Below are 144,179 nucleotides of genomic sequence, written 5' to 3' on the forward strand. Positions count from 1 at the left end.
TTCCCTTTCCCATTGGACCTGTGAGCTTGCCCTCCTCAGAACTGATAGTAATATCTCCTTCTTCAAGCCATCCTATGGTTTCAGAGCCCTTAGATCTGAGAACTTTGAGGGTGTCCTTATCAGATCCGAAGACAGGTGGTTCTTTGACTCCGGTCATGTACTTGAGTCAGCCGGCTCTGATGTTTTTGAAGTGTGAGTTCTTTTGGAGTTGAGACATTGGCACTGGCTGGGGGGTTGGAGTCGATGCTGAAGTTATTGGAGACACCCCTGCCCCTCGGTGCTTTGGTGCTACACGGCCTGAGTCCACCTTCCTACTTCTTCTTTCGGCTTTTTCCTGGTTAGGGGTCACCACAGCAGATCACATGTCCACTCATGATTGGCAGTGGAGTTTTACGGTGTCAAGTTGCCAGCCCAGCACCCAACCTTCCACAGAAGGCACACACACACACACACACTCACACATAGGGCCAATTTAGAGTGTCCAGTCCACCTACAGTATGTCTTTGAGATGTGGGAGGAAACCGGAGCACTCGGGAGGAAACCCACGCGACCACAGGGAGGACATGCAGACTCCGCACAGAAGGCACCCCAGTCGCGGATCAAACCAGAGAACCTCTTGCACAGATCTTCAGCTCCGGTGCTTCAGGCATCTGTTTCTCCTAGATCCTCTGCCTTTTAGGTAGTGGAGATGGCTTCTTCTCTGCCTAGACAAAGTACATCCTTGCCCCCCTTGGGTCCTGTTTCTCTTCCATTGTTGGGTTTGAGTTCTGAGCCTCTCACCTATATTCCACTGGGACAGCCTACCCAATCAAGCCTCCAGTCAGTCCCTAGGGACTCCTCTGCCACTTCCAATACCTCACCAGACCATCCCACTGATGAGGTGCCTAGGAAGAGGGCATATAAAAGAAGACATTTGGGGCTTCCCCTCAGAAATCTCTCACCAAAGACAATGATTTTGATGAGGTGAAAGGTCCCCCAGATCTCCTCCTGAGGATATTTCCTTTGACGAAATACTGGAAATGTTAAAGCAAAATGGTGGATGGTTTTCTGAATCCCCTTCCCAGGATTAGTCAGTGTTTCTGGAGGCCTTCAGGCCTGGCCCAGCTACATCTTGAGTGACCCCTCTGGCTGATGAGCTAACGATCTTGTCTCATGTTATGCATGGAAGGAAATGGCTACTGTGGAACCAATTCCCAACTGAACAGATACATTTTTATCCCCTCCCCAAAGGACAGAGCACATTGGGGTAAAGGGGTCCCAGTAGATGCTATGGTTGTAGCAGCAGCCACCATAAAAGAGCTTGCAGAGCACAGCACATCTGTCCACCCCCCTAACAGAGAGACTAGGGCCTTGGACAGATTTGGAAAGTGCGTCTGTGCCTTATTGACCTTTGCCCTGAAGTCAATTAATTATTTGGCACACTTTACCAGGTTACAAAGAGATTTGACAAAGGAGCTTTCCAAATCTCTTTCTGGGTCTATTTCTGTGGAGAACCAGAATAAGGTTTCTTCACAGTCCACCCTTCAGTCCATATCTGATATGTCCATGAGGTTGATTTCCCATGTTGCAGAGGGTATCTTAAGGGTGTAGCTATCATAAGACTTGCTTGGATGTGGTTGTGTGATTTTGAGGAGCTCTTCACGTCGTAGTTCATCAGTGCTCTGTTTGATGGATCTTCTCTGTTTTGCTCAAAAGTGAAGGAAATGCTCTCCAGAAATTAGCAGTAAGGAAAGACCTTGTCTGCCATTGGGATCTGTTTCTTTACCCTACATAGACATTTTTCACGAAATCAGTGAGGAGGTAGAAAAATGTGTTTTTTGTAAGTCCTAAGGTCCTTACAGTACTCACAAGGAGGTGTCCCACAGATAGATGGAGAACTCTAATGGAAGAAGCTGTCCTCACAGCAGAGGTGCCCTGAAAAAACAGGGTTTCAGGGATTCTTTCTCTGACAAACTCTATCAGCAGTCCTGAGAAGTTCCCCAGATGCTTTTCTCTGGAGGTAGCTGGAGGGCACTTGTCTCTGTACTTAGAAGGCTGGGCATCCATCTCAGCAGATTTCTGGGTCCAGAGAATCATATAAATAGGCTATTTCATACCATTTTCTCAAATTCCCTCTAAAAATGAGGAAGCTCCCTGATGTTTCAACCAGTCAGAGGGATGCTGCATCTCTGAAACTAAGAAAGCTGCTAGAAAAGAGAGTCATCAAAGAAGTGCCTGCAGACCAGATAGGATCTGGAATTTACTCAAGATTCTTTTTAGTGCCAGAAAACAGGGGACCTGAGGCCAATTATGGACCTCGGCAAATTAAATCAATTTGTAAGATATTCAAAGTTGCAGATGGTCATGGTTCAGTCCATTCTACGACTGTTGGGGAAAGATGATTGGATGTTCTTGATAGATTTTCAGGATGCATACTATCACATCAAAATGAACAGGTGCTCCAGACGATATTTGCAAATCTGGCTGGGAGACCATCCTTATGAGTTCAGGGCACTGCCCTTTGGTCTCACCACAGTCCCCAGGGTGTTTACCAAACACATAGCAGTGGTAGCAGTTCACCTAAGACTGCTAGGATTCCTGGTGTTTCTATATCTAGACAACTAGTTCTTGACTGCTCCAGCCAGGCATCTACTTCTCCAAGCAAGGGACTACTTCCTCCAGTTGTGTGACCATCTGAGCTTCACGGTCAGCTATAACAAATCGGATCTCATTCCTATACAGAACTGGGAGTTTATTTGCTCATCTAGACACAATCAATCAGATAGCATCTCTACCTGCAAAAAAGAGTGCAAACCCTCATATCCTAGGTAAAGGAAGTGATCTCACATTCTTCTCCTCCAGCATGAAAAGTTTTGCAAGCCTTAGGGTCCATGGCAGCAGTGATAGCACTAGTCACATTGGCCAGATATCATATGCAGAGTCTGCAGTGGACCCTTTCAGTTCAGTGGCCTATTCTTTAACAGCCCTTATGCACTCCAGTCAGTATTACACAAATTTGCAAGGAACACCTCCATTGATGGATCCATTAGAATGAAATTTCTCAGGGCCACCCTTTTGTTTCACCTCTCCCAATGGCCACAGTGACCACGGATGCCTCCCATCTGAGGTGGGGGGACATTTCTTGGGAAGGACAGTCCAAGGTACATGGTCCCTTCGAGAGACCAATTTGCATATCAATGTCCTAGAGATGAGTGCTGTCCTAGCATTGCAACATTTTCAAGATACACTTACCTCCATGACAATTGTGTTCCAGTCAGACTATATGTCTGTGGTCTGGTACATTAACAAATGGGGGGAACCAGGTCCTATCCTCTTTGTCGTGAGGCAGCGAGAAAGTAGCAATAGACTTTCTCTTCCGGCCACTCTCTCACTGCAACGCATACACTGGGAAAATCCATTGTGCTTGCAGACAACTTAAGCAGGTCCATTCTGATGCCTCACAAGTGGACTTTCAGTGTCAACGTGGCTGAAAGTTTTCTGTCAATGGGACCAGCCATGCAACAGTCTCTTTACTTCCCCTTCAACAAGTGCAACAAGTTCTTCTCCCTGATCTCCCCTCTGGGGTAGTCACCAAGAGATCGTCTAGTTCACAACTGGCCCTTCTTTCTCCTCTATGCTTATCCCCCATTGCTTCTGCTCCCCAAATTTCTGCAGAAAGCTAAAAGTTAAAGAGCTCAGTAATCCTCATTGCACCTTTTTGACTTTGTCATATCTGTTTTCCTTTTCTGTGGCCTCATCTTCTATATCTGCCCTTGAAACTGGACCCCAGTCTGGACCTCCTGTCTCATCTGACACAAGTAGCTGATTTGGACAAAACAGGCCTCAGGCTGACTGCATGTTTTCTCCAGTTCCATTGATGACTAGACAGCCCAGGCTTTCCTCCTCTGTCCGACATATCCTTTAGTTCTCTCAAAACGCTTCCAGTAGGATGTTTTACAGAAGTAAATGGAAAAGATTTTCTATTTTGGCCTTCCAGAGAGGGAGCTAGTTTCTGTACTATCAAAGTCCAACTGGCTGCTATTTCTGTTTTCATTCCAGCTAAAATCATGCTTATTTGGCTTTTTCTACATTGTGCAAGACTTTTGTGGAAGGCACCTTTTTATTTACGCCCAGAGTCAAGGAACCTACTCCTCCGTGTTACTTATCTGTCTTACTTCAAAGTTTGACTCAAAGTCCATTTGAACCAAAATCAGACCTAAAATTTTCATCCAGGAAGACCCTCTTCCTAGTTAACATTACATCATCTAGATGAGTATCTGAACTCCAGGTCCTTTTTTCATAAAGATAGGATGTCTTTATATACTAACCCATCCTTTTTACCTAAGTTTTTTTCAGGTCATTAACCTCTTGGTTTTCTTCCCAGAATTTTCCAATAAAGGTGAATATATGCTGCATCTTTTAGATGTATACAAGCAACTTTATTTTTATCCTCATTGAACCAAAAATTTCAGAAAATCTTACAAATTGTGTATTTTCTTTTCTTATAACAAAGTGGGTATGACGGTTTCGAAAGTGACTTTAGCCAAATGGTTGACTGATTGCATTATCTATAAAGAGAGAGGTTTGTCTTTACCTAAACCACCTAGAGCACATTCAGCAAGGTCTATGGCAACTTCTTCAGCTTTTTGGTCAACACTGTCTCTAGATGACATTTGTGCTGCTGCTACATGCCCCTTTATTGCTCATTACAAATTGGATTTGATTTCTAGGAACCAGACTATCTTTGGCTCTGCAGTACTTGAAAATATCCATCTATGAGGACACCCAAGGTTCATCTAGCTGGGGACTTCGTCCCATGAGTTGAGGAATGAATGAAAATGGCAACATCAGATACAAAAGTTATCTACTCAACATTACAGTGGATCAGTGTTGTTCACTTTCATTTTTCCACAACTTCCCACTGACCTAACCTCCTTACCTTTCATCTCGGAGGACAACTAATTAATTTTTCTTGGGAACCTGTCATTCTTTGAGCTCCAGTTTCATCTCTGCTGTTTCTTCTCAGCTGATCCTCTATAGAATAAACTATTGTTGTCTGGGGGCAATAAACTCAATCTGAGTACTTTAGGTTGGGGCGGTATTATGGGTAATGGGGGAGCTTGAGAGTTTGATCTGTGAAACCAGAAAAAGTGGCTAAGCTGGATCCCAGGTGAGATCTGAGACCCATCAGTTGAGGAAGAAAGAAAATGGACAACATAGATCCATCTTTATGGTGAGTGCATAACTTTTGTGTATTGCTGAAGAAAATTCTCACTGATATTTGTAGTGTAAGTTGCACATCTTGTGAGATATTCAATGTTATTTATATTGCTAACTATACAAGCGGATGTTTTTATATTTCTATAAAAAAAGTGTTCTAACAATATATGTCTAGGCTGTATAGTTTACAAGGTATGCCAATTTATTTATGAAGTTTAGCAAAAAAATATAACTCTGGGTTTGTGTGCATGATATTATATTATACTCTTTATGGAAAGGCTATGAATGTACTGACTATTACTGTAATTTACTGATAACATTACTGTTTGTATAGTTTTAATAGTTTTTAAGTTGATTTTTCAGAAAATGCTATGGAATGCAAGGATGTGTGTAGGCAGATAACCATTTGAAATGATGGGATTTGCTCTAGTGAGTCCTGAAATATGGAGACTGAATAGCTGAAAGAATGGATTTACATATACTAAGTCCAAGATGGCATTTCTCAGAATATTTCCTTTTCTCTAAGGTTGGTCTTCGAAACACCCTCTTCCGAGGAATTGGTTTTCCTCAAGGCTTTTGACTGTGGCCCATCTTCTTCTTCTTTGGTGGCACTCCCTGCAGATGAGGTGGTCAACTTTATTTCATCCTGGGTATGGAAGAAACCTGACATAGTTGAACCCATCCCTAAGAAGCCACTTAAATTTTTAATGGCTCCCAAAGAACACTCACACTTGAGCAAGGGTTCAGCAGTTGATTCCATGGTGGTGTGGCAGAGATGGAAACTCTAACAACAGATGTCACCCAAGAGGAAGAGGTGGTCCGCAGAATCAGGACTTCAGGATCCATTCTCCAAGAAGTCCTCTGGGAGGCAGTCAGGGGGGCATTTGCCTTTACATTCCATGACCTGAACAACCATCAGTCTAGACAAGCGAGTTCAGAGAATAATAACCACAGGCCATTTCATTCCCTTTCACTCTTCTGTCCCACCTCAAAAGAGAATTCTCACCATTCTGCCCTCACAAAGGGAATTTCTAATTTCAGAAATTGAGAAGCTTCTTCAAAATTGAGTCATCTAGGCGGTCCCATCAGACCTGAGATAATCCAGAATTTACTCAAGATTCTTCTTACTTTCAAAAAATGGGGGACCTTAGACCAATTTTGGATCAAAGTCAGTTAAACACTTTTGTTGTTTGAACCAAATTCCAAATGGTCACAGTTCATTCTGTTTTCCCATTGTTGAAGAGAAACAACTGGATGTAATCACTAGATGTTCAGGATGCGTACTGTCACATCAAAATGAACAGGCACTCCAGGAATTATCTGTGCTTCCAGCTAGGAGCCAGTCATTACCAATTCAGAACTCTGCCCTTTGAACTCACCACAGCCCTCCAAGTGTTTACCAAATGCATGGTAGTAGTGGCAGCTCATCTAAAACTGCATGGATTCTGGGTGTTTCCTTATCTGGACAACTAGCTCATAACCCCCCCCCCATCCAAGTATCTATTTTTCATTGCCAAGGACTCTCTGCTTCACTTGTGCGAACACTGAGAGATTACAAAAAACCTTCAGAAGTGTCATCTGTAGCCTGTTCAGTCTCTAGAGTTCACTGGGTCTCTGCTAGATATGGCAGCTCTCATTGCAGGACTCCCCAAGACATTAATATCATCCCTTCATTTCCATGCCCATCAGGTTATTTCACACTAGCAGGTTTTCTCACTCAAGAACCCACCAGCCAAATTGGTTCTCCAGCTAGTGGTTTCCATGGCTGCCTCAGTAACTTTGGTCCCACACACCAACTTTCACATGAGTGTTTCAGTGTACGTTAGTGCAGTAGTCGATTTGATGGCAACTAATGTCCTATCTGATCTTTCTTATGAGCATTTGCAAGGAGCACATTCACAGGCTGATAACTTACCCTCCCCTTTCATGGGGGCACCCCTTTGTTTTCTCACCTCAGTCCACATTGACCATGGATGCCTCCCTACTAGAGTGGGGGGGGGGCATTAATTGGGGAGGACAGTTCAAGGGACATGGTCTCAGCTAGACGCCAGTCTTCACATCAGTATCTTGGAGATGGAGCAGTTCTGCTAGTGTTGCAAGCCTTTCAAGACTCTCTTCCCTCAGATGTGATTTCAGTTCAAACAGGCAGCATGGCTGTGGTCTGATGCATCAACGAACAAGGGTTTGGTAATAGATGATATCCTGTCTCCACTTTTTAGTAGTAGTGCACATCCAGGGAAGTCGAACATTCTTGCAGACAGGTTGACAAGTCCATCCTGCAACCTCACTAGTGGTCCCTCAGCCCACTATGAGTGAGAGAACAACGGACCCAGGAAACTATCACCCTATAAGCCTGACTAGTCTGGTCTGCAAAGCTATGGAGCGTATCATCATGGAACTCATAAACAAGGACATTGGTACCCTCCAGACACTGGATCCCACCCAATTCGGCTTTGTTAAGGGCAAATCTTGCCTCTTGAACCTGGTTGACTTCTTTGAAACAGTTACCAAGGCCATAGATGAAGGGAAGGTAGTCCACACTGCCTACCTGGACCTTGCAAAAGCCTTTGACACAATACCTCACTCGGGCATCATAAATAAGCCCACCAGCTTAAATATCAACCCCTATGTCACAAGATGGGTTGCAAACTAGCTCAGGGATAGAACCCACATGGTAAGTATTGCAGGTGCCATGTCAGACTCCAAACCAGTTACAAGTGGCATCCCACAAGGCTCAGTCCTGGGACCTCTCTTGTTCGGTATATACTTCTCTGAGGTACAGGCTAATACGGGAGGACTATGGCTGACCAAGTTCGCAGATGACTGCAAGCTGGGTGCCATAATCGACTCTCCAGCTGACACAAGCATCCTCCAAAAGGGTCTCACAGAGACGGATAACTGGTGCCAGAGCCATGGCCTTGAGCTAAATGCCAAAAAGTGCATAGTCACCCCCTTCAGGAAAAACAAAGTGCCCACAAATTACCACATAGGTGGTAATCCATTAAGTACAGAAGGCATAATTAGGGATTTGGGGACCCAAGTAGATAGAAACCTCTCTTTTGACAATCACGTTGCCAGAGTGGTTAGAAAGACCTTCTATATAGCCCACCTTATCACGAAAGGGTTCACATCTAGAACAAGAGAGGTCATTGTGCCCCTCTACATCACTCATCAGGCCCATAATTGAATACAATGTCCCATTTGGGATGTACCTTACCCGACACCTGCAGCAACTGGAGAGGCCCCAAAAGTACCTCACCAAGAGGATCAAGGGACTCAAACAAATGCCCTATGCAGTTCGGCTAAAGAAACTCCAGCTCTACTCAGTTGCTTACCGCCTACTCAGAGGTGATCTATGCCTGACGTATAAAGCCATGTCCAACCCAGAATTAATGGACGTGCTCCACCTCAGGAAATCCAAATCCCTTAGAACTACACGCTCCAGGGACTTAAACCTCAGCACAGAAATAAATAGAACATGCTGGAGGGACAGATTCGTATCCCAGAGGCTGCCCTCACTCTGGAACAGAATCCCAGTCCATGTTAGGCAGAGCCCCTCACTGACCCTCTTCAAGAAAAATCTTGATGAGTGGATGGGAGATCGTAAGTTCACCCCTGGGATCTCTTCTGTGTCCCTGCTAGACAGGGGCACAGTAAACTAACCTTAAAAGGACTATCTTCTGTGACCTACTCTACAGAGGCACAGTAAACTGATCTAAAAGGGTGGCGAAAGCCAAACACACTCTGGCTAGGCTTGTAAATGCCCCAGGGCAGATAGCCTAGTATAAACCTATGAACCTATAAATTAGTTGCAGAGCAGATATTCAGCCTCTGGGGCTATACTTGTGATGTCTTAGCCTCACTCCTAAACACCAAATGCAACAGGTTCTTCACTCTGATCCCCCATGAAAGGAAGTCACCCAGGGAAGCTCTGACATATCCTTGGCCCCCAGGACTTCTTTATGGCTTTCTCCTATTCCCTTTGATTCTAAACTTCTCTTTTGCTTTGTCCCTTGTATTTGGCTAAATATCCATGTCTGAAATCTTTTCTTTATCAAATTCACATGCTCAGTCCTTTCCAGATATGTTTCCTCTAACATTGCTATTCGCAATCTACATTTCTTAATATAATTAAATATTTTTTCCTTTTTGTCAATATCTGCAAGACCATTCACATTCCAAGATAATATGGAAAATGTTCACATTATGGTAAGATGTCATTATTCCCACCTATTATATATTGCAACGTTTTTAAATGTCTGTTTCCATCTTTTGTGATGCATGCACCCACTAATGTTTGACAGGTTAAGTTTTTATACATTGGAACCTATGTCACATTTTATAAGACTTTTTGTTTTAATAAAAACCCTCAAAAAACATATCCCCAGAATACTTCAATAGCCTGTTAATTTAATTCAAACACACATAACTATGTACACCTTCAAATAATGACATTTAACCCTCCTAGCAGGAACATTTGTCCCAAATAGCTGCTAACACAGGCCTTAATTAAACTGAAATTGAGGTTACCCGTGCTAAGACACATGTTATTGCCTATGCTTGTATTTACACTGATAGGTACTAAGAAAAACAGCGGTGAGAGTACACCATGAAAGCACTTACTCTCTTTTGTGTGCATTAAAGTTTATTGTTTTACCTTCAGCTGTGTTAGCTTCGGTACTTTTTTGTTTTTCTTACTTGTTACTAGGTGTCTGTTTTTATTTAATCTTTATTCCTCTCCCAGATGAGAAAACAAGTTGCATGCTTTCCAAAAACATTAACGTTTAGCTGTCAAGAAACCCAAATTCTGGCTTTTGTTGCCCTATTGTCAGCTTGTCTCCATGTAAACATAAGAGAAAAAATGTAGACCTCTGCTGCTACCTGAAAGGCAAGCTGAAACATTTATTACTAAAGGAAAACTTTTCATTATATTCAGTGTTCTCATATTTACTTCTTTCCACTTAAAAATTGTTATTAGATTAAGCCAAGGGTCTTAATCCAGACATTCACATAGGAAAAGTAAGACAAAACATAACAGCTTTATGTACATTATGTTCTGTGTACTTTTGCAGCCTGCCCCCACTATAACAATCCAAGATTACAGTCTGTTAACTTAAACATGCTTTTGTCGATCTTTTTTCCCTTTTTGAACTGTAATGCATACATTTCTTAATACCAAAAAAGAAATGGAAGCTGAAGAAAAGGCATTTGGTTACTTTAGTAACTTTATCACATAATAGAACTAAAATACTTTACTATAAAATATGCAATTTATATTGTGAAGGGTTTGATAGAAATACTGTTAAGAACTGAAACTGTTTTACTTGGTTACCTTTTTCCTTCTTCTTCCCTTTCCCTCAGTGTCCTTCCAGACATTAATGACATGAAATGAGGCAAATACTTTTCAATTCCTTACCAGTTTAAGAAAATCAAGAAAAGTCCACTCTCTTCGCTTTTTCTTATACAGCCATATTTCACAGATTCAATTGATACCTTGCAGTCTCACTAACTTGCATGTTGCTGGTCTTCCAGTTTAATTCCCAGGTACTCCTGATTCTTTGGGTCAGTTCCTGTGCTTTTTGACTGTCTGTCAAGCATTTTCATTTGGAACAGTGGAAAAGGTTTCACTGGCAAAGCCTGTCCATGTGCTTTATTATCAGAAGAATGAGAAGTAAAGTCCCCTTCTGCTTTATCGTTCACTTTTTTTGGATACATGTTTGTATTTCCTCATTAGACTGTTCTGCATCAAAAAATGGCTTTGATCCTCTAGGGAAAAATATATAAAAGACAGCTGGATGTAGCAGCTTGAATCTCATGCCTGCCTCTCGACATTCCCTGATTTGTGGAATAAATTTGTTTTTCTTCTGCCTGGTGTACAGTGAATAGTTGTTTTCTGCAAAGAGTTTATTGTCTCCAACTTTTTATACTTTGTCCTTTTGCCTCTGGTTTGTCAGGATCATCTCATTCTGCTGGTAGGTTTGCATCTTTACTAATAAAGGTTTGGTAGCTTATTTGGAGGATGCACATGGTGTGCCAATTCAGTTAGCACAGCTCCTGCTGTGGAATACCAGTCCATTTGCTTATTTGTGCCTTCATAAAATTAATACAGTCTGCTCCTAGTTTCTCTGGTACAGCACAAAATCTCAGATTATCCCTACATGCTCTATCCTCTAATCCTGCTATTTTTGAAACATCTCTTCTTGAGCAGTCTCATACACAGACCTTTTCTTTATTCTTTATTTCATCCTCTGATTTTTGCAGTTTTATCAGCTCATCTTAATGTCTCTTTGAAGCTTCTTCCATTTTCCCCAGCTTTTTCTTGAGTTGATGTATTCCTTCAGTATTTTGTTGACTTATTTTTTTCCTCTAGACTATTGGAAGCCATGTCTGTCACCAAAGCTAGAGCTTCAACTGCTTTTTGCTGAAGAGCTGCAAGATTCTTCCCAGTCAGTGTTTTCTCTTCACCTTTTCTAGCTGATTTTCTTTTATGCTCTCCTAGTTTCTTCTTTGTTGGCATCCAGGCAGTTTACTTACTAGCCAGTAACTGAATTTTACTCAAGCTGCCAATATCACTGTCTGTTGAATTTCAGATGTAATGTGATCCTATCTCGCCTACATTCTCTACAGATGGGTTGAGCCGGCTCCCATACTATAGATCTCTTATTGGCTGAGTTACCTCATATCCCAGGATGCACCACCACTACCTCCCCAGATCTCGTTTGCCGCTTTCCAGCATAGACGTGGTCTCGGACTTGGCTGAGCTAAGTACCTCTAGTTTGAAATCTTTTCTGTCAGATTTTTTACCTTAGGCGTTTGAGTTAGAGCCTAGCTGTTTGTCAGTGTTTTTGTCTTGCTAGTCTGTATTGTTAATTGTCGAAACCATGGCTAAAGAACATAGACCCTCTGGTTTCAAAAAATGTGTCAAGTGTAGCTATAAGATGTCAATCACAGATGATCATTCCCTGTGTGTCTATTGTTTAGGCCCTAAACACCTACAGGAGTCTTGTAGCGTTTGTCACGCTTTTTCCTCGGTCCTCCAAGAGGAAAAACAAATTGATTTTAAAAGGGCTTATTGCCCTTCTCGCTTGAGGAAGCATTGTCCTCTTCTTCTTCCCCTCTGCAAAGAAGAAAATCGGCTCGACCAGTCCGCGGAACCGACAGCCAAAAGTCTAGGCAGGCTTCTCCGCGGCTCCACGGACTTCGGAACGGTCTGCCTCGAGCTCCCAGCCTCGACTCCCCTGACCTTGGAGTCGAGCTGACATCGAGAGGTGGGTCACCTTCATCGGCTCCACTGACCTCGAGCCGGCGAGGATTGCCCACTCAGACACTTCCTCTTCGAGAGGGAGATTGCATAGTGGGATCTCCGCCTGTATGGAGCGGTCCCTCGACCCGGGTCTCCTCCCGTTCTTCAAGGATGTCCGATTCGACGTAGACAGGGTGCTGCAGAAGCTCTTCCAGTCACCGTCTTTTGCTAATGATATCGACTCCTGCCCAGTTGGCTTTGCGCATCCCCTATCCTTCTTCCTCCGACAGCCTTGGCGCCTTGGAGTCGGTGTTGGTGGATCCGTTTATCGAGTCTCCGACTCTAACTTCAACTCCGTCCCTTGGGTCGGGTTTCGCACACGAACTTCCTCAGTCGGCCCCGGGAGGCTTCCTCTCTCTCTCGGGGCTCCTGTTGCTGTTGTGGCCTCGGGGTAGCACCTTCCCAGGATTCTGGGGTCCTGCCTCGATGCCATGAGAAGTGCCTTAGCCAAATCCTCTTTGGCCACTTCGACCTTTCCACCACCACCCCTTCCTGGATGTGGTGACTGGCGCTTGGAGTCCCCTGTCTCACGACAGGAGCCTGGGCCTGAGGTTACCCCATTGGTGGTTCCTTCTTCCTGAGGTTCCTCCGACTCTCCTTTGGAGGAACCACCCAGGAGGAAGCACGCTCCCCCTGACGAGTCCTCACTTCAGATCCTCACCGACCGACGGAGGGGTGGAGGTCCCGTGAGGGTCCCCAAAAGATGTCTCCTGCTGATCTTCATCTTACATTAAACAACCTTATTGGCAATCCAAACCCTTCCAAACCCCTTTTGGGTGGAGGAGTCGGTGTTCTCAAGGCCCCTCCGCTCCTCCTGGGTGTCTCGTCTTCAACGCGCTTCTGATTTTGATTTGATCTCTTGAGGGCGGGGACCCTGGATTCTGTGGAACCGTGCCCAGCCGTCCCAAACAAGTTTCTTTTCAGCCCCCGACAAGAGTTCTTTATCAAGGGTGTGGCTGTAGATGCTATGGTGGTGGCATCTGCCACCCAACAAGATGTGGCTGAGACGCCCATCCATCCATCCCCCTAATAAGGAGTCTAGGAGCATGGATCCGGCACCTTACTTCAGCGCCTTACGCTAAGGTCTCTGAATTACTTGGCACACTTTACCAGACTACAGAGGGATCTGATCAAGGAGCTGTCGGATGCCCTCTCGGTAACTTACCTGATCAATTAACTCAGACAGTTAATTCGTTCAGTTGGCTACCCTATCCTCTTTATCTAATTCCCATGAGGCTCATTTCCTATGCAACAGGTGTTGCTCTTCGGAGACAAGCCTGGTTACGCCTGTGTCATTTTGGCGGAGGCCTTTAAGTCTTCCTTTGCCGACCCCTTTGATGGGTCCTCTTTGTTTGGTCCCAAGGTAAAGGACACGTTGACCGCTGCAGCAGGAGGGTAAGACCTTGGCTGCCCGTGGGGCCCCTTTTTCCACTCCTGTCAGGCCTTATCCCAAGGCCAGGAGGGAGGGAAGAAGTCTCAGAAGCCTTGCAGAGCGATCCCCCTTCTAGAGGCAGAGGAGGGGAAATTTTTCAGGGAGGCCGTCCCCAGAGGCGCGGAGGCCCCCGCAACACTGGAGACCGAGTTTTCGTGGCTCCTCCTCCTTCCAGCATCCCTGAAGGAGTGCCCGACTGTGCAGCTCCGGAGCCAGTCGGGGGTCGAAGCACCTAAAGGCCTGGGAAAACATTACTCAGGACCAATGGGTGCTCAATCATTGCCGGAGGTTACCCCCCTTTCTTCAACCACCCCCATCAGTCCAAAGAATCCCGGACCCACCACCCAGTCAGCAGGATCATGCAGCCAAGAAGTTTCAAAGCTGCTTCAAAGGAGTCATCCAACCTGTCCCGAGACCAGGCCGGATCAGGGACTTACTCAAGATTCTTTTGGTGCCAAAAACCGGGGACTTGAGACCCATTTGGATCTCAGCAAACTCAACCGATTTGTAAAAGTCCAAATTCGGATGGTCACTTTACAATCCATTCTCCCACTGTTGGAGAAAGGAGTCTGGATGTGCTCCATAGACCTCAAAGACCTACTATCACATTCTGATGGATCAGGCGCCGAGGAGACACTTATGCTTCAGCCTGGGAGACAGTCATTTTCAATTCCAAGCGCTGCCGGTCTCACCACAGCCCCCAGGGTGTTTACCAATGTTTGGCAGTCGCGACTGCTCACTTGAGAAGTCTAGGATTCCAGGTGTTTCATACCTAGACGACTGGCTCCTAACTGCCGCCTCCAGGCATCTACTCTTGCAAAATTTGGCAGCCACGATAACACTGGGCAATTCCTTAGGAATCACCTTCAATTGGTCAAAATCTGTATTGCAACCATCTCAGATTCTGTTCATCGGTGCAGAAATAGACTCAAGGCAGATGCGAGTCTATCTTCCTGCAGAAAGGATCATAACGCTTCAGTCCCAAGTCCAAACTCTGCTCCTCAGGCGCCGAGCTCCAGCAAGAATGGTCCTGCAACTGTTGGGCTCCATGGCAGCCACCATTCTTCTGGTCCCTTGGCAAGGTTGCACATGAGGATACTTCAGTGGCTCCTCTCGTCCAGTGGTCTTATCAGGACCTTCCCTCAGTCACCACATTCTGATCACGGACACGTGCAAACAGGATCTCCGTTGGTGGCTTATAACCCCAACCTGAATCAAGGCGCCACTCCCCTCTGCCACGCTGACTACGGACGCCTCCCAGACAGGGTGGGGGGTCATTATCTGGACAGGTCGGTCCAAGGCACGTGGCACCCCGACGAGAGTCTTCTTCATATCAATATCCTGGAGATGAGGGCGGTGCTCTTAGCGTTGCAAGCACTGCACTATCACCTCCCCCAGGGTACAATTGCCATTCAATCCGACAGCATGTTGGTAGTCTGGTACCTAAACAAACAAGGAGGAACCAGGTCCTATCCCCTTTGCGGAGAGGCCATGAGAGTATGGGATTGGGCGATTGCTACCAAGCATTTTCTAATGGCAATGCACATTCCGGGGAAGTCCAACGTGTTAGCCGACAGACTGAGCAGAACCATTCTCTCCCTCACGAGTGGTCCTTGAACAACAGAGTGACAACACAGATTTTCACGAGATGGGAGTCCCCTGTTGCATCTCTTTGCAACCCCTCAATGCTAAGTGTCATCACTTCTTCACTCTAACCCCACTTTCGGGATTCCAGGACGCTTGTCCACGATTGGCCCTCCTTTACGCCTTTCCACCGTTCCCCTTCTCCCCAAGGTGATTCAGAAGGCGATTCGCTTGAAAAGCAAGATGATTTTAATCGCCCCATACTGGCCCCGACAAATCTGGTTCCCCTTCCTTCACAGATATGCATTGGAGGGTCCTTGGTTTCTGGACCAAGTTCCGGACCTGCTGACTCACCAGTCAGGACAACTCCATCAGTCCCTCCATTCGTTGAAGTTGACAGCCTGGCTACTCCTCTTCCAACCATAATTAGGACCCACTCTCTAGCTCCTGAAGTCATACACATTTTGTCTTCAGCCCACAAGACTTCTACGAAGAAAATATATAGCAGTAAATGGAAGAGATTTGCTATTTGGGCCCAGCCCGAGGATTAGACCCAATGACAGCCTCGTATCTGAAGTACTCAAATTTTAGCCTCCCTGTTCCAGCAAGGCTGCTCAGTATCTACCATCAAGGTACAATTGGCGGCTATTTCTAATTTTCATGAAAATGTGCAACCTCCCTTAATGAGCGACAAGCTTTGTAAAGCCTTTATTAAAGGAGCTTGGCATTTACGACCCCATTTCCCAACCTGCACCTCCGTGATCTGAACGTGGTATTAGGTGCCTTAACCTCGCCACCCTTTGAGCCAGCAGCTACCTGCGACCTCAAATTCCTTTCTTGGAAAACTGCACTTCTAGTTAGGCTCTATGTGTTAAACCACCTTACCTAGTGTTCCACAAGGATAGAGTATCTCTTAGGACAAACCCATCCTTTATACCCAAGGTTTGTTCTAGTTTCTGTCTACAGCAATCAATGGAGCTGCCGGTCTTCTTTCCCAAATATTCCAACAGAGCTGAATACACTTTTCACTGCTTAGATGTGCACAGGCAATAGCTCGAAAATCAGATCAACTGTTTGTGTCCTTTTCAGATAACAGATTAGGCAAAGCCATCACTAAAGGCACTATTGCCAAGTGGATCAGGGACTGCATCACTCACGTTTATCTCATCTCAAACAAGCAGCTCATAGCTCCCGTAAAAGCTCATTCCACTAGAGCTATGGCCACTTCGGCAGCCTTTCATTCCAAGCTCTCTATTAGCGATATTTGCGGCTGCCACGTGGACATCTTCACACACCTTTGTTTCTCACTACAAATTAGATGTGGCATCCAGGGTCGAGCTTCCTTCGGTTCCACAGTACTCAGGTGTTTTCCAATGAGCCACCCGAATTAGGTGCTAGGGACGCTGTCCCATCTGTAGAGAATGTAGGCGAGATAGGATCACATTACATCTTTTAGTTATGTACTTACCATAACTTTAGATGTATGGGAACCATCTCGCCTACATTCCTAATAACCCACCCTCCTTCCCCTGCCTTGTAGACCAGGAGAGACCGGACGGTCCTAATCTGTTTTCTTTCCTCTCTTGAAAGACCTGAGTATGTTATGACAATAGTATGTCTCTGTGGATATGAGTGCGAACAAACGAGATCTGGGGAGGTAGTGGTGGTGCATCCTGGGATATGAGGTAACTCAGCCAATAAGAGACTGCGTTCTATAGTATCGCGTCGGAGCCGAGGATCGGCTCCGAACCCATCTGTAGAGAATGTAGGCGAGATGGATCCCATACATCTAAAGTTATGGTAAGTACATAACTAAAAGTTTTTGTTTTCACACTAGCACCCGAGAGATGAAGTTAAGCTGTTGATCAGTGTGCAGCCATCTTGGAGTCATGAGATAAAAATAGTACAATTCCTAAAATACCATTATGTAAATGTTTAATTAATGAGCAACTTTTCACCACATTAGTTTATAATCTAATGAACTTTTATTGACTTGAGCAAACAGAAACAGAGTTATACAGCAGATGTAAAAACAGCTGTTATTTTTTTTATAGTATCCGCAAGATAAGAGCAATGACAGTAAGATTCCTGCCCAGCTCAGAGTATGTATTTGGCTTAGTCTGGCATCAGATATAGGGGAATTTCACAAATTTTCAGAAGGAAAACTACTGATATATGCTGAAATGGTAAGAAAATATATCTACTACTTTTTTTTCCATTTCCACCATCTACGTCATTAAGAATTCCAATTCTCAGGTGTTCATAACTTCAACTTCTCCTTTATAATCACCCCTTGAGTTGTTAAATAACTACACACATGTTGTCTTTGGGCAGGTGTGAAAGTAGCTACATAACTGTCACGCCAACCATCCCATCCCATTCCATTCTGTCTGAGAACCATTGCCATTCTACAGTTATGTCCACCAGGAGCTGCAGTTCTTCCTGTCCAAATTCTGGTCTTCCTAAGGCTGATATCCCACACCTTTCCTCGTCTATCATGGTTTGCTGTCATATTTCCTGTTTTCCAAGGCTCACACTGCATTCCATTTCCATTACAGGGATATAGGCTTATTCTTATACCCAACACTGTCACCATCCTACCCCTTTCCTATCTAACAAAGGCTTATACACCACCCTTCTCCTTAACTGTTCAAGCCTGTTTTTATATTTTTTTTCAGAAAAAAATGTGTTCAGCATATGTCATTTTGTTTTTTGCATATTTAATGTATTATTTCTCTCTCTCTCTCTAATCAGTATGAAAACCAGATAAAACTGGCACAGAAGTGGGGAACCAAGGGACTCTTTCAAAAGCCGCACTTTTCAGATGTAACAGGGAGAGTTTGCATTTCCAGAGATAAGTTTGTGCTCCCACGTGGCTGGAAATGGGCTACTGACTGGACCATAAACCCAGAGAAAAGGTAAATGTGAAAGTTTTCATCCATTTCTACATGCATAGGAATCCTGAAGCTGAATTTGTACAGTATTGTGATGGTACAAATTCATTAAGGAATAAATACTTAGCCATGCCGCAAGCTATGTGACAATGAAAAACAAAATGCAGCAGTAAAATGCAGCAATTGTAATGTTGTTTTAACTGACCAACAAAGCAGTTTTGACAAAACATTGCATAACCTTCTGAATTAGGGTGTATAATATAAAGCTGATAGCAAAAATGCTAAAATTCCAAATCAGTAATCTCTGAAATGGACATCAAGCTGACGATTGAAATACCAAAAGAAATCCATACACCAACCTATATTGCAAAGAATTAGGTCCTAAAATGAGCTGTTCTCATTGATTAAGCTTACATTCAAAGTGTTATTATAAATCAGTGTTTCTTTGACAGCTCCTGGCATAGAGGAATAAAGCCTTAAAGATGACTCCATATGACTGTGGTTCACTTAGCAGCCTAGGCACTGGAAGATTTGATGACAGAGGAAAATGGAGTTTCAAGGCTCTGCCTACTCACCTCATTTAGGGGAAGGGTGAAGGGATATGCTAGGAGTGTGCCATAGTCATTTACTTTGGTTGTGAAGTCAAAGCTGTAACACATGGCCATTGCTTTTGCAGATGTGTTGGTATTGTGGGGCATGTTTGTATCCAAGTGTTGAGTGGCGCACTCATGGCACAGTTGTATGCCTGCCAAAGACTGCAACACACCACATAATGGTTTGAGCATGAAGTACAGCTAAAAGCTCTAAAGTCAACAGCATATGTGACACTGTAGATTGCTATGTTCTTCTCCTGCTCCCACAGCTGGATATCAAATTCTCCCTTTTCTCCTCACCTCCCCATACCATTGGATGGTCTGTTATCCCTAACCCAAAGAGTTAACTGGACTTGGAGGTTTGGTGATGTGGTAGGAGCCATCTAACAGTAGCTGCTATTTTAATAGATACCCATAAAAGGATATCAAGACCTCCTGCATCCTCCATTTTGGGACTGTGTCAGCATTGCCTCACTACTTAAATTGTATTTACTTAGTTATTATTTGATTAATTGGTTTATCTTTATTTTAAAAAAATGTAACTCGAGAGTTTGCATAACCATAGGGTAAAGGAAGTGATTTATTTGTTGGAAAACTGAGCAATTTTTTGAATAGTCTTGGAGATAGAATATTTAAACATCTGATGAGTATGGCATACAGAGGGATTGCTGCTATGTAAAAATTATTTTTTTGCTAGTTGTGTCGTTTTGGCAATAGAATGTTTATAGTACCAATTTAAGTATTTGGTTTCTTAATTTACATTCACAGCATATTGTCTTTGTCATTTTGAAAATGCACCATATAAAGACAAAATTGTTTTTAATCCAGACTGTATAAATACAGTTTTATATACATATACACACACACACACATATATATATATATATATATATATATATATATATATATAGTAAAATATGCAGTTATATTCTTAAATTTTCAGTGAAAGAAGCTTTCCTATGTATTACATGTTGGTCTTATAAGAACTTGCATCATATCCATCAAATGTATGAAAATGTAAGTCAACTACATAGAACTGAATATGAAAATTCACTTCACCTAATGAACGAATAAACCCAATATGAAAGTCACACAGATAATACTAAACAAACTCATTTTTATCATTGATGCTTTGGCAGTTTTGTAGTTTAACATTTTAATTCAAGAATTTGTTTTCTGATAACTGCTTTATTCTTTTCAGGATCTCAATCAGTGTGAGTGTAAAGAAGGTAACCATTTCTGGATTGAATACCTTCCATTGCAGGATGCACACACACACACACACACACACACACACACACACACACACACACACACACACAAAATTGTGGACAGTTTAGAGACTTACCAATTTACCTCTGATCATGTGGGAAACTGAGGAGCCCAATGAAAACTCACATGGAGATAATGTGAAAATGCAGACAGTGCATAAAATGCACCCCCAAGGGAAATTGAACTATAGAACCAAGTGCTGTGAGACGACAATACTTATTAATGCACTGCTGCACTTTTGCATGGCCTGAGATTTTAATTAAAGCCTTTTAATGTTAAATCTTCCTGCATCAGTTTTTTAAAGGTGTTTCTTTGAGGTGCTACTTCACTGGATTGAACATCAAATTATCAGTACCTAAAAGACAAGACTGACTATCTCAAGATCATATATAGCAACAGAAATCTGCAACAGCAATAGCGTGCATAGAGTGATTCCAGAACAATAAAATATAAGTACTGAGGGCTGCCATTTGTTGTGTAGTAATTATAGGAATACTATTTAGCTAATCCCAATTCTTCAAAAGCACAATTTCCAATATGTTTTCCTATATATTGGCTGTGTTGTGCTGTGAGATTGCAGGTGTGCTTGACATTTTTTCACCCTTTCTTGGTATTTTGTCTTTTGACAAATTCAAAACAAAAGGCCAGCACACAAATTCTGCTCTCCAAATCCACTTTATTAGTTCTTCCGCATACCAGTTTCAGTATTTATGCCTTCATCAGTGCTATGAACACAAACACCCATTCTTTATCTTAAATACACAGCCCTTCACTCTAATTGGCTACTATATGATTATTAAAGCCAGGAGCGAACAAACTACCTAGTCTAATGATCCACATCTTCTCTTTTTTTATTTAATATAGCATGCCACCCAATTTTATTATTTCTATTTAAAGCAGTTTTATCAATAATAATAAAAGAAAATGTAGCAGAAGTGTGTTTAATGGTGTGTTTAAACAAAGCATTAGAGGTTCGGGCATACCTAATATCACTCAAATGCTCCGAAATTCCCATTTTGAAAGGACAGGAGGTTTGTCCCACATAAAATGCGGAACATGTACATGTTGCCAAGTATATTATCCAATCAGTATTACAGTTTCCATAGATTTTAATATCAAAAACCTGTGATGTATGTTTATATGTAAATGATTTCCCTTTCTAAACATATTTACAAAAACTACAATGATGTTTATACCACCTTTCATAAAACCTATGACTAAGGTCTTGTTCATACTCATACAGTTCCCGATCAGATGAATATATCCTATGTAGTCTAAGAAACTTCGATTTAGGAATGTTGTTAATATGTCGTGGGTGGCAACTAGAAGCGAACAGTAATATGTTGAACTGTGGATGTTTCCTGAAAACTGTACTCTGCAAAATACCATCTTCCTGTACAGATACTTGTACATCTAAAAAAGGTAATATTCATTCCAGTTCCAAATCCAGCCAGACAATTATTTTATTTGTTGCCTAAAATTCATAAAAATCTTCAGCAACTCCCATGTAGACCTATAGTTTCGGGTAGAGGATCATTAACAGAACCTTTGTCGGCTTATTTGACCTGCTATCTTAAACCTTTATTAAAATTTTTACAGTCTCATGTTCAGCATACAACAGAATTTATTACCATCCTACAAGATATGCAGCTTGAGAAAAGTTGGCTTTTATGTACCCTTGATGTTTCTGCCCTTTATACCAATATTCCTCATTGGGCAGGGCTTTCAGCCCTGGAATTTTGGTTAAACCAGGAATTTTCTTGCTCTGTCTCACAGAGCATGTGTTAATTAAAATATGTTTTGTTTTGGTGATCAGCGTTATTTACAGCCAAAGGGCATGGCTGTGGGGGTATCTTTTGCCCTTGTATATGCTGATTTATTTATGGGTTACACTGAGGAGCAGATTATTTATGTTAACACTTACAATATTTACTTGGAATCCATGGATACTTGGCGGAGGTATCTTGATGATTGCTGGCTGGTGTGGAGGCCAGTTTCCGTATACTTACAGGAATTTGTGGATTATTTGAATGAAAATAAGTGGGGTATTCACTTCACAGTTAACTTTCATTCCACGTGTTCAACACATTACTGCATGCTTCTAGTTGCCACCCATGAGATATAATTAATAACATTCCTAAATCACAGTTTCTTAGACTCCATAGGATATGTTCATTGGATCAGGAACTGTATGAGTAAGAAGACCTTATTCATAGGTTTTGTCAAAGGGGGTATAAATATCAAAAATTAATTAATGTTTTAACCTCTGTTGGGAATGTTGGTAGACCACAATTATTACAATATAGGGCTAAGAACATTAGGACGCAATCACTTAGATTGGTAACAAATTTTGGAAGCAACACACAATTTTTCACCAATTTAGTACAAAGACACTAGGACATTTTATTAATAGATGATAGATTATGATATTTGATACCTTCTAAATGCCTTTTTCATACATAAAAGGGAAAACTATGGGGAGCTGGTTTAATCACTATAAGAAGTCTACTTATAAGGAAACATCTGTCAGTCAAACTACTGTAGATGGCTAATCTGTGTTGGAATGTTATCCTTGTGGACATTGTAGTTGTAAATATGTTTATAAAGGGAAAACAATTTACATAAAAAATGCATCACAGGTTTTTTTATTTTAAACTCTATGGAAACTGTAATACTGATTGGATAATATACTTGGCAACATGCACATGTTTCACATTTTATGTAGGACAAACCTCTCAACCTTTCAAAATGAGAATTTCAGAACATTTGAGGGATATTAGGTGTGCTCAAACATTTAATGCTTTGTTTAAACACCATTAAACACACTTCTGGTAGATTTTCTTTTATTATTATTGATAAAATTGCTTTAAATAGAATTAATAAAATTGTGTAGCATGCTATAGTAAATAAAAAAGAAACGATGTGGATCATTAGACTAGGTAGTTTGTTCACTCCTGGACTTACTGATCATTTATAGTAACCAATTAGAGTGAGGGGCAGTATATTTAAGATGAAGAATGGATGTTTGTGTTCATAGCCCTGATGAAGGCATAAATGCTGAAACAGGTGTTCTGAAGAACTAATAAAGTGGATTTGGAGAGCTGACTTTGTATACTGGCTTTTTGTTTTGAATTTGTCCTTAGAGTTTTGGCCTTGCACCACACCATACTTGCATGGAATTGTTTGTTTTATCTGATCGTTTGTCTTTTGCCCTTAGTTGTGTTACCATAACTTTAGTATATGTAAATAGTGGGGTGCGTAGAGAGGTTACCCCCTCCCACACACACATATTGAGGGCTGCAAGAGGGCTAACTCCCTCTGCAAAAAAATCCTTTCATTCAGGTGTTACCTGCAGTTTTAGTAGGAGGTGTTTCAACAAGTTTGACCCATCTAGTATTTTTTTTTTACCCAGGAAGTTATTGTTTAACTTCTCGTAGTTAATCCTGTAATTTTTTTTTCTTTTGGCAAAGGACAGTCTACCCCTTGCATCTCCAAGCCCCCTACTGATATTCGGAATCCATTATCAGTCATCTACAGAGAAAAGGAACTAAATTTGTGGATTTTAGACATAAAACAGTTATTGCACTCATCTCCAAGTTTGTGTGACTTAAGAATGAAAATAAGCTAGTGTTATGTGAAAGTACAAAATCCCACAGTGGGAGTACATGAGGGCTTGCCAGCACAAAATATTCATAATCTTCAGCTTTGTGTTACATTATTTAAATTCAGCATGCTTACCATGTTCTTCATTCATTGCACTTATCTGCAGCATTTTTAACAATTCAAGTTATAGAGTGCTGTGGTTTGGAAGTGTACCATATATATTTCAAATTTCTGTACACATTAAACAATTGCTTAGGACTAAATAGTGCTTCTCAGTGTTAAGCTTAAGTATTCTCTTCAAACATAGCTTGGCCAAATATTGCTATAGAGTGTTAATTCAGGAATGTTAACTCACTTTTGTATTTCTGCTGATTGGTGATCTTGCACGTCCATGTTAGTTTTCTGTGGAGATTTCTTCAGTTGGCTTCATTTGTAGTTCACCCTGCAGTTTAGATTAGCAATAGCTGTACTCAGGATGCAGACATGTAAAACAAAGTTCTTCAGCATTTTATATTTTTGTTTATTTCACTTGTGGAATTTTTGTGTTTGGGTAATAGGATTTGTGTTTTTCTTTATCATTTTTTTTGGCTAAAGAAGAAACATAACTAAAAACTTAGACTACAGCTAGTCATAAGGCTTTAAACCCTGTGCATTCAACCCATGGAACATTAGTCATTTATTCATTTTTCATTTATTGATTTATTTTTGCTTGTCTACTTCTAATAAGACACCTATGGAGTTAAGACGAAGTCTGCATTACTTAAAGTTGTTCTTCATATTAATCACTGCTGCAGTAGCTTAAACTGTATAGGTTATATCCTGCATTAGATATAACAGCTGGCCAGCTTCCAAAGCTTCAGGGCACCTTCCACTCCCCCAAACCTTTAGTTAGCTTGAGCTGAGCTGACAAAGACATGTTTGGATGCCAAAACCTTTAGAGCTGTCTTGCCTGTGAGAATTGCACTGATCTGCTGGCTTTGGAGAAATGGCAGTGGGATAATTCTTTACTTTTGCTGAGCAGACAAGTTCCCTTTGGGGGAAGTACCTTCTACATTACTTTTACACTTATTTAAAGTTACTTAATATGAAAAACAAGTAATTTTAAGCTACGGAAAAGCATTTTTTTTTATTGTCTTGTGACTTTTTTGTATTTTTTTTTCTTGAACTCCTGGCTAAAACTCACCACCTCGCTCCCCCCTACTGGGCTGCCTACGCGGTAGTGCTGCTACTTCACTCACCCCTTGTACTCCACTCCTGAAGGTCCCGCTCTACCTCCTGAACTTACGGACTACCTCTTGCAAAAGCTCAGTCGGCTTACCTGGACTTCTGTACACACTAGTCTGAGCTCACCTGAAAGAGAACCTCAGCGTGGAATCCCTAAAACTTTTTTTCAGTAAATTACTCCACTCTTGAAGGTCCCGCTCTACCTCCTGAACTTACGGACTACCTCCTGCAAAAGCTCAGTCGGCTTACCTGGACTTCTGTACACACTAGTCTGGACTCACCTGAAACAGAACCTCAGCATGGAATCCCTAAAACTTTTTTCAGTAAATGTATGTAGCTTTATACCTAATCTCAAATAGCTAAACTTCCATATTTGTTAACCAGTCCCTCAGTGTGTGTGACTCAGCAGCCTACCGCAGACCACAACAACTCCCCTCTCACTGGTACTCTGTGACCTCTGGCCTCCTATCCTTTTTCTGTACCCCTTTGAAGGCTCTCACTTTTTTCTCTGTTTACTGCTTATTTTTTACAGTACCTTAGAGTCTTTGCTCTATCTTACTCCCCATCCTTCTCTGCCTGCCATTTCTCCTTTCTCCACTAAGTGGCACCATCCTTACGCCTTTCTGCCTGCTCCTACTCTATTAATTCTTTTATTTCCAACTTTACCTCTAAATACTTCAAAGCCAAACCTCCCCTAACTTTACTCCACTTTCCCTACCTTATATTTTTCCTCAAATATTGCTCAAACTCTACTAATTTCTACCCAGTCTTACTGTAGTTCTACCTACTTACTTCTGCTCCAACCTGCAGTGGCTGGTACTTTTTCGGCTGAACTCTTCTGCCCTGTTGCTCTACTCCTCCTTACTCCTTCCCTTCCCATCTCTCTCCCCTAGCAAGCTCCCAGCACGCCCCTTCTACCTCATTTATCCCCTCCCCCTCTGCTCCCCACCTCCCCAGAGTTTACTTCTAGACGCCACTACCTTTCTGGCACCATTTTTCTTGAACTCCTGGCTAGAACTCACTACCTCGCTCTCCCCTACTGGGCTGCCTATGCAGTAGTGCTGCTACTTCACTCACCCCTTGGTATGTCTTATTTTGTGTAGAAAGAAACTATTCAGTTTCTGCTCTGTTGTTTGCAGAGGTTTGGATTTAACTGACTGTTTGCCTAATGCCTGTTAAATGCTTTTATTTCCAACAAATGCTCTGATACTTGGAAACAGTCCGCACACTGCTTATTTAAATTGCATTCATTTTTGTACAGACACTCTACTGCTTAGAAAAGGACTTTACTAGTTGCCAATTGTTTGTTGCCTAATGCTTGTCTAAATGCATTTTTGTTTGTTTGCTTTGTTTGTTTGTTGCCTAATGCTTGTCTACATGCATTTTTATTCTGAACACATACTCTGACTTTTTTGAAACAGTCAGTAATTCGTTTTAACTAAATGTGTTTATTTGCATAAACTCTCTGGCGCTTTAGGATGGGATTTAACTGCTAGTTTACAAACTTGCTCGTATACATGCATTTACTGTAAACTGCTTTCTGGGTTATTATCAGCTCTACTGGGATAAATAGGAGCCATTTTATTTTTTCTTTTGTCTCCCCTGGCTTTCGACTATGTCGTAGCTGTTTGGGATCATTTAGTTATCCCTCTGTGCTTAGCAGTGACCGTTTTTTCTTTCACATTAGTGCCTAAGACGTGTACTCATCAGCGACCACTCCTCTAGTATGCTGTTAGTGCCTAAGGGGTCTGCGAGCTCAGCAAGCGCTGCAGGAGCTCCTACATTTTAATTTACTACTCTATTTTGCCACATGCAATGCTGTTAGTGCCTAAGGGGTCTGCGAGCTCCGCGACAACTACTTGTAGCTATTGGGATCTTTATTTACCCTCTTTGCTTCAGTAGTGACAGTTTTCTTTTTTTTCCCCTTAACTGTTCTTGCCTAACACATATACTTTATCAGCAACCATTATTCCTATATGCTGTTAATGCCTAAGGGGTCTGCGAGCTCTGCGATAGCTGCTGGAGCTCCCACATTTTACATTTCTATTATTATTCTGCCACAGACACTGTTGTTAGTGCCTAAGAAGTCTGGGAGCTCTGCGAGCGATGCAGGAGCTTCTAAACTGTAATTTCTAATTTTATCTCACCACAGGCACATACACTTAGGCTGTTATTGCCTAAGGGCTCTGCGAGTGCTGCAGGAGCTTCTTCCTTAAAATTCTAGTTACATACTTTATCAGCGACCATTATTCTTGTATGCTGTTAATACCTCATATGTAAAGTGTCTAGCCATTCTCTTGTATATCTGTAGAAGTACAATGTTTTTTATGATTTTGCTTCAAACATATCTGTTTGCCTGAAATTGATACTGTATTCTACTACTGCATTTTTCTGCTGAATTGCATAACTGTCTTTGACTCTGAATTGTACTGTATGAAAGTGCCATACACAAGGTTTTTCTCTGCTGCATTTTTCTCCCTGCCTTCTCTTGCTTTCTCCCTCAACAGCTGTTTCCTCCATCTTTACCTTCCATTTTCTAACTCTCACTCTAACATACCCTTCTTCTAGATATATCCTCTTTGTCTTCACTACTTCCCTCTAAACCTGCACTAACTCCTACAATCTATTCCTGCATTTCTCCTCTTCCTCTTCTCTCCCTACTTTTCACTTTTGCTTCTTCCTCTCTCCCCCCTTATACTTACTTCTGTTTGTTTTCCCCACTCTCTTTACAGTACTCCACTCCTGAAGGTCCCGCTCTACCGCTCTACCTCCTGAACTTACGGACTACCTCCTGCAAAAGCTCAGTCGGCTTACCTGGACTTCTGTACACACTAGTCTGGGCTCAACTGAAACAGAACCTCAGCGTGAAATCCCTAAAACTATTTTTCAGTAAATGTATGTAGCCTTATACCTAATCTCAAATAGCTAAACTTCGATATTTGTTAACCAGTCCCTCAGTCTGTGTGACTCAGCAGCCTACTGCAGACCACATCAACTCCCCTCTCACTGGTACTCTGTGACCTCTGGCCTCCTATCCTTTTTCTGTACCCCTTTGAAGGCTCTCACTTTTTTCTCTGTTTACTGCTTAATTTTTACTGTACCTTAGAGTCTTTGCTCTATCTTACTCCCCACTCTTCTCTGCCTGCCATTTCTCCTTTCACCACTAGGTGGCACCATCCTTAGGCCTTTCTGCCTGCTCCTACTCTATTAATTATTTTATTTCCAACTTTACCTCTAAATACTTCAAAGCCAAACCTCCCCTAACTTTACTCCACTTTCCCTACCTTATATTTTTCCTCGAGTGTTGCTCAAACTCTACTAATTTCTACCCAATCTTACTGTACTTCTACCTACTTACCTTTGCTCCAACCTGCAGTGGCTGGTACTTTTTTTTTCAGCTGAACTCTTCTGCCTTGTTGCTCTATCCCGCTCCGTTCGCCCTGCAGGCTCACTCCGCTCCCCTACCCTGCCCCCAATTTCCGCCCCCAGTAGTCCTACATTTATTGCCATCCCATCCTCCCTCCCCCTTACATCACCCAATCCCCTCACAGGACTACTCCTCCCATTTTCCCCTAGAACCACCTCCTCCTCCACCAACCATACCAGATTTAGCAATACTCCTCCCCACCCACCAATTCTTACATAACTCTTTCTAACTTACAAACTTCTTTTCTCCTCTAATCAAACAACTTTCTAAGATGCTCTCTTTTCCCACTATAGTCCCTGCCACCACACTACTCCTGCTTCTCATTCTTCTCCCTCTGTACCATACCACCTCTTATACCAACCTTTACCTAATCCCTCCACATAAACCTCCACCTCCCTACCCTACAAATCATTTCCACAATATCTCTGCCTCTTTATCCCCTTTCACTCCACCTTTCTCTCAACATTAAAACTCTTCCAAATACCCACCAAATACTACAAACCTAAACCAACCCCCTACCATCCATTCCTAACCAAACACTCTCCTAACAAACTTATTCACCTTCTCTCTTACCTTTGCTTAGCAGGCGACATTCATCCCAACCCTGGACCAAACATTTCTCAAACAAGTACCCTTACCTGCAACAACAAAGCTAATTGTAAATACCTCAGATTCCTCACTATCAATACCCAAAGCTTAGCTAATAAAATTACCCTCTTTCATGCCTGGCTTAACCACAATTCACCCGACATAGTAGCCATCTCTGAAACTTGGTTAAAACCACACATAACTGACACAGAATTCCTTCCCTCGGGATTTCAGTCTCTCCGATCTGATCGCCTAAACAGAAGAGGTGGTGGTGTAGCTGTAATCTACTCCAATCACTTATCCATCACTCCCTTCCCAAATCCTATCCCTTCCTTTAATAACGCTGAAATAGTTACTGGCATTCTAAAATTAAATGACCACAAAAGTATCTGCATCATCTCCCCTTTACATTCCCCCTGGTAACAACACCAATACCTTGGAAGACATCCTGTCTTGGACCTCCTCAAATATTAATTACGAAACCTACATAATGGGAGATGTAAATATTGACTGGCAAAAAATCATTAATCATAATCCCACCATATCAATCAATCTCTTCAACTTTACACAACTTATTAACTCTACCACCAGGCCCAACAAAACCAACCTCACTGGCTCCATCCTAGACTGGATCCTGGTGTCTCACCCTAACAGAACTACTACATCTGGTGTCACTCCCAACCCACTAGGAGACCACCTCCCTGCCTACACCCATAGAACTACTTCCTCTTCACCAATCTCCCACAAAGTCTTGCATACTCGAAATTTATCTAACTTTAACCCCTCCACCTTCTCTGACTCCCTCAAAATCACCAACTGGAACCCACTAAAAACACTACCCCTAGACGAAGCCGTTGATTTCTTCAACTCCAAATTCCTTACTATCCTAAACTCCCTAGCTCCAATACGAACTAAAAGAGTTAAAGCCAAGACTGCCCCTTGGCTAACTAAAGAAACCAAGAAAATCATGCAGCAAAGAGATAAATCTTGGAAAAGCTATCTCCATCATAAACAACCTGCATTCTTACTTAAATACAAACAACTACGAAACCTAGCCAAAAAACAAGTTATAATAGATAAAAAGACCTACTACAACCATCTACAAATAAATCATGCAAAAAACCCCAAACAATTCTGGAACTCCAGTAACTCTCTCCTTAAGCCTGGTACAACTAACAACCCCTGCCCTGATACTAGCAAATCTGACCAAGAAATTGCCAAACTATTTAATACCTTCTTCACCTCTACTATTGCCGAGCTAACCAAAACCTTCCCCAACAACATCCCCCCACTCCCCCTCTGCCCAAGTTTCCTCCACCTCACCTCTCTCAACTCCTGTCTTTGAACTTAAACCTGTGTCTACCAACCTTATAAAAAAAACTTCTCCCCAAACTTAAACCCTGCACCAATGCCCCTGAGAACATCCCCTCCTCCTTCTTAAAAATTGCCTCCGAAAGTATTGCTCTCCCCATCAGCATCCTGATAAATAGATCACTACTCAAGTCCTATGTACCCAAACTATGGTGCTCTGCTTTCATTCTTCCACTCCATAAAGGTGGTAAAAACTATAACTTCTCCAACTTCCGCCCCATAGCCATCCTCTCACCCATCTCAAAAGTTCTTGAAAAATGCATTCACCTGCAGCTCTTGCCATTCCTAACCAATGACCAACTGCTCTCTCCTACCCAGCACGGTTTCCGCCCTGGACATAATACCAACACAGCCCTTATCTCCTTCCTACACTCTGTCAATTCAGCTCGAGACTCTGGTAACTTAGTTTCATCCGTTCTATTAGACTTATCTAAAGATTTCAATACCATTTCCCACTCCCATCTACTAAACCATCTATCTAACCTCAACATCTCCCCAAAAACTCTAACCTGGTTTTCCAGCTACCTCTCAGACAGGTCGCAAGCCGTGAAATGGGACCAATCCTCCTCCAGCTTCCTTCCCACCCCCACAGGAGTTCCCCAAGGATCCATACTTGGCCCTCTGCTATTCAACATCTTCGTTAACGATTTCCACAGAGCTATTCCCAATACCAAAATTGTCCAATACGCAGACGACTCAACTTTGATCTGCTATGCCTCTAACCTTACAGAACTCAAGACTCTAACTCAAACCGCCTTCTCAACCACTGAAAAATGGATGCACCAAAACCACCTCTCACTAAATGCTAACAAAACTAAGATTCTTCTATTCACTCATTCTAAATCCACCCCCACTGAAAAAACTCATTTCAAATTACTACCCTTAACAACTCCATCATTGACATTGTTCCCTATGCCAAACTACTAGGGGTCACCATTGATGAACACTTAAAATTCAATACCCACATCCAACTTAACATCAAGAAAACCCACATAAAACTCGGCCTCCTGTACAGAAACAAATAGTTCCTCTCCCCCTCTACTAGACATACCTTGGCCGCTACCTATCTCCTCCCATCTCTTCTATATGGTGCTCCTCTGTTTACAAATCTATCTTCCACCCTAACCACCAAACTGGAAGTATGCTACAATAAAATCTCCAAATTTGCCACCAAGGCAACTTCCCTTTCCCATCACTGCACCTCCCTTCAAACTTTAAATTGGCTTGAACTCCCTAATCAGCTAGACTACCTCCAAATTGTCTTAGCCCACTAACTAATATTTCAACCTAGCAGCTGCCCCGCACTATCAAATATTCTTCAACCTTATACCTCCCCAGACCCCTCAGATCTTCTCACCAAAACCTTATATCCACCCACAAACCAAAGCGCCCAGCTGGTCAGCTTCTAATCTCCTTTACCCTAGCTAAAAAATGGAATGCCCTGTGACAACCTACACTCCTTCAAAACACAACTCCACTGCCACCTGCACACTCAAAGAAAATGTAACTGTACTCTTCATTCTATACCTCCCAAGCTCCCCTCCTCCTTCCCTCCTGGCTAAACTTTTTACCTCTCTAATTTGCCTCTTAGTCATACATTGAACCCATCAGAATGAATGTGAGATGATGATCCATACATCTAAAGTTATGGTAAGTACATAACTAAAAGTTAATGTAACTAACATCCCCTCTTCTAATCCTTATGTTCTATGCCTGTCGTCGTCCTAGACAATTCTTCTTAACATCTTAGTTGCTTAATTTTAAATTAATTCATATTGTATACCAACTGTTTTTGTAGAATTTCCACCTATTTTGATTGTAATAATTGTTCTTTGTATTTTACTAGTATTTTCATTATGTGATTTAACATTGTACTGTGGAGCTTTTCTCCCAGGGCCTCCACTGAAACCTCCCCGGTCACCAAACTGAAATAAATAATAAATAATAAAATTTTTAAATGAGAGCACTTTTTTACTTTTGTGGTAAAAAGTTATTTAAAGTTGTTTAAAACTAGTTGTTCTGTAGAGAAACTGCATTCATTTTACCTTTTGGGGCTGGGGAGAGTGTTTGCATGTTTTTTACTGTGTTTTTATTACTTGTTTTCTTTTTTCCTGTTTTACCAACTATTGCTGATAAATTTCCCTGAGAAACAAGCACCTTTTTTGGCTTGACCATGCAACAAACTACCAGTCTCTTGGTTGGACCTTTGTCTATAAATAAAATGACTAAGATACCTAAATAGCCTTTGCCATCATAGCGGATTGGTAATTTGCTACAGCTGCAGATGGGTGACTGCTTTGGCCAAAACTGGTTCCTCAGTTCCCTCATCATTTTCTTTGGATCCCTCTGGGTTTTTAAAAGCACCAAGGACCAGAAGTTAGTCACATCCTTCATGGCTGTTGGGATCCCCTCAGTGGGCAAGTGAGAGCCACTCTTGTGTGTCATAGAAGGAGACAGGGAATATAACCCTGCTTAGCCAGAATGTTATGTCCATCCCTGGGGAAACTGTTAATGGCAGTACCAAGCCTGTTTGCTCTCACGTTTCTGTCAAAAAGAGACAGAAAACTAAACATTTAGCTTCTCCCATGTCAGATTCTGTGGACAAGAGTAATTTATTGTTCTTGGTTCAGGGTCCTTTGCTGGTTTTTGACCCTTCAAAGGTGGTTACTGGTAAAAAGGGAGTCTTCCTTCTTGGAAGAGGCTCAGTAATTAGAATATCTGAGGGAATGTGAAGGGAAGATCACTGTATTCTCTTTTTCTTCTCAGGTTTCTGATTCAGATTCTGAGGAGAATGTGATATCTAATAATACCTCTGAGAGAGTCTCTTTCTCTGAGACTCTTTTTCCAGAATCAGCGATTGTGTTCAGTGGGAGAACACTGAGGTCTCGTGGTGCCTTAGAAACTATTATGATTTGCTACAACTGGAATTACCAGACCCCCCCCCCACTGTTGTCACCATTGGTGGATGTGTTTGTCACAGTTTGTGATTTGCCTGACAGCTAACCTGATGCCCCTAAGAAAGCAGATAGAATGTACAAAGTTCCTCTGTCTTTTCAGTTTTTTACATTTATCCAAGACCTGACACAGCAGCTATAGCTGTAGTTAACCTAGCTGTTGCCAATTGTAATCCTTCTCCTTCTGACAAGCTGTTGATAAGTTTGGGGAGAAAGTGTGTGCTTCTGTGACTTTTATATATTAAAAGAGTTCTGAGTGGTCAGACTGATATGTTAGTGTATACTGACTAATTGTCAAAGTAAGAGAAAAGTTCTGGCTACTTTTTTCTTGTTGTGAGAAAAAAATCTGTTTTGTGTAGTTTGGTTTCTTTTATTTCTCAACTCACAGCTCATTGTTTAAAGTGTGTTCATGATTCTGTAGATACTGCTTCCATGGCTGTCGATACTGGTATTGTTTTGAGGGAGGTTTTCCAGATCCTCACAGACTACGTCAGAAATTAAATTTTAAAATTTTCATTTGGAAAGATATTTGGTTTTTGGACCTTCTGCTACAGAGGTTATCATAAAGTGTGATGAGAGAGGGAAGCTGATTCAGGGAATTTCTGAATGCTCAGCCCTCCTCCTGTAAATTTTCCAAATTATTTTTTGCTCTGTCATTTAGTTTTGGCAAGAAACAAAAAAAAATAGTCACAGCAGAATGCTAGTAAGTTTTAAAAAACAGTGGCAGGGAGGTTCTAAAAAGAGAGCAAGAACACTCCAAGAATAAATGACAATCACACAAGGCAGAATGACTGTACAAGGGACTTGTCCCCCTCACCCTGGCATTCTTTTATCTCTTCCAGAAAGTTTGAATTTCCATTTCTGTCTTTAGCAACAGTTTGTGAAAGACAAATGGGTCCTGAATTTGATCCATCTAGGAAACAAATGGCAGTGGGAGGAAATTCCTGCATTCCAGGGGATTCCTGTTCATCTGCAAGACCAAACCCTTTTCTTTCCTCCTGCATTGCTCTTCCTTCCCATTTGCAGAAAATATTTTACTCAAGAATATTTTTAGAGCTAGTGAAGGAAAAATCCTAGAGACCAGTTCCGGATGTTTCCTTCCTGAATCAGTTTCTGATGCTGCACAAGTTCAAAATGCTTTCACTTCATAATCTGTTGCCCCTTCTTTGCAACCTTGTGTTTCCTTCTAACCTTAGATTTAAAAGATGCAAATAATCACATTCCTATTCATCCAAATTTCAGGCGCTTCTTATGGTTTTGGATGTCTGGATCACATTATCAGATGTTCACCATATTGATCACTACTGCAGTAGCCTTAGCTGTATGGATTATATCCTGCCAAGGATATAACAGCTGGCCAGCTTCCAAAGCATCAGGGCAACTTCCATGAGCCCAAACTGTCAAGTAGCTTTGTGAAGAGCTGACTAAAAGACAAGTCTGGGCAAAAAGCCCTTCAGAGCTTTACTGCCACTGAAGAGTACGCTTCCCTGAGGATTGAGGATTGACAGTTGGCTTGTGCTTTCCTATGATTTTGTTTTAATGGACTTTCTCAAGACTGTAAAGTACTTTTAAATGCAGCACTCATTTTTTCCTGTCAAAGTACTTTTAAATGCAGCACACATTTTTTCCTGTAGACTTAAAAGTAGTATAAAGTAACTAAAACATTTTTTTCTGTGGAGAAATGGTATTTATTTTTCTTTTTTTGGGGCTGGCATAGTGTTTCAAAGTGCTTTTAACTGTGTCTTTTCTGTCAAAAAAGTAACTTTTGTGGGCGGTGATATTTACTAGCAATTGCTGCTTCTCTTCTCTGGGGAAAGAGGCACCATTTTTGGCTTGACCATGGAACAGACTACTGGTCCCATGATTGGTCTTTCTTCCAACCACAAAAAATATATAAAATAAGCAAACAGCCTTTGCCATCACAGCAGATTAGAAATTTGCCTCAGCTTGCAGGTATGTAACTCTGCTGTGGCCATTTGTTGTACTTCAGACTACTCTTGTTTTACTCCGGATCCTTCTGGTTGGTATAGCACCAACAGTCACTATGGACTGGGAGTTAGCCACGTCCTCTTTTGCTGTTGGGGTCCCCTCAGTGAGCAAGGGAGAGCCACTCTTGTCAGTCCTGGGGGAGGGAACAGGGAAGGTTTCCCTGTTGTGTCAGAATGCTTCACCCATCCCTGAGGAAGCAGCTGCTGCCATTACTAAAACAATTGGCCCTGTTTTTCCTGTCAAAAGGAAAATAAAGCATATATCTACTTGTGAAATTTCTTTGGATAAGAGTAATTACTGGGTCTGGCTCATGGTTAAATTCAGGCTATTGATCCTTCATGTAAAGTAGTTTCTGGTAAAAGAACGAGGGATTCCCCTTTTCTTGAAGAGATTCAGGATTCTGAATCTGAACAGGAAGATGCAGGGACAAATACAGTTTTTCCCCTGATTCTGGATTTCAACTCAGAGAAGAGCTCAGTTTCTGATTCTCCCTGTGGGGGGTTTTCTTTCTCTGAGATTATTGCAAGAATGTGCCAGTGTTTTCAGTGGAAGAACACCTAAGTTTCTCAGTCCATCGAAAAACACTATAAGTTGTTACAGAAGGATTTTCCAGAACCTGTACCCCTTTCTTTGTTCTGTCTGCTTTTGAGGATGTGTGTGTGTTACTGTCTGAAATTTTCTTTATAGTCAGTCAGCTGCCCCTAAAAAAGCATGGGACAAAAAGTGTATACTTCTGCAACTTTGATTTTCACAATTTTGTTTGTCAGACTCATATGTTAAAGCTTGTTCTGACAAATTGTGAAAGTATGAGGAATGTTTTATCTGCAGATTCTTCTTGTGAAGGAAAATTTGCTTTAAATAACTTAGTGTCTTGTATTGTACAGGTCACTTACTCATTGGTTGCAGTGTGTGCATGACTCTATTGATACTTCTTCCAGGGCTATACCCATTGGTATTGTTTTGAGGAGGTTTGCATGGCTGCATTCTCAGAACCTCCCAGATGATGTTAAAAATTAGATTTTAAATTCTTCCTTGATACAGTTTTAGGTTTTTGGCCCTTCTACTGCAGAGATAATCAATAAGTGTGATGAAAGGGGCCAACTGATCCAAGGAATCTGTAAGATTTTCAGCCCTCCTTTTCCACATTGTTCAAGGGATTTTTCATCTCTTCATCCAGTTTTGACAAAAAACAGATTAAACAGTCTTAACAAAATTCAGGTAAACATACGTTTAAGAAGAAATGGCAAGGGGATTGCAAAAAGAAATCTCCGACCTCCCAAAACCAAAGTCAATCCAACAAGTCTGAATGACTATTTAAGGGACCTTTATACCCCTCCCACACTGGCCCCTTTATTCATCCAGAAAGTCTGAATCTCCATTTTTCTTTTTGGCAACATATTGTAGGATACTCTTAGGATGAAAGAAAGAAAATGCTTTGAGACCAGTTCTGGATCTTTATTTCTTTCCTATACCTGTTTGTGACAGTGCCCAAATTCAAAATAATGTCACTTCACAACTTGTTACCTCTTCTTCCTTTTTCAGGTTTCCTGGTAAAAGTAGAATTAAAAGATGCTCTACATCAAATTCCCTATTCATCCAGACTTCAGACATTTATTAAGGTTTTGTATGTCTGGATCACATTGTCAGTTTTCTATCTTACACTTTGGACTACCCACTGCACAAAGTGTGTTCACAAAGTGTCTAGCTCCAGTTATAGCTCATTGCAGGCTACAGGCTATCCACATTTTTCCAAATTTAGGCGGCTTGCTTATTTTTGCAGAGTCTTTTTAAAAGTGGCAGGAATCTTTATGTCTTGGGTGAAAATTCTCTTACACAAGTTGGGATTCCAAGAAAACATTCAAAAGTCTTGCCTGACTCCTTCACTTTGAATTGTGTTCTTAGGATGTCAACTGGACTTCTCAGTTTAACGAGCTTTTCTTCCACAGGAAAATATCTTTTTATTTAGATGTAGTACTAATGGTTTTCACTCAGACTTCAGTCACTGTGAGGGAATACCTCAGGATTTTGGTTCTCATGGTATTTATGATTGTCGTCATACCCTTGGCAAGACTCCACAGGAGAATGATAAAGTGGTATCTAAAATCTATGTGGTCCCACCATCAACATCTTTATCTTTTCAAATCCCAGTGCTGGGGTTTGTCAGAAGAGACTTTTTTTGGTGAAGACAACAGATATCCTTAAATCCAGGTCTTACCTACTCCCTTCCTGCTCCAAAGAAGTTAGTTACCATAGACTTTGCTGAGAATCAGTTTAAGGAGGGATAAAAGTACAACAGGTGTGGGACACCAAGAGCAGATGCATGCACATAAATATCAAGGAGTGGCTTGCACTGGTGAAGGCATTCAAATCTCTGAACTACCTATGGTCCTTTGGACCTCTTCAAGTTATAACTAGTAACAAAGTCGTGATACATCAAGAAGTGAGGTGGAACCAAGTCATACCCTCTTTGTAGAGTAGCCATGTTAGCGTGTGATATAGCTTCACAGCACAATATCACTCTGCAGGAATCCTAAAAATTTATTAGAGCAAAACAGAGTTGCAGACAAGCTGAGCATGACCAGGGCAGACTCTAATGAATAGAAACTAGATCAGGGGGGATGTTAAGATTTGCTCCATCTGTGGGGAGTTACTCTTTGTGTCCTCTGTGAGGAATCAACTGGCAAGATTCTGTTCCAGGACTCCATGTAAGAAGGTATGGAAGACAGATCCCTTTTCTTTTCTGTGGACAGGAATATTCCTGTATTTTTTCCACCCTTCTACTAATATCAAGGGTACTTCTGAAGATTCAGAAGGAATCCCCCAAGATCACTGTAGTGACTCCTTTCTGGCCCACTCAATCAGAAAGAAGTAAATTGACAGATGCAATTACCAGAAGCTTCCTCACAGACTGGTTCTACTCATAAGAACAGGGATGTTTCATACACCCCAACATCAATCTTCCTCAGTTGACTGCCTGGATGGTAGGGTCTTAATGCCTTTTAGGTGCCTGTTTACAGAGGACGTGTACTGTAGCAGATACTCATGGAGGCAGGAAAGCCTGCTACTGGAAAATCGTATATTAGCAAATGGAAAATGTTTTCTAGTTGGTGCCAATAACAAAATTAGTACCCATTCTGGGTTAGTTGTTCTCTGTTTTATAATATTTGTGTGAGTTACTATCCTGTTGCCTTTCTTATTCCTCTATCAAAGTTCATTTATAGACCATTTCAGAATGTCTGCCCATGAATCCTCTTCTTTCAGTGCAGTCTCATGTCAAACTGTTCTTGAAAGGGGTTTTGCATAAGAGGCCTCCAAAAAAAGCTGTTGCCCTCTTCTTGGGATCTTAATTTCATGTTCGAGAAGCTAACACTTGCTCCATTTGAACCAGTTAATCTGGCTGACTTGAAGTTCCTAACATGGAAAACAGTTTTATTGATTTTGCTGACCTCTGCAAGATGGATATTTGAGCTTCAAGTTCTTAAGGTGAGTCAACTGTATCTCATTTTCCATAGGAACGGGGTTTCTTTGAGAACTAATCCTTTTTTATGCCCAAAGTCATATCCAAGTTTATTTTAAGCCAAACTATCCATCTTCCCATTGTCTTTCCTTAACCTGAAAATGACAGAGAAAGATGCTACATACCTTGGATTATCCACAGACAACTCGAGTACTGTCTTGACAGAACTAAATCTTTGAGGTCTTCGGATCATTTGTCCATTTGTTGTGAAGATAATAGGGACAACCTGTGCCAAAACAAACTATTTCCAAGTGGTTGTCTAAGACTATTACCCTTTGTTATACTCACCATAACAAAATCATTTCAGGCAGGTCAAGGCCCACTCTTTCAGGGCTTTGGCTTCATCTATGGCTTTGTGGAAAGGGTGGGATTTTAGAAGTAGTCTAGAAGCTGTTATTTGGTCCTCTGTATATTCCTTTTCTAGGTTTATAGGTTGGTACTAGGCTATCAGCCCAAGGGCCTATACAAGCCTAGCCATAACAATTCCCTGGCTATTTCTTCCCACATTATTTACTTCCTGGACCCATGTCTAGCAGGGCAACTTACGTGATCCCAGGAGTGAATTTCCTTTCTCCCATCCAATCGTCAAGGTTCCTTTTGAAGAGGGCCAAAGAGGCACTCTGCTTGACATGTATGGGCAGTTTATTCCAGAGTCTGGGGAGTCCCTGGGTCAGGAACCTATCCCTCCAGCGTGTTTTGTTTATTGTGACGACAAGGTTTAGATCCCTGGAGCGTGTGGCTCTGAGGGATTGGGATTTCTTTAAGTGTAGCATGTCCAACAGCTCTGGGTTTGACATGGCCTTGTATGTTAAGCAGAGATCGCCTCTGAGTAGACGATATGAGACAGAGTATAGCTGGAGTTTTTTAAGGTGGTCAGCATAGGGCATCTGCTTTAGGCCTGTGATTCTTTTAGTGAGGTATTTCTGCAGCCTTTCCAGTTGTTGCAGGTGTCTTGAGAGGTACATACCAAATGGGGTGTTGTATTCTATAATGGGTCTAATGAGGGATGAGTACAGTGGGACAATGACCTCTTTTTTCCTGGATGAAAAGCCCTTAGTCATGAGGTGTGCCACATAGAAGGATTTCCTGACTGTTGTGGTGATGTGGTTATCGAAGGTGAGACCACTGTCCACCTGTGTCCCTAAGTCTCTTATCACACTTTCGGTGTTTAGTGTACTGCCACCTATGTGGTAATTCACGGGTACATGTTTTTTCCCAAAGGGGATAACTATACATTTCTTGGCATTGAGCTTGAGCCCATGGCTCTGGCACCAAGCATCTGTTTCTGTAAGGCCCTTTTGTAGAGTATCCACATCATTTGGAGATTCAGTAGTGGCTCCCAGTTTGCAGTCATCTGCGAACTTTGTTAGCCAGAGTCCCTTAGTATTGGCTTGTACTTCAGAAAAGTAGATGCCAAACAAGAGTGTTCCCAGGACTGAACCCTGAGGTACTCCACTTGTCACTTGTCTGAGGCTGGATTTGGAGTCAGCTACTTTTACAGTGTTGGTTCCGTCAGTAAGCCAGTTGGCAACCCATCGAATGTAGGGATTAATGCCCAGCTTAGTAAGTTTATCTATGAGTCCAGAGTGGGGGATGGTGTCAAAGGCCTTGGCGTGGTTCAGATAGGCTGTGTGGACCGCTTTACCCTTTTCCACGGCTTGGAAGACTGATTTGAAGACATCAGATAGGTTCAAGAGACAAGATCGGCCCTTCACGAATCCAAACTGGGTGGGGTCCAGTGTTTGAAGGTTGCCAATGTCTTTGTTTATAAGTTCCATGATAATACGTTCCATGGCCTTGCAGATCAGGCTCGTCAGACTGATGGGGCAGTAGTTCCCGGGATCTAAGGTGGATACCCTTGTGGAGTAGGATAACTGTAGCTGTGCGCCACTCAGTGGACACGAAGCCTGAGGTGAGGCTATGATTAAACATGACACTTAGGTGAGATGCCAGTTCATTTTGTAGTTCATGTAGTACACAGCCCGGGATGTCATCTGGTCCCATGGATGCTGTATTCTTAGCTTTGGAGAGTGCTTTTTTTACCTGTGTGGCCGTTATTACCGGAATTTGGCAATCTTCCGGTATTGAGATGGGCTATTTAGGGGGTGAGTGGGAGGTGAACTTGGCACTGAATCAGTCTGCCAGGATATTGGCAATAGCCTTGGGATCAGTATATTTAATGCAATTCTGTTGTAGCTCAGAGCAGATCTGAGCATTGCCATTTATATTCTTGACATAGTTATAGAATGCCTTGTGGTTGTCTTTGGAATCTTTGGCAATTTTATTTTCATAACTAGCTTTGGAGGATTTTATGAGGGATCTCAGCTTCTTAATGAGGCTGGTAAGGGAGATTTTTTGCATCCTGGGATTTTCCTCTTTTCTGCAACAGTTTTTTTCCTTTTGTTGTAAAATTTGTTTATGGCAGGGGACCACTAGATTGGCTTCATTTTTTTGGAGGAGAGCATCTTGGTTCTATTTGGGATGGCACAATTCATGCATGAGTGGATGTGCTCGTACAGTGCCTTAGTGTAGGACTCAGCAGTTGAACTTTCAGTTCCCGTCTGCATGAGTGGCATGAAGTTTGTCACTTCAGACTTGAGAAGCATGAAGTTGGCTTTGGAAAAGTTTTTTATGGAGGTTTCTTTACTGGGGGGTGGGGTGGGATGTGGATGTTAAGGGTGATTAACTTATGGTCAGACCTGACCAACGTGGGGGTAATCATAGGTGTGGAGCATCAGTTTCCCATGTTGGTAATGACCAGGTCTAGGATATTGGAGCCCCTGGTGGAACAATGGATTAGTTGATCCAGGGCATTGGAATTTATGAATTCCAAGAACCGTTGGACAAAGGTGTTGGTACATGAGTAGTTTTCCCAGTTAATGGCAGGGTAGTTGAAGTCACCTAGTATTAGGGTGTTTGGTTGTATCTTAATATTTTCCAGTATGTTTAGAAAGGTGTAGTGAGAATCTTGGGGCATGGTGGGTGATCTGTAGCAAACTCCAATCTGTATTGCAGTCTTACCTAGTGTTAGTTGCACCTGGAGAATTTCAGACTCATTGTGTTGGGCAACTAGCTTGATGGTGTGAATACCCTTGGTGAATATGAACACTCCACCACCTTTAGTGTTTCGATCCTGGTTTGGTGGCCGAAAAGTGTGATAAGAGTTGTAGCCTGGTATTGCAGGGGTGCTCTTTGGAGCCTCGAACCCGGTCTCAGTTACTGCACAGATATCGGTGTTCTCCATTTTTAAGAGTGCCTCGAGAGAGTGCATTTTGAGGTTTAGACATCTAGCATTGAGTAGCATTACCTTCAGATTTTGCATGCTTGTACCTTATCAAGCTTTGATAGGGACATTGTCCAGGGTCTCCTGGATTCTTCTCCTTCCATCTCTCAAATGTAGTTAGCTAAGGTGATCTACCCATATAGCTAAGACTACTACAGCAGTGATCAATATGATGAAAATAGTATGGCTGTGTAAGTTGAAGTTACCATAACAGTAGATGTCCGAATGATCACTGCTGCAGTTGTTACTACCTCCCTCCATCCCCCTTATTTTTTGGTGTGTTAGTTTTATGCCAGGATGTGAACATTTATTTTTTGTTGCTCCTAGCATTGTCCTTTCAGGGCTTAGCTTCTGTCTGTCTGCTGCCAAGAAATCTCTGAAGGGCTTAGTGCACAAGGTTGTCTTTTAGGCATCTCATGTCAAGCTGCTTGATAGTTTAGGTGCATAGAAGGTGCCCTGAAGCTTTGGATGCTGTCCAGCTGTTATATCCTTGGCAGGATACAACCCATATAGCTTAGGCTACTGGAGCAGTATTCAAACATCTGCTATTATGGTAAGTTCAACTTACACAATTGTACTTTCTCTGCCTTACTGTTTGGGCTTTCTGCTTCTCCAAATGTGTTTCAAAGTGTCTAGCTCCTGTAGTAGCATATTGCAGACTATAGAGCATCCACATTTTTTCATGTTTGCATGACTTGCTTATCTTTGCAGACTGTAACTGTCAGAAATCTGTCACCTGGTTATGATAGCTCCTATCCTCCAATTTTTGATCTCCCAATCTTCTCTTGTGAATAGATCTGTTGAGAATATTTGTTCTCTTCTAGATGTAGTTTTGAGGAACAATATTTTTCTGTTTGATGAGTTCATTATTAAATTAAATGCAAAGTTTCTTGACACAAGAAGATAAGATATCTGATAGTAGAGAGATTTTTCTTGGATGTTAAGCTACAACTACGTTGAGGGTTCTATCCATACAGTATTCACAAAAGGAGATAAACAAATACTGATGATGCTACATTTAATTTACAGGCTGAGATGTCCAAAGAGTTTCTGGATAGTGATTCTAAAGCTTAGTGGTTTAGATTTAAAACTAGTTTTAAAGTTAAAAAATTAAGTTTTAGTTAATATTTTTTTTTGGGGATGATGTTGGTTTCTTGGGGATGATGTTGGTTAAAAAATGCACTATCTATCTTACTTATTATAATAATATGACTTGCCTTGTAAAACAAATAATGTTTTGTAAAACAAATAATACAGAGGAATTGGGTTGTACTAATGGAGAGAGAAGTGCTTCTTGGTTTCGGGCCTATAGAATATAGAAGTTCTTGATCATATAGAAATATGAAGTTCTTTTTTCAATCTTTTTTAGGAGGACTTTAGGACTTTTTTAACCCGGCCTTTATACATGTTTTGAATTGTTCCTGTTGTTCTGATATTGTGGTTGGTTGTTGTGATAAGTTCAAACATCCTATAGGTTCATTAAAGTTTATCAGTTTAATTTTTCTACTACTTGTGTTACATCTAATGTGGTGTGTAATTATTATGTGTAAATGCATTCTATGTGTGTAAGACCACTAGAAAGCTAAAGCTAAAAAGACTAGAAAGAACACAGAACGGATTAGAGAAGAAAGGCCATTGACAGCCTTGCCTTGTATAATAGCTGATATATTGATATCAGATTCTCAGGATTCTAGAGTAGAGTTATTGATGTCCTGCCAGAGGTGGTGATAGTGGTGGTTTGGTTGATTACTTACTACTTGAAAAGAGTATGAATGGATTCTGAGGTTGAACTCTGACCATTTTTCCCAAATAATAAATAATATGATTACCTTGAAACCTGTTCTTGTGCACAATACTAGGGTTGCGATATGTTATATGTTTTTTAATTTTTTCTTTTTTTAATAATTTTGATTTGTTTTATATTATTGTGGTCACATGATTTTTTGGACTGCTGGTCATGTGACTGTTCTTCTAAAGTCTTATTTGATTCCATCACACAGGATTTTGTGTCTGGGGTGTTGCTAGATGACACCTCAGTGCAAATAACTTTTCTTACACTGGAAAAAAAATTGATCTGTATTTACATCTATTCCAGAGTTTTTCCACTTTGTGAGAGAGTACCTCAGGATTTTGGGTGTCATGGTTTCCGTGATTCTTATGATACCTCTTGCAAGCCTCCACATGAGAAAGATACAATAGTATTTGGAATATGTTTGGTCCCAGCATCAACACCTATTGTCTTTTCAAATCTGAGATCTGGGATTTCTGAAAAGGAGAACCACTTGGTGGAGACATCAAATTATTCATAAACCAGATCTCCCATTCTCCCCTCCTGCTCCGAACCAGTCATTCATTACAGATGCCACAGACTTAATTTGGGGAGTAGTGTTGGGCGAATACATGTGCAAGATCTCTGGGATAAATAAAGACAAATCAAAACATACACAGATAAAATAGATCTTATAAAGGTTCGCAACTCTGAGTCATCCCTGGTCCCCAAGAGCACTTCAAGTAGTTACAGACAAATACTTCAGTGATGTGGTACATAAACAAGCAAGGGATAACCAGATTTTATCCCTATGGAGACTAGCCACGTGAGCATGGGATATAGCTTTACAACACAGTCTCACTCTACAGGTACTTTGCATTCTGTCAGAGCAAAGCGGTCTCTCAGACAAGCTGAGCAGGACCAAGGCAGAACCTCATGAATGGAAACTGAATCGAAAGGTCTTTCAGGATTTGATCCATCTGTGGGGAATTTCTCAAGTAGACCTTTTTGCATCCTATCTAAACAATCAACTGGCACAGTTCTTTTTCAGGACTTTATGCAATAAGGCTTGGAAGACAGATGCATTTTCCTTTCCTTGGCTAGGAATGTTCCTATATGCTTTTCCACCCCTCTGCTGATTTCCAGGGTACTTTTGAAGATTCAGAAGGATTTCCCAGTGATCATTGTAGTGACTCCATTCTGGACCACACAGCAGTGGCTCTCCCTTCTTTTGAAACTAACCAAGAACAATTACCACAAGCTTCCTCATGGACTGGGTTTACTCACAGAAGATCAGAGGTATTTGATAATTCCCAACCCAAACAACTACAACTGACTGTATGAATAGTAGGGTCCTAATACTTTTCAGGCAACTGCTTTCTGAGGATGTGCAGCAGGTACTAATGGATGCAATCAGGCCTGCTACTAGAAAATCATATATAAGCAAATGGAAAAAGGTTTTTGAGTTGGTGCCAACAAAAGAACCAGCACCCATTCAGGATTAGTGTTTGGTTTTACAGTATTTGTGTGAGTTGCTATCCTGTGGCCAGTTTTACTCATCTATCAAGTTTCATTTATTGGCCATTTCAGCATGTTTGTCCATGGATCCTCCTCTTTCAACTCGGTTTCATGTCAAAATATTTCTGAAAGGGTTACTTCACAAGAATCCTTCCAGAAAACCAGTGGCTCCTACTTAGGATGTTAATTTGTGTTAGAGAACCTAACACTTGTTTCATTTGAATGAGCTCATCTGTCTGACTTGAGGTTCTTAATATAGAAAGCAGTTGTGCAAGCTGTTACGGTGTATAAACTTATCTTTCACAGACAAAGGGTTCCTTTGAGAAATAATCTTTATTTTATGCCTAAAGTGGTATCCCAGTTTACTTTAAACCAAATTATGCATCTTATTTTATTTCCAGAACCCAAAAATGGAGTAGAAAGGATACTTCATACTTTGGATGGCCCCAGAAAATTCTGGTACAGTCTTGACGGAACAAAATGTTTCAGAACTTCCAATCAGTTTTTCATTTGGTGTGAAGGTAAGAAAGGACAACTTGTGTCAAATCAGACTATTTTCAAATTGTTGTCTCAGGCTGTTACCTTTTGTTATTTGCACCACAACAAAACTATTCTAGGCTGAGTCAAGGGTCATTCTACCCGGGCCTTGGCTTCAACTGTGGAAGGGTTGGACTCTGGAAGTATTCTAGAACAGCAACTTGGTCCTTTGAGCACACTTTTACAAAGCAATATAAACCAGATTTCTTCTGGCTTTGCTATGACCATTCTCCAGTGGCTTCTGGACCCTTTCTTTTCCACCTCCCAGCTGTTCTGAGCTACGGTAATCTACCCAAATAGCTTAGGTTACTGCAGCAGATCTCACTATAATGAACATAGCATTATTGTGTAAGTAAACTTACCAGAACAGTAGATTATGACTGCCTGAATGTCAGTGTCCTAATACTTTTAAGCCCTTGTTTTTTGAGGACATGTAACAGTTAGTCATGGGGGCAGGAAATCCTGCTACTAGAAAATCATATATTAGAAAATGGAAATGTTTTTCTACTTGGTTTCAGCAACATAACAGCACCCATTCAAGGCTAGTTGTTCTCTGGTTTTACAATATTTGTGTGAGTTGCTATGCTATGTCCTTTTTTATTCCTCTGTCAAGGTTTATTTATCAGACATTTCAGCATGTCTGCCCATGGATCCTGTATCAGCAAATGGAAAAGTTTTCTAGTTGGTGCCAACAAAAGAACCAGCAGCCATTCAGTGCTAGTGTTGCTCTGGTTTTACAGTATTTGTAAAAGTTACTATCCTGTGGCTTGTTTTACTCCTCTGTCAAAGTTCATTTATCGGGCATTTCAGTACACCTGTCCATACCCCCCTCTTTCAAACCAATCTCATGTTAAAATATTTCTGAAAGGGGTACTTCATAAGATGTTTTTCAGAAAACTGGTGGGTTATCCTTGGGATCTTTATTTTTTTGTGTTAGAGAAACTAACACTTGCTCCTTTTGAACAAGCTCATGTGGGTGACTTGGGGTTGTTAACATGGAAAACAGTTTTGCTCATTGTGACTGCTGTGAGAAGAATATCTGAGTTGCAAACCCTTATGTTGCATCAGCCTTATCTCATCTTTCACAGACATAGGGTTTCTTTGAGACTTATTCTTTCTTGTATGCCTAAAGTGGTATCCAAGTTTACTTTGCACCAAACTATCTATCTACCTCTTTTCTTTCCAGAACCCAAAAATGAGGATGAAATGTGTTTGTTCATTTGTTGTAAAGGTAAGAAAGACAACCTTTGTCAAAGCAGACTATTTCCAAATGGTTGTCTCAGGCTACTACTTTTTATTATTCCCTTCCACAACAAAACTTTTCTAGACAGGTCAAGGCTCCGGGTCCTTGACTTCATCTATAGCTTTTTGAAAATGGTTGGACTGTAGAGGTATTATAGAAGAAGGAACCTGATTATTTGTGCATACTTTTACTAAGTACTATAATCTAGATTCCTTCTCCAGGTCTGTGACAGGCTTTTGCTAACACCATTCTCCAGGGGCTTCTGGACCCTGTCCATTCCACTTCCCAGTTGTTCTGAGTAAGATGATCTACCCATATTGCTTAGGCTATTGGAACAATTATCATTCAGAAGGCATGTGCATAGTGCAGCTTTGTAAGCTAACTTACCATAACAGTCAATGTTCAAATGATCACTTCTCCAGTAGCTGCTCCCTCCCTCAACCCCCTTGTTTTTTGGAGTGATTTATATGCCAGGGTGTGGATATGTATTTTTTTCTTTTCCTGTCAATGTCCTGTCATGCCTTAGCATCCCTCTCTCATTTGGCATGGAAACCCTGAAAGTCTTGGAGCCCATATCTGTTTTTCTGTCAGCTCAGCTCGAACTGATTAATCATTTGGGTGCGTATAAGGTGCCCTGAAGATTTGGAAGTTGTCTGTTGTACCCTATGCAGGTAAAAAGTCATATAGCTTAGAATGTTGCAACAGTGATCATTCAAGCATCTACTGCAATAGTCAGATTACTTACACAACTGTACTTTCCTAAACTTTAAATGTTTATCATTCACACTGCCTCAGTGGCATATGGATTCTGTCCTACCCAAACCAGATACTTGCAGCTTTCCAAAGATCAGAATGCCTTCCTCTCTCTCTCTGTGATAGGGGAATTGCTAAGCCTCTCCCATAAGCAGCAGCCTAGCCTCTGTCACAGAGTCAGTTATTCAGTCTTTAGTGGCAGCTGAAGAACTCACACAGCTGAAGCTCTTCAGCAGCCTGCATTGGTGGATTATAGCTTTCAGAGACTGATATAAGATTCCTTTGGGAACTTCTCTTTTTCATTAAATATTTTTGTTTTCTTTCTGTTTTATTTTAAAAAATAATATTGTATGTGTTAACTTTTTATTTTAGTATACTTGCTGTTTACAACTGCTGTTAATTCACCTGGGGATTCTAACTTACTACTGTGTTGTTTATATTCTTAATAACAAACTCAGCACAACATGCCTGCAGTTTGCAAATCTGTAGCTGCATTAAGCCGGTCTGCAAACCACTTATCTTTTCCCAGTTACTACTTAAGGTGTCCTGTGAGTTGCACTGGGAAACTGAATATTATATGGTGTCAGCTGAACATTAGGCATCTTGCTTCTGTTTTAGCTTTCATTTGGAGGTTCTGATGGGAAAATGTTGCATTTTTTCATATTTTCTTAATTTGTTTAATATTTACTGATTTAATTCTGCTATAGCTGTTTTTATGATTAAATCATGTTTTTAACTCAAATTACTTTATTTGCATTTTCTGTGGAGAAGTTTTCATTTCTGATAAGGGAATCTGAGTAAATGCTTATTTATACTGTTTTAAAGGGTTGCTACTTGATTTAAGGGCATATATGTCATTTTCTGTCACTATATGGACAAGTGAAATGTGTGTGTTTACTACACTGTACAGATTGTAGAACAGGGCTTAGCACAAGGTAAACTACTTTTGCTATACTTTGAGTGTGTCCCTATTTGCTGTGTGGGAACATAGCTTATATTTATTGCTGCCTTAGTCAGTATTTAACAGAGTTAGTGTATTATTTTGGCTTGTGTTTTTCCCCTACTTGATGGATCCTGATATGATTGCACCCCTTCCAATCAAATCCATTTGTACCTAAAAAGACAAAAACTCAACAAAAACATGCCTCAGCCTGTTTGTGAATTTGTGTTGCATTTAGCCAGCCCTGCAGACCACTTACCTTTTTCCCTGTCACCCTCTGGTGCACGCTTGCAGCCCTGTATGTTATGAGGGTCAGACAATCCTTTGGAGCTGTTCCAGTACCTGGCTCAGGGATGAGAACCATATCCATTAGGGTCAGAAGAAGTCTGTGGTAAGAGATCCCTTGCAAGACATAATACTCTCCAGATATTTTGTTCTCTAATGTAGTTCATAGTAAGAAGAAACAGAAACTTCACAACAGGACAGACAGTAATGTTGTTACCATGTATAAGGCTGATGTGGTTTCTTTAGATAAGTGTTTTACAGTCAGCTAATCTCGGAGGCTATGCTCTTTTTAACAACGACCATGAAACTACCTTCTTCAGAGATAAGTCTAATGCTGTAGATTTTGATGGGGGCTGATTCACACAGTATTGAACAGTCTGAGCCCATCCCATATGTTTCTTTGGAAGGTGAACAGGTTCAAAATCCCAAGTGTTTACCTTTCCACAGATACTCTGTAGGTTTAGTGATGTATTTCACACTGGGAAGTAATCCGGAGCTACCCCAGGGATTGGCAGAGTTTGATTTTTTTTAAGATGAAATTCCAAATGTTTTGGCTGTTTCTTTGTTATCAACCATAGAAGATATCTGTAAAACTGCATGTTAAACCCCTTTGACTAGTGAATCAGTTCCTAAAAAGAATTTAAGAAATACAGGGTGTATTCTGATCTTGCAACTCTCTTTGCTCCTTTGTCAGCTAACTCAGCTGCAATTTCTCCAGCTGCCAAGTGTAAAAAAAAGACCCTTGGCTTCTAACCGTACACACCGCCAGATAAAACTAACAAGTGGTTAGAATCTCAGGGAAAAAGCAGGCTCAGTCTGGTAATTTAGTCTTCAGAATTTTAAATTATCAGTGCTTGATGTGGAAATTTATTTTGCAATGTGTTTACAGTTTAGATGACTGCTGTATCTTTGTCTGCTGAATAGAAGAGTTATATTTATGTATTTGTTTATTTGTTTTATGTTTGTTTACCAGGATAGTCCGACTGGGTGGTTAACCCATTTGCAGCGGAGTCCCGGGGGAAAAGTCCCAAGTTACATAAATTATAAAGGAAGCTTGGTTACATACAGTTGCATAGCAAATTACAAAATTTAGACATGAAATAGTACAATTACAGTAAAATATAGAAAAACATAGGTGAAAGCAGCTGTAGTACTCAATAGTTTCCTAAAATGAACATGCAAAGGAAGATTCACACAATATACATAGTGTAAGAGTAATACAAAAGATGCACATTTATCAATAATTTGCTTTGGATATCTGTATATATATTTTATATATAAAAGTATCAATGTATGCAAGCACTTAAGTTTGTGAGGTAGTCAAGGGTGGAATAAAGATAGTAATTTTTATGTGTAGATAGTTTAAAAAAAAGTGTAATTATTGGGCATGTATTTATAAGTTTATGTTAGCATGGATTAAAAGAGAAAAGATAAAAGGAGGAAAGAGAGAAGAGATAGTAGGAGTAGGAATCAGAGGATACTGAAGAAGGAAATGTATTTAGTTATGGGAATAGGTGTGTGAAGATAATGAAAAGTGTTATTATTTAGGGGGGATTAAGACAGGAGCAGAGCCATGTTTTGGATAGGTGGGACCTGAGTAGAATTTTAAATGTTTGGGGATTAGTGCTGGTTATTTTTGATTGGGGTCTTGTTGCATAATTTGGAGATACTGTTAGAGTGGAGAGAGTCACCATGGAAGTTGTTGGACGTAATTATTTGTAGAAGAAGTTTATCTGAAGATCTGAGTTGTCTTTTGTTGGATTGTGTTAGTAGTTTTTGAAGAGCTGGACATTTATCAGGTTGGTGTACAATCCTGTGAGCTGTTGTAAGATGTGTAAATTTAAGCAGATTGGGTAGTACTAGCCAGTTATGTTGTAAGGTATTGCAGTGATGAGCATTATGTGGGGAGTTGTTAGCGAATCAAGCAACTTTATTATAGCATACTTCAAGTTTTGTTACTTCTGTTTTGTTCAGGTTAGTGAAGATGGCAGATGCATATAGTAGGGGAGACAGTAAGTGAGTCCTGGTAATAGATTGCGTGGTAAAATCAGTGAGATATGGTTTGGATCTGTAGAGGGAGCCTAGTTTAACATGAACTTTTTTAATGACAGTTTCCAGATGTTTATCAAATTTTAGGTTATCAATTGTGACGCCAAGGAGTTTGATATGTGAGACTGGTTCAGTCTTGGTTTTATTTGAGGAGAAGATTTAGAAGGGTGTGTTTTGGGTAGTGGATTTATTGAGCAAGAATATCATTAGCTTTGTTTTATTTGGGTTCAGAATTAGTTGTGAGGTGGCTAGCTATGATTCAATAGCATTGAAAGAGAGCTGTGTTTTCTCTTGAAGTTTGGACAGGCAAGGGGCTAAATATATTAGAGATGGGTCATCTGCATATTGTATATTTTTGGTTAGGTGAGTAGCAGAATGGAGCTTGTTATTAAAATATGTTAAAAAGAAGTGGGCCCAAGATTGATCCCTGTGGTACACCTAGTGTTACTGTTAAAGTAGGAGAGAGGTCATTCTGCCATTTTACTGCTTGTTGTCAATCAGATAAGTAGCTATGGAACCATTGTAGGGCAGAGAGACTTAATCTGAGAGACAGAAGTTCATGTAAAGGTTTTTGGTGTGAGACTGTATCAAAAGCTTTGGACATGTTGAATATTTAGGAGACTAGTCAGTTGTTATTTCTAAGATGATTGATGGTGTCTGTAAAGCTTATTAGTGCTGTGGTAGTGCTATGATTTGGTCAAAAACCATGCTAGGTGTCAGGAGGTTATTTGAGAGCAGATGAGTCATGAGTTGTGAGTGGATACGTTTTTCTAAAATTTTGGATGTAGGATGTTTTCCAAATTTTGGGTACATGGAGTTCATTAATGGAACAATTTATTTGAATTGAAATTGGATAGGTTATGGCGTCAGCTGCCAACTTGAGGTAGTCAGCTGGTAGGTTGTCAGCAGCCAGGGTGGTAGGTTTTAGGTTGTTAAGCAGTCTTTTTATTGTGCTGGTTGGTACTGGTTTAAAAGAAAATAGTTGTTTGAATTATGAGGTTCAACAGGGATTTGTAGAGGGGTGGAATTATTTGATTGGGTGAGTTTTTGCATGGAGCTAGTGAAGTAGTTATTAAATTGAGCTGCAGTGCTATCTTCACTGAGGTAGATGAGGTTAGTGTTACAGTTCGACCTGGCTGTAGTAATTGATTAATACCTGCCCAGAATTTTTTAGGATTTTTTTTATATTTCTGTTGAGCTGTTAAATAGTAGATGTTATGTAGTCCTGTCTCACCTACATTCTTACCTGTGGGTTCGGAGACGAATATCGGCTCTGACTCGGCCGATTTTACTAGCTCGAAGTCTCTCATTGGCTGGGCTAAGCAGGTATCCCATGGTGCATTGCTCCATATCCCCAGATCTCGTTTGCCGCTCGTGTAGCTAGGACATGGTCTCGCTTGGCTGTGGCTAAGTACCTTCTTTCTTGATTTAAGAGAAGTTTGATTCAGTCAAAAGCTATTTTCATAGCTACTGTTTAAATCTGTCTAATTTTGTCTGGTGTGTTAGGCTTTGTGATTGTGAGATTTTTGTGTGGTATCCCTCTTACTGTTCCCCGGTCTAGGCCCGTTTCAGTTAGAGGGCCTAGTTCTCCTCTGTTTCCTTCTGTGTTCACCCAAACCGTTTAAATTAGAGGTTTTGACCCTCTCCTTGTGTTCCATTGTTTAAAATTGTGCTAGAGTTTGTGTGCGTTTGATCTCTGTTTTGGTGTTGGTTACCTCAGTGTTGTTCCCACCTTTATAGAGTGAACGCCTGTTCTTGTACTGACTTGGTTTTGCGTTGTGGGCGCAGTAGTTAAAATGTCTAAGGATACGAAGGAGCATAAACCTTCGGGATTTAAAAAGTGCTCAAAATGTGGGTACAAAATGTCCATAACCGATGGACATTCCATTTGTGTCTACTGCTTAGGAGCCATCCATCTGCAGGAATCCTGCAGCTTTTGTCATGTGTTCAGCCCTAGAGTTCTCCAAGAGAGAAAGAATAAGCTAATCTTAAAGGGACTATTAAAACCCTCTTTTGAAGAGGCTATGGATTCGGCTTCCAGTGGCAAGTCTAAATCTGGCAAGTCAAAAAAAGAGATCTCCAGCTCCGTCAGCTTCATCGGAGCCTCTGGAGAAAATGTCTAAAACTGCATTGACCTCCTTGGCTCCACTATCCTCGGGGCCGCAGGAAGGATCAGTATCTATGGAACCGGCATCGGCTCCAATTGTATTGGAACCTCCTAGGAGCCGATCGCCCAGTCTCAAACCTACTTCTCCTGAGAGGAGATTGCATTCTCCATCCTTGTCCTCCAAATCCTCCAGGACCCTTTCGGATGTGGATAGGGTGGTTCAGAGGCTCCTCCAGTCACCGGTTTTAGCAAAATTGTTTTCAGCTCCGACCCAGTCGGCTACAGAGCCCGTCCCGACACCTTCTTTGATCATTCCTCCTCCAAGCGCATCTCTATCTTCGGAGCCGGAGTGTTCCGTGCCACGTGATGTTTCTAGGCCGGTTCCGATGCCCCATTCGGCTCCGTTGGTACCGGCATCGGCTCCGACCCAGTCGGCTCCGTCCTCGGGGTTCGGGACTCTTCGGTTGGGCCCGAGGGGGACATCTCGGGACTTATTTCGGTTCTGAGTCTCCCTGTCGGTGCTTTGGCTCAGGGAACTCCGACTCCTGTCATGGCCTCGGAGACTGGTCACTCCTCGGACTCGGGGGGGGCAGCCTTTGAGGCTATGCAGACCACGCTGGCCAGATCATCGGCTACAGGCGGGTTGGTCACTCTGTCACCCACCACTCCGGTGAGAGCTTCTGTTCACCACCCATCCATGGACAGCAGAGCACCAGAGCCTAGGGATACCCCCACGAGTGGTCCCCAAATTTCTGAGGGTCCCTCAGAGTTGGTGCCTGAGGAGCCCCCCAGAAAGAAAATGTGCAAGAGGAAGCACATAGACTCCCAATATGAGTCCCTCACCTCTGATACCGACCTCGAGGAATCGGAGGGGTCCCACAAGTCATCCTCTGATGATGTTTCCTTCTCCGATATCCTGGAGATACTGAAACATAGAGGTTACTGGCCTTCCAAAGCCCCTTCCAAGGAGGAGTCAGTATTCCTTAAGGCTTTTGGTGCTCAACCCTCCACCTCCTGGGTGTCTCCACCCTTAGATGAACTCCTTGACCTGATTTGTCGAAGAGTGTGGGAGAACCCTGATTCTGTGGAGCCCGTGCCCAGGCGTCCCAGCAAGTTTTTTTCCGCCCCCTCCAGGGCAAAGAGTTTCTGTCTAAAGGAGTTCTTGTAGATGCTATGGTGGTGGCGGCAGCCACCCAGAAGGAAGTAGCAGAGTCTTCTTCATCTGTCCATCCTCCTAACAAGGAGTCTAGGACCATGGACCGGTACGGGAAGCATACCCTCTCATCAGCGACCTTTACGTTACAGTCGCTGAATTACTTGTCTCACTTCACTCAGCTCCAGAGAGAGGTCTTCAAAGAGTTAGGAGATACTCTTGTGGGTAACATTCCTGAGGCGGTGGCTCAGAAGGTTAACGCCCAGGTTTCTACCCTCAACTCCATTGTCAACTCATCCATGCGGCTCATTTCGTATGCAGCCAAGGGAGCGACTAGGGCAGCAAGCTCAGGGGTTGCCCTTAGGAGGCAAGCCTGGCTGCGCCTGTGTCACTTTGCAGAGGCCTTCAAGTCTTCCTTCACTGATGGCCCCCTTTGATGGTTCCTCCTTGTTTGGGACCAAAGTGAAAGACACCCTCACCAGGTGCGAGCAAGAGGAAAAGACCCTGTCTGCTGTAGGGGTCCGTTTTTCCCTTCCTTCTAGGCCTTATCCCAAGGCCCAGCGGGGGGGGTGTGGTTCAAGAAATCACAGAGGTGTTCTCCTGCCGCACAAGGTGAACCCCCCTCCAGAGACAGGGGAGGGGGGCTTTATTCAGGGAGACGTCGCCCCAGAGGCAGAGGGGGCCCCCACAATTCGGGAGACCGTGACTCCTTCCGTGGTTCTCCATACTCTCATTCCTGAGGGTGTGCCCGACTGCGCTTATCCGGAGCCAGTCGGGGGTCGAATTTCCTTATATCCGGAAGCCTGGGAAAGCATTACCCAGGACCGATGGGTATTACAGATCATTTCTGGAGGTTACCTCATTCCATTCTCATCAGTACCCCCGCCAATCAAAAAAAAATGCCGGACGTACCACCCAGTCAAAGGGATCAAGCAGCCTCAGAGGTCTCGCAGCTGCTAGAAAAAGGAGCTATCCAGCGTGTTCCCTCAGACCAAATCGAATTAGGGACTTACTCAAGATTCTTTTGGTGCCGAAAAGAACAGGGGACCTGAGACCCATACTAGATCTCAGCCAACTCAACAATCACGTAATAAAGTCCAAGTTCCGTATGGTCACAATACAATCAATTCTTCCATTGTTGGGAGAGGAGGTATGGATGTGCTCCATTGACCTCAAGGATGCTTACTACCATGTGAAAATGGACAGAGCATCCAGGAGTCACCTACACTTCCGGCTGGGAGCCAGTCACTTCCAGTTTCGAGCCCTGCCCTTTGGTCTCACCAAAGCCCTCAGGGTGTTCACCACGTGTATGGCGGTGGTGACGGCTCACTTGAGATGTCAGGGATTCCAGGTGTTTCCGTATCTGGACGATTGGCTCCTTACCGCTCCCACCAGGCATCAACTAGTTCAAACCAGGGACGCTACCATCAATCTGTGTCACAAGTTGGGCATAACAATAAATTGGGAAAAATCTGCCTTATTGCCCTCACAGCGTGTCACCTTTATAGGAGCAGAATTAGACACCATTTGAATGTGAGCATTTTTACCACAAGAAAGGATCAGAGTATTACAACAACAGATACACATGCTGATGCCCCTGAGACAAGTGAAGGCAAGATGGGTTCTCCAACTCCTAGGGACCATGGCAGCAACAATCATGTTGGTTCCTCTAGCAAGATTACACATGAGAATTCTCCAATGGCTCCTCTTTGTTCAATGGTCCCTCCAAAGACTCCCACTGTCTCATCCCATCTTACGGACAGATGCAAGCAGGACCTCAGTTGGTGGCTGTGCACCAACAATTTGAACGGGGAAAAGCCCTTCGTTCCACCCATCCCGATTGCCACGGTGACCACGGATGCCTCCCAGATTGGGGGGGGGCATTATCTTGGCAGGACAGTCCAAGGCACGTGGCAAGAACACGAGATACATTTGCATATAAACGTCCTAGAGATGAGAGCAGTGCTTCTTGCATTGCAGGCACTTCAGAGGGTTCTTCCTCTAGGGACTATTGCTATACACTCAGACAACATGTCAGTAGTGTGGTATCTCAGCAAGCAAGGGGGAACCCGGTCTTACCCTTTGTGCAGAGAGGCCATGCGAGTGTGGCATTGGGCAGTAGCTTCCCAACGGTTTCTGGTGGCAACGCACATTCCGGGGAAGTCCAACGTGATTGCAGACAGGCTAAGCAGAGCTATCCTGATGCCTTATTGCAGAGCGAATCTTCAGCAGATGGGGTCAGTCTTGCTGCGACCTTTTTGCCAGCCCTCTCAATGCGAAATGCAGCAACTACTTCACGCTGATCCCCCCACAGGGGGAGTCACCCAGGGATGCTGTGGTTCACGATTGGCCCTCCAGTCTGCTTTATGCTTTCCCTCCGTTTCCCCTGTTGTCAAAGGTGATTCATAAAGCGCAATCCTTGGGAAGCAGAATCATTTTGATTGCTCCACACTGGCCTCGTCAGGTTTGGTTTCCTTTTCTTCAGCAGTTCACTGTGAACACTCCTTGGACTCTGGACCCTCAACCAGATTTACTGACACACATGTCGGGACAGATCCACCCCTCCCTGATGACTCTCCGGTTGACAGCCTGGCTACTCAACTTCCATCATTAGTCAGACTTCATAATTTTTCACCGGAAGTGGTCCATTTTTTATCGTCCGCTCATGAACCATCCGCTAGAAAGATTTATTGTAGTAAATGGAAAAGGTTCCCTATCTGGGCACATACCAGAGGCATTGATCCTTACACAGCTCCAATAGATTCAGTTCTGGAGTTCTTGTCTATGCTTTTCCAGCAGGGGTGCACATCAACCACCATCAAAGTTCAACTGGCGGCGATATCTAATTTCCACGTAGTGAATGAACCTAGTCTCATGGCACATAGACTATGCAAAGCATTCCTCAAAGGAACTCTGTTGCTTCGTCCCCCAGTGTCCGAACCTATCTTGCCCTGGGATCTCAGTTTTGTTCTACAAGCCGTGATGTACCACCCTTTGAGCCTGCAGCTACCTGCGATTTGAAATTTATGACACGGAAAACAGTCTTCTTAACAGCAGTAACTTCAGCGAGGCGGGTTTCGGAAATTCAAGCCCTCTCTATCAAACCTCCATATTTAATCTTCCATAAAGATAGGGTCTCTCTTAGACCAAACCCCTCGTTCCTTCCTAAAGTGGCTTCCGTGTCTAACATAAATCAGTCCATTGAGCTGCCTGTTTTCTTCCCCCACTTTTCTAACAAGGCAGAATTTGGATTTCACCAATTGGATGTACATAGACAGTTAACGTTTCTATCTACACCGGATAAAAGATATCCGGAAGTCAGACCAACTTTTTGTCTCCTTTTCGGAAAACCGAATGGGTTCCCCGGTATCCAAGGTCACACTGTCTAGATGGATAGCCAGTTGTATCTCTTTCATCTATCAAGCAGGAGGTAAACAATCTGCCATTTACGGTCAAGGCACATTCTACTCGGGCTGTTTCTACATCCACAGCCTACCAAGCCAGATTGTCAATGGATGATATATGTGCTGCAGCTACTTGGGCTTCTCCTCACACTTTTGTTTCTCATTACAAATTGGACGTGGTCTCCAGGGGCAGGTCTTCCTTTGGCTCCACAGTTCTCAGGAGTATTTTCCTATGAGCCACCCAGGATGTAGGTGCTAGGGACGCTGTCCCACGGGTAAGAATGTAGGCGAGATAGGACTACATAACATCAAGAAGTTATGTACTCACCATAACGTTCGATGTATGTAGTCCATCTCGCCTCACATTCTTACTTACCCTCCCACCTTCCCCCTTCCTGGAGGATTTGGAGGTTAGGTTGTCATCTACAGAGTTCCCTTGCTTAGCTTATTCTTTATATGGATGTGATGTGTGCATGGAGTACAAATGAGTTTCGCAGCAAACTAGATCTGGGGATATGAATAAGTGCACCATGGGATACCTGCTTAGCCCAACCAATGAGAGACTTCGAGCTAGTAAAATCGGCCGAGTCGGAGCCGCCATGGGTAAGAATGTGAGGCGAGATGGGCTACATACATCGAACGTTATGGTGAGTACATAACTTCTTGTTTTTTGTCACACTTTACCTGTCTTTTTGATTTGTTACTGAGTTCATGGTAGTTGTTTAGTGAGGATGGATTTATATTGGAGTGGTGTAATGCCCAGGCTCTGTCTCTGTATTTCAGCAGGAGTCTGGTATCTTTAGTTAGCCAAGGGCGTAGTTTACTTTTGTTCTAATTGTTCTTAGAGGCGCATGAGTATTAAGTATGCTACTATTGAACTAAGTTACTGCAATGTCTAATGGTAGGGATGATAGAGGAGACCAATTACAATGTTTTAAGGTTAACATAAAGTTTTGAGAACAGAAGTTCTTTTTGTGACGTACTTGTCTAAATATTGAGCTTTTGGGTGAATGTGTTGTTTGCCAAAGAAGGTAAGTGGGTAGATGGTCACTTAGCTGTCTGGGAGGCATCCTGTTTGTCTAGCAAGAGAAGGTTTGTTGATAAAGGTCCAATCTAAGATGGATTGACTATTTGTCTTCTCTATTTGAGTTGAGTAGTTTATTAATTGGGAGAAACTGTGTAAGTTTATGAAGATGATAGGATTTTTGGATGTACAGATAGACCAGTCTAGCTTGAGGTCGCCCATGATAATGGTTTCTTGGGAGAAAGTCGTTGATGTCCAGTATAGAAAGTCTACTATTAAGGTGGGTTCATTGTTGGGGGGGATGTAAATTGCTATTAGGATGATAAATTTTTTAGAGTTTAGGTCTAGTCTGGAGAATAGCATCCATGTGTTATTGAATTTTGGTGGATGCGGGTCTAGGTAGTCAAGCTTCAGTTTAGCATCTCTGATCTAAGAATTTTACAGCCTTGGGGAAGAATTTCCTTATTGTTTGTAGTAGGTTTTAGCTTCTGCTACTAATTTTAATACTGTTTTTCACTGGGATAGTTGTGTGTCTTAATGGTAAGTCGTGGGCCAATCAAGGACCTAGTTGCCACATGAATCAGTGGCCACATTAAAAAAACAATCGGCAGAGCTATGGGAAAACTAGGGCACAGAGCAGATGGGTGATTAGTTGAATCAGTATTAGGGAAAGTTCCAATGAGTTTAACATAGGGGCAGAGAATAGCTGGCTGCTTAACTCATTGTTGGATCCTTCAGTTCCGAGAATTCATCTGGGATCTGGATGTGGGAGCCGACGCTCTCGAGTTGACTCTGAGAGGGATAGTCACCCCAGTTTTTCTTTGGAACTGACCCTCCCTCTTGGTGCTTCAGCTCGACTGAGCTCAGTTCCCATGCCTGATTTGGAACCTGTCCCTCCTGCTCGGAGCCAACCTACCATCTCCTTGGAGCAGAGATCGTCTTTGGAGCAGAGTGGCAAGGCCTTCGAAGCAATAGAGAAAGCTTAATCCAGTGCCAAAGCCCTGCCTTTGGACCCGATGTCCCACCAGCAGCCGGCAGCAACCTCTTCTCCCCCACCATCCCCTTAGTGTAGGGAACCAGAGACTCAAGCAGCCTCCATTGGAGGTGTCCCCTCTTCCAAGACCTCCCCAGATTATCCCACTGGAGAGCTCCCTCGGAAGAGACTTTGTAAGAGGAAGCACATTGACTCACCTGAGTCTGTCATGTCATTGACTGATTTGGATGAATCAGAAGGGTCCCTTAGATCCCCCTCTGAGGATGTCTCCTTTGCTGATATCCTTGAAATCCTTAGACAGAGGGGTGATTGGAAGACCTCTAACCCTACTGAGAATGAATCAGTGTACCTTGAGGCCTTTGGTTCCAGACCTTCCACCTCCTGGGTGACACCACCTTATGACCAGCTCTTGGGAGTCATATCCCAGAAAGCCTCGACCTCCCCGAACACAGTGGGAGCCTGTCCCGAGGAGGCCAAACAAATTTATGACTGCTCCGGAAGATAAGTTCTTTCTTTCTAAAGGAGTTCCTGTGGATGCTATGGTGGTAGCAGCAGCTACAAAAAAGGAGTTGTCCGAGACATCTTCTAATATCCATCCTCCTAATAAAGAGTCCAGGACGATGGTTAGGTATGGAAAGCGTACCTTCTCTTCAGTGGCATTTACCTTACAATCGCTGAATTATCTTTCCCATTTTACTAGACTTCAAAGGGGTCCTGAAGGAGATGGGAGACACTCTTCAGGGTTCAGTAGCTTCGGGATCCATGGACAAGGTATTTGCATAGCTCTCCACTCTTACATCTATAGCTAACTCCTCCATGAGGCTGATTTTCTATGCAGCGGACAAAGCGAGGAGGGCAGCCGCAGCAGGAATTTCTCTTAGGAGACATTCTTGGATGCGTCTATGTAACTTCACGGAATCCTTTAAGTCTTCCTTTACCAGCATCCCCTTTGATGGTTCAACTCTTTTTGGACCGCAGGTAAGAGACTTTGACCAGGTGCGAGCAGGAAGGGAAAACCTTATCTGCTGTCAGAGTCCGTTTTTCTCTTCCTTCTAGACCCTATCCCAAGGGTCATGCAGGAGGGAAAATCTGGTTCCGTATATCCCAAAAAGGTTTCCCTCAGGCACAAGGTCACCCCTCCCCTAGAGGCAGAGGGGGAGGATATAATGGACGACGATGCCCTCGCGGCAGAGGAGGTCTGCTACATCAGGGAGATAGATACTTTCTCTGATCATCCCTTCCAATGCCCCTGAGGGGTTGCCTGACTGTCCATCTCTGGAGACAGTCGAGGGTCATCTTTCACTGTACCCAAGCACCTGACTACAAATTTCCCAAGATTGTTGGGTACAAACCATAATATCCAGAGGTTACCTTAGTCCCTTGTTTCCGATCCCGTGGTAAACCAGTCTCTACCAGACGTGCCACGCATTCAATTAGACTGTGTAACATCAGAGGTCATCTCGTTGCTTCAAAAAAGAGTCATCCAAGAAGTCCCCACAGAGCAAATAGGATCCAGAACTTATGATTCTTTTTAGTTCCAAAAAAGACAGGGGACTGGAGATCAATTCTAGATCTCAGCAAACTCAAGTCTGTAAAGAAATCAAAGTTCCGAATGATCACTCTGCAGTTGACATTTCCCTTTATCGGGAAAGACAATTGAATGTGCTCAATAGATCTTCAGGACACGTACTACCACATCAAAATGGACAGGCACTCCAGAAGACACCTACGCTTTTGGCTGGGAGCCAGTCATTTTCAATTTCGGACACTGCCCTTTGGACTCACCACAGCCCCCGGAGTGTTCACCAAATGCATTGCAGTGGTAATGGCTCACCTGAGACATCAAGGATTCCAGGTGTTTCTGTACCTAGATGACTGGCTTTTCACTGCTACCACCAAGCACCAACTAATCAGAACCAGGGACGAGACTCTATCCTTGTGTGCCAGATTAGGCATTACAATAAACCTAAAAAAATCAGCCTTATCTCCATTGCAGCGCATTGTATTCTTAGGCTCAGAAATAGACTCAACCACCATGGCAGCAAAACTGACACCAGAAAGGATAGAATCGTTACACAACCAAGTCAGATTCTTCAGGTCCTGGGGACTATGGCTTCCACCATTCTCTTAGTTCCCCTAGCCCATCTGCACATGAGAGTACTTCAGTGGCTACTATTTGCCCAGTGGTCAATGCAGGATCCCCCCCGTCTCACCAAATACTCATCACAAACTCCTGCAAGAAGGATCTAACATGGTGGTTACATATGGATCAACTTCATCTAGGTCACCCACTTGCTCTCCCTCAAGAAAATGCAGTCTTGACCATGGACGCCTCCCAGATAAGGTGGTAGGGGGGATTATCTGGGAATGACGGTCCAAGGTACTTGGCAGGATCACGAGAACCACTTGCACATAAATGTTCTGGAGATGAGAGCGGTGCTATACGCGTTGCAAGCACTTCACAGTTCTCTTTCCAATGGGACAATTGCGATTCAATCAGACATGTCTGTAGTGTGGTACATAAACAAGCAAGGGGAACCAAATCTTACCCACTTTGTCGAGAGGCTTTATGAGTATGGAAATGGGCAATGGACATTCAGTGCTTTCTGGTAACAATGCACATCTCGGGGAAGTCCAGTGTGATGGCAGACAAACTCAGTCGAGCAATTCTGATGCCTCACGAGTGGTTCTTGAATTCAGAAGCTGCGGAAGAGATTTTTCGCAAATGGGGCCAGCCTTGCTGCGACCCATTCACCACGTACATGAACAGCAAATGCAGCAGCTACTTTGCCCTAATTCCCCATCCGGGGATGTCACCCAGGGATGCTCTGGTCCACAATTGGCCTCCGGGACTCCTTTATGCTTTTCCACCCTTTCCTCTTATTACAAAAGTAATTCAGAAAGCAAAACTGTTGAAGAGTCCCCCCTGATCCTCATTGCTCCTTACTGGCCTCATCAAGTCTGGTTCCCCTTCCTGTGGCCCTATCTCTTGGTGGAACCATGGATTCTGGGACCATCTCCAGACCTCCTGATTCATTAGTCAGGGCAGTTCCATCCTACAATCCAAACCCTAAAATTGACAGCATGTCTGCTCCAGTTCCACAAATAGCCAGGTGTGTTTCCCTTTCCCCTAAAATCAAACACATTCTGATTTTTTCACACAAACCTTCCACCAGGAAATTATATTCCAGTAAATGGAACAGGTTCTCCATTTGGGCAACAAACCAAGGCATAGATCCCTACTCAACTCCTATAGAGTCTTTCCTGTCCTTCCTGCATCCATTTTTCATGAAGGAGCTGCAGCTGCTACTATTATAGTTCAGTGAGCTGCCATCTCTAATTATTATTTTGGCTACATGGGAAATCCAGTCATGTCCCACTCTTTTGCAAAACCTTTTTGAAAGGAGTCCTCCTTCTCAGACCTCCAGTCAGGCAACCACCGGAGCCCTGGGACCTCAGCCTAGTTCTTACATCTTTAATTTCTCCATCCTTTGAACCCTCTTCTTCATCAGATCTGAAATTCTTGTCTTGGAAGTCATTGTTCTTAGTGGCTATAACATCTGCTAGGAGAGTTTCAGAATTGCAAGCCCTCACCATTCAACCTCCTTACATTGTTTTCCACAAGGGTAGAGTCTCACTTAGCACTAATCCTTCCTTTCTTCTTAAGGTATGTTCAGAGCATAATCTCAACACAACTATCGAACTACCATTTTTCTTCCCAAATCATACTAATAAATCAAAATACAGACTACACCAATTGGATGTCCACAGAATTCCCAGGTTTTACCTACACAGAACTAAAGAATTTCGAAAATCAGACCAATTATTTGTTTCCTTTTCAGACAAAAATAAAGGCTTACCTGTTTCTATGGTCACTTTGTCTAAATGGCTTTCAGACTGCATTTCATTTGCTTACAAAGCTGCTGGCAAACAATTACCAGCCAAAGTAAAAGGCCATCCAACCAGAGCAATATCAGCTTCATATGCCTTAGATCAAAACTCCCAATTGATACCATTTGTGCAGCAGCTAGTTGGGCTAGACCTCATACCTTTGTCACTCATTACAAATTGGATTTGGCCTCCCGGGACAGGTTATCCTTTGGGTCCACTGTGCTGAAGAGTCTCTTCGCTTGAGCCACCTGGGATAAAGGTGCTAGGGACGATGTCCCATCCAGCAAGAATTACGGCGAGATAGGACTACATAACATAAAGAAGTTATGTACTTACCATAACGTTCCATGTTTGTAGTCCATCTTGCCTACATTCTTGTGTCCCACCCCCTTCTCCCTTCCTGTTTCCTGAAGGTTGTAGTTGTCCATCCACCTGGCAGGGAGTATTCTGTGTGTGCATAGTTATTGATAGTTTACTGACTATTATGTACCTATTTACTTTCTTGCAAACAAGATCTGGGGAATTGCTGTGAGGTAACATGGGATAGGGGTTAGCCTCGAGCCAGTAAAATCTCTCAAGCTTTAGTATCGACCGAGTTGGAGCTGAGAATCAGTTCAGAACCCATCCCTGCAAGAATGTAGGTGAGATGGACTACAAACATGGAATGTTATGGTAAGTACATAACTTCTTTTTTTTTTCTTCACGACTGTCCACCCTACAGTCCATTTCCAATGTGCCCATGAGGTTAATCTTTTAGGCAGCTGAAGGTTCCTCATGGGCTGCGGGTTCAAGCTTACCATCAGGAGACATGCCTGGATGCGTTTGTGCAATTTTGCAGATCTTCCTTGTTCGGGACCAGTGTTAAGGACACACACTCCCAAAGTGAACAGGTTGGAAAGATCTTATCTGCTGTGGGAATCCGTTTTTCAACCCCACAAAGACCCTTCAACTGAAATCATTGCAGTGGGAAAAAGATGTGGTTCCAAAAATCCCAAGGTTCTTTCCAGGATTCATGAGGGGAAATTTCCCCCATTGGCAGGGGGAAATAAAGGAAGACACTGCCCACAAAGCAGAGAGGGTCTGCAAAACCAAGGGCTCTTTCAGCGCTCTTGATGGGTTCCTAACTGCTCTGCTCTGGAGGCTTCGAGGGGCACGTGTCTTTGCACCTAAATGCCTGGGCAGCCATCACAAATAAATCTTGGGTGCAGAGGATCATATCCATAGGTTATTTCATTTCCTTTTCGTAAACACTACCAACCTAACAAAAATGTCTCCCCGATGTACCATCCAATCAAAGGGAGTTAGCCCTAGAAATTCAAAAGCTGCTGAACAAGAGAGTCATCCAAGAGGTCCCACCAGACCAAACAGGATTTGGAATTTACTCAAGGTTCTTGTTAGTGCCAAAGAAAATAGGGGACTTGAGACCAGTTCTAGATCTCAGCTTGTAAAGAGCTCCAAGTTCTGGAAGGTCACAGTACAGTCCATTCTCCCTCTTCTGTGGAAGGACGATTGGATGTGAGCCATAGACCTCCAGGATGTGTACTATCACATCAACATGAACATATGCTCTCAGAGCTTCTTGGGCTTTTAGCTGGGGACCAGTCATTATCAGTTCAGAGCCCTGCCCTTTGGTCTCACCATAGCCCCCCATGGTGTTCACCAAATGTATGGCAGTGGTAGCAGCTCATCTGAGACTGTGCGGATTCAGTGTTTCCTTATTTGGATGACTGTCTCCTTACTGCTTCAACCAGGCATCTGTTAGGGGGAACCAGGAATTAATTACTCCATCCGTGTCAGTACCTGGAAAATCACAGTCAGTCTTCCCAAGTCTCATCTTCAACCAGTTCAAGTCTTGGACTTCATAGGAGCTTGCCTGAACACTATCAGTCACTTGGCCTTTCTACCACAAAACAAGATTTACACTTTGAGAATTCATGTTAGTCAGATCTTATCACACCCTTCCCCCCTGACCAAACTAGTACTCCAGGCCGTATATTCGATGGCTGCATTGATTTCTCTACTACCACTGCTTGTTTTCACATGCAACTTCTCCAGTGGGCCTTGGCAGTACAATGGTCAATTCTTCAACACCCACCGAATCATCCAGTAATACTTTACTGGGTTTTCAGTAGTTCCCTGCTTGGGACTATATTATATATTCGAAGTTTCAAAACTTCAAACCTCATATATTTGACAACATATGAGCGAAGTTTGAAACTTCGAAAATATAATAAAAAATTAAAATAAAACAAAAAACCTACTTGAATGCTCTGAGCAGGGGGGGCATTACCCTACTTAAATATACTAACTCAGAGATCGCACTTCAGTGCAGAAAAGGGAAATTTTCCCATTCTGCTCCATACGGACCCGTTGCTTTTAACCTTCGAACTTTTCAAAGTTCGATCATATTGTGTCGATCATATGACATTCGAACTTTGAAAAGTTTGAATAATTAATAGGGACTGCTCTGCTTTAGTGGGTCCAGTCCAGTGATGTTCGTCAAAGATGTCCCTTTATCCTTCCTCCTTCAAAAGCCATGCTAATTACGGATGCTTCCTAATTGTGGTGGTGGAGCATTACTTGGGGCGGACTGTTCATGGCATGTGGTCCCCAGAAGAGACCTATCTGCATATAAACACCTTAGAGATGAGAGTGGTCCTATTAGCACTGCTGACCTTTCAGAAGTCACTCTCTCTAGGGACAGTTGCAATCCAAACAGACAATATGTCAGTGGTATGGTACATCAACAAATGGGGTGTGTCTTCTTTATCGAGCAGAAATGAGAGTCTTGCAATGGGCGATCTCTTCTAACCACTTTCTTGTAGCAACGCACATGCTGTGGAAATCCAGTATTCTAGCAGACAAGCTCAGCAGAACTATTCTGATGCCTCACGAGTGGTCTCTAAACCAGAAAATGTCAGAAAGGACATTCCGCAGATGGGAGTCAACCTTGCTGTTATCTCTTGCCTTGCCTCTGAACAAGTGTAGCAGGTTCTTTGCCTTAAAACCCCTTCGGGGGAAGTTGCTGAGTGATGCTGCAGTCCACCTTTGGCCTTCTGGTCTCCTGCATGCTTTTACCCTCCCCTGCCTCTAATTCACAAATTTCTTCAGAAAGTACTACAGTTGAAGAGCTAGGTTATCCTCATTGCCCCTTTCTGGCCTTGGCAAATTTGATTTCTCTTACTGTGGTCTCATTTTCTGTGTCTTCCTTGGACACTGGACAACAGTCCAGATATAGTATCTCCTCTCTCAGGGATGACTCACATTCTAGGCCTCAAGCTGACCGCATGGTTTCTCCAATTCCGATGATGGCTAGATGGTCCAGGCTTTCTTCCCCAGTTTGCTAGATATTAATATCATCTCAGAAATCTAAAACCAGGAAACTATACATGAGTAAATGGAAAAAATTCTCCATCTGGGCACAGCAGAGACAATTATATCCTTTTACTGCTCCTATCCCTGCTATTTTGGATTTCCTGGCTTCTATGTTTCAAGGTGGTGCTAGTTTTTCCACTTTCAAAGTTCGGCTAGCAGCCATTTCTAATTTTCACATCCGAGATTATACTACTCCTCTAACTTCAACCAGATTATGTAAAGCATTTGTTAAGAAACTTTTCTGCTTAGACCTCAGATTAAAGGCCCTACTTCACCTTGGGATCTCACACTTGTATTACAAAGCTGGGTTCAACCTCCCTTTGAGCCTTCAGCTACATCCGACCTCAGATTTCTTTCTTAGAAAACAATCTCCCTAGTGGCTATCACTTCTGCCAGATGAGTTTCTGGACTCCAAGCACTACCTTCAAAACCACCCTATTTGATTTTCCATAAAGACAAAGTTACTTTATATACTAATCCATGTTTCCTACCATATATTGCTTCTGAAATTAACAATGATCAAGTAATAAATTTGCCAGTTTTCTTTCTTAAATACTACAATAAAGGAAAATTTATGCTTCACCTGTTAGACATACATAGGCAACTTCATTTTTATATCCACAGAATTTTCGGAAAGCTGACCGACTGTGTTTCCTTTGCCTGTAACAAATTTGGAAAACCTGTTTCTGAAGTCAGGGATCTCTGATTGTATTTCTTACGTTTATTCCTTGAAAGGGTCTACCTTTGGCATAGCGCCCAAAAGCTCACTCCACTAGGTCTGTGGCCACATCTGCTGTTTTCTGGGCCAGAGCTTCCCTTGATGATATTTGTGCTGCAGCCGCTTGGTCCAGTGCTCATACCTTTATCGCTCATTGCAAGTTGGATGTCCTCTCCAGAAACAGGGCTGCCTTTGGTTCTGTGGTACTCAAGAATATCCTTCCTTGAGAGCCACCCAAGGGGTATCATAGCTGGGGACTCTGCCCTATCCATTGAGGAATGAATGAAAATGACATCATAAGATACAAAAGTTATGTGCTCACCATAACTATGAATCTATATTGTTCATTTTTATTCTTCCTCAACTTCCCCCCTCCATCCCCCTGTCCATCTTTTTGGGAGTGACCTGATAAAGGTTCTGTTTGAAACCACTGTTCCAGTTTGAGCCCCTATGCTGTTCTTTCTCTTGCTGTATACCTTATTACTTTGGTAGATTATAGTGACAGCAAAGTCAATGTAAAGGTAAAGTAGTAGCAAGGGGCATTGTGGTTAAGGGAGGAGCTCAAGAGTCTAATCCAGAATCTGGAAGAAAATCGGCTTAGTCAGATCCGAGGTCAGATCTGATACCCATCCGTTGAGGAAGAATGAAAATGGGCAACACAGATTCCTGGTTATGGTGAGTACATAGCTTTTATTTTTACAAGATGAAGAGACTGTGATTGAGCAACAACTACTGATGGCATTGGTGATAATGAGTTAAATATTAACAATTTAGAAAGAAAATGAAACCTTTTGGTTTAATGACATGTAGGTCACAGAGATGGGCCAAGTTGTATTAACAAAAGCTGCTTTTCTGTCTTCCATCAGAATGTTACTAGAAGCAGACACAGGTCATCAAACATTTCTAGATGAGGTCTATTTAAATGAAGTTCGGAATGACTGTGGACAGTGGGTTCCTGCTTCAGTCCCTTATACAGATGTGGTAGGTATCCATTAATACTGGCTGTTGTTTCCAATATCTTGAATATCTAGAATAGAAGAGGGGTGCTGTGTTCAAAAGGAGTAATCAACGTCATTACATTTGTATAACATCTATTCTCCAACTAGAGTGGGTTGCCATATGTGCTTAAGAATTACAGTTAAAGATCTTAATTTCTCATTTCCTTCTAACCACAGCTAATGTAATCTGTTCAGTACAGATCTGACCATAAAGTAGTTGATCAAAGGTGCGTCACCTTAAATTTCATAAGACATTTAAATATTCTGCACTGCAGTGTCTGCTACAAAATGATTCTCCATAAGAATTACATCTATTTCAAAACTGTAGCAAATCATTATGTCACTGTTGCAGTAGCCTGAGCTATATGATACATCCTACTGAAACAACGTACTAAAAAGTTTAATTGTAAAAGCAAAGCTTTCAGGTTAACAACCCTTCTTCAGTGCAAGATAAAACACATTTTTCACTTCCACATTTAAATACAAGTACAAATCAATTATTCAGTAAAGCACAGCCAATAGATGAAGCGACTCAATTAAAATACATAATATCAAATGATGCATCTTATACAACATCCTATTAACTCAAAAAAAAAACAGAAAATATATCATTTAACTCATAAAAATGAGACTATAACTATACATTAAAATTGTTTCAAATGTAACATTCAGTCTTCTAAAACAGGTTTAAGTGTAACCATTTTATTAATACCAGGAAAAGCATTGGCTTATAGGGAGATTATCCACTCGTATTCTTTTAGTTCAAGTTTATTATTTAGATCACCCCTCTAATATTCTTATACACCACTGTTAAAACTCTATAAGTAAAATTATGACTTGAATCATTCTCACTAATGTGTTTAGTTAATGAATTTGTCAAATTATTTCTTCTTATGTCTGATCTATGTTTTATTATTCTGTCTTTTAAACATCTAGTAGATTTACGTACATAAAAACTAGGACATTTTTGGCAGGTAGCCAGATAAACTATATTGCAAGTATTGCACGTGGCAAAATGTTTCAGAAAAAAAGTTTTCCCTGTGATAGGATGTATAAAACTTTCTTCATTGTTAATAAATCTACAGCAGCTGCAATTAAAACAGGGAACGGTTCCTTTTTTAGATGTCATTACTGATTGACCAACAACTGCACATCTCATGACGTTAGAATATAGCATTTGTTTTAAGTTATGACAATTGCGATAAGAAAAACTAGGCTTTTCCAAAATAATATATGATAATTCTGGAGCACTTCTTAAAATACACCAATTCCTAAAAATTATATTTTTAACACCATCACTACATCTACTTTATGTATTGGGGTAACGTAATATATTGCCATTCATTCTTGGTCCATCAGTCCGATTAATAAAATGTTGATTACTGAAATATGGTAAGTATTCTGTATCCCTCATATTTATAACCACTTCTTTTATATCAAAAAGTAATTTTCTGTCATAACCTCTCTGTATAAACTCATTAGGAACAGTATCTAATTGTTGAATACGTTTCATATTTTGTATTCAGCTTACAGATGCATATATATTGACCTTTAATTCACCTTTAAATATATGAAGAGAATGCATGTTGATATAATGAAGATATTTGTTTTATGTACTGTCTTCTTATATACAGATGTCTGTATGACATCACCATTTCTACTCAAATCTACATCCAAGAAATGTATGGTATCTAACGAACTGGTCATTGAAAATTGTAAAAAAACAGTACTATTATTAAAAAATTCAACATATGCTTTTAAATCATTAGCACCCCCTTCCCAAGTAAAAAAGACATCATCCAAAAATATTTTAAAGGGAGTTATATTAGACCTATAATGCTCTGGTGCATTATATACATATTCTGTCTCCCATTTATTTAATACCAGATTTGCATAAGTATTTGCAATGGGAGTGCCCATTGCCACTCCCGATGTCTGATGATGATACTTATTGTTAAAAATAAAAACATTATTGGTCAAAACTTCAAGTAACTCACAAACAGTCTCTATCACTCTGCCTGGTAGTAGGGCATATTGACACAATAATTCACAAATCAAATTGATTCCATATTCTTTAGGAATAACTGGAAATAATGATTTTATGTCTAATACAATGAACATAAAAGGTTTGTTCTCTCGAGTGTCAAAAAAACAATATAATTGTTTCAAGAAATCACCGGTGTCTTTAATATAACATTTGACATACTTGAGATAATGAGCTAAAAGTTCTTGTAAATATAATGAAATAGGCTCAGTTGACCAACCTATACCTGATATTATTGGTCTCATTGGTGGTTGGGTAATAGATTTGTGGATTTTGGGAAGGCCATATAATACCAATATTACAGGACATGGTACTGTAAAAACATTTAAATGTATCGCAATTTATATCATTCATAGCTTGTAAATCAAAGATGGATAAGTTAATGTTGCTGATAATTTTCTTGACCTCTGTATAAAATATTTCCTTAAAAGCAGAGCTGTCAGAAAGAATTAAATACATAGCTTCCAAATATTCAACTTTATCCGTAATTACAATTGTGCTGCCTTTATCGACTTCCTTAATGATAATGTCATTATTACTATGAAACATCTGAAGGGCCTCTTTCTCATGTAATGTTAAATTATAATATTTTTTAAAATTGCGTTTTTCATTATAATATTCACATAGTTGTACTTCACAAGCGTTATAAAATGCGGATACAGTAGGATGACTAAAGGGAATGAAGGTACTAGAACACTTTAAAGAGCTATTCTCAGACTTATCAAAATTCTTAAACAAAAGTTTGAGATTAATATTACAACAAAACGTCTTTAAATCAGTTAAAGCATTACTTTATAGTCAATACTTGCAGGTATAAATTTCAACCCCTTAGTAAACAGTGAAATAATAGCTTCTTTCAGCACTAAACGAGACATTTTCACAACTGAGTTAGTCTCTGTAACAGAATTGAAACATTGTTTAACATAACTATTTTCACTTGAAAGATTTAATACTAATGTCTCTGTTGTGGTCACTTGTTGGTAGACCTCTGATGACTCAGAGATCTCTCTCTTTTCCGTTGCAAAGAGCGACCCCTCAATTGTAAGTGCTTGTTTGCTAAAGTTTGTATTTCCTCTGGTAGCTTCAGTTGAAAAGAATTTTGCCGTTGAAGATCCATTGTATTAGGATTACTAGTGGATGCTGTTGCTGGAACAGGAATTCCTTGCCCATTTGCTTGCGTCATCGACGACGCCATTGTCTCCAAATCAGTTTGCATAATACTAGCATTATCCTCATTGGTTATAGTGCTTGTATTTAAATGTGGATGTGAAAAATGTTGCTTTATCTTGCACTGAAGAAGGGTTGTTAACCTGAAAGCTTTGCTTTTACTATTAAACTCTTTAGTACGTTGTTTCAGTCATTTTTTTGCATATTGAATTTTTACGGATTGCTGCTTTACTAATTTCCTTGTTGGTTGCCATCTATATGGTACATCCTGCCAAGGATCATACCAGACTGCCAGGTTCCAAAGGTTTGGGGCACATTTCACGTGCCCTAGCCACTGTACAGCTGGAGAAGTGTGGTATAAAATCACTGACTGAGTTGCCAAAACTTTCTTAATGTTGAAGTGCAGTCTTCCCTACAGGTGTCCAGTGATTAACTGTTGGCTAGTGCTTCACTGAAGCTGAGCAGATAAGTATGCCATTGGGGAATACCTTCCACTTCATTTTTTGTGAAGAAGAATTGTTTTCCATCAGAACTATTTGCTAAAGGTAAAAACTGGTATTTTTAATGGTTGTCACTAAAACTTTTACCTCAGCTGTAACTTTTTTTGGTCATGATTTCCTGTGGGAAATGTCTTTCAAATAATTGATTTTTGTAAAAACAAGAGTTACTTTTTGGTTAAAACTTGTGGTTTTGGAGGTTATCATTAAAAATGTTTACTTTAAAACTTATTTTACTTGTCAGGTCATTTCACAGACTATTCTAGATTCCATTATACACTTGTCAGACATCTTTAGCAGTTGACAGATACCAGAGTCCCTGTGGGGAGTCCCTTATTTATTTTTTTTATTTTATCTGTCAAAAAGTGTTGTTAGGAATGGGGCTTGTGTGTGTGTGTGTTTATGTGAAGGTTGTCAACAAAATAAGACCAGCTATTCAAGAATTTGCTAGCCACTTGTCAGATGGTTCTGGGTCCCCGTGGGGATTTCCCCATAATTTATCATTTCTTTTAATGAAGAAAACTGTTACTTTTCTGTAAGAAAGTGTTTTTAGGGACTTGGGCTTGTGTGTTTGGTGGTCGTCACTAAATATTTTCCCTCAGAACTTAACATTTCTATCAGGGGATAAGAATAACTCTTTAAAGCTTAGCTAACCTCTTGTCAGACACCTTTATTGACAAGGACATGGACCTGGGTCCCAGTAAGTCGATCATTCCCTCATTGAGATGCAAGAAGAGAGAGGTTATCTGGTGGACTTTGGTCATGCCTCCAGCTTCCCTTCACCTCATAATCTGATGGGTGATTGATGTAGCCATCTGTTGTTTCTCTGACAGCTCATCACTTTATCTTGATCACTCAGGTGATGCTCCTTAGAAAGCCACTAACGACCATGTGGCAGGCACATCCACCTCAGCTGTTAAGCTGTTCTTGTTGGGTAAGGGAGAACCAATGCTGCTTGCACTGGGAAGAGATGGGGTGATGCTCCTTCACTAAGTCTCTCTGAACAAGTTCATTCCTGGGTAAAGGGCCATCCTTCAAGTCATTGTTTCTCTTAGGGGGTCTCCCAGAAAAATGAATCATAAGGTTAGACATTTATCTTCTTCTAAAGCAGCTATGGATGATTGTCATGGCTTTGCTAAAGGTTTATTTAAAGCCTTTTAGTCTTTACACAATGCGCCTTTCCCTCGTTTAAAGAGAGAAATATTTTCCTCTCTCTCAGATTCTAATCTCTAGTCTGAGGGACAGGATTTAGACTTAGACTGCTTCTCAAATTCAAACTCTACACTATGGGGAATCTGATTGAGAAAATTTATTGTTCAGAACCCCCCTCCCCTGAAGAGTTGTATTTTTCTGATACTTTTGACAAAAATGAAGGACTTGTTTCAGTGGAAACAACAGAAATACCAGAATTCTAACAAATATATTATGATCTGTTACAGATGGATTTTGCTCAGCCTGTAACAGTTTATCCTGTGTTGCCAGCCTTAGAGGATGATTTCTTTGCAGCTAGCATATGTCTAGCAGTCAGCTATATTCTCAAAGAAAGTCTGCTAAATTATATAATGCTCTCCACTCCCACAAAATCTTTTTTCTAACCCCAGTTCAGATCCTGCAGTAATTTTTCATGTCCAAATAATCTTTTACTATACTTGTTATGGTAAATAGTCTTATTCCTTCTGACATACTGGGAAAAACTGACAGATTGAGAAGAAAATATACTTCTTCCACTTTAGCCTTCAGAATATTGAATTGTCATGTCTAAGTTTCTGCTGACTTCCTTTGACAATTAAGAGTATTAATTGCTGACAACCCCCCCCCCCCCATTCTCCAAAGGCTAAGGCATTTCTGAATTCAATAGTATCTTATGCGCTTTGGGTAACTAAACATTCGCTAAAATGTTCTCATTGACACCGCTGATTCTGCCTCTGGAGCAGCTCCCACTGGGTTGGTGATGAGAAGATTTACCTGATTACTTTCTTAGAAATTAATAGAGTATATCAAATCTGGAATCCTGAATGTGTCCTTCCTCTGCTGAGATCCTTAAAATGTTGGAGGAGAGAAGGAAATATTAATTCAGGGAGTTATCCAGATTTTTTAACCATCCCTGCCAAAGTTTAATGGAAGTGTTTCTTCCTGTCCAGGTTCCTTTTTCAGAAAACAGCATAATTCTTCCAAGCAAGGCAATGGTAGGCCAAAAACCAAGGACAGTATAGGAAAATAGACTGACTACATGCCCCGTCTTTTGCTTTCCCCTTTCCAACCTGGCAGTCCTGTAAAGCTTTCCCAAGTTTAGGTCTTCATTTCCATGTATGGCACTAGATAACTTCAGACACTTGCGTTTTGACAATCATTCAAAAAGGCTACAACTTGCAGTGGTACTCCCTGAAAATACCTGTGATGGATTGCATAATGCATCTAGTAATTATGTGAATGGGAAAATGTTACAAAATTGAATGTGTTGTATAAGATAACTTTTCTCTGATTGGGGATGGGGTTATACAGATGATTCTCACATCTGTGTGTTTATTTTTGTTGCAAAATACTTTAACATTTCCTGATATTATATGATACAACAAGGTTAAACAGCCTTTTATAAGCATTTTATGGAGAGGTGAAGCACCAAGAATTCTGTGAATAGTTGTTAGTGTTGGCCTTGGGATGCCTGACAGTCATAGAAACTTTTCAACTTGTGCTTTTATTAATATAATAAATGTTATATATAGCAAAACTTATTTTGACATACTTATTGGTTGATTAATAGACCCCTATAGTATGTATCTATTATGACACCTTCAGAATCAGATTAGTGTAATACCTAATAGTACTTTAAGCCATATAAAGTTGAATTAAATGAGTTAGCAAAATGTGTTGAGATTCCATTGGAAGTCATTGAATTATGGTTTGAATATCAAAACATAGCAAATGCTATGGATACAGCTATAAGGAATTTCTAAAATAAGCTGTTATACTTTTTCAAAAAAATCCCTTGATTGAAATAACTTCCATTATGGGGAGAAAGAAACAAATAAATTTGGTATATAAAGCATTGTATTCATTCATTTGCGTTTCCATTTTTCATGGTAAGACTAAATGGGAATCTGCTGTTAAAATCAAATATGATGGCATTTTTTGGCATAAAAATTTGTGTAGGTTAATAAAATTGTACAAATCAGGGATGTTGCAATTCAATATAAACATATTTATGGTATTCATTATTTACCTCCTAGAGTATTACTTATACAAGAACATATTAGTATTGTATGGAAGATGGTACTGATTTGAGGTATTGTTGGTGGTCTTGTCCACATGTGTGTGTGTGTGTGTGTGTGTGTGTGTGTGTGTGTGTGTGTGTGTATATATATATATATATATATATATATATATATATATATATATATATATATATATATATATGATGGAGTAGTACACATACTTGGATTACAACTTTAATAGCTATAAATTTAACTTTAAACCCACACACATTAATGTTGGATATTTTGGATGCTTTTCCTTACGAAAGTTGGATGAAAATGATGTCAGTTACCATGGTCACTAAAAGATTTATTGTGATTAACTGGAAGGCAGTGCCTTTACTTGAGCTGACAATAATGGGATATAGTGCCTTATGTTGGGAATGTGTGTCGGTATGAGATTTTTGTGAGTAATGTTGTATGTCTTGTCTTTTTAAATATGACAAGAATGTATGTATAAGATCCTGTTTTTATACTTACCTTCCTTTTTTATTTTTCCAGTCTTTCTTTTTTTTCTTTTGAGCTTTATTAAAACTTTATCTTTTACTTGATTTTACTTTGATCTAGTAATGACATAAAAAACTGAGAGTGGGATTCCCTTCCTTTTTTTCAAGGGATTCCACTTTATCCTGCAAATCAAATGTCCCTGTTCTCTCCTATTCTATATCTATATAGATGCTGTATTGGGGCGTTGTATTACCTGTTCCCCCAGAACTAAAAGCAGACATTTTATTCAGTAATGTTCCCACCATTTCCTCTGATAACCAAAGATGCTCATTGTATTGATCACTGCTGCAGTAGCATTAGCTATATGGGTTTATATCCTGCTAAGGATATAATAGCCAGTCAGATTCCAAAGCTTCAGGGCATCTTCTACAAGCCACAGTTGTGAGACAGTTTGAGCTAAGCTGACTAAAAGACAGGCTTGGGTGCTGAGCTTTTCAGAGCTTTACTGCCACTGAAGAGTACAGTCCTCTTAGGCTTTTGAGGAACAATAGTTGGCTTGATGTTGTTCCTTTCCTAGACAGATAAGTTCCTTTTCGGTGTAAGCCTTCCATTTTCTAAATATTATTTGTGTTTTATCACTTTCCTCTTTAGAAGAGTTATTTTAAAGCTAGGAGTGTTGTGTTTTAATAAACTGTCTCGAGACTGGAACGTACTTTTAAATGGAGCACACTTTTTTTCTGTCAGTTTAAAAGGAGTGTAAAGTAACTGAAAACATTTTTTTCTCTGGTGAAGTTGTATTTACTTTTCTTCTGTGGGGTTTGCATAGTATTTTAAAGTGCTTTTATTTCTGCCAAAAAAGTAACTTTTGTGGACTGGTGATGTTTACCTGTAATTGCTGCTCGTCTCCTCCAGGAATGAGGCACCATTTTCAGCTGGTCTCACAGTCCGTCGTTCTTCCACCCCCAAAAAGAAAAAAGTAAGCAAAAAGCCTTTGCACCACAGCAGGCTAGCAGTTTGTCTCAGCTGTAGATGAATGACTCTGCTGTTGCCATTTGTTGTACCTCAGACCACTCATCATTTACCTTGATCCCTGTGGTGCAGCACCTCCAACCACTATCGACCTGGGGTTAGCCACATCCTTTGAAGCTGTTGGGATCCCCTCACTGACAAAAGAGAGTCACTCTTGTCAGTCCTGGGAGATAGAACAGGGAAAGTTTTGCTGTGTGTCAGAATGCTATGCCCATCCCTGGGGTAAAATGGTTGGCCCTACTTTTCCTGTCTAACAGAAACTGCAAGCCAAGCATGTTTGTACTTATCCTCAAATTTCTTAAGATAGGCGCAGTTTACTCTGTCTGGATCAGGGTTTAATACAGGCTACTTGATCCTTATTATAACATATTCTGGTAAAGAAAGAGGGATTCCTCTTTTTCTAAAGAGATTCAGGATTTTGAATCTGAATTGGAAGATGCTGTTTTTTCATCAGATTTCTGATTCATACTCAGTTTGATTCTGTCTGAGGGGATTTGCCTTTCTCTTAGACTATTGCTAGAATGTGCCAGTGTTTTCAGTGGGAGAACACCAAGGTTTCTCAGTCCCTGTATCCCAGCTTTAAAAATAGTTTCCTTAGTTACACGCATTTGCTCACCCAGTATTCCTGACAGAGATAAGGAGGATTGATGGTTAAGGCTTGCAACTCAGAAATATGTCGAGCAGAGGTAATGGCTATCAGAAAAATAGTCTTCCATGAAGGGAATTTCAAAGAACAGGATGCGGCTGGTTCGAAAGGAGGCAGTATGATTCTGGATAAAACAAAATTTAGATTTCATGGCATGATTGGAGCTCTGATTGGAGGCCTCAAATGAATGGCACCTGTAAGAAAAGCTTTAGCAAGTTAATGCAACATGACATTAGAACCTTGGAAACCAAAATGAAAGTTTGATATTGCTGCTAATTGAACTCTAATGGTAGCGGCAGCCACTCCTTCATTGGAAGGTTTAGTTAGGAATTCCAATATAGACTAGATCGGAGCTAAATAAGGATCAACATTCTGACAGGCCCATAAAGAAAATCTCTTCTGTTTGCTAAGATATAACTTTCTGGTAGATGATTTATGAGAGCATGTTATATGTCGGGCTTCAGTTGAGAGGTTGTAAATCCTGGCTATTGTGGGAATTGGAGCAGCCAAGCTGTCAGTTTTAGGGAATGAAGGGAAGGGTGAAGAACCCCCGATGAATGGGTCAACAGATCTGGAACTGGGTCCAGGATCCAGGGTTCTTCCAAAAGATGAGGCTGGAGGAAGGGAAACCAAATTTGCTGAGGCTAGTAAGGAGCTATTAATATCATGGTCCTTCCCAGAAGGTTTGCTTTCTGTAATACCTTGGGAATCAGAGGGAAGGGGGAAAATGCATAAAGGATAACCCAGGGGCCAATTGTGCACCGGTGCATCCTTTGGGGCTTCCCCCATTTGGGGAATTGGGGCAAAGTAGCTGCTGCATTTTGTGTTTGTTGGGGTGGCAAAAAGATTGCAGCAAGGCTGGCCCCACCTGTGGAAAATCCTTTCCCCACTTGTTGCTTCAGGGACCACTCGTGAGGCAATAGAATTGCCCTGCTTAGCTTGTCTGCTATCATACTGGATTTCCACGGGATGTGCATTGCTAACAGAAAGCGCTGTGAGGAGATTGCCCACTGCCATACTCTCATGGCCTCTCGACACAGGGGGGGGGGGTAAGATTTGGTTCCTCCTTGTTTGTTGATGTACCAGACTACTGACATGTTGTCAGTCTGAATAGCAGTTGTTCCCAGAGGTAGAGAGTCTTGAAAGGACTGCATTGCATCTTCAGGACATTTATATGTAGATGAGCCTCGTGTTTCTTCCATGTGCCTTGGGCTGTTCTTCCCTGAAAATGCCCCCCCCAATCAAGGAAATGTACGTGATCACCGTGGCTATGGGATTTGGTAGAACGAATGGACGTCCCAGAGGTACATGTTAAGACGTCAGCCACCATTGAAGGTCTTTCTTGCACACATTTGTTATGACAATTTGATGGGACATTGGAAGTTCCTGAAAGGACCATTGAGAGAATAGGAGCCACTGTAGAATTTGCATATGCATTCGTGTGAGGGGAATGGCAAGGATTGCTGCTGCCATCGATCCTAGCAATTTGAGTACCATTGAGACTGGGGCTTTGTTTCTTGGAAGCAGGTCTGATACTTGTTCTTGTAAGAGAGAAATTCTTTCTGGAGGTAGACTTAATGTCATAGAAACTGTGTTTAGTTTTGCTCCTATGAAGACGGTCTGTTGCAATGGTGATAAGGCAGATTTTTCTGAGTTGATAGTAATCCCCAATTGATTACATAGGTATAAGGTTGTGTCCCTCGCATGAATGAGTTGATGCTTGGTGATGACAGTGAGGAGCCAGTTGTCTAGATATGGAAACACCTGGAATCCCAACTGTGTCAGGTGAGCGGTGACTTCTGCTATACATTTGGTGAACACTCTGGGGGCTGTAGTGAGACCAAAGGGCAGAGCATAAAATTGATAATGGCTGGCTCCCAGACGGAAGCGTAGATGATCCCTGGATGGTCTGTCCATCTTTATGTGGTAGTATGCATCCTGAAGATCTATATAGCACATCCAATTGTCTTTTCCCAGAAAGGGAAGTATTGACTGAAACGTGACCATTCGGAACTTTGTCTTTTTCACTGACTTGTTTAGTCTGCTTAGGTTCAGAATAGGTCTCCAGTCCCCTATTTTCTTTGGAACTAAAAAGAACCTTGAGTAAGTTCCGGATCCTCTTTGGTCTGCTGGGACTGGCTGGATGACTCGTTTGTCCAGCAACCTTTCGACCTCTAAGGCTGCTAGGTCCCTAGGACTGGGTGGAGCATCTGGGATTTTCTTTACTAGAGGGGGTGGGGTGGCAAAGGGAATAGAGTATCCTCTGGATATTATGCTTAGTACCCAGCTGTCTTTTGTTATTTTTAGCCAGGCATCTAGATACAAAGATAGGCGTTCCCCTGACTGCCTCCAGAGATGGACAGTCGGGCCTCCTCTCAGGAATGCTGATAGGGCATGCCAAATAACTGTCACCCTGGTTCTGCGGACCCCCCCTGCCATGTGGATGGCATCTTCCATTATTACCCCCTCCTCTGCCTCTGAAGGGGGTGTCACCATGAGTGTTTTGGAAAGATCCTTGAACCATATTTTTCCACTCCCCTCCCTTTGGGATAAGGTCTTTTCAGGGTAGAAAAATGTACACCGATGACAGACAATGTCTTAACGTCTTTCTCACTCCTGGTAAGAGTTTCCTTAACCTTTGATCCGAAAAGGGACGAACCATCATAGGGGGTATTAATGAATGAAGACTTATTAAAGGGTTCCACAAAGGAACATAAGCGCATCCAGGAATGTCTCCTGAGAGCGATTCCTGTACCCGCTGCCCTGCTCATACTATCAGCTGCATAAGACAACAGATGCATGGAAGAGTTCACTATTGAATTAAGACTGGAGAGCTGGGAAGTTACCTTGTCTGAAACTCCCGCAGCTACTGAACCATGTAGGGTATCTCCTAGCTCATTCAAGAGATCCCTTTGTAACCTAGTAAAATGTGTGAGGTAGTTCAGCGATCGAAGAACGAATGCTGCTAAACTGAACATACGCTTCTCGTATCTGTCCATAATCTTGATTCCATATTAGGAGGATGAACACATGAAGTCGCCACCAACATAGCATCAATCAGTACTCCTTTGGTAAGGTAAAGTCTGTCTTGTGGGCTGGTAATAAATTTGTTGGGTCTCCTAGGGACAGGCTCCGTGGTGTCTGGGGACTCCAACACCCTTCGAGTGAGTAATTCCAGCAACTCATCAAAGGGTGGAGATACCCAAGAGGTGGAGGTTGAGATCCGAAAGCCTTCAGGAGAACCGACTCATCATCAGAAGGGTTAAGGGATTTCCAGCCACCCCCTCTGTTTAAGAATCTCTAAGATATCTGCAAAGGAGTTATCTTCTGAGGGAGACCTTGGGGACCCTTCTTACTCATCCAAGTCAGTATCTGAAGTAACTGACTCCTGTGGGGAGTCCAAATATTTCCTCTTGCAGAGTCTCTTCCTAGGCATTTCTTCAGTGGGGGCTTCTGGAGAGGTCTTGGAAGAACTTGGCTCACCCATTGGAGCTTCCTGAGGATCAGGATCTCTACGCTTCAAAGGAGATTGTTATGAAGAGGCATAACCGGTGCTTTCAGGGAGGGAGCTGCTTGAACTGATAGAGTGGTTGTTGGGGCGGACAAAGCCCTCCTCATAGCTTTGAAGGCCTCTTGGTCCTAATGAGAAGAATCCCTCAGATCTAAAGAACCAATGGAAATTGTCTGTGCTGGTGCAGAGGGCTCTGAGCCAGAGGTGGGGGCTGAGCTCACTCGAGCCGAAGCACCAAGAGGTAAAGTCGGCACCAAGTTGGTCCGACTGTCCTCCCTGGACCCAACTGGTGAGTGTTGGCCCCAAGATTCCTCAGTCAGCTCTGAGGATATCAGGGCAGTCAGGGCTGAAAAACCTAGAGAAGGTGTCTGACCCGAAGGGTCCATGATCATCAGTTCCATGCTGTCCAGCTCCGAAACATCCATGCTAGTTGTTGGAAGAGGAACAGAAGATGTAGGAGTATCTAAGATCGGCTCTGAAGCCCCCTGGGTCAGTACCGATAAAATTTTTGCTAGCGCCGGTATCTGTAGGAGCTTCTTCACCACACGGTCCACATCCAGATCAGACAGTCTACTTGAGGCCCATGAGGAATGTAACAAAACCACAGATTGCAATATAGGAGACTTTAAGGTTGGAGATACCAGCTCCAAGGTAGGGGACCGGCTCCTAACCATAACGACAGTCAATTCCGAAGGCTGTGGAACCAATGTTGATGCTTTACGGAAGCTGACTTCGATGTAGATGGAGATTTTGTTGGCTCCGTCATCTTTGAGTGTTTGTCTGGCGTATCTAATTATTTCTGAAATGATGATTTAAGCAGACCTTTGTCCAGCAACTTTCTCTTCCTCTCATGTAACACTCTTGAGCTGAAGGAGTAGCATATAGAGCAGCTTTCTTACAGGTGAACCTCACCCAAGCATTAAACACATTCAATATGTCATTCAGTTATGGACATCTTTTGCCCACATCTAGGGCACTTCTTGAAACCAGACTTGGCTTTCTCTCTTTCCTGGTGTGACATCTTCCACACAGCAAAAAATAATTCACACAACAATTATTCAAGCCTTAAACAATCAGCATACACAGAAAGTATTTATACGCCCTGTGTAAAAAGAAGGGCTACAATTGCACTCTAACACCCAGAGTTTACTAACACTAATAAGAAATAGAAATTGAAACCCAATGGCCTAAAAATACGGCCACTAACTTCACTAAATAAAAAGTAAAGGTAAGTATACGCCCTGTAAAAAAAAAAAAAAAAAAAAGGCTAAACAACACACACTAATAGGGAAGAAACTCTTGTGGTGTATGAAAAATATGGGCTAAAACTATTAAACACACTAACTATGCTAGAATATATATATATATATATATATATATATATATATATATATATATATATATATATATACTCTACGAAAGAGCTGACACACACTTTAATCTAAAGAGAAAGGAGAAATAAAGGGCCTAAAAAAACACAGCCACTAATTCCTCTTAAACACACTAACTATGCTAATTCAAGAGAGATGGGGAGAATAAAAGGCCTAACCACAAAAAAATGGCCTTACAGATTAATTATCTAATCTAAATCTAACTATAAGAACAAGCTACACGCTCTTAACTAGTATATTAATGCTAAATTATTACATTTTTACTAAAACTATAGCTATAATATGCAAAGAAGAAAGTTATTCACTGGTCAGAGCTGGTGAACTTCCGATCAAGTTGCAGCTGCAAACGTGATCTGAAGGAAGATCAGGGTGCATCATGAGATAGGGAGTTGACCTTGAGCTGGTTGAAGACCTTGAGCTTTTGCAGTTGGGCGAGTCGAACCCATCAGTAAAAAATGAAGGCAAGATGCTTCCCATGCTTTGGAACAAGATTCCAGTTCGTATTAGGCAGAGCCCCTCACTGACTCTCTTCAAGAGAAATCTTGATGAGTGGATGGGAAATTGTAAGTTTACCCCAGGGGTCACATCTGTGTCACTGCTAGACAGGGGCACAGTAAACTAATTCTATTATATAAGGGGACCTTCATTGTGTCACTACTAGACACAGTATTCTCAATTTATTCTGTACATTTTTGTACCATTTCATGGGGTGGCAAATGCCACATCACTATGGCTAGGCTTACAAATGCCCCAGGGCAGATAGCCTAGTACTATACTACTATGAACAACTTACATGGAACGTTATGGTGAGTACAGAACTTCTTTTTTTCTGGTACCTCTTTCTTCTCCATTAACTCGGTTACTATCTTGGCAAAACTAAATCTTTCAGCTCTTTAGATCAATTGTTCAGTTCTTGTGAAGGTAAGAAGAAGAGACAACCTGCATTAAAACAGACTATTTCCAACTGTTTGTCTAAGGCTATTACCTTCTGTTATACTCACTATAACAAAACTATTCTAAGCAGGGTCACGGCCCACATCAAGAGGTCCTCCAGTTCAATTCTGTGCTGGGGTGCCTTCTGTGTGGAGTCTGCATGTTCTCCCAGTGTTCACGTGAGTTTTCTCTTTGTGCTTTGGTTTCCTCTCACCTTCCACAGACATGCAGTAGGTGGATCTGACACTCTAAATTGGCCATAGGCATGAGTGTGCAGATGAGCATGTGGTGGTGAAGAACTTTAGCAGTAGGGTAGCCACCCCTTGGTGTAAACCATGGCTCTAGATGATTGCCACTGTTGAAGTGACAGCCTAACCTCCATGTGTAAAAATGGAAAAAAAGGGGTTGTGGATGGATGTATTCCATTTCTTCCAGTCTTCAAGTTCATAGGTTCATACTAGGCTATCTGCCCTAGGGCATTTATAAGCCTAGCCAGAGTGTGTTTGGCTTTCGCCACCCATTTTAAATTAATTTTGCTATGCCCTTTTTTGAGGTTAGCATACTGTGCCTCTGTCTAACAGTGACACAGAAGTGATACCCAGGGTAAACCTACGATCCCCCATCCACTCATCAAGATTCCTCTTGAAGAGAGTCAATGAGGGACTCTGCCTAACCTGGACTGGGATTTTATTCCAGAGTGAAGGGAGCCTCTGGGTTATGAATCTGTCCCTCCAGCATGTCCTATTTATTTCAGTGCTGAGGTTCAAGTCTCTCGAGCGCGTAGCTCGATGAGATTTGGATTTTTTGAGGTGCAGCATGTCCATTAATTCCGGGTTGGACATGGCTTTATACGTCAGGCACAGATCGCCTCTGAGCAGGCGGTATGCCACTGAGTAGAGCTAGAGTTTCTTTAACCCGGCAGCATATGGCATCTGTTTGAGCCCTTTGATCCTCTTGGTGAGGTACTTTTGGGGTCTTTCCAGTTGCTGCAGGTGTCTGGTAAGGTACATCCCAAAAGGGGCATTGTACTCAATTATGGGCCTGATGAGGGATGAATAAAGAGTCACGATGACCTCCCCTGATCTAGATGTGAATCCCTTCATGATTAGGTGGGCTATATAAGATGTTTTTCTAACCACTTTGGCCACGTGGTTGTCAAATGAGAGATTGGTATCAACTTGGGTCCCCAGGTCCCTAATTACTTCTTCCGTACTTAATGGATTACCACTTATGTGGTAATTTGTGGGCACTTTGTTTTTGCCAGAGGGGATGACTATACACTTTTTGTCGTTTAGCTTGAGGCCATGGCTCTGGCACCAGTTGTCTGTTTCTGTGAGGCCCTTTTGGAGGATGCTTGTGTCGGCTGGAGAGTCGATTATGGCACCCAGTTTGCAGTCATCTGTGAACTTGGTCAGCCACAGTCCCTCCGTGTTGGCCTGTACCTCTGAGAAATACATACCGAACAAGGGAGGTCCCAGGACTGAGCTTTGTGGGATGCCACTTGTAACTGGTTTGGAGCCTGACATGGCTCCAGCAATTCTAACCATGTGGGTTCTGTCCTTGAGCCAGTTTGCAACCCATCTAGTGACATAGGGGTTTATATTTAAGCTGGTGAGCTTATCTATAATGCCCGAGTGGGGTATTGTATCGAAGGCTTTTGCGAGGTCCAGGTAAGCTGTAGGCTGTGTGGACCACCTTCCCCTCGTCAATGGCCTTGGTGACTGTTTCAAAGAAATCGACCAGGTTTAAGAGGCAGGATCTGCCCTTAACAAAGCCGAATTGGGTAGGATCCAGTGTCTGTAGGTTCCCAATATCTTTATTTATAAGGTCCATGATGATCCTTTCCATAGCTTTGCAGACCAACCTAGTCAGGCTTATGGGGCATTAGTTTCCAGGATCTGTTGAGGCACCACCTTTGTGGAGAAGGACCATCGTTGCTATACGCCACTCTTTGGGTACATATCCTGTAGTAAGGCTGAGATTGAACAGTAGTTTTATGTTTGGGTTTTGCTCTTCTTGGAGTTCATGTAGGACGCAGCCTGGGACACCGTCTGGTCCCATTGATGCTGTGTTTTTTGCTTTGGAGAGGGCGGCTCTTACCTGAGCATCTGAGATGTCAGGGGGGCAGCACTCTGCTGGGGTAGATATTTGCCCTTTTGGTGGGGAGGGGGGGGAGTTTGCACTGAACCTGTCAGCTATGATGTTGGCAATGTCTGTGGGTTCGGTGTATTTTTTGTCATTTTGGACTAATTCTGAGCATATCTGAGAATTCCCACCCAGGTTCCTATCATAACTAAAGAAAGCCTTGTGATTATCCTTAGTGTCCTGTGCAATTTTTCTCTCGAAGCAGGCCTTAGTCAATTTTATGAGTGCCCATAGTTTTTTGCTAATACTGATCAGAGATGCCTTCCCTTTTTGGGATTTTGCTCTATCATGTAGTAGCTTCCTCCTTCTATTGTACAGTTTGTTTATGACTGGGGTCCACCAGACAGGACGTCTGCCTTTGGAGGATTGGGTCTTGGTTTTATTTGGGATTGCATGATCCATGTATTCCTGAAAGTGTTCATAGAATGCGTTTATAAAGGATTCTGCAGTCTGGGTCATATTTTCCACAGGCCCGGGAGCTTTGAAGGATTCCACCTCGGTTTTGAGGAGTGTGAAATTTGCTTTAGAGAAGTTTTTCACTGTGGTTTTCTGGGCAGGGGGTGGGGTCGGGATGTGAATATCCAGTGAGATTAGTTTATGGTCTTATCTTACCAGTGAGGGATACACTTCTTGTCTGGAGCATAGAGTCCCCATGTTGGTGATGATGATCAGGTCCAGTATGTTTTCCCCTCTTGTGGGAGTGGTAACAAGTTGTTCCATAGCATTTGAGTTTATAAATTCTAGGAACCTTTGGGCTAGGGTGTTGGAGCTAGAGTAATGCTCCCAGTCTATGTTTGGGTAGTTGAAGTTGCCCAATATAATGGTGTTTGGAGAGACCTTCATATTTTCCATTGTTCTCAGGAAGGCCGAGTGGAGTTCCTGGGTTTGGGAGGGTGGTCTGTAGCAGGCTATAAACTGGAAGGCAGTTTTACCCACTGTTAGTTGCACATGGATAGTCTCTGATGCTTCGTGCTGTGCCACCAACCTGGAGGTGTGGGTATCTTTGACGAATATTGATACTCCCCCTCCTTTTGTGGTTCGGTCCAAGTTTTGGGGCCGAAAAGCATGGTATGAGGTATAACCTGGTAGTGCTGGGTGCTCTCGGGAGCCTTGAACCAGGTTTCTGTTACTGCACAGATATCGATGCTCTCCATGCTAAGGAGAGTTTCGAGTGCATGCATCTTGAGGTTTAGACTTCTGAGTTGAGTAGCAGTACTCTTAGTTTCTTATCCCTTGTGATACCTATGGATGTGGGTTTGTCTTTTGAGCCTTGCCTAAAAAAGGCACTATGGGGGTTGCAAGAGCCTTTGCCAATATCCGAAAGCCCAGGGGTGATAGGTGTAAGCCATCCCTAGCGAAGCATCGTGGCTTGTCGAGCATGTCATCCCAGGCTGACAGGCATTGGATCCCCTTTGAATGACACCAATACTTAAGCCAATTGTTGAAATTGATCATCTTGTCTTCATATTGTGGCATCATTCTTGGAGAAAGTAAGATGCTACTCAAGGTCAGGGTCATACCGGCCTGGGCTACATGCTCAGAGAGCTCCTCTATGTCTCTCTTCATGTAGTCCAGGGCGGTACGTCTCAGGTCATTCACATCAGCATGGACAATGACTGAGTCATATTTGTACTTACCTTGGAGTGACCTGAGTGCTTGTGTTATGTGGCAGATCCTAGCGCCCGACAGGCGGCTCACCATGACCTTCTCCTTGTTCAGCCTGGTGAGTGGGATGTCAGTGTGCCTGATGATAGAGTCACCTATTACAAGTGTATCAGGTGTGTTGTTTAGCCTTAAGGGCTGTGACTGTTCGGCACACTGGCTTAGTGAGCTATGTGTTGCACGTGTTTTGTTTTGGGGTAGCGGTTGCTTGGGTGTCTGCTTTGGAGGTCTCTGCTGCTTAGGCAGATTTTTATTTAGAGCCTCCGAGTATGTTTTTGTGTGTTTATGTGTTTGGTTTGCTGTCGTGGTAGGTCTATGTGAGACTGGAATTGTAGGGAGTGTGGTTTCCTTTTCCTCCTGACTGGTTACACCAGTACTGAGTTGAGAGAGCTTAGCCTCCAGTTTGGCTATATGGTTGCATCTCTCACATGTATTGGAATTTGTTGGGAGGAAGAGAGGGTTGTCTGTGTACATGAGGCAGTTGTAACATTGCCTCAAGATTCCCAGATTCACCAGCTGGACCAGAGAGGAGATTGACAACTGACCTTTGGACATGCTAGAATAGCATTGGGAATTCCTTTATAATTGAAAAAAAAAGGGCCAATGGGGAACAAGGTACTCAAGGGGAGTTTGTGAGGGTGTAGTGCTTTTAATTTTTTAGCGGTGACCTATATAATTGCTTTAGTGAGCAAGTGCCAGGTAACTTAAATGCAATGTGCTACAGGTAACTTAAATGCAAAAACGACAAACAGTAACTTTCATTCAAGTGAAACAAGGAAATAAGTACAGTATGCAATGCAGATATCACTAGGGATCCACAGAAGCACTGAAAAGCCGTGTTTTAGGTGGAATTAGCGTTTCAGGGAAATAAGCAAATAAACAACAAGCATACAAACAAAGCTAGATTCAGCAGGCCTGGATCTAGTCTATGCTACAGCAAACAAGGTGTACCAATTTCAATAAGAAGCAGTTCAAATATGCAGGCACTATAAGTCTTTAACCAGAAATTCCCAGCTCAGAAGGGCAGAGTCCAGCCTCTCCTCCCACAAGAGTGCAGACCACGAACCCTCTTAATGTAAAATAACTGGCCTGAAGCCCAAGTACTTTAACCAGAATTAATACACTTTTAGAATAACAGACACTGAGCCCTCAATCAGCAGTTCCCAACTTGAAGGATGTAAGCTACCTGTCCTGCCACTACAGTGCAGGCCACAAACCTTCCTAATGTAAAACAACTGGTCTGAAGCCCAAGTGCTTAAACTAAAATGCTTAGAACGAGTTACACCAAGCAGTAATAAATACAACTGAGTACTTTTAAGATGACGCAAAAGCAAAATTAAGTAGGAAGAAACACAAATACAGTAAAAGCAGATACATTTTTTTTTTTTTTTTTTTTTTGAGTGAGCAAATGAGATGGGCCCAGGTGGAGTATCCAAGTGCAAATTTACAAGATTAACACCAGGACAAAAACAGGGAGGTTGGGTGGGGACCTACTGAAAAAACAGTCAACTTCCAGCTAGATATTGCTTAATGCAACACAAACAAATTACTTTAAATTGTGTATTATTTGATAAAAGTGCAGGTAAAAATCAACTTAACTCCACTCATGTAGGACTCAGTTGATCAAAGCTCACAGTTTAAACAGAAAACAATTCACTGTACCACTTGTATAAGACAGAAACTGAATAACAATGAGGTAAACTACCCCCACTTATCACTGGCTATGCAGGTTTTTTTATCAAGCCTTAACTGAAAATACCACTTGTATAAGACCTACTGAAAAACAGTCAGCTTCCAGCTAGATATTGCTCAATGCAACACAAACAAATTACTTTCAATCGTGTATTATTTGATAAAAGTGCAGGTAAAAATCTACTTAACTCCACTCATGTAGGTCTCAGTTGGCCAAAGCTCACAGTTTAAACAGAAAACAGTTATTTCTGTTATCTTACAGTTCTTTCAATTCTTACACAGGTTATAGCCCATATAGCTAAGGCTACTGCAGCAGTGTTGGGCTTTAGTGTTGTTTTTTTGTAATAATGTCCAAAGAAGCGCCCAAGGAATCCAAACCTTCTGGATTCAAAAAATGTGACTCATGCTCCCAGAAAATGTCCCTGACTGATGGGCATACGAGTTGCTTTTATTGTTTGGGGGCCGTGCACCTGCAAGACTCATGTTCTATTTGTCATGCTTTCAGCGCCAGAGTCCTGCAAGAGAGCAAAAACAAACTTATCTTGCGAGGTTTACTAAAAGGGACTTTTGACACTCCAGCAGAAGGGAATCAGGCTAGTAAACCAGGGAAATCACCCAAACCAACAACTTCATCGGTTCTGACTTCGGAGCCATCGAGACACTTAAGAGAAATCTACCAGTTCGTTGGATCCGAAACCTCTCGGGTCCGACAAGATTTTATCTTCTTCTGTTCTATCAGTGACCTTGGAGCCGTCTAGGAGTCATAAAAGGACTAGATCTCCTTCCTTGGAACTGGTGTGGTCCGCTCCACAGTCACCGCTCCTGTAGTCTGTGGCTGGCAGTCACCGACTGTAAACCCACTCCTCTCGATCGTCCAGGAGTCTTTTGGAGTATGATGTACAAAGGGTGGTGAAGAGGCTTTTCAAGACATCATCTCTCACCAAAATATTATCGAGCCCAGCCCTTATGGATGCGGAGCCAACTACTCTTCCTCTCAGACCATCTGTTCCTCCTTCAACTCACCTGAGCTCGGAGCCGGAGTGCATGGAAGTCATCGTGGTGGAACCATCGGTTCCAAAAACCTGTGGTCTTTCGGTTCCGATCTCCTTATATCGAGGGATCTGGGAGCAGACGTTCCCTCATCGGCTCCGAGGGGGGAGCAGCATCGGACCCTTGTCTGACCCCACTCTCCCTGTTCGAGCTACAGCGCAGGTGAGCTCAGCTCCCACATCAGGCTTGGAGCCATTCCCTTGGTGTGGGAGAGATCTCTTGACTCTTTGGAGCCGGGGACACTCTCAGGCTGGGAGTGTGGTACCTTCGAGATAAGTGTGCTGTCCTCTCAGACAGCTCCTCCCTTGGCTTCAGCTACTCTGTCCCCTATGGAGCCAGTGTCTTCCCTCTCACCATCCCTCCATTCTAAGCGCAGGGAACACGTGCCCCAGAACACCCCATTGGGTGACCTCCCCCATCTTCTGAAACCTCCCCAGAGCATCCCCCTGAGGATGTCCCCCGGAAGAAGACCTGTAAGAGGAAGGATCTGGACTCCCCTGAGTCTCTGAGATCGGACATGGACTTGGAGGACTCAGAAGGGTCCGCACGGTCCCACTCTGAGGATGTCTCATTCTCCAACATCCTGGAAATCCTCAGGCAGAGGGGTGGCTGGAAGTTCCTTTCCCCCTTTTGAGGACGAGTCCATGTACCTGGATGCATTCCGTTCCAGACTCTCCACCTCTTGGGTGTGTCTGTCCTTCTGCTAGTGTTAGTAAGTCAAAAGGAGTGGAGCTCTCCAAAATCGATGGAACCAGTTTCGCGGAGGCCCATTAAATTCATAACGGCCCCTGACGACAAATCCTTTTTATCCAAACGTGTGCCAGTTGATGTTATGGTGGTGGCGGTGGCCACTAAGAGGAATTAGCAGAGACATCTACATCTGTCCATCCATGGAACAAAGAGTCACTTAAGATGAACAGATGGGAAGCGTGTCTTTTCTTCAGTGGCCTTTACTCTCAGGTCGCTTTATTATCTATCCCATTTCACCCATCTTCAGAGGGATCTCCTGAAAGAGTTCAGAGATTCTCTACAGGATCCTTCAACTGTGGGAGCTGCAGATAAGACTGCTTCTCAGCTTGCGACTATCTTCAATAGTTAACTCTTCATGTGGCTTATCTCCTATGCATCTGATGGAGTGAGGAGGGCTACAGTCACAGGAGTCTCCTTATGAAGGCATTCCTGGATGCACCTTTGTCAATTTGCAGAACCTTTCAAGTCCTCCTTTACTAACGCCCCCTTTGATGACTCATCGTTGTTCGGGCCTAAGGTAAAAGAGACTCTAACCAGGTGTGAGCAGGATGGCAAGACTCACTCTGCAATGGGAGTATGTTTTTGCGTGCCTTCTCGACCTTACCCCAAAGGTCAAAAGGGTGGAAAAATGTGGTTCTGGAAATCCCAGGGAACTTCGCCGGACGCACATGGTGAATTTTCCCCTTAAGGCAAAGGGGGGAATAATAATGGGAGACACCACCCTCGTGGCAGAGGGGGGTCCGCAGAGTCAGAGTGACAGAGATATGTTCTCTGGGAGGCCCTTCCAGCACTCCTGAAAGGAGGCCTGTCTGTCCATGTCTGGAGGCAGTCGAGGGAAGATTGTCACTGTACCCAGAAGCCTGGCAAGAGATCACAAGATACGTGGGTACAGTTGAAAATATCCAGAGGATAAAGTATTCCTTTCTACATGCCACTTCTTCCCCAAAAATTCATCCCAGATGTGCCACCCAGTCTGAGGAAACAAGCAACTGTAGAAATTCAAAAGTTTCTAAGAAAAAGAGTCATCCAAGAAGTCCCCCGCAGACCAAATCGGATCTGCAACTTACTCAAGGTTCTTTTTAGTAGCAATGAAAACAGTGGGACTGGAGGCTCATTTTGGACCTCAGCAGACTCAGCAAGTCTGTCAAAAAGACAAAGTTCCGGATAGTGACACTGCAGTCCATACTTTTCTTTTTGGGAAAGGACAATTGTATGTGCTCCATCGATCTCCAGGATGCGTACTACCATATCAAGATGGACAGGCGATCCAGGAATTTCTACATTTCCGGCTGGGAGCCCGTCACTACTAGTTCAGAGCTCTGCCCTTTGGCCTCACCACAGCCCCCCAGGATGTTCACCAAATACTTGGCAGTAGTCACGGCTTATCTGAGGCATCTTGGATTACGGGTGTTTCCATATCTAGACGACTGCCTCCTTACCACCACCACCGAGCATCAACTAATCGAGACAAGGGACACCACAATACGCATCTGCTCTCAGCTAGGCATCAGTATAAACTTTGAAAATCTGCCTTGTTAATATATTACATTTATAGGAGCAGATCTAGACACCAAAGACATGATAGCAAAATTGCCTCAGGAGAGGGTGTCCACCACTCGACACCAAGTTGCAACTCAAATAGGAAGTAAAAAGACTCAAGCAAGATTTGTTCTCAAAGTCCTGGGCTCAATGGTGGCAACTCTAACTCTAGTTCCCTTGGCACGTTTCCACATGAGGTTATTGCAGTGGCTCCTCTTTGCTCAATGGTTCATGCAAGATCTACCCATGTCTCACGAAATTCTCATCACGGAGACCTGCAAGAAGGACCTAAAATGGTGGCTTCAGTCTGCCCAACTGACGATAGGCAGACCGTTCGTTCTCCCCAACCAATGGCCACAGTGACCATGGACGCTTCCCAGATAGGGTGGGGGGGCATTATCTGGGACAGACTGTTCATGGAACTTGGCAACAACATGACTACCATTTGCACATAAATGTCCTTGAGATGAGAGCGGTGCTCCTGGCATTGCAAGCACTTCATAGCTCTCTCCCCAGGTGGACAATTGCGATTCAGACAGACAACATTTCAGTGGTATGGTACATCAACAAACAAGGCAGAAGCAGATCCTATCCCTTATGTTGAGAGGCCCTAAGAGTATGGCAATGGGCTATGTCCTCCCAACACTTTCTGATTGTGATGCACATCCCGGGGAAATCCAACGTGATAGTGGACAAACTAAGCAGGGCTATCCTTATGCCTCACAAGTGGTCCCTGAAACAAGACATTGCAAATTAGATCTTTTGATCTTTTTGCCACATCCATCAATGCCAAATGCAGCAGCTATTTTGCCCTAGTCCCCCCACCGGGACAATCATCCAGGGATGCACTTGTTCAAGATTGGTACCTGGGACTTCTGTATGCCTTTCCTCCATTTCCTCTGATCCCCAAGGTTCTTCAGAAAGCAAAATTGGTGGGTTGCAAGTTAATCCTCATTGCCCCCTAATGACCTCATCAAATCTGGTTCCCGTTCCTATGGCCCCATCTCCTGGAGGAGTTTTGGATCTTGGACCTAACTCTGGACCTGCTGATGCTTCAGTAGGGCACACTCCATCCTTCCTTACAGACCCTCAAGCTGACAGCTTGGTACCTATACTTCCCGATTTAGCCAGGCTTCCTGACATTTCCCTGGCCGTACAACATATTCTCATCTCCTCTCACAAATCCTCTACGAGGAAACTGTATACTAGTAAATGGAAACTGTTCTCTTGTTGGACTGTCAACAATAATATTGATCCTTTTACTGCATTCATTTCAAAGATTCTAGAATTCCTGGCTGAAACTTTTAACCAAGGAGCAGCAGCAGCAACTATCAGAGTTCAGTTGGCTGCTATGTCTAACTTCCATGTGGGAGAAATGTGTTCTAATGTTATATCCCACAGGCTATGCAAAGCTTTTCTGAAGGGCACTATTCTTTTGAGACCCCCAATAAGAGAACCACTTTTTCTTTGGGATCTAAATTTAGTCCTAGCTGCCTTGATTCTTCCTCCATTCGCACCAGCCAGTTCTTGTGCTCTAAAATTTTTTACTTAGAAAGCTGTTTTCTTGATCGCCATTACCTCAGCTAGGAGGGTATCAGAATTACAAGCCCTTTCCATTCGTTCCCCTTATTTAATTTTCCACAAAGATAGGGTTTCACTCTGGACCAACCCTTCTTTTCTACCAGAAGTTTGCTCAGAGTTGAATCTGAATCAATCGATAGAACTACCAGTGTTTTTTCCGGACTATGGCAACAAGGGAGAGTATAAACTCCACCAATTGGATGTTCATAGACAATTACATTTTTTTGTACATAGGACTCAGGAATTCAGACAATCTGACCAGTTTGTGTATACTTTGCAGAGAACAAAAAGGGAATTCCAGTATTGAAAGTGACTTTATCAAAATGGATTTCGGATACCATTACTTACGTCTATAATTCGCAGAACAAGCAACTACCAGGGAAAATTCGAGGTCACTCAACCAGGGCTTTGTCTACCTCTACTACCTTTTGGGCCAGACTGCCTTTAGACTCAATTTGTGTGGAGGCTATGTGGGTTAACCCCCATACCTTCATTACTCATTACAAAGTAGATGTGGCCTCCCGGAACAGGGCATCCTTTGATTCCACAGTTCTGAGTATATTCCATTGAACTACCCAAGAAGAAGGTGCTGGGGACGCTGTCCCAACCAACAAGAAGGAAGGTAGATAGGGACAACATAACATAAAGAAATTATGTACTTACCATAACATTCCATGTTTGTTGTCCTTGATCTCGCCTTCCTTCTTGCATCCCCCCCCCCCACCCCCGGGAAGATCGAGAGGAGTTATCCATATTTGGCTATATAGGCCTTGATTTCCTTCCTGCCTTATGAGTTGGATAGAATAAGAATTTCTACTTATGGCTTGAGGGTTTCTTCTTATATACATATATTTTTTGTTAGATATCGCTATAGTTTTATATGTCTATAGTTTTGTATATCTACACATTGTGGCCTAGTGTTATGGGTTATCCCAAACAAGATCTGGGTAACTAGTGCTAGGCATGGTTAGATAGGGGTTAGTCTCGAGCCAGTGGAAGCTCTCAAGCTTTAGAATATGGCCGAGTCAGAGCCGAGGGTCAGCTCCAAACCCAACCAACAAGAAGGAAGGCGAGATCAAGGACAAAAAACATGGAACATTATGGTAAGTACATAATTTTTTTGTCGCTTTGTTGCAGAGGTGATCAGAAAGTAAAATGAAAGTGGTAATCTGATCCAGGGAATCTCTAAGATTTCTAAGCCCTCCTTTTCTGATTTTTTTTCAAAGGGATCTTCTAACTACTTATCCACTTTTGACAAAAAGCAGAATAAACAGTCTCAAAGCACATTTAAGAAAAAATGACAAGTGGTTGCAAAGAGAAGCCTCAGACCTTTGAAAAACCAAAGACAGTCCAACAATGAATGACTGTTCAAGAGACCTTGTGATCTCCTCTCACCCTGGCCCCTGTTTCCTTCCAGAAAGTCTGAATTTTCATTTTCCCTCTTTGGTGATGGATAGTTTCAGACAAATGGGATCTGAAGATTATTAATAAATGTTATAGATAGCAGTGGAAGTGAATTCCTCTTTTCCAAGGGGTCATTCCTCATCCTCCAGATCAGACTGTTTTGTTTCTTCTAGTTCTTTATCACATGCTGTCCTATGGAGTGAGAAACAGTTCCTCCTCCCAAGGTGGGGAGGTGGGGAAGAGTTTGTATTCAAGGATGTTCTTGGTGCCAAAGAAGGACAAAGTTTAGAGACCAGTTCGGAATCCTTTTTCTTCCCTAAACCTGTTTGTGATAGTACCCAAATTCAAAATTATTTCACTTCACAACCTGTCACCTTTTGTTCCTGTTTCAAGTTGCCTGGTAACACTAGACTTAAAAGATACTTATTATCACAACCCTATTAATCCAGGATTCAGATCTTTATTAAGGTTTTCTGTGTGGATCACATTATCAGTTCTCTGCCTTACCATTTGGATTATCCACTGCACAAAGAGTCTATCTCCAGTTGTACCCCAATATAGGTTACAGGGTATCCACATTTTTTTTGCTATTTAGATGACTTGCCTATCTTTGCAGTGTCTTTTTCTAAGTGTCAGGAATCTGTCTTGGGTGAGAGATCTCTTATACTACCTGGGATTTCAAGAGAACATTCAAAAGTCTTTCTTTACTCTTTCACACAGGATTGTATTCCTGGGATGTCAGCTGGACACCTCAATTCAAAGACCTTTTTCTCCCAGGAAAAATAGATCTATATCTAGATGTATTTTTTTTAACACCTCTGTTGAATTATCACTTTTTAGCTCAGGCAAACATAAATTTATTTTAAAGGGAACAAACCATATAATATGTTCACAATTTCAATTGTACATCACATATGTTTTTATATAATTATCATCAATCCAGCATTACATGAACTGATTAATTCCTGTCTTCCCTTAAACTTTGCTTCAACTCCAAAGCATCATTCTACTAGTATTGTCCCCATAATTTCCATTTTTTTCTATGTAATCTGTTCCTTGCCTTTTCTGAAGATCCTACTTCCAGTTCTTTTATCTTTGCTACAATATTCATTACCTCAAATACAGTCGGTTTAAACTTTGGTTTCCATTTTCTGTTAATTGCCTTTTTGGCAACCAACAGAATTAAACTTAAAGCCTTACTATGTCTAGGCAATTCAGATTCTGTATCCCAGCTCAAAAAATCATTTCCTTAGTTACACCCATTTACTTGCCTAATATTTCTGACAGAGTACTCTGTAGGGAATTTTTAAAGTTTGCCAACTCATTATACTCCCAAAATGTATGTTCCTAGTTTCCTGTCTTTTCCTCATCACATCTCCAATATTTGCTATCTACCTCAGGAATATATTTGTAGTCAGCTTGGGGTATAAAAATATCTATGCAAACACTTCCAAGCAAAACTCTGAAATTTTCTAGACTTTTATACATATTTGGGAGCCATACATATGTATTCCCTTTGTTTCCTTGTGAATTGCTTATCCAGTATTTCTTCCCAATCTTTTCTAACCTCCTCTAATTGATTTCTATACTTATCATACAGTATTTTATATCCCCTACTAATTATCCGTTTTTTTAACAGCAGGTTCTGTTCTAGATTCAACCAAAAACTCTACCACAGCAGGTCTTTCACTTAGGATCCCCCTATCCCTTTCTCTTTGCCTATACTCTGATATCAATCCGTGATATGAAAGGCAGTCTGTTGCCTGCAGCCTGGTGTCTTGTTGATCTTATTCCACTCTTTTACCTTTCTCTGTCTTATTTGCCATCAGTACCTTGATTCCTTTGCCACTCTTCTCCATTAAATTCCACCCCTCTTGCCTATTGTCTGTACCCCTAATTACAGTCATCCCTATCAGCAAAATCGACTTTTTCCATTCTCATATTGGCTTAGTTTTTAGAATACTTTCTGTCCCTTTATAATGCTCTGCATGGCTGTTTTTATCCTGCTTATGAATCTTCATCCAAAATCTGTCACTCTCTCCTTATTTCTTGAATTTCCCCAATGCTTCATCTTCATCATCATCATCATTATCATCCCTTTCCAATTTGAATTATAACCTTCTGCTTGTGTTACATATATGAGCCTTAACTGTGTAGCTCTAAAGTATCCCTTCAAATCAGGTTATTCTAAATCACTTTATTCTGATACCCTTAGCTTGTTCTCTTCACAGATAAAATCTTTCAACTCTTTATTAATGACCATCTGTAACTTCTCATTTGTTTGATAAAAAATATGTCTGCCCTGTATATAAAACTAATGGGACTGAACACATTTTCACTGCTTGTATCTTGCTGTCCATATCAATAAACAAGAGCTTCCTGTTTCTCAGTTTTTGCATTATCTTTTGTTTAATCCTTCCTACATATCTTTAGCTGCCATAACAGAATCCTTTTTAACCCATGCTGCCAAGTACTTCATTTTACCATGTCCCCATAAATATAGGTATTGCTAAACCAGTTCATGTGGGGGTGCATAGTTTATAGCTATAATTTTTTATGTGTTGTCAATCTCACCCTTATTCCCACTGATGAGTCGGATCCGATCTCTCTGATCCATCTCGGCCATTTCAAAAAACTCGAGGTCTTCAGCAGAGCTAGTGGGAATCCTTCCTTTACCCTTAGTGCAACTCCCTAACTTCCTCAGATCTCATTTGCCATTCTGAGAAGGAGGTTCACTATCAAGCTCTGGGCTAAATTTGTCTTTTATTTTTATAGTATTGTTACTGTTAAAACTTGTTTTTAGGCTAGACTATTTATTTAACTGTTTCTATCCTTACCGTGTCTTTCAGAAGTGTTCACTTTAGTTTCCCTTGTTAACATCTGTTTAAGTTAGAGGACGTCTGACTAACATCTTTTTCAGTTAGAAGATGTTTTGTTCCCCCCCCATCTATTCCCTTTTCTTAACATCCATTTTACTTAGAAGATGATTATTTTAAAAAAAAAATCTTCCTATTTCTGTGTCTGTTTAAGTTAGAGGACTGTTGCTGTTTTTTCTGTGAGTGTGTCTCTTCATTTCTGTTTGTTAATATGTCTGAAAAGGAAGGAAACCTCTTGGCTTCAAAAAGTGTGAGGAATGTGGAAAAACGATGCCCCTTAGCGATTCACACACCTTGTGTGTATTGCTTGGCGCCTCTTCATTTACAAGAATCCTGTTCAATTTGCCATGGGTTTAATCAGAGGGTGCTCATAGAGTGCAAGAACAATCTCATTCTGAAGGGGTTGTTAAAACTCCCCTTTTCTGAGGCTATGTCTCCTGAGATGTCTTAACCAAGATCAGAGAAAGCCAAGGAATCTCAAAAACTTGCTTCTTCAGCTACGAAATCATCTTTGGAGCCAAGCAGAAAGCACCTAGACTGTCTGCTCCAATGGAACCTTCAGAGCAGTTAGCTCAAATTGGATATAAGACTTTCTCGGAGCAGTCAGAACCCTCAGCTCCAAAGTCTGCCTTGTCTGAACCCTCAGCTCCGAAGACTACTTTGCCCACTGAATTTAGGTATCAGAGCTAATCTCCTTCCCTGGAGCTGAGCCCTTATTGGCTCCCATCACCTTTCCTTACCAGGTCAAGATCTCCTACCCTTTCTACCCGGTCCTCCAGGAGTCTGTCTGATGAAGATGTGGATAGGGTGTTGCAGAGACTGCTAAAGACACTGGCCTTAACCAAATTATTATTGGATCCAAACCCAAAGGTGTCGGATCAGACACATTCTTCCCCCTTGGCAGCTGTTCCTCCTCGGATATGTCCCTCGGTTTTGGAGCCAGAAGATTCCAACATCCACCTTGTCTGTATTGGATCCAGGACTCATAGGTTCCTCGGATCCAGTATCCACCCCAAGTGTTTCCGTCCAGTTGACGCAGGGAACTTCTGGGAGCCAACACACTCTGGCTGGGTCCGCGGAGCCGGCTTGGATCTCTCCGAATCCAACCCTGCCTCTGGTGGCCTCAGCTCAGGTAGGTTCGGCTTCTACTGCTGCTTCAGAGCTTCTGTCTTATGTGTCGGAGATGCCTTCGGCTCGGACAACTCTTTTGTTGGATTCAGGGTGTTCTTTGGAGCAGGGGCAGACTGCCTTTAAAGTCAAGAGGAGGGTTCTGACTACTTCCCAGTCTAAGACAGTCCTCCTCAGATCTTGCTCTCAGTTCTGTGCAGGTGTCTTTGGCTTCTCACATACTCTCTCTGCAGGACCACAGAGACCCCAGGCCTCAGGATGTCCAACAGGGGACCCCTCCCTCTTCTAAAACTTCTCCAGAATATCCCACTGAGGATGTCCGTCAGAAAAGGACCTGCAAGAGGAAGCATCTTGACTCCCTGGAGGAGTCTATCACTTCTGATACCAACCTCGATGAAGCAGAAGGGTCCTCACGGTCACCTACTGAAAATGTCTCTTTTGGAACCATCATGGAATTTTTAAAACAGAAAGGTGACTGGCAGTCCACATCCCCTTGGGCTGAGGAGTTGGTTTACCTGAAGGCCTTTGGGTCTCACCCTTCAACCTCTTGGGTGACCCCTCCTTCCAGTGAGTATATTGAGTTGATCTCTCAGAAGGCTTGAGAGACCCCAGACTCCATAGAACCTACTCCTAGGAGGCCAAGTAAATACATTACAGCCCCTAAAGACAAGACTTTTTTGACAAAAGGTGTAGTAGTTGATGTCATGGTTGTGGCACAGCCACCAAAAATGAACTCTCTGAGACCAGTTCCTCCATCCATCCTCCAAATAAGGATTCCAGTACCATGGATAGGTATGGGAAGCACATCTTTTCATCAGCGACCTTTGCCTTCTGGTCACTGAACTACCTTTCCCACTTCACAAGGTTACAGAGGTACCTGCTAAAAGAACGGTCAGACTCCCTCCAAGGAGCTGTAGCTGATGTGGTGGCAGATAGTCAGTGCCCAGCTCGCCACCCTTAATTCAACTGTCAACAAATCCATGAGGCTTATATCATATGCATCAGATGGAACGAGTAGGGTGTTGGGTTCAGGCATCTCTCTGAGGAGGCAGACCTGGATGCGCCTTTGTGATTTCACGGAACCCTTCAAGTCTTCCTTCGTTAACGCCCCTTTTGATGGCTCTTCTCTTTTTTGGGCCTAAGATTAGAGAGACACTTACCAGCTGTAAACAGGAGGGCAAGACCTTATCTGCCACTGGAGTGCATTTTTCCACACCTACTACACTGGGAAAATGTGGTTCAAAAAGTCACAAAGCTCTTTCCAGGACACACAAGGTGAAAGTTCCCTTTGAGGCCGGGGGGGAACAATAATGGAAGACGCCACCCTAGCGGCAAGGGAGGCCCACAAAATCAGGGCTCCATAGAATCTTTCTTTGGTAGACTTTTCCAACGCTCCTGAAGTAGTATCCAATTGCTTGGCTCTGGAGGCAGTCAGGGGTCAATTGTCCCTGCACTGCGAAACCTGGCAAAAGTTAACAAACGAAAGATTGGTGCAGGACATAATATCCAGAGGATACATCATCCCCTTTTCCTCTCCCACTCCCATAAACAAGTCAGTTTCAGAAGTTTCACCCAGTCAAAAGGAACAAGCAACATTAGAAATCCAAAAGTTTCTAAGAAAAAGAGACCTCCAAGAAGTCCCTGCAGACCAGAGAAGATCTGGAACTTACTCAAGATTTTGTTTAGTTCCAAAGAAAACAGGGCACTGGAGACCCATTTTTTGGACCTCAGTAATCTGATCAAATCTTTAAAAAAGACCAAGTTCCGGATGGTAACAGTCAATAGTTCCATTCCTGGGGGGAAAAAAAGCAATTGGATGTGCTGTATAGACGTTCAGGATATGCACTACCACATTCGAATAGAAAGGTGATCCAGAAGGCACTTGTGCTTCCGGTTAGGAGCCAGTCACTTCCAGTTTCAAGCTCTGCCCCTTGGTCTCACGATAGCCCCCAGAGTGTTCCCCAAATGCTTGGCAGTAGTGGTGGCTCGTCTGAGACATTAAAGATTCTGAATGTTTCCATATCGGGACGACCGACTCATAACTGCCCCGACCAGGCATCTTCTGCTACAAGCCAGGGACTATGGGCTTCATCTCTGTTCTTCCCTAGGTATTACCATAAACTTCGAAAAATCTGCTCTGGAGCCATGTCAAAACTTAATCTTCATAGGAGCAGAGATGAATACAACTACATTGATAGCATGACTCCCTCAAGACAGAGTAGACAGTCTCCACCATCATGTAAGATTGTTAATTAGGAAGACCCGAGCATCTGCAAAACTGGTTCTTCAGATACTCATACCTCTAGCTTGTCTTCATATGAGGATACTTCAGTGGTTACTTTCCACACAATGGTCTATCCTGGAACTGCCAGTGTCACACAAAATCATGTTAACGAATTCCTGCAAAAAGGATCTTCAATGCTAGATTCACTCTCCCTTAGTATCTCAAGGCTGTCACCCCCAACCCCAGGCCACGGTGACCAAGGATGCTTCCCAGTTAGGGTGGGGGGCATTATCTAGGGAAGTCAGTTCAAGGCATCTGGCAGGAACACGAGGCTCATTTACACATAAACATCCTGGAAATGAGAGCGGTGCTTTTAGCATTGTAAGCATTTTAAGACTGTCTCCCTCTAGGAACCATAGCAGTCCATTCAGACAATATATAGTCTGGCACATAAACAGGGGGAACCAGATCCTACCCCCTTTGTTGAGAAGCTGTGAGGGTCTGGCAGTGGGCAACGCCCTCTGCTTTCTGATACCAACACACACCCAGGGAAATCCAACGTGATCTTGGACAAATTGAGCAGAGCCATTTTATGGCCACACAAGTGGTCCCTCAGTCAGACAGTTACATAAGAGATCTTCCGGAAATGGGGCCAGCCTTGCTGCAATCTCTTTGCATCACCGACCAATGCCAAATGCAGCAATTATTTTGCCCTGATCCCTCCCATGGGGGAGTCACCAAGTGATGCATTTTTTCATGATTGGCCTCCAGGACTTCTTTATGCCTTTCCTCCAATCCCTCTAAATCCCAAAGTTTTGCAGAAAGCAAGTTGGTTGGAGATGACAATAATCCTGATTGCTCCCAATTGGCCTCATCAAATCTGGTCCTCCTTTCTTCAGCCTCATCTTTGGGAGGAACCATGGATTTTGGACCCTGCTTTAGACCTTCTGACTCACCCTTCAGGAATGGGTCATCCCAACTTCGACAATCTCAAACTAACAGCTTGGCTGTTCCTGTTCCCCTGACGCCAGGTTTACTCTTCTTTCCTCTCCAGTCAAACATATTTTGTTACATTTTGAAATTGTGTATAGAAGAGATAGGTCATTCAAAAATATATTAGAAATGTGTAATAAGTTAGATAAAGATAATCCCAACAGAATAGTAGGAAATTTTAGGAGTGGAATGTGTACATATTGCCCCATGTTTTTGAAACCAAGGACAGGTTTAATTTGAATGGTAGGGATATATTCATTAGAGGCCATTTTAATTGTCAAACCAAAAAATGTGATCTACATGGTAAAGTGTCATAAATGCCCAGTATATTATATTGGGAAGACATGTAGGTGTTTCAAAGAGAGAATCAGTGAATATTTAATAGACATTAAGAAGAAAAAGTACACTAATGCTTTAAGTAGGCATATACAGTCACACAATGACCATACTTTTGGATTTCTAGTAGTACAGCAAATAGTAAAAGCTATGCAGGATAGAGTGTTAGATTTATATTTAGATTTGTGCGAACTCAAATGGCAGTTGCTGTTAAACGCAACCAAATTACCCGGGCATTAATGAAAATGTTAGTATTACTAGTTTGCTTAAACTTAAGAAAATTTTAGGTTAATATTTTAAGCTAATGATTTAACATGAGGAATATTTTATCACCTTTGTATTTAACAATATTATTTTATTATATATTTTATTAACAATAAGTTTTAACTGTTAATTAATTGACAATTGATTTTAATTGTAATTTAATTGTATTTAAGGGCTGGGTTGGTGTTGGATAATTTGTTCTGAGGAAGTCCCTATACTGAGGGATGAAAGCACTTAACCTTCTTTGTTGAACAGGAATAGTTTGTGTCTTCAAGTAGTCCGTTGTGCTGGTGGTTACATCTCTACTCATTTGATTTTTTATATTTTGTTATCTTTCCATAAAACATCTACACGAAAATTGTACAGAAGTAAATGGAAGAGCTTTGTTGCTTGGGCCAGCGATAATGAGAGAGACCCTTTTTTTTGCACCCATACATTCTATTCTAGAGTTTTGGGCAAAACTTTTCAGTGAAGGAGCTGCTGCAGCCACTATTAAGGTTCAGTTGGCAGCAATTTCAAATTTCCATGTAGGAGAAAATGGTACTGGAATTATGTCTCACAGACTTTGTAAGGCCTTCTTAAAAGGAACTATAATGGTAAGGCCCCCATAAAAAAAATCCAACACCACCCTGGGATCTAAATTTCATCTTGTCAAACAGTATCTGTCCTCCCTTTGAACCATCGGCTACACGTAATTTGAAATATCTGTCCTAGAAAACACTCCTTTTAGTGGCTATTACTTTGGCCAGAAGAGTTTCAGAATTTCAAGCTTTGTCTGTCAAGCCCCCATACCTAGTTTTTCATAAAGACAGAGTTTCTTTATGCACAAATCCCTCCTTTTTTTCTAGAGGTTGTGTCGGAAAGTAATCTCAGTCTATTGAGCTGCCAGTTTTCTTCCCAAACTTTCAAAATAAAGGAGAATATTCACTGCATTTTTTAGATGTTCATAAAGATACTTCTGTTCTGCCTGGTGTAGAGTAAGTAGTCATTTTCCACAGACACTGTACTGTCTTCAACTTTTAGCACTTTGCCCTTCTGCCACAGTTTTGTCCGAATCAACTCTTTCTGCTTTACTGTTAGAGGTCTTTGCTTCTTTCTCATGGCCAGGTCTGGAACATACACATAATGTGCCCTTTCTGTTGCAACCTCTGCTGTGGAATACCAGTCCAGTTGCTTATTTGTGCTTTCATAAAATTAATGCAGTCTGTTCCTTCCACTTTCTCTGGTACGGCAGAAAATCTCAGGTTTTCCCTACTTGCTTTGTCCTCTAATTCTACTATTTTTGAAATGTCTCTTCTTGAGCAGTCTCATACTCGGCCAACCTTTTCTTCATGTTTACCTTTGATTTCTGCAGTTTTTCAGTCAGTTTAAAGCTTTTTCCATTTTCCAGCTTTTTGTTATTTGAGTCAATATACTCTTTCAGTCTTTCATTTATTTTAATCATCTTTAAGCACATTTGATTTTTTTCCTGTAGATAACTGGAAGTCACTATTTGCACCAAAGCTGGAGCTTTGCTTTTTCCAAAGAGCTTCACAATTCTTCCCAGTCAGTATTTTCTCCTCACCTTTTGTTGTTGACTTACTTTCAAGTTCTCTAAATTTCTTCTTTGCTGACATCCAGGCAGTGCACTTACCAGCCAGTAACTGAAATTTACCTAAAAAGTCAAATTCCATAGCTCTTTCTTCTGAGTTGCTGTTTTCACACTGATAGAGCTGAAATTAAGGTGTTACTCAGTGTGCAGCCATCTTGGAAGTCATCCACTGGTCACTGTTGCACTTAAATAGGATTAGGGATAGACTGGAGCCTGTTGCAGAGCATGGATGTCCTGTGAGATACATATATTTCTCCCCAGCATATCTTATTTATGTCAGAAGAAAAATGTAAATCCTTAGATCTAGAGGTTCTAATGTTGTTCATTTTTCGGTTGTTCAAAAGGTCCCTCAGAGCTGGATGCAAGGATGCCTTGTATGCCAGGCACTGCTGTTCTCTGAGTAACCTGTAGGAGACAAAATGTAGATATGAAGCTTTAAAGTGATCTGTATAGGATAATGTGTTTATACCCTGGATTTTCCTATTAAGGAACCTTTGTGGGCATTCCAACTGTTGCTTATGTCCAGTCATATTCATACGAAAGGGGCATTATACTCGAAGATGGGTCTGATAAAGGCAAAATAAAGAGGTACTATGACTTCCTTGGTCCTAGATGCGATGCCTTACTTATAAGTTGGGAGACATAGAATGATTTTCTTACTGCCTTAGTCACATGTTGATCAAAGGCCAAATTACTGTCTACATATGCTCCCAGATCTCTGACTACTGGGTCAATTCTTTCTTAAGGTTCTTTTATAGATGGAGTAATTAGCCTGGTTGGCAGTTTTTTAAAAAAGGCACTATAATGCACTTCTTGGAATTGAGCATTAATTGGTGACTTTGGCAGCAGTCATTTGTCTGTATTAGACTCACTTGTAAGATATTTGTGTGTGGAGTAAATTTGTAATAGCTCCCAATTTGCAGTCATCTGTGAACTTGGTCAGTTAAAGCCTGTTAATATTAGCCTTTACTTCCGAGAAGTAGAATGCAAATAGGAGCAGTCCCAGCAAGAAACCCTGATGTATCACACTGGTGACTAGTCTGCTAGTGGAGGTAGTATAACCAATCCTGACTTCTGCATTCTCTCTGTGTGTCATCTGGCAATCTAGTATGTTATGTAAGGGTTTATGCCCCACCCAGTTCAGTGAGTTTGTCAACTATACCGAATTGGGTATTACATTGAATGCCTTAGCCAGGTCTAGGTAAGTGGTATGCATTGCCATGGTGAACTTCTCAAAGAAGTTCATCAGGTTTAATAAGTGTGGCCTTCCCTTGACAAAGCCAAACTGAGATGGGTCCAGTATCTGAAGGTTCCCTATGTCTTTGTTGATAACTTTCATGACAATTTGTTCTATGGCTTTGCATATTAGACGACACAGACTAATAGGTCTGTAGTTCCCAGGGTCAGTTGATGGTCTACCCCTGTGAAGTTGGAGAACCATTGCAGTCCTCATTCATGTGGTATGAAGTCCATTTTGAGGCTATAGTTAAAAAGTGACTCAAATGGACCTGAGAGGTCATATTTCAAGCTATTTAGGAGGCATTCCATGGTATTGTTGAGGCCCACTGAGGCTGTGCTTTTGGCCTTAGCAAGCACTGCCAGGACACACTTTCTTTTAATAGTTGTTGGGGTTATGCTAGTAGGTATTTCATGAAGTAAGGTGGGAATGGGAGTGGGAGTTGAAGTTTCAGCTGAATTTGTTAGCCAGCAAATTCACTATGTCACTCAGCTCAGTGAAGGTGGCGCCACTGACCTCCAGTTTGGTACACTGATGTGTACTGCCTTTGAGGTTTCGGACATAGCTGTAGAAGACCTTTTGGTTGTCTTTAGCCTGTTTGGCTATCTTGACTTCATAATTGGCCTTGTTGGACTTAGTTAGTCCTCTTAGTTTCCTTTGTGGTTTAATTAGAGAGCTCCTATCATTATGGGAGTTGCTGTTCCTGATTTTAGCCATGACTTTTTTTCCTTTTGTTATATATACCTTATTAAGGTTAGGATACCTCCTGTGGTTTGTTGTTAGTTTGTTTTGGGTTTACTTCTAGTAGGTACATTTACATGGTTGTACAGGGTCTCTGTGAACAGTTCCAGCAAGATTGCTATGTACTTGGAGTTGGGAGTGGCACTGAATTTTGACAAACTATCGCATAATAGGATGTAGTTTGCTTTGGAATAATTTGTAACTGTTCCAGGGTATGCTGGGGATACTGAGTTGATTTTTATTTTGAAGGAGACAGGTTTGTGGTCTGCCCTCACCAGTGAGGACATTGACTCTGGGGATGGGGGAGGGGGGGTTCAATGCTCTCCTATGTTGTTGAGTACTAGGTCCATTAAGTAGAACCTATGGTGAGTGTGCACACTATCTGGGCAAAGGTATTTGTGTTAATAAATTCCAGGAATAATTGTGCTCGCAAGTATGAAGCAGTGTATGTTTCCCAGTCTATATAGGAGTAGTTAAAGTTTCCCATGACTAGGGTATTTGGTTTAATGGTGAGTGTCTCCTCTTGGTCAAGGTACGAGCTATGGAATTTTAGAGACATAGAGGGTGACCTGTAGCTTTCTAGGCTATAGTATGGGACTGTGTCTATGGTGATTTTCATGTGGATAAATTCCAGAGTATCATCCTGTTTAGCCAGTGTAGAGTTATGCTTGTTGCTAATATAGCTTGAGACTCCTCCATCTTTTGTCCCTGTCTGTGCAGCTGACGGTCTAAATATGTGGAAGGTATTGAAACCTAGCAGTGCCCAAGTGCTTTCTGTAGATTTCAACCATATTTCATTAATGGCACAGATGTCTGTATTTTCTAGTGTTAGGAGAGGCATAGGGTATGGAGTTTCTTATTTAGGCTCCTAGCTTTCAGCAGTACACCTTTAGGGTTTCTTTGGGTTTTATTTGCTATGTCAGTAGGTTTGTCAATTTGGCATTGCCTAAAACAGGATCTAAGGGGCTGGATAAAGTTTTTTCTGTATTTTGTATGATACATCCCAATCGTCAAATTCTTCAGCTGATTGCCTGGATGAAAGAAGTTTAGTACCTTTTAGGCACCTTTTTTTCTGAGGACATGCATCGGGTATTATAGGAGACAAAATAAACATGCTACTAAAAAATTGTATATGGTTAAGTGTAAAAGATTTTCTAGTTGGTGCCATGACAGGAACGAGGAAACTTTCAAGGCTTAAACTAGTTGGTTCTGCAGTATTTGTGAGTGAACATCCTCTGTACAGTCTTACTTTTCAATCAAGATTCACCTTTAGGCCGTCAGTGCTTGTCTGCCATTGCCATTGGATTCCCCCCTTTCTAGCCTGTCTAACTAGATTGTTCCCTTCCCCCATTTAAAATCTAAGAAGTCTTAACCACCCTGATCTACTTCTTCAATATCTCTGCACCAGACTTCATCGCAGTAACCATACCTTCTCCATCCTAGACCCCATACTCTGGCAAACCTTCCCTACTATTCTTAAAGATCTCACCCTGTACCCTTCATTTCATTCTCAGCTTAAAGATCATCTCAAGTCAGAGTCAATTTGCAAATGCTTTCCCTCTGGACAAATCATCTAATCCCCTCAGTCTCCTCTTCACCAGTCAGGCACATCTGGCTTTCTCATATTATTTCCCTATGCTAATATGTGACATCTCTTCTACACTGTAAACTGCATTTTATGAAGAGACTGTGCGATAGCCTGAATTATTAATGTGAAGACCTGCCGTGTACTGTATATATTGTGTACAGTTAATTTCTGTTTGCCTTTACTTTTCCTGTCTTTTACATTTTGTGCTCTATCTTTTCACTATTTAATTCTCTTATTCTTCCCTCCTTACTCTAACCATCCCTTCCTATTTTATATTCTAAAATGTTTTATACAAATATTAAGAACAAAAATTATTTTACTTAGTTATGTTTTCCCTTTTAGTGTATTTCTAAACAACAGTGACATAAATTGGGTTATATGCTTTACAGTGTACCTACAAGTTTAACAAAGTCAACAAAAATCCAATCTGTCTCAGCCACTTTTTTTTTTGCAAAGCCTTATTTAACCAGTGTGATTGATGCTTTATAATCTCACATTTATTCACTAATTTCAGTGTTGCTGGTGGTCTTTCTGTTCATATCCATCTCCCAACACCAGATTTTGGTTCAAGTCCAAGGTACTTTTGATTCTTCTAGTCAATTCCTGTGCCTTTTTCTGCATTTTCCTTTGGAGCATTGGAAAAGGTTTCACTGGCACAGCCTCTCTTTGGGCTTTATTATCAGATGAATAAGAAGCAGAATCACAGGGAAAAAACAGTAATACCGGATGAATGCCTTGTTCAAAGTCACAGATAATCCAAGGAGAGAGTATGAAACAAGGTAAAATGAAAGGCAGTAATCCAGAATTAAATACTTTATTAAAATAAATACACATATGTAAGAGCTTTTTCCACGGGGGTGCAGCAGTAGCGTTGTTACCTCACAGCAAGAGGTTCTCCTGTTCGATTCTCGGCTTGGGTTGTGAGTGCCTTCTGTGCGGAGTCTGCATGTCCTCCCCGCGGTCGAGTGGGCATTGAATGGGCGTGCCTTCATTGAAGGTTGGACATTGGGCTGGCAACTTGATACCATAAAAAACAGCTGCCAATCATTAGCGGACCGGTAGCGACCCCTAACCGGGAAAAGCCAAAAGACTAACAAACAAACATATGTAAGAGCTTTCACAGTGTTTTCAACTGCTTCATCAGACATTCATCCAGAATCCCTTTCTATTTGATGTATCACTTTTTGTTGGGCAAACGTTTGTATTTCCTTCTTAGCATCTTCTACATCAAAAATTACTTTGACCCTCCAAGAAAAAATATTCTGAAGATAGTAGGATACTGCAGCTTAAATCTCACACCTGCATTTCACTTTCACTGATTGCTGGACTAAATTTACTCCTCTTCTACCTGGTATACTTATTTTCCACAAACATTCTACTGTCTGCAATGTTTAGTACTTTGCCCTTCTGCCACAGTTTTGTAAGGATCAAGTCTTTCTGCTGGTATGATTGCATCTTTATTAATACAGGTCTTGGCTGCTTTCTCATGGCCAGGTTTGAAGCATACATTCAATGTGCCCTTACAAGTGACAAACTGTTGTGGAATACTAGTTCACTTGCTTATTTCTGTTTTCCTAAGATTAATACACTCTGTTCCTTCCAGTTTCTTTGGTACGGTAGAAAATCTCAGGTTGTCTCTGAGTGCTATATCTTATAACTCTACCTAATTTTTTTGAAACAGCTCTTCTTGAGAAGTCTCATACTCAGCCAGCCTTTTCTTCATTTCAGTATCAGATTTTTGCAGTTTTATCAGTTCATCTGAATAGCTGTTTAAAGCTTCTTCGACTTTTATTTCAGCTTTTTGTTATTTGAGTTGATTTACTCCTTCAGTGTTTCTTTTATTTTAATCATCTTTCAGTATATTTGATTTATTTTTGCCTGTAACTTTCTGAAAGCCATCTCTTGTACCAAAGCTGGATCTTGAACTGCTTTTTGCTCTTCAGCTGCAAGATTCATTCCAGTCAGTGTTTTCACTTCACCTTTTCTAGATGATTTTCTTTCAGGTTCTCTAAATTTCTTCTTTGCTTTATCCAGACAGTGTACTTAATAGCCAGTAAGTGAATTTTACTCAGACTGAAAGAATTCCTAACTCTTATTTCTCAATTTTTTTTTTGCATATTGAGAGAGCTGAAATTAAGATTTTGATCGGTGTACATCCATTTTGGAAGTCCCAGACATCCATTCATATTGTCCTCTGTACTGTGTATTTTATTTTTATTACTGTTATTGATTCATTGCTGTCTACACTCAACATTTTGTTTGTATTCATAATACTACTTGTTAACTCGCTTGTCTACGCTCAGTTATATTTCAACGTCAAATAGAACTAAAGAAGACCAACCATGGCTAGGTGTATAGGAACTTTAATAAAGATTAAGCACTTTCATGGCCACATGGCAGCTTCTTTAGACTCAAATACAATAAAATCAGCATCTCCGTATTTAAAAAATATACCAATCAAAAGCAATGATTAATTAACATTCCAATTATTTTACGGAACACTCAAGCAGGAACACACTAAAATATAGGCACAACTACCTATTCACAAGTTAAAACTTAATTCTATTAAAGCAGTAACAGCAAAAATATTATTAATGAAAAATGGTATTAAAAATATATAAAAATACATTATAAAAAATTATATAAAATCAAGTCAGTGGGGGAGTGTGCATGCTCGTAAAGCTGGTTTAAAGTTGACAGCATCATTGATGCCTGGTGCCTTATCTGCATTAAATTATATAATCCATCTTAGTTCAGCTAACTCTGTAATATTTTTAATATCTCCCTTCCTAAAACTCTCTCTAACAATTTCAAGTACTAAAAACCTAAACTCATGTTTTATACCTTATTCCCTAATATGTTTAGCTAGTGCAGTGCTCTCTCTATTGTTCCTAATATCCCTTAAGTGTCCCAGAATATGTTCCCTTACTGATTGGTTCATCTTACCTATATAGAATGCATTGCATTCCATGTAGAAGCTATAGTAGACAATATTGCTAGTAGAACAATCTGCATAGAGGTTGTGTCCTAAGACTGTACTTTTATGTGTGGGTAGAAAAGGTGGGCCTGCATATACAGAATTGCAAGCACTGCAATTCCTACATGGGTATGTTCCTTGTCTCTGTGACCTAACTAGTGGCTTACTTCCTTCCGTCGTGTAGCATAGCTGTCTCCTCAAGGACATATTATTTTTAAAAGAAAACAGAGGAGCTTCACTAATTAACCCAGTCAACACATTTTTAAATCTTCCCATTCCTCTTAATAATATCGCAAAACATATTCACATTACTGGAGTAAGTCACGGGGACTCTAACATATCTATCATTACTATCGGTAGAGGACACCCTCTCATCCCTACTAAGTTCTGAAAAGTAAGGTCTACCTTTTGCGTCTCTTTCTGTTAGAAGCTGAGTAACACAATCATCTATTTTTCTTTTTGAGTAGTCTCTATCTAGAAAATCACTTCTAAGATCATTAAGTGCTGCCATCAAGGAGTGCTCTTCGTTATGCAGCCTCATAACTCATAAAACCTGCCCTTTCAGAACATTCCTAGGTACATGTCTAGGGTGCATACTGCTCTTACAGAGCAATGAATTTTTCCTGGTTGGTTTCGTATAAAGGCTCGTCCTTGCATTCCCAGTCTCTGTCTTTTTCATCGTTATATCAAGGAAGTCAATTTACTTTCTAGAGAATTTGAATGTAAACTTAAGGAAAGATGTGATACTACTAAGGTACTCAACAAAATCTAACAATAAATTTTTTGAGCCATTCCAAAGGAAAAAATATCATCCATGAATCTCACATACCAAAGTAGAAAGTCTGTAAACTTATTATTATGCAAAATGCAATTCTCCTCCCACTGCAACAACACCAAACAGTCTGAGACAGAAATGGGACCATTTGCTCTACCCCGGTTACCAAACTGAATAAATAAATAAAACTAAATATCTTAAGTGAAACAATTTTTGAAAGGGGTTTTAGATATCAATCTACTTAAAAGGCAGGTAGCTGCTTCTTAAGATATTATTTCTGTACTTGAAATATTTACATGTTTGTTTGAACCTGCTGTCAAGGCTATTTAAAGTTCTAATCTGGGAAACATCATTACTTATTTCTCTGACTTCTGCATAATGAGTGTCTGAGTTATAAGCTGTTATGGTAAGTCAACCATATCTCATCTTTCACAGAGATAAAGTAACATTGAGAAAAAATCCTCCCTTTATTCCTAAGGTTGCTTCAGAGTTTACATTGAACTAGGCAATTCATCTCCTTGTTTTTTTTTTCTTAGAACAATAAAAAAAAAGAAGAGGGAGAGAGAATTTTGCACACTCTCGGTATTCACAGACAATTCAGATACTCCATTGTTAAGACAAAAAACCTTCAGGTTGTCTGATCAACTGAAGGTACGAAAAAGAGACAATTGGTGTCAACACAGGCAGTTTATAAATGTCTTATGCTATTGCTTTTTGTTATTCTCACCATAACAAGACACTTCCAGGCAAAGTGAGAGCTCAATCTACCAGGGTTCTGGCTTCTCCTATGGCATTTTGGAAAGGGTTGTGCTCTAAAAGTATACTAAATACAGCAACTTGGTCATTTGTAAATACCTTTATAAAGCAGTGCAAACTAGATTTGTTCTGTAAGTCCTGAACAGTTGCTGCTAGGACTGTTCTCCAGGGGCTGCTAGACACTGATCCTTCTTCCATCTCTAGTTCTTTATAAGCTCTGGTATTTATACCATATAGCTTAGGCTGCTGCAGCAGTGTGTAAGTACACTTGCCATATCAGACAATGTTTGACTAGATCACTATTGTGGTAGCCTCATTCTGACTCTGCACCCCTCTTTTTTGCTATTTTTATAATAGGGTGTGGGATTTTTATTATTATTGTTTCTGTTTGTCAAAGAAAACTCTGATATTTTGGCACCCTAGCCACTGATGTTATACTGTTGTCCTCAAGCCACACAGTGACTAATGTGCATTGAAGGTGCCCAAAACTTTTGGTAGCTGGCTAGTCTGTCTAATCCTTGGCACAATTTTCTATATAGCATAGGCTACTGCAGCAGTGATCTATTTAAATATCTATTATGGTAAGTTTACTTACACAACTGTACTTTGTAGTGGGAGTAAAGATGTTCATGCAGATTCTTCCAGCAGCTTGCTGTCATCTGTTAGCTTACTCCATATCATTTGAAGTAAATCACTTGGTTGCTTGCTACTCATCACAGTGTTCTGAGGCCAGCAGGGAATCACCTTTAATGTTTTAGTTTTTGATAAAGGGAAGGGTGACAGTTGGATGATTGCATTTTGGGGGTGTGGTAGTGTTTTGAGTTCAGGCTGCACAAAAAAGCTTTATTTTGGTTCACTGAAAGTGGTTTCAGATTAAATTTTCCTGGGAATGGGACTCACTGAAACTGTCATCAGCCAGTTGACATGAGTCCTTTTTAAATGGGATACTGATGTCATGCTTTCTCAAAGTGCTAATTGTTGTCTACTGCCATACCACCTGAACTTCTAGGGAAGCATACTTTTCACAGTTCCTAAGTCAGAGACTGCTGCATTTCTGTCGGCTGTGGGGTTCATTTTCTACCCATCAGCTCTGCAAAGTTACCCTTGAAAATTTCCACTTATATTTTTAACAATACATAAGTAAACTGAAAATTCAGTTTTACAGTTAGTTTTTCTGGTTGCAGCAGGTATTGTGCAGTGCCATGAAATATGCACAAGCCATTCAAAACCAGACATCATTATTGTGGTTATTAATATATGTTCATCATTGAGATCACTGTTGCAGTAACATTTAGTTATATGGGATGCATCCTCCAAAGGATATTGGATGCCTGTCCAGCCTACAAAGGTTTGTGCTTTCTATGTGTACAGTGGGTGTACCCTAGACATGCAAGTGCATGCTGGTATAGTAGGGATGTATCGGCAGGCCAAAATTAGAATTTTCTTAATGTATGTAAGTTTAAGCAGACTTCTTGTCAGCTTAGTGTCATGAGTATCAGCAGTTGACTTCAGCTATAGTTTTGTGCAGATAAATATCCCCATTGGGGAACCCTCCTTATTCCTGTGGAAAACATATCAGAATTGTGGCTTTTGCTCTTTTTGTAGGCAAATCTCTTACAAAGATGTCCATACTGTTTGCACGTTTTGTCTAGGAGAACAACACAACATTAAGTCGTATTAAAGTTGTCTTTCATTTGCCCTTAAGAATTTAAGGAGTAGACTGGAATCCTTGAGCAGTTTCTTGAAAACTGATGCCTTAAGGATTTGGCATGTATGACCATGGCCTTTGAGTTCCTGTCAGCAGATCTCCTTCTTCAGCATAAGTAGATCAAAAATTGTTAGAGGTTTCTGAAGAGACTCAGACAGCCACCTATTTTCTGCTGTCTGGAGCCAACATCTCTGCTGAGACAGTTTTGCAGTCCCTGGACCACCAGTCCGGTTCTTCTGGTGCTTGTGGTGTGACCGCACTGGTGGGTGCTAAGGCTGTGGAATATTGCATGTATGGTCAAACTACATGTCAGGCAGCCATCGTTGGGATGTAGAAGCTTACATTAGTCTGTCTAAGGGTGAGGGAGGCATTCACCAAGTCCTAGTTAGGGTGGGGGATTCACCAGGTCACTTATGGAGGGCAAGCCTTTAGATTCTTTTCTCAAATCTATTAGACTTGAGGCCTCTAAGAAAAAGACATAAAAACTAAGCATTTGCCCTTCCCTTCATCTCATACTTTACAGAAGGATTCTCAGGAGGACTGGTTTAACTTTGCCAAGGGTCTGTTTAGAGCCATTCAGTTTTTTAGCCTTCTCCACTAGTTTCTAGCCAGGCTGTGAAAGAGATCTCCTATATCCTCAGTAGAAGAGATTATCTTTGAATCAGATATGAAGGACTTGACTACACTTCACAGTTATCTTCCCCGTGACTCAAAATGTGATGACACCATGTCCTTAGATTCTCAAAAATGAAGATATCTCTTTTTTTTCTGACATTATATCTAAAATGAATGATATTTTTAAATGGAAAAGAAAGGAGGTTCCTGAATCTCAAAAATGATGATATGAGATGTTGGTCATTCTCACCGCTCCAGTAGTCTATGGGTTGTATCTTGCTAAGGATTCAGCAGTTGGCCACCTTCCAAAAGCTTTCATACCCTCCCACATTGTCACTTTGGCTGCTTATAGGCTAAGCCCTTTTTGGAGGAAGCTATATAAACAGCTAGAGTGACTAAACATCTTCAATACTTTCTTGCTGTCTCAGGCAGATGCGTCTGGGTGGCTTTTCAGGTTTAGCCCCTTTGGGTCTTCCATACTTATTTTCACGATTTAGAAATATTTTACATCTTTTTTACCTATTTTCTGTCAGAATTGCAGTATGTCACTTTAAGAATACCAGTTTTTCAGTAATGTTAGTAGACACTCCTCAAATAGCACTATTTTAGCTCTAGGAATTGCTTTCTAGTTATAACAGCTCAATTTAAGCTTTGGGGCTTATTTAACAGTTTGTTAAGCGAATTTGATGTTTTTGTCAGCAGGAAAGCGTATTTTAGGGCCAGAAACTGTGTGTTGTGTGAATGCTTATGAACACTTCATGACAACATAGTTGATTAATTTTTATTGGGCAGTTCTCTTTGGGGAAAGTATCTCTCACATCCAACACAGTTTGTGAGGATAAAGAGGGTAAGCTGGTGGACAGGCTGCATAAGAGATTATTTTCTTTCTATACTTTAGCCTTTTGAATTCTTAATTACCAGGACTACATGTGGAAGTGTATGCTGAAGTGTGCCAGTAGCTTGAGAGAGTTTTCTGATTCCCAACCTCCCGAAGGTAGGTCTTACATGAATCAGATGTTTCTAACCTGTCTCAAGTTTCTAAAAAGTGTGAACATTCCAGAATTCAAGATTTTCACCTTTCAAACAGTGTAGCTGTCCTCTCTCATTAGAGTGTTGTGGTAATAAACATGTGGACCTCTTATTATGCCAATGTTAGAGGAAGGGGATACTCAACAACTAACAGTTAAGATAGAAGGTAATGGGATAAAAACAGTGAGGTATAATCAACCTGCAGGAAAGTTTCCAGGAACAGATGGTATTTCTGTGGAAGTTTGGAAATCATGAGAGAAGAAAGTGATAAAGATCTGGAAGATTTTGTTTAACAAGTATTTTAAAAGGATAGGAAGCACTAAAATCTTGGAAGAAAGCTGTGGTGGCTGTGTTACCAGCAGATGGTAAAGACCCTTCAGACCCAGTTCACTTACACCCATTTCAATTTTAAGACACAATCATAAAGTGTTTATGTCTATACTAGTTAATAGAATGGCAAAGGTAAATTGATAGGTATGGATCAGTGTGGTTTTGTGGAGGGGAGACAAACAGTTGACAGCATTAATAAAGCAATGATAATCCAGAGGGAAGCAGAACGTAAGAAAATTCCTCTCTTGTTGGTATGTCTTGCTACAGAGAAAACATTTAACAGAATAAGGTGGGATTTTATGAGTAAGGCAATGGAAGCATTTGCATTCCCTGGTACAATAATAAAGTTAGTTAGAAGAATATGTGAAGGATCAGAGGCAAGAATTAATGTGGAACAGTTCCTCTTAGATAAGCTGTGTTTGAACAGAGGAATTAGGCCACCAGGTGTCTTTTTCCCTTTTGTTATTTGCTTTATATTTAGAGTGACTGGCAAATAAAATAAGGGTCTCAAAAATGCAAGGATGTAATTGGTTTTGTAGCAAGAAAAGCTGGCTTAATTTGCAGATTATATTATTTTGTACCTGATTAAATCCAGAAAAGTGCATCTCAGTGTTGTGGAACATTTTGAGAGTTTCTAGTCCTTTTGGGATATAAAAGCAGTGAAGATAAAATAAAGGCTCGAGTCTTAATTTATGCACCCACACACAAATTGATTTAGTAATGCCAATATTTACGGGACATGATAAATGAAGTATTTAGAAGTATGGATTATAAAGACTTCTGTTATGGCAGCTAAGGAAATGTGGGAAGAGATGAAAGATGATACAAAAATTGAGAAACTGGAAACTCTTAATGTGAAGTTGTTAAATCTCGCCGTTTATTCTCACTGATGGGTTCGGAGACAATCCTCTGCTCCGACACGGTCGATAGCAAAGCTCAAGGTTTGCCAGTAGCTCGAGACCAAGCCCCTTATCCCACAATGCACTGCTGGAATTACCTCAGATCTAGTTTGCCGTGGCAAGAGAGATCTCGGTGATCCAGCTAGCTCGGACCATTTATGATAAAAAAAAAACCCAGCAAGTTTTGATAAAAAAAAACTTTCTTTTTGTTTTAGAGTTTTTCATAAGATAGTTGTGTGTTAGTGTTTGAAAATGTGATAATAGAATCTATAGTTTTGGATAGTTAGTGCCCTGTTGGCTTAGTAGTTTGGTGTGGGCCTTTAGCCCTATTTAGACTTATTAATCTTTTTCTAATAGTCAGGGTTTTTCTCTGTGGGCCTCTTTAGCCCTGTATTTGTAAACTGTAGTAAATTGTTATAGATAGTGCCCGGATTGGGCTTAGTTGCTTTGTGGGTCTTTACAAGTAAAGTAAGGGCTTTACTTTGTTAGTTTTCTTTACTGTGTTAGTTTTTTGCAGTATACTGGTTTGTTTTACCTTTACTATGTCAGATGACAAGGAAAAATCCCATCCTAAATCGGGATTCAAGAAATGCCCAGATTGTGAGCAGAAAATGTCCGTCACTGATGGTCACATTCAGTGTGTCTACTGTCTGGGGGCTGAACACCTCCAAGACACTTGCAGCATTTGCCATTCCTTTTCTTCAAGAGTCCTCTTGGAGAGAAGGAGAAAGCTAATAGACAGGGGATTACTACAGCATTCCTTTTCTGAGGTGTTGAGTAGCCATAAGGGTACTAGCACGTCCTCCAAATCCTCAAAATCCACAAAATCTTCAGATTCCAAAGTGGCAAAAAAAGGCAAAAACTTCAGATGGAGGGTCATCGGTTCCACAGACCTAGGAACCGAGTGTACCTTTGACTCCAAGCCAGCTCTCAGTATTGGAGCTGGTCTCTGAAGTTCCCTCTTCTCCTCTGCTCAAGTCAGCACCTTCGGTGCATTCATCTAAGTCCTCAGTCAGCCTTTCAGATTTGGACATGGATTGGCTAGTGCAGAAACTTTTACAGGCACCAGGACTTGCCAAATTGTTGCCAGCCCCGACCAGCTCGTCGGTGCCGAAGACCATGGAACCGGATTTGTCTACTCCTCCTCTGAGCCGTACTGGACTCTTGGAGCCGAAGGAAACTGAACCGATGATTGTCGAACCCTTGGAGCCGATACCCGCACCAGTGTTATCGGCTCCATCTACTCGGTTGTCCTCTGCACTGACCGAGGACTCTAGGAGCCAATGCTGTCCCATCGGGTCTGGGGAGGATAGTCGAACCGATTTGTCTGTGCTGACTCTTCCTCTCGGGGCTTCGGCTCGGATGAGCTCAGCTCCTACCTTGGGCTCTGAGCCCATGGTTTCGGTGCAGGAGGATCGGACGGTACTCTCGGGTCCGTCCACTCGTTCTCGTCGGAGCCATGGTGCCTTCGATGCTATGAGGAGAGTTTTGTCTCCAAAGACAACATCAGCATCAGTTCGGCCTTCTCTCTCCCCTCAAGCTCCTATGTCTGCTTCTTCGTCTTACCAGTCCCCCTAAGCGTAGAGACCCTGAGCCTCAAGTACCCCCACAGGGCATTCCCTGCTCTTCTGAGACCTCCCCAGATCCCCCCACTGAGGAGGTGCCCAGGAAGAGACTGTGCAAGAGGAGGCACTTAGACTCCCCACAAGAGTCTTTGACATCTGACACGGACTTGGATGAGTCAGAAGGTGTCAAAGGAAAAATATACTTTAAAAATGATCAAAACACGGTAGGTTCAGGTTAAGGCACTTTACTCTTGCAGCAAGGAGACAAAAACGTGCTAATACAGAGTTTGTCTAACTAGAAACAGGAAATACTTTCATTTTTATACACTTTCTAATAAGACATTGCCTACCAAGCTGACGTAACAAATCACAAGTCTTTTCATCATCATTTACTAACAATTAGTCTCATGCAATTCTACTGATTTATCAATTTTTGTGAGAAACTTCCTAAGGCAAACAACGTGGCCTTGGTTACCACCGGTTAGCTACATGCAATGTTACCATTCAAGGTACTATGGTTAATTCAAGCACAAAGCTAGCAGTTCATTTCTTTAATAATCCTTTGTCTACATTATCTCTAAGCTACTGCAGCTGTACATGTTCTCATACTTCGAACAGAGCTGATTGTTTAGAATCATTACATTTACAGGATATAGCATTGTTCATTCATTCTCTCCTGACCTAGCAGATAAGCACCTGCTTCTCAAGTACATTTCCAAAAGGCATAAACATGAATATTGCTGTGCTAGCAATTACTAGGTCAGAGGGCATCTTGCAAGTTTCAGAAAGCACACTGCAGTTTCAAAAAACATCTTTTCAGTCTCATATGAAACTCAATTTATATATATATAAAACAGTGCATATAAAATAGAATGAAAAACGTGTTAACTCATTTAGCTTCTAATTAGCATTAAGCATACACACATTAATACATATTTTTCTGACATTTCCCTCCTGTTAATACTTTTTAATTCTATTTTCAAAAAGAATAAACAGTTTGCTTCTTTTCCTAACCTCTTCCATTCAGGATTTGCAGTTAAGAAAGTCATTCAGTTTAAACTTTTATGAAAGTGTTTCACATTCTAGCAGCTCTTCAAATTCAGTACTCTGATACATAGTCTCAGAAGCTGATATATCTATAAATTCTTTGATTAATTTCTTCATGCAGGAGATTCCACAACAAACAGAAACTCCTATCAGGAGTAATCCCACACCAATGGCAATCAAGATATTCATAAGTATGGAACCCCCCCCCAAACAAATTCTGGAAAAAGTCCGTCAGAGGGTTTGGGCCTGGTTTGGTCATGGCCGACACTTGCTGAATCACCTCAAGGTGGTCATTAATTTCATGCTGATGATCTGGTATAAACGCACAACATTCTTCTTTGATTAGAGCACACGTTCCACCCTTCGCCGCTAGGGTGAAGTCAAGAGCCATTCGGTTCTGGAGCACTACAGTTCTCATAGCATTCAGTTCATCAGTTATCAGTTCAAGAGCAGAAAAAGTTGCATTACTCATCACTTCAAGAAGTTTAGACAGTTTTCGCAGCTCCCAAATCAATTTAACTGTGCCATATGCAGGTAATATGCCTGCCCACGATATGACAGCATCACTCAAGTCCATGTGCGTAAGTTTGGTACCGACAGTATGATGGTCTTTCCAGCCCGCCTCAATCTGTCCCATTGGATTCTCAGGCTTTTTAACAGTTTTCTTGGTCACATCTCGGGTATTTCGAATATTTCCCTGAGGCAAGACTGCAGTGTGTCGTATGGCCGGGACCAGGTACCCCAAAAAACAACTGCCGGACCAATTCTCAGGTAACCATTTATATGCTTTTTTACCACACACAAAATAACAATCCTCTACTTTAGTAGTTACTTTGTTACGAAATGACTGCCCTGCATGAAACATTTTCCTATCTATTACAGATAACTGTTTAAAAAGTACAGGATTACGTTGCACTTGATCAAGAGTCTTATACATGGATTTAAGAAATGAGTCATAATCTGAACTACAAGTTCCACCCAGATTGTTTGCTTTGGTATAACATTTATATTGTACAGCCACATTACACCTGCTCCAACTCACTTGTATTGTGTCATTCTTGTAAAAACATACAATTCCCTTTTGTGTCACAGGCAAATACAGTGCTACCTTATCATATGCTTTAATAGATACTGTGTCAAAAAAACAGATTTTCCCAGGTCTCATTGACCCCTAGGGGGATAGCAGTCATTAATAACCCCCCGTATGCTGTTGGTATGGCTGTGCAGATCCAGCAGTTCGAAACATTAAAAGTCTCAGCATACACACGTGTAATTGCCTGATAAGTGTTAAAGTTCAGGTGCCAGTCTGTATTTGGTTCATCACGTTTAATCACTTCAACTTTTGTGGCAGGAAAAAGGAAAGGCCACAACAAAAAGAACAATGTTATTAGCATAGCTATCAAAATAATCATGCAAGTTTTCCGAGGTTGTTCAGTGTCTCTCTTCACTCTATACCTGGTCATTGTGTTCTCGTTGTACAACAGTAACAAGGTTTTTGTCCAGTTCAAAGTTCTTAACCAGTTTACAGTGTGTCAAATGAATCCAGGATGCTCGCTCCGCGATCCTGACTGCAGTGGGTGTCAACAATAGTACCTGGTACGACCCTTCCCACTTCGGAGAACTCCAATTTTTTCTCTTCACTATCTTCACCCAGACCCAGGTGCCTGGGGCTACTGCTGCTTCCGATTTCGTTTGCTCTTTATCTGAAACAGAATTTAACTGCAAAAGGTTGTTATTCAAAAATCGCCTCATATACCCTGCAAGTGAACTGTCAGCCTCCTGCTCTGCAGACATGAGAGGTTTCCATTGAGGTGTATAATATGCCCTCCCAAACAAAACTTCAAAAGGAGTCAATCCTTTTGCATTTGGAACAGTTCTCATGCTCAACAGTGCCAGAGGTAAACAGTGCACCCAGTTCTTTTGTGTTTCACTAATTAATTTCCTAAGTTTATTCTTCAATACCCCATTATGCCTCTCTACTAATCCTGCAGATTGGGGGTGGTATGCACAGTGGTTTTTCAACGATATCCCGAAATAGTGACTAAGTTGTTGTACTGTTTGGTTTACAAAATGTGTGCCATTGTCACTATAAATCTTTTCCGGTATGCCAAATCTAGGTATAATTTCTTTAACAAGGACTTTTGCAACAGTAGCTGCATCTGGATTTTTAGTTGGAAAAGCTTCCACCCATTTGGAAAACATATCTATAATGACAAGGCAGTACTTCTTATTTTCGCATTTGTTCAGTTCTATAAAATCCATACAAATAGTATGAAATGGATACGGTGGTGTAGGGAAACTCCCTTGCTTAGGTTTCAATGCCCCTTGTGCATGATGCTTGTTACAAACATGACATGCTACACAAAAATGTTTTGTGTAATTAGTAAATCCATACGTCGTAAACACTCGATTCACTAACTGTACCAACTCCCCTGTTGAGACATGGCTGTGCCCATGGCTCAACAAAGCTGCATATCTAAACAAGTTAGATGGTGAAATTGGTTTCTTTTCTTTGGAGATGTACAGTCCCTTCTCAAGGATTGCTCCTCGTTTTATCCATTTTTGTTTTTCTACATTTGTAGTAAGTGCATTGTTTTTAACATTTCTAAATCTAAAATCTCAGAAGGTTGTAATTCTTCGCTCAAAAGAAAAACTTCTGAAGCTGAAGCCATCTGTTTTGCAGCTGTATCAGCCCTCGCATTACCTTTTGAAATTCTATCCTGTTGCTTGGTATAAGCTACGCATTTGCAAATAGCTACTTTCTGAGGTAACTGAATAGAGTCTAATAAATCTAAAATAAATTGCACATGGTTAATTGGTTTACCAGTAGATGTTATCATTCCTCTGTTTTTCCACTGTTGTGCAAAAACACATACGGTAGAAAAAGCATACTGACTGTCAGTAAAAATATTCACTTTCTTGCCTTTTGCTAAGGCACATGCCTTCGTTAAGGCAATCAATTCTGCTGCTTGTGCAGATAAGTTGTGTGGTAAAGACTTCGCTTCTAAAATCTCGGTATCAGAAACTACTGCATACCCCACTAGGTTCTGTCCTGTAGGACCCCTCCTGCATGAGCCGTCCACATAGTATGTCACCTCGGCATCATCCAAGGGAACATCTGTAAGATCTTTTCTAGGTAGTGTCTTTTGCTCAATCTCCTGCAGGCAGCAGTGTGGTTTGCCATCTGCAGGGGTTGGGAGCAAGGTTGACGGATTCAAAGTTGTGCATCGTTCAATTGTCATATGAGGTTGGCTCAACAGTATAGTCATACAGGAAAGATGTCTAGCAGGAGAAAGATATGCTACTTTTTCTTGCAGTAAAATAATCGCAACTGCATGAGGCACTCTCAATGTGAGAGGGTGGAACAATACTACTGAGGCTGAAGCCTGCACTGCCATTGCAGCTGCAACTACTGCTTGTACACAGTGGGGCAAGGATCGCGCCACTGGGTCTAGCTGTAATGAATAGTAAGCTATGGGGCATTGTTTGTCCCCATGCTGTTGTGTTAACACTGATGTCATATAACCTTGCTTACAGTCTACAGTTTGGAAAAATCGCTTATGATACTTTGGTAATCCTAAAACTAAGGAAGATGCTATCAGTTGCTTCAGTTTGCAGAAAGCTGATTCTGCTTTTGGTGTCCACTGTAATAAATCCTGTGCTGCCATCGGCTTTTTGAATATCAAATTAGTTAGCGGAGCAGATTCCAAAGCATAATTTGGTATCCAACTCTGACAAAAGTTAGTAGTTCCCAGGAAGGACATCATTTCCTTCTTGGTAGTTGATCTAGGTGCTTGTAATATTGCTGTTTTTCTGTCTTCATCTAATATTCTGCCCTCTTTGGATATTACATACCCCAGGTATTTAATCTGTTTTCTCCAAAGTTGCAATTTGTTCTTGTTTACCTTGTGTCCTTGAGTAGCTAAAAATTGTAATAATGCTATGGTATCTTCTCTGCATTCTTGCTGGGTGAGGGCTGCCAGCAGAATGTCGTCTACGTAAAGTAAAATCTGACTACCTTTCGTGGGATAAATCCCGCCAGGTTACTTGCCATTTCTTGTGCAAATATCGTTGGACTTTCACAATATCCCTCTGGTAATCTCGTATATGTATACCGTTTCCCCTGAAATGTAAATGCAAACCAGTGTTGGCTGTCTGGGTGTATCGGTATCAAGAAAAATGCATTGCTAATATCTACCACAGAAAAATACTTCTGTTGAGGTTTTAAATCATTCAACAAGGTGTGTGGATCTGGCACCGTTGGTGCCCTGGGTATAACTACGTCATTCACAGCTTGTAAATCTTGGACCATACGCCATTCCCCATTTGCTTTTCTAACAGGAAATAAGGGTGTATTACATGGTGAATCAGGAGATTCTATTAAGACTCCTTCCTTAAGTAAGGCTGCTATTATAGGTTTGATCCCTATCTCTGCATCCTTTCTCAAGGGATACTGTCTTTTCTGAAGTCTAAATGCTGATTTTGGCGTAATAGTAACTGGTCCTGCTGTACGAATAAGTCCTACATCTGATTTCCCTGTTGACCAGAGAGTCTCTGGTATGTCTCACAAGGCTTTTTCCTCTTCCTCCTGTAAGAGTAATACTCAGCTATCCTCACTTGCCTGTGAGTGCACAGTTGGGTGTGTCTGTGTTATCCAGTTCAATTTCTGCTTCTGTACTCCTTGTTCAGAGAGTTCTGACTCTGTCTGTTTTTACCACCTTGTGACTTTTTCTCCTAGGTCTGCCCACTTCAAATTTTTATTTTTTAGTTAAGCTTACATGTGGCAATCGATTAGATTTGTAAAGTGCTAAAAATTCCTGGGGCAATGAACAGCTTACCACACTGTTTCCTTCTGTGTCCCAGTACAAGTTTTGTAATACTAGCCTATTAGCATGGTTTTTAAACCACTATTGCTCATATTCTTTATCAGGTCCTGGTCTATTACAGTAATATAGAGTACAATGCAACAAATGCTGTTTGTCAGTGTCAAAGGAGGGGGATTTGCTGATGGCTACGTTCATCAGTTCTACGGTTACTGCCCCTGGACCAGTCGTAACTAAGTCCTGGCTGTACCAATAATATGTCTCACCTTCCGGTTGTACTACAAAAGTATCCATTTGTCGCTGTGCTTCCATACCCTGCATCGTTGGAACTATGGCTATGCCAAATATCTGCATCAAGTCTCTGCCCAAGAGATTTACTGGGCATTTTGCAGAAACAATAATTTTACTTTTCTGGGTTATTCCTGAAACGGGGTCAGTTATTGCTATGTCATGGGAGAGTGGCTCCCAATACAGCTGTCCATTAGCTGCTTTCACTAGTATGTAATCTGGTGATTATGAACCTTCTGGTAGTTTGGAATGATGTATCAGGGTCCGTGAAGCCCCTGAGTCACACAGAAATTTGACTTTCCTTCCCTCTATCACAAGCGTAACTTCCGGTTTTGTGTCTGCTAAGTAGAGCTCTAGGCTCAATAATGCTAAGTCCAAAATTTCATTTTCTTCATCATCTATGAATTCATGTACATCCTCTGTCCCTTCTGTCACATCCTCTACCCTTGCTGCCACACTTGCATTTGTCTTTTCCTGCTTATTCTCATCCAATGATTCCTGACTATCATATAGTCATTCCTCACCCTCCTTATCTTTCGTAGTTACCTTCTTATTTAGTCTGCAATCCCTTGCCAAATGTCCCTTTTTCCCGCATTTAAAACATTCACCCCTTTTCTTCCTTTCTTCAAAATCTTCTGATCGTTTATCAGATTGTTTGTTTCCCTGGGCATTTTTCTTACCCTTTTTCCCGGTTTGTACTACAAAGACTTCTGACCCATCTTCTACTGCAAATACTTGAGCTTTCTTTTTCTTTTTGCTATTAAAATGCCTTTCGGCATGTCTTGCATATTCAAGTAATGACTGTAATCTACTTGTACGATGATCTACCATGTGCTTTGTAATAAAGCTGCTAACGGGAGTAATACTGCCTTTTAAGAACGCATTCTTTAGCTGTTGCTCATATGGGGAATCATGTGTTTGATCTTCAGGTACTTGCATTCCACAATGGTTATTAAAACATTCTAATAATCTAGCATAATATCTATCAACAGTTTCACCTTCTTGTTGTATGCACTGATTAATGCAAGTCCAATCAGCCCTAGGCTTCTAATTTTTCAGAGATTCGGTCTGTTAGACCTTTCACTCTGTTGTCCAGTTCTGCATTACTATGTGGGAGTGGTGTGAGCTCTGCGTCACGGGGATTCCAGTTGCCACTGATCATGTGCCAATCTGGACCTACAATTTGTCTAACTACTTTTTCTACTTCTTCTCCATTCAAATGGTAACTTAACCTCATGCCTTGTAAGTCTTCTAAGAATTTTCTAAAATTAACTTTCGGATGGGGAATTCCCTTTGTGGCTTTCCGGATGTCTTCCGGTGTCCAGGGTCTATATAATAGAAGAGTTGGATCCTGTCCTGCCTGTGGATTTGGTACTTCTATGAGTGGACATATTTCTTCCTCACTCATAGCTCGTGAATTTCTATTCATTTCATATAATTCAATATCCCCTCTCAAGTTACGTGCTCGAGACCTGGTCTCGATAGGATCCCTGACAAACGGTTTTAATTTTGCAGGAACAGCTGGGTATAGCGGAGGTGGATCAGCTTGTCCACTCGCTTCATATTCTGGTAAGGGAAGCGGAGGGGGGGAAGGAGGGGCTGTTGCTATTACCAAGTTATTATCTTCTTTGTCTAAAAACATTGCTTTTGAATTTTTAATCTTTTGTTCCCTGCGATTTGCTTCCTCAAGCCACCTGTGTGCCTGAGGGACTCCTAATTGCCATTGCTTTTTTAGCTGACCTTTCGCGTCTGTTTTAAGTTGTCTGACAAGTTTAATAAGTGAAGATTTATCTAAATTACCATCAAATTTGTATTTATCAACCCATTTCGTATAGTACTTAACATTATCGGCACGCTGTAATTGCATATATTTTGCATCTTCGGTTAGGGGCGGGTCTCGGGAACCTTTCGTGCACTGATTTCCCATGTTGCCTTAGCTAAGCTGTAAATTGTTACGTAACCCTTCTTATCACGTGGTACCACGATTTTACACCTTTTCACAGTTTATCTAGAATAGCTGTCTACCTATTCTGTTTCCCTGATCTGTGACAAGACAGTAATCTTTTTGTCCCTGATCTGCGCATGCAAATCTCCCTGACAAAACAGTTCTATAACTAGTCCCTAATCTAAAACAGAAAAAAGGTAAATTCCTCCTTACCTGACACTCCGTGAGTTGATCCACCGGATCATTGACTCGTCCTCCAATCCCAGATCAGAAACAGTGGCTGGCCTCTTTCGAACGACAATTCAGTCGGAGGTCTTTCAAAACAGAAGAGCCGATGTGGCCGCTTCTCCGTACGGGTACATGCCACCGGGCCCAAATCTGACCTAGGCCTAGAGTGAGAGGTACTTTCCTGTCCGAAGGACCAAACTGTCAAAGGAAAAATATACTTTAAAAATGATCAAAACACGGTAGGTTCAGGTTAAGGCACTTTACTCTTGCAGCAAGGAGACAAAAACGTGCTAATACAGAGTTTGTCTAACTAGAAACAGGAAATACTTTCATTTTTATACACTTTCTAATAAGACATTGCCTACCAAGCTGACGTAACAAATCACAAGTCTTTTCATCATCATTTACTAACAATTAGTCTCATGCAATTCTGCTGATTTATCAATTTTTGTGAGAAACTTCCTAAGGCAAACAACGTGGCCTTGGTTACCACCGGTTAGATACATGCAATGTTACCATTCAAGGTACTATGGTTAATTCAAGCACAAAGCTAGCAGTTCATTTCTCTAATAATCCTTTGTCTACATTATCTCTAAGCTACTGCAGCTGTACATGTTCTCATACTTCGAACAGAGCTGATTGTTTAGAATCATTACATTTACAGGATATAGCATTGTTCATTCATTCTCTCCTGACCTAGCAGATAAGCACCTGCTTCTCAAGTACATTTCCAAAAGGCATAAACATGAATATTGCTGTGCTAGCAATTACTAGGTCAGAGGGCATCTTGCAAGTTTCAGAAAGCACACTGCAGTTTCAAAAAGCATCTTTTCAGTCTCATATGAAATTCAATTTATATATATAAAACAGTGCATATAAAATAGAATGAAAAACGTGTTAGCTCATTTAGCTTCTAATTAGCATTAAGCATACACACATTAATACATATTTTTCTGACAGAAGGGTCCTCTCGATCCCCCTCTGAGGATATCTCCTTTGCAGAGATACTAGAGATTCTTAGTCAGAGGGGCAGTTGGCAGTCCAAGACCCCTACTGAGGACGAGTCTGTGCTCTTGAAGGCTTTTGTGTCTGAAAAACGTGTTAACTCATTTAGCTTCTAATTAGCATTAAGCATACACACATTAATACATATTTTTCTGACAGAAGGGTCCTCTCGATCCCCCTCTGAGGATATCTCCTTTGCAGAGATACTAGAGATTCTTAGTCAGAGGGGCAGTTGGCAGTCCAAGACCCCTACTGAGGACGAGTCTGTGCTCTTGAAGGCTTTTGTGTCTCAACCTTCCACTTCTTGCATGTCTCCGCCTTACGATGAGCTCATGGAACTGATCTTGCATAAGGCGAGGGAGTCACCAGAGGCCATGGAACCTGTTCCACGCAAGCCCAATAAATTCATGTCTGCCCCAGTGGACAAGCCATTTTTGACAAAGGGAGTGCCTGTTGATGCTGTGGTGGTAGCTGCAGCCACCAAAAAGGAAGTGTCTGAGACATCCACATCTATCCATCCTCCTAACAGAGATTCTAGGGTCATGGATAGATATGGGAAACGCATGTTTATTTCAGCTACATTTTCTCTGCGATCACTGAACTACTTAATCCATTTTACGAGACTGCAAAGAGATCTCCTGAAAGAGCTAGGAGATACTCTCCAGGGTACGGTAGCTGCAGGGGTGGCCGACAAAGTCAACGCCCAGCTCGCTACCCTAAACTCAGTGGTAAACTCGTCCATGCGTCTCATATCCTATGCAGCTGGTGGTTCGAGTAGAGCTGCTAGTTCGGGCATTGCTCTTCGAAGACAGCCTGGATGCGTCCCTGTTCCTTTGCGGAACCCTTTAAGTCTTCCTTTATCAACACCCCATTTGATGGCTCATCACTGTTTGGGCCTAAAGTAAAGGAAACTTTAACCAGGTGTGAGCAGGAAGGCAAGACCTTATCTGCCGTTGGAGTTCGTTTTTCTACCCCTACTCGGCCCTACCCCAAGGGCCCTAGGGGAGGGAAAATGTGATTCCGAAAAGCACAGGGAGCCTTTCAGGACACATACGGAGAAGCCTCCTCTAGAGGCAGAGGAGGGGGTTATAATGGAAGATGCCGCCTCCGCGGCAGAGGGGGTCCACAGCAACAGGGTGACAGGGGTCAGTTCTCTGGTCAGCCCTACCAGCGCCCCTAAAAGGGGGGCTGACTGTTCTGCTCTGGAGGCAGTCGGGGGTCACTTGTCTTTGTACCCAGAAGCCTGGCTAAACATAACATCAGATACATGGGTACAAAGCATAATTTCCAGAGGATATTTCATACCGTTCTCTTCCCCTCCCATTCCTGTAAACAGAATCCCAGATGTTCCACCCAATCTCAGGGAACAAGCAATCGTAGAGGTCCACAGATTGCTAGAAAAAAAGAGTCATCCAGCCAGTCCCAGCAGACCAAGTTGGATTTGGAACTTACTCAAGATTCTTTTTGGTATCAAAGAAAACAGGGGACTGGAGACCTATCTTGCACCTCAGCAGACTCAACCAGTTCGTAAAGAAAGAGAAGTTCCGAATGGTCACGCTTCAGTCCATTCTTCCCTTCCTAGGGAAAGGCGATTGGATATGCTCCATAGATCTCAAGGACGCGTACTATCACATAAAGATGAACAGATGCTCTAGAGATCATCTACATTTCCGGCTGGGAGCCAATCATTACCAGTTTCGTGCCCTGCCCTTTGTTCTCACTACAGCCCCCAGAGTGTTCACCAAATGCATGGCAGTGGTCACGGCTCACCTGAGACGTCTAGGATTCCAGGTGTTTCCATACCTAGACGATTGGCTCCTCACCGCTACCACCAGGCATCAATTGACTAAGGCAACACAATACACTCTGACATTCTGCCATCAGTTAGGCATTACAATCAACTTCGAAAAGTTTGCCTTATCACCATCGCAGCATACCGTTTTTATAGGAGCAGAGTTAGATACCTCAACTACCACTCTTCGTCTTCCTATCGAAAGAGTCTCACTTCTCCACCAACACGTCAGCTCACCGGTGTCAAAGAACAAAGATACAGCAGCAGAGGTCTTGAAGGTGCTAGGTTTGATGGCGGCAGCAATCCTGGCTATACCACTCGCAAGGATGCATATGTGAATTCTTCAATGGCTCCTCTTTGCTCAGTGGTCGTACCAGAAACTACCAATGCACCACATGATTCTCATCACTGATTCTTGCAAGAGAGACATTCGGTGGTGGTTGACGTCTTTTCATGTCACAATCGGAAGACCCTTTACCCCCCCAGTAGCCACTGTGACCATGGATGCTTCCCTGATAGGGTGGGGGGGGGCATTTTCATGGAAAGACTGCCTAAGGCAGGTAGACAAATCAAGAATCACATCTGCACATCAATGTTCTAGAGTTGAGAGCGGTACTTCTGGCGTTGCAGTACTTTCAGGACTCTCTCCCTCTAGGAACTATTGCAATTCAGATGGACAACATGTCAGTAGTCTGGTACTTGAACAAACAAGGTGGAACCAAGTCTTACCCCCTTTGTTGAGAAGGCCTCAGGGTCTGGCAGTAGGCTGTGTTGTCCCCAGCGTTTTCTGTTAGCAATGCACAATCCGGTGGAAATTCAATGTGATAGCGGACAAGCTAAGCAGGGCGATATTGCTCCCTCATGAGTGGTCTCTCAAACAACAGGTTTTGGAGTTGATTTTCCGCAAATGAGGCCAGCCTTGCTGCGACCTCTTTGCCAGCCACATCAATTCAAAATGCAGAAGCTACTTTGCCCTAATACCACCTCCCGGTCATCCCCCAAGAGATGCACTTTTACACGATTGGCCCCCGGGTATCTCTCATGCATTTCCACCCTTCCCATTGATACCCAGATTTTTACAGAAAGCAAAATCGCTGGGAAGGACTATTACTCTCATAGCCCCCTACTGGCCTTGACAGATTTGATTCCCATTTCTCCATCATCTGTTGGAAGATCCATGGATCCTGGACCCAGTTCTGGACCTTCTGATGCACCCATCAGGTGACCTCCATCCTTCACTGCAGTCCCTGAAACTGACTGCTTGGCTAATCCACTTCCCCTAATTGCCAGGCTTCATTCAATTTCAGAAGATACAAGACAAATTCTCTTGTCTTCTCACAAGCCATTTACCAGGAAATTATATGGCAGTAAATGGAAAAGGTTCTCAATTAGGGCCAACACGCAGAAAACTGACCCTTTCCGAGCCCCGCTATCATCTATTTTAGAATTCTTGACAAAGATTTTTAAGGAAGGGGCAGCGGCTGCTACAGTTCGACTCCAGTTAGCTGCCATCTCAAATTTTCACCTTGGGTTTGGTGGCTCAAATGTTATGGGCCATAAATTATCTAAGACTTTTCTTAAAGGTGTTCTTCACATGAGACCTCCTATCAAAATTCCCTATTCTCCCTGGAATTTAAACTTTATGCTGTCTCAGATTATTTTTCCCCCTTTTGAACCAGCATCTTCTTGTGATCTCAAATATTTATCCTGGAAAACTATTTTTCTAGTGGCCATTACTTTTGCCCGCAGTGTGTCAGAACTTCAAGCATTATCTATCAGACCACCTTACATGATTTTCCATGCTGATAGAGTGTCTCTGAGAACAAACCCCTCATTTTTACCTAAAGTATGTTCTGAATCAAATATCAATGAGGTCATTAAGCTGCCAGCCTTTTTTCCCAACCACTCTAGCAAATTGGAATACATGCTGCACAAACTTGATGTACACAGACAGCTTAGATTTTATCTTGACAGAACTAAGGATATTAGAAAATCGGATCAACTTTTTGTATCCTTCTCAGAAGCCAGAAAAGGCAATCCAGTGACTAAAACAACCTTCCTTTGTTTATGAGAATGCGAGCATGCCATTGCACACAAACTTAAGGCTCATTCTATCAGAGCTGTCTCTACGTCTTCTGCTTTTCAACCTAAATTGTCCCTTGACAATATTTGCGCTGCAGCCACTTGGTCAAAGCCTCATACCTTTATCACGCATTACAAAGTAGATAAGGCTTACAGGGACAGGTCTTCCTTTGGTTCCACGGTACTGAAGAACATACTTCCATGAGCCACCCTAGATTGAGGGTGCTAGGGACGCTACCCATCAGTGAGAATAAATGGCGAGATTTAACAACTTCACATAAAGAAGTTATGTACTTACCATAACGTTCCATGTGAGTTGTTTATCTTGCCTTTATTCTCACATCCCTCCCTCCTTCCCCTCCTGGCTGACTTTTGACTTAGAGGCTAGTACCATCCTGGTTATTCAATATTTCTTCTTCACTTTCGGGAAGTGTTCTTGATAGAAATAAATAAAAGGGTATATATATATATATATATATATATATATATATATATATATATATATATATATATATAGATGTATATAGATATACTGTTACTCGTAGCAAACAAGATCTGAGGTAATTCCAGCAGTGCATTGTGGGATAAGGGGCTTGGTCTCGAGCTACTGGCAACTTTGAGCTTTGCTATTGGCCGTGTTGGAGCCGATCCTCAGCTCCGAACCTATCAGTGAGAATAAAGGCGAGATAAACAACTCACATGGAATGTTATGCTAAGTACATAACTTCTTTTTTATGGATATGGGTAGTACAATACTAGCAGTGAAAATGTTTTTTTAGTCCATTTAGTCTTGTATACAAGTCAGGTATACTTTTATCAACCCCAGGAGAAGTTGTGGACAATAATTAATTAAAGAACTGAAGGAATTTATCTGGGAAGAAAGAGGGCAAGAGTTAAGTGAGATAAGTTGATCCTTCCCATAGAACAAGCTGATTTACGTTTACCTGTTGAGGGGATATTTTAGAGCTGCACAGTTAAGGGTCATATACATAACAAAAGCAGACAGTTATAATTCATTGTGGAAATGGATGATGATGAAGCAAGGGGGAAGTTCAAGAAAAACAGAGAGAGTGGAATACTGGATGAAGATCCTTAAGGAGAATATTAGAAATCATGCAGAATATTATATTCATGAAGTAGCAGAAATAATTCTAAGACGTAAGCCAATACAAGAATGGAGAAAGGAAATTTTGCTAATAGAGATGACTGTGCAAGTAGTGGTACAGAAAATAGGTAAGATAGGGCTGGAATATACTGGAGAAACCTGGCAAAGGAACCAAGATATTGGGCACATGTAACTCAAGCAGGAAAGGTAATAGAGTGGGATGAGACCAAGAAGACATTTGGATCGCAGGCTAGAGACTTCCCTTCCTACCAGGGCTTGATCTCCGAGTGCAGGCAAAGAGAAAGGGATAGGGGAATTTTAAGTTAAAGACCTGCTCTGGTAGAGTTTTTAGTAGTATCTAGACCAGTTGCAGCTGTTAAAAAGAGATAATTAGTAGGGCATGTAAAGTATTGCATGACAACAATAAAAAACAATTACAGGAGTTTAGAAAAGATTGGGAAGAGAGACTGGAAAAGAACTTACAAGAAAACAATGGGAAGACATATGTATGGCTCCCAAATATGCAACCAAGTCCAGAAAGTTTAGGATGTTTGCTTGTAAGTGTTTGCCTAGGTATTTTTATACCCCATGTAGACTTCAAAGAATTATTCCTCAAATAGGTAGCAAATGTTGGAGGTGTGATGAAGAAGAAAGAGGTAGCCATGAACTTATGATGTGATGTTGTCCTATCTCGCCTTCATTCTTTACTGGTTGGGTTCAGAACTGATCCTTGGTTCCGATTCGACCTTATACAAAAGCTTGAGGTCTTCCACTAGCTCGTGGCTGAAAAACCCTATCCCATCATGCCGTAGGAAAGCTCCCCAGACCTCGTTTGCCACTAAAACAAGATTGGGTGCTTTTTACTGGCTCTGACTAAGTGAAAATGTTCTCCTTTTTTATATTATTATATTTTTTCGTTTTATGTTAGTTTATTATTATAACCTTTATATACTATAGTTAACATTATTAAGCAGTTTTTTGCGTGTTCGCTGCTGCTGTTTTGTTGGCTGTCGTTTTTATTTTCAAGGCCTTTTCTCCAATACCCTATATCGGCTTAAACTTGTTTCTCAAGCCGGTTTTTAGTTAGAGGGCTTCTTTTCTTTGGATATTTAGACAAGCTTGTTTAAATTAGAGAGCTCTGTAAATTTAGTTTTTCCTTGGTTTTTCCTTTCATTATAAGAAATTTGGCTAGGTCATTTAAATTAGAGGGCTGCTTTTGCACGTTTAAATTAGAGGGCCTTTTCCTTTTCCTTTTATAGTTGATGTATTTTATATAGTAAAAAAAAAACTTCTTGTAGTTTTTGATATATAGATATTTTATTGTGCTTCTTTGCTGTTGGTTATTGTTGTTTACTGAGATGTCCAAGCAGTCTAAGGATGTTAAACCCTCAGGGTTTAAAAAATGCATTAAGTGCAGCCAAAAAAATGTCCATTACAGATGGACAATGCAGTATGCTTGTACTGCCTCGGAGCGGTACACCTCCAAGAGTCTTGTGCCATATGCCACTCCTTCAGTCATAGAGTACTGCTAGAGAGGAACAATAAATTGATTCTTAGAGGACTGTTGAAGACCCTCTTTTCAAAAGCCATTGAAGAATGGAAGGGTCCTTCAAAATCAGGCCATTCTCCCTCTTTTAAATTTGACAAATTGGGTAAAAGGTCATCTTTGGAGGCTCACTGGGAGCCAGAAAAAAAATTGCAAGAATGTTCATCTTCGGACCCGAAAACTGTCAGGCCCAAAAAGCCTTCCACCCAGGCTCCTTTAGTTTCAGAGCCGCTGGGTTTTCAGGTACGGAGCCGGTCCCCAGAATTGAAACCAGTTTCTCCAACCTTCAGATCTCCCTTACTACAAGTCTCCAGATCCTGCTCCCTCCTCTTGATCCCCCAGGGGCCCCTCTGATGATGATGTGAATCGCGTGGTGCGAAGGCTATTGAAGACATCGGCGCTTGCCAGATTATTGTTGTATCCGACCCAGAGGAGTTTGGAACTGACCAAGCCTAGCCATTCACCATCGATTCCTCCTCTGATCCGATCCCAGACTTCGGAGCTGGAATGCCTAGAACTGGTTGTAGTGGAACCATGGCAGCCAAGACCTATCCCAGGTTCTTCGGGCCCGACTGCTGCTCCGACATCCTCGGTTCTGTCTGAACTCGAGTGTAGGAGCCGACGCTGTCTGGTCAGGTCCAGGGAGGAGAGTCAAATTGGACAGTGGTTGGATCTGAACCTTCCTCTTGGGTCTTCGGCACGGGTGAGCTCGACTCCTATATCAGCCTTGGAGCCAACTCCCCCTCTGGTTCTGGGGATACCTTCTGGTTCTTTGGAGCCGGGAGTTTCCTCGGATCAGGGGTGGGGGTTTTCGAAGTGATGAGGAGAATGATGTCTCCACAGACAGCTCTACTCTCAGGTCTGTACATTCTTCCCTCTAAGGCACTGGTGTCTGTCTCAGCATCACTGCATCCACAGAGACACAGAGACCCTAGGCCTCAGGATGCCCCATTGGGTGAACCCTTCTCTTCCAAAACTTCTCCAGAATACCCTTCTGAAGAGGTCCCTTGTAAAGAGACTATGCAAGAGGAAGTATTTAGACTCCCCAGAGGAGTCCATCACATCCAATACAGACCTTGATGAGTCAGAAGGGTCCCTACAGTCACCCTTTGAGGATGTCTCCTTTACAGACATCCTGGAAATATTTAAGCAGAGAAGTGGGTGGAAGCCCATCAACCCTTCTGAGGGAGGAGTCTGTATACCTGAAGGCTTTTGGGTCTCACCCTTTCGCCACTTGGGTGTCTCTGCCTTTCGATGAATTGATGGACCTAGTTTGTCGAAAGGCATGGGAGTCTCCAGACTCAGTGGAGCCTGTCTCCAGATGCCATACAAATTCATAACATCCCTACAGATAGAAACTTCCTTACAAAAGGTATCCCAGTAGATGCTATGGTGGTGGCGGTGGCCACCAAAAAGGAACTGTCAGAGACGTCCTCTTCTGTCCATATGCCGAACAAGGAGTCTCATATGATGGACAGATACTGAAAGTGCACCTTTTCTTCAGCGACCTTTGCGCTCAGATCACTCAATTATCTCACCCACTTTACCAGACTTCAGAGAGATGATCTGAAGGAGCTAGGAGATGCTCTCCAGGATTCATTAGCTGAAGGGGTATCAGAGAAAGTTTCCTCTCAGCTCTCCACTTTAAATACAGTGGTCAGGTCTTCCATGAGACTCATTTCTTATGCAGCTGATGGAGTGAGTAGGGCAGCGGGTTCAGGAATTTCCCTAAGAAGACATTCCTGGATGTGTCCATTGACTTTGCGGGGCCCTTTAAATCTTATTTTGTTAATGCCCCCTTCGATGGCTTATCCTTGTTCTGGCTAAAAGTCAAAAACATACGAACCAGGTTTGAACAAGAAGGAAAAACTCACTCTGCCGTAGGAGTCCATTTTCCCTTACCTTCTAGACCTTATCCAAAAGGTCAAAAGGGAGAAAAAAATGTGGTTCCGAAAATCCCAGAGAGCTTTTCAGGACACACGTGGTGATTCTTCCCCCAGGTGCAGAGGGGGAAGCAGTAATGGAAGACGTCGGCCATGCGGCAGAGTGGGTCCGCAAAATCAGGGCGACAGGGAATCTTTCCTTAAATACCAAGTTGCAAGCGTATATATGACCAAATAACTAAAAATATATACCAGATATATGCTATAAAGGGCCGTAGCTCACTGCAAATGCTTACTTTAAAAAAAAATCATTTTTAATAGAAAACAAAAACGAACCCCTGAGGGTTAAAACTATTTTACACACAGGTTACGCACTTTCATCTGCTAACTGCAGACTTCATCAGAAAGCCTTTTCAGTGCTCCTGAAAGGAGGCCCGTCTGTCCATCTCTGGAGGCAGTCAGGAGTTGCTTATCTTTGTACCCAGAAGTCTGGATAAATTAAGAGATAAGTGGGTACAAAGCATCGTATGTAGAGGTTATTTTATACACTTTTCTCCCCCTGTCCCAAACATAAAAAACACCCCAGATGTTCCACCCAATCAAAGGGAACAGGCAACTCTAGAAAGTTGCTAGAGAAAAGAGTCATCCAGACAGTCCCCACAGACCAAATAGGATCTGGAACTTACTCAAGGTTCTTTTTAGTTTCAAAGAAAAGAGGGGACTGGAGACCCATTCTGTATCTCAGCAAATTAAACAAGTCAGTACGAAACTCAAAGTTCCAGATGGTAAACTGCAGTCGATACTTTCATTCCTGGGAAAGGACGATTGGATGTGCTCGATAGACCTCCAGGATGCGTACTACCACATAAAAATGGACAGACGATCCAGGATTCATTTGCGCTTTCAGCTGGCAGCCAGTCACTACCAGTTTCAAGCTCTGCCTTTTGGTCTCACTTTAGCCCCCAGAGTGTTCACCAAGTGTATGGCAGTAGTCACGGCTCACTTGAGACGCCTAGGATTCTGAGTGTTTCTGTATCTCGACGACTGGCTCCTAACTGCCACCACCGAGCATTTACTAACAAAAGCAAGAGAGACCACCTTGCAGATCTCCTCTCACCTAGAAATCCCAATAAACTACAACAAATCTGCCTTGTCTGTTCTCTGTGAGAATTCAGTTTCTCATAGATGGGTTCCTTCTCCTTGGGGTCTCAATTTTGTTTTGGAAAAAAATAACCATCTCATCTTTAAACCTACCTGTCAGACTGACCTAAGGTTCATTACTTAGAAAACTATTTTTGTTATTGCTCTGACATTTGCAAGAAGAGTATCTGAGTTGCAAGCTCTCATGGTGGAAGAACCTTATCTGGTTTTCCACAAAGACAGGGTCATGCTAAACACAAATCCCTCTTTCATGCCCAAAGTTGTTTCAGCGTTTACATTGAATCAGACAATCAATCTCCATGTTTTCTATCCAGATCCTAAAAGCAAGAGAGAAAAGATTCTACACACTCAAGATGTGCATAAGCAACTGAGTTATTATCTTGACAGAACTAAGTCCTTCAAGAAAGCTAACCAGTTATTTATTTCCTATTCTGGGACTAAGAAAGGTCAGTCTGTGACTAAGCGGACTATTTCCAGATAGCTGTTTTCTGCTCTTGTGTTATTCTCACCATGGAAAATCCATTCTAGGCAGTTTAAAGGTACATTCCACTAGAGCCTTGGCCACTGCATGGCATACTGGAAAAGGGTGAACTCTATAAGCATTCTACAGGCAGCAACTTGGTTCTGTATCCATACATTTACAAAGCATTGCAAATTGGATTCTTTTTCCAGGTCCAGAGCAGGCCTTGTTAGGTCCATTCTTCAGGGGCTCCTAGGTAATTAGTCTTTCTCCTCCCAGGCTGGATAAGCTATGGTAGACTTCACTATGCTACTGGAGCAGTGAGAATGATGAACATTGTACAGTTGTATAAGTTGCACGTACCCAAAAGAGTAAATATTCAAATTCTTCACTCCTGCAGTAGCCATATTCACCCATCCTCCTCCTCCTTGTATATGGTTTTAGTGGGATGCAAAGTTATCTTTTGTTTATATTTTGGTGTAGTTCAGGATGAGTTCCTCATTTTTTGGTTGGGGCAAGAAAGTCCTGAGGATTTTTAAACACTTTCTTTTTATATAGCTTGTTCAAAAAGGGCTTAGCCTGGAAGCATCCAGAGTGACAGTGTGGGAGGGAATAAAAGCTTTTGGAAGCTGTCGGCAAAAACATCTAGTATAATGGTAAGTGTAACGTATGCAACTGTACTTTATTCTTTATTTAAGATTAAATAGTTCTTGAAATCGGTATTACATATTAGACCACCCATAAAACAGGTGGTACTTTCCTTGGATCAAAATTTTGTGTTAGATTAACTCTCTTAACTTTTGAACCAGCTACCATTTCTTCCTTAAAATGCTTTGCTGATTGCTGTGAATTACAGGCCCTAATGTATTCATCCCTTTTTGGTCTTCCTAAAAGACAGGGTGAGTCTAAAACCAGCCCTTCATTCACGTTGTTTCTAAATTTACTTTAAACCAGATTATTCAACCCCCAGTGTTTTTCCCTGAAACCCCCCCCCACCCCCACACACACACACAAAAAGGGGAGGTAGAATTCTTCATGTGTTAGATATCCACAGACAACTCAGACCTGGACTAGTGTAAAGATTTCATAAAATCTGATTTTGTTTCTTTTAATAGCAAGAAATGACATACGTTTCTAAGCAAACCATCTTTAGATGGCTGTTTCAAGCTGTTCAGTTCTGTTACTCTAATCATGACAAAACTGCCCCTCACAATATCAAGGCTCACTATTCTAGAGCTTTGGTTTCTTCTGGGGATTTTGAGAAAGGGTTGGGTTCTAGAGCTGTTCTGGAGGCAGCTACTTGGCCTTCAGTAAAACACTCACTAGGCAATATAAAATTGACAGATTTCTGGAGCTAGAACTAGATTTGCAAGGGCTGTTTTCCATGTTCTCCTAGATTCTGGTCCTTATTTGTTCACCATTTCTTCTTAAACTTTTGCAGTCATCCCAAAGAACTGAAGGTGTCTGCAACAGTGATCTACTGTTGAGTATAGCAATGTTAACTTACTGTAACAGTAGATGTTTGAATAGATCACTGCTGCAGAACTAACACCCTCAAATCATCCCCTTTTAGTTTCCTCTCTTTGCCAGGGTGGGGTCCCTGTCACATTACTTTTTTGTTTATGATTTTATTAATTTGGAGCTTTGGACTTTAGTCTCCTTATTTTGGGCAAGAATGCTCCGAGTTTTGACATGTCAACATATATATCCCTCTTATACCAGCACACACTTGCATGGCTTGGGCAGATGTACAAAGCGCATAGAAGGCATTCAAAGCTTTGTTGATTGGCTGGACATCCAATATACTTTGCAGGATGTATCCCATATAGCTAAAGGCTGCTGCAACAGGGAACTATTCAAACATGTACTACTATGGCAAGTTTACTTACAGAACTTTACATTTTGCTCAAACTGAGTAGACACACTTGCATAACTATTTCTATTCTCACTAAATTCAGGATATATGCCTGCATTTTCAAACCAGCTTTAGAAGTTTTGAAAGTACATACATTCCAGCATTTTCAAACGAGCTTTAGAAATTTGGAAAGTAACTTTCATTTGCATTTCCTTATATGATGCGACTAGAATTTAATAATTAATGATTGCAGTGGAATACAAGAATCTTCTTCTTCTTTTTTCAGCTGCTCCTGTTAGGGGTCACCACAGCAGATCAACTGTTTCCATTTCCTCCTGTCCTCTGCATTTTACTTTGTCACACCAACCACCTGCATATCCTCTCTCACCACATCCATAAACCTTATCTTAGGTCTTCCTCTTTTCCTGTTACCTGGCAGCTTCATCCTTAGCATCTTTTTCCCAATATACTCTGCATCCCTCCTCAGCACATGTCCAAACCAACGTAATCTTGCCTCTCTGACTTTGTCTCCAAACCTTCCAACCTGGGCTGACACTCTAATATACTTATTCCTAATCCTGTCCATCCTCGTCACACCCAGTACAAATCTTAACATCTTCAACTCTGCCACGTCAAGCTCTGACTCCTGCCTTTTTGTCAATGCCACTGTCTCCAACCCGTACAACATAGCTGGTCTCACTACCCTCTTGTAGACCTTCCCTTTCACTCTTACTGGTACTCGTCTGTCACAAATTACTCCTGACACTCTTCTCCACCCACTCCATCCTGCCTGTACTCTCTTCTTCTCCTCTCTTCCACACTCACCATTACTCTGAACTGTTGATCCCAAGTACTTAAACTCATTCACCTTCACCATGTCTACTCCCTGCATCCTCACCATTCCTCTGTCCTTCCTCTCATTCACACACATATATTTTGTCTTAGTCCTGCTGACCTTCATTCCTCTTCTCTCTAGAGTATATCTCCACCTCTCCAGGGTCTCCTTCACCTGTTCCCTACTCTCACTACAGATCACAATGTCATCTGCAAACATCATAGTCCACGGGGATTCCTGTCTGATCTCATCTGTCAACCTGTCCATCACCATTGCAAATAAGAAAGGGCTCAGAGCTGATCCTTGATGTAATCCCACCTCCATCTTAAATGCATCCGTCACTCCCACCGCAGACCTCACCACTGTCACACTACCCTCGTACATATCTTTTACCACTCTTACATACTTCTCTGACACTCCCGACTTCCTCATACAATACCACAACTCCTCTCTAGGCACCCTGTCATATGCTTTCTCTAAATCCACAAAGACACAATGCAACTCCTTCTGACCTTCTCTGTACTTCTCCATCAACACTCTCAGAGCAAACATCGCATCTGTAGTGCTCTTCCCTAGCATGAAACCATACTGCTGATCACTAATCATCACCTCCCTTCTTAACCTAGCTTCCACTACTCTTTCCCATAACTTCATGCTGTGACTGATCAGTTTAATCCCTCTGTAGTTACTACAGTTCTGCACGGTACCAAAACACTTTTTCTCCATTCCTCAGGCATCCTCTCACTTTTCAAGATTTCATTAAACAATCTAGTTAAAAACTCCACTACCATTTCACCTAAACACCTCCATGCTTTCACAGTTATGTCATCTGGACCTGCAGCCTTTCCATTCTTCATCCTCTTCATAGCTATCCTTACTTCCTCCTTGCTAATCCACTGCACTTCATGATTCACTATCCGCACATCATCCAACCTTCTATCCCTCTCATTATTTTCATTCATCAACCCCTCAAAGTACTCTTTCCATCTGCTCAACACACTCTCCTTGTTTGTGAGTATGTTTCCCTCATTATCCTTTATCACCCTTACCTGCTGCACATCTTTACTAGCTCAGTCTGTCTGTCTAGCCAATCGGTACAAGAATATAGTTTATAAATAGTGTTAGCTGATTGTTTGTGGAGAATGATTACTCATTGTACACCAGGAAAAAAGAGAAGTAAATTCATTCCACTATTCAGAGAATGTCAAGATGCAGGTGTGAGATTCAAACTGGTGTATCCAGCTGTCTTTAAGGTATTCTTCCCTGGAAAGACAAAATCATTTTTAATGAAGTGCATGCTAATGAGGAAATACAAAAGTTTGTCCAACAAAAGGTGAGTTGTGAAAAAGAAGGAGATTCTGCTTCTTGTTCATCTGGTAATAAAGACCACACAGAGACTGTACCTGTGAAACCTTTTTTTAGTATTTCAATGGAAAATGTTGGAGAGAAAGAAGGGAGCATGAGAGGTGAATAGAAGAATCAAGAGTATATTGGCAATGAAGCAGCGACAGGATTTGGGCAGTGGAGAACAGTAATAAAACCAGTAACTTAATGTGGGATTACAATCCAATAATTATATTTATGAAATATGACAGAACAAGAAAATCTGGAAATATTGGACTTTCAAAATTTGTTGGATTTGTGGGGGAATCTAAAGTATATGCCCTACTTCATGTCATTAATGATTGGAAGAGAGGGGAGAAAGCTAACTGTAAGTAAAGAAAACACTTTCTTTTCTTAATAGTACTGTATTTGTGGTGCTTGGTTTTCTTTGCATGCTATTTTTAAGTGTAATGGAGTTGTAAACAGGTAGTGTTGTTTTTCTTTTTCTCCCCTCTTCTCTCATTCTTCTTGTACGTTTTTGAGAAAATAGGCAATGCAATGATAAAAAGGAGCCTGGTTAAAAAGGCATGTCAAAGTTAAAAATGTATGTGCTTTTTCATTCTTGCATGGGGAAATGACTGGATTAAGGACCCTAGATTGATTAGTTTTAAGAGAGAGCAAGTAAATGAAAAAGAATATTGAATATCATGAGGCTTTTCTCTAGCAAATGCATGTATAGTAAGTAGCAGTTTTGCAGCTGATCCTCATGTCTCCTTTGAGACAATCTGATAAAGACAAAATGGAGACAGTCTGGTGGAAGGGGATTGGCTGAGGGAAAAGAAAAAAAATAAATTGGATAGAACATAATGTTCTCTGAAAACAATCAGGGGCTTTGTGAGAGCTTTAAAGATACTACAAAACACAATTAGATTTGAAGTAAAGTTTTCTGATTTTTTTATGAAATGCAGTGGGGATGGGATACTAATATAAACATGTATTTTTTGTTTTTTTTCTTTTTCTCCCTTCTGTTTTTTTTCTTTGTTCAGTTTTAAGAAATGTAAGCACTGCAATAGAAAATAAAGAGGAAGAGTAGGGGAGTGAGGAAGGGTCTGGTTAAGACAGTATGACAAAAGAAAAAGTGTGCTTTTCCCATGCTTGCATAGGAAAATGACTGGGTTAAGACCCTAGGTGTTATCTAGTAACACGTTTATTATAAAACATGTAAACAAAAAAATATTGAATATTATAATGCTTTTTTCTAGTAAACAAGGCACCCTTAACAGTTTTGTGTCTGGTTTACATGTCACTAGGAGACAATTTGATAAAGATAAATGTCTTGGAGAAAGTTGTTTACTGAAAGCATTCAAGTATTTTCTCAGCTAGGAGAGCTATAAAGATAGACAAAATCAAATAGCACTTACTAATAGCACAGGCTCTTCC

General features: G+C 41.6%; 1 long non-coding RNA gene across 1 annotated transcript; it reads left to right on the forward strand.

Moving 5' to 3' along the window:
• Positions 1-17,566: 17,566 nt before the first annotated feature.
• On the forward strand, positions 17,567-68,965 carry LOC122810952. The gene is made up of 3 exons (XR_006366163.1): positions 17,567-17,704; positions 18,273-18,436; positions 68,859-68,965. It is a non-coding gene; the product is annotated as an uncharacterized LOC122810952 (long non-coding RNA).
• Positions 68,966-144,179: the final 75,214 nt, after the last annotated feature.

This window comes from Protopterus annectens, chromosome 9.part0 (genome assembly GCF_019279795.1).
Source record: "Protopterus annectens isolate FY-2018-M chromosome 9.part0, PAN1.0, whole genome shotgun sequence".
Classification (NCBI taxonomy): domain Eukaryota; kingdom Metazoa; phylum Chordata; order Ceratodontiformes; family Protopteridae; genus Protopterus; species Protopterus annectens.